This window comes from Martes martes, assembly GCF_963455335.1.
Source record: "Martes martes genome assembly, chromosome: X".
NCBI lineage: Eukaryota > Metazoa > Chordata > Mammalia > Carnivora > Mustelidae > Martes > Martes martes.
Window position 1 is genome coordinate 49928262 of NC_137897.1, and position 144179 is coordinate 50072440.

The 144179-nt window shown below is 39.2% G+C and overlaps 1 protein-coding gene across 3 annotated transcripts; it reads right to left on the reverse strand.

The window, feature by feature from the left end:
* Positions 1–15379: 15379 nt before the first annotated feature.
* ZC4H2 (zinc finger C4H2-type containing) lies at positions 15380–92923 on the reverse strand. Of its 3 annotated transcripts, XM_080795701.1 has the most exons (6): positions 92777–92921; positions 91915–91970; positions 20877–21048; positions 19030–19202; positions 17982–18144; positions 15380–16849 (listed from the first exon to the last, which is right to left on the reverse strand). In XM_080795701.1, exons 3-6 carry the CDS (start codon positions 21030–21032, stop codon positions 16736–16738), a joined length of 606 nt encoding a protein of 201 aa, XP_080651827.1. In that variant the 5' UTR covers positions 21033–21048; positions 91915–91970; positions 92777–92921; the 3' UTR covers positions 15380–16735. The 3 variants fall into 3 exon arrangements, with proteins under 3 accessions (XP_080651827.1, XP_080651826.1, XP_080651828.1); XM_080795700.1 differs by lacking the exon at positions 91915–91970 and having other exon boundaries at positions 92777–92923; XM_080795702.1 differs by lacking the exons at positions 17982–18144; positions 91915–91970 and having other exon boundaries at positions 15385–16849; positions 92777–92897.
* Between the last annotated feature and the right edge of the window lie 51256 nt (positions 92924–144179).

Here is a 144179-nt window from a genome sequence, read left to right on the forward strand (position 1 = left end):
TTTTAGATTGTTTTTCAGCAAATACGGGAAGTCTTTTATCACTTTTAATCAAATATTCTTTCTGTTCCATTCTTTCCTTTGGAGTCTTCCCCTTATAAGCATAATTGTATGTTTGATAAGGTCTATGAAGCTCTATTCATTTTTCTTCAGTGGTTTTTCTTTTTGTTTCTCAGACCAAGTAATTTCAATTGACCTATATTGGTTTCCTATGGCTGTTGTAACAAATTACCACAAATTTTGTGACTTAATTACAAAAATTTACTGTTTAACAGTTTTGGCCAAATGTTGAAATAAGGGTGCTATCAGTGCCATGCTCCTTCTGGAAGTTCTAGGGGAACACATATTTCTTGTCCCTTTCAGCTTCTGGTGGAAGCATTCTTTGGCTTCAGACTGTAGCACTGTAATCTCTGCTTCCCTTTTCACATTTTCTGTGTATGTGTGCATGTGTGTGTTGGTGTTTGTGTGCAATCTCTCTCTAGAATCTCTCTTATAAGAACATTGCAATAACATTTAGAGCCCAACAAGATATTCTTATCTCAAGATCCCAAACTTAATCACATCTGCAAAAACTAATTTTCCAAATAATGTAACAGTTACAGGTTCTAGGGATAAGAACAGGGACATATCTTTGGAGCCATTAACAATACATCCCAATATTCAAATTCACTGATTCTTTTCTTTGCCCACTCAAGTCTGTTATTGAGCCCCTTTATTGAATTTTTCATTTTGGTTGTTGCACTTTTCAACTCCAGAAAATATATTTTGTACCTTAAAATTTTTTGGTCTCCTTATTGATATTTTCTATTTGGTGAAACCCTGTTCACATAATTCCCTTTAATTCTTTACATATGGCTTTCTGCAGTATTTTGAACATATAGCCTCTTTAGTCTTTGCCTATTAAACCCAATCTCAGAGAACTGTTCTCAGGGACAATTTGTATTAACTTCTTTTTTCCCCTATGTATGGGCTATACTTTTCCTGTTCTTTGTTTTTATCACTTTTGTTGTTGTTGAAAACTGGCCATTTTGCATGATACAAAATGGCAACTCTGGATATCGGAATCCTTTCACCCCTCAGGATTTGTTGTTGTTGCTGTTCTGTTGTCATTACTACTGATGTTATAATTGTTCTGTTTAGTGAGTTTCCTTGACTAATTCTGTACATTTTGCATTCGCTGGATGCTTAACCAAGGTGCCCAGGTGCCCCTCAAAAGATTTGTTTCTTAAAGAACTTTAATCCAGGGTGCGTGGGTGGCTCAGTCAGTTAAGTGTCTGTCTTTGGCTCAGGTCATGATCCCAGGGTCCTGGGGTTGAGTCATGTATCCTGCCCCCCCCCACTCAGCAGGGAGTCTGCTTCTCCCTCTTCCTCTCCTCCCCACATGTGCTTGCTCTCTCTTTCAAGAGCAAATACATAAAATCATTAAAAAAAAACCTTTAATCCACAGAAAGGTTGGTAGAACATCACCAAAGCTTATGGGAACAGCAAGGCCATAATTGACTTATCCACTTTCTCAGATATGGTGAGCTACTTGGAATATTCCATAAAAATCAGACATGCACCAAACTGTACCAAAGAAGGGATCAGAGATCCACACAGTAGCTCTACATACAGGAGGCTTGTTCAAGGAGGGCTCACAGAAATGGAATTTCCCATTGAAAATACAACCCAATCACTCTCCCTTTCACCAATCCACTCACGAGTGTATGATAACCATGAGTTATGTGTGCAGTATGTGTGTGTGTATCTGCAAGCAAAATTTTCAGATGAAATTATCATTGGGTAAGTATGCAATTATATTTCCATAAGAAATTCAGCCTGTATTTTGTTGTCATTTGGCAAAATAAAAGTTAATATTTAATTTATCTTTGGCACAAGTCAGTGATGTAAGTGATAGGCAGGAGCAGCAGAAGTTGTTTTCAGATAAGGAAGGCTGCTACATCAAAGAGGTTGTTGATGGATTCTATATAGTTTCAGAGAGGAGAACAAGAAAGGCTCATAACAAACTCAGAAAAAGCTACCAGGAGCAGATATCAGTTCATATTAAGAATATGGCTTTTGCACCAGGGAGATTCAAATCAAAACCACATTGAGATACCACATTACACCAGTTAGGAAGCCAAAATTAACAAGACAGTAAACGTGTGTTGGAGAGGATGTAGAGAAAGGGGAATCCTCTTACGCTGTTGGTGGGAATGCAAGTTGGTGCAGCCACTTTGGAAAACAGTGTGGAGATTGCTTAAGAAATTAAAAATAGAGATTCCCTATGACCCTGCAATTGCACTAGTGGGTATTTACCCCAAAGATACAGATGTAGTGAAAAGAAGGGCCATCTGTACCCCAATGTTCATAGCAGCAATGGCCACAGTCGCCAAACTGTCAAAAGAACCAAGATGCCCTTCAACGGACAAATGGATAAGGAAGATGTGGTCCATATATACTATGGAGTATTATGCCTCCGTCAGAAAGGGTGAATACCCAACTTTTGTATCAACATGGTTGGGACTGGAAGAGATTATGCTGAGTGGAATAAGTCAAGCAGAGATAGTCAATTATCATATTGTTTTGCTTATGTGTGGAGCATAAGAAATAACATGGAGGACGTGGGGAGATGGAGAGGAGAAGAGAGTTGGGGGAAATTGGAAGGGGAGATGAACCATGAGAGACTGTGGGCTCTGAGAAACCATCTGAGGGTTTTGGAGGGATGGGGGTGGGAGGTTGGGTGAGGCTGGTGGTGGGTATTATGGAGGGTATGTATTGCATGGAGCACTGGGTGTGGTGCATAAACAATGAATTCTGGAACACTGAAAAAAAATTAAAAAATAAATAAAAATTTAAAAAAAGAATATGGCTTTTGGGAAGTTAAGATAGCAGAGGTGCAGGTGATCCTAATTTTGTCTGGTCCCTGGAATTCAACTAGATATTTATCAAATCATTCTGAACACCTGCAAAATCAATTGGATATCTAAGAAATGAATTGTTACATTCTACAAATAAGAAAGTGACCACTTTTTGCAAGATAGGAAGTGCAGAGATGTGAATCCAGGATGATATTCAGAAGATAAACCATGGAGGGAAGGGAGCCTGCTTAAGGAGGCTACCAGAAAGTATTATAAGCAGCAGAGTGCAAATTCAGAACTTTTAGAAGTCTGCTACAGTTGAGGATGTCCCTGGCATAAAGATCCTTGGGTGGCAAAATGGGCCAAAATCCTACCTGGGACAGTATGGACTCAAGATCCCTGGGGTCACAAAAAGAATGGGGGAGCCCAAATGCAGCAGAGTTCCAGGCATCGGATTGGAGGAGCCAGCTGAAAAGAGCTAGTCTAGGTGCAGACTTTCTGCTTGGTATTGCCATAAACTGCAAACTGCTGCACAGTCATGCAATTTATCTCCCAGCATGGGTCCAACTGAAGTCAGAAGTGTGGCGAGAACCCCCTCCATCCCTAGGGAGGAATGAAATGGGTCCAGGCCACAGGAGTCTGAAAAGTTTGGAGAATGGAAACTGGGTTGTTTGTGTGCCTGAGATAAAAATGTTCAGTCATAGTCTGGATGAAAACAGAGTTAAGATGGAAACCTGGTAGACAAGAGTGATTGCTTCTCTGTGAGGGCTCACTGAAGAGTGAGGGGAGTGAACTCAGGATCTAGTTTGTTGTTTTGTTCTGTTTTACTTTAAAAATTTTTGTTTCCTTTTGGTTTGTTCCTACTTTTCTGTTGTTCTTGTTGTTATTTTTGTCTTTTCCTTTCTCCTTCATCTATTCATTTCTGGACATAATAAGATGGAAAAACTTACCAAAAAAGAAAGAACAGGAGGTCGTACTCACTGCCAAGGATTTAATCAACACGGATAGAAAATGTCTGAATTAGAATTTAAAAAAAAGTTTATAAAGACACTAGCTGGGCTTGAAAAGGCGTAGAAGACACTGGAGAATCCCTTATGTAGAAAGAAAATAACTAAAATCGAATCAGGCCAATATTAAAAATGTTATTACCGAAATTCAATCACAAATAAAGGCTCTGCTAGTGAGAAGAGGAAAGGCAGAAGAGAGAGTCATTGATATAGAAGATAATATGATGGAAAACAAAGAACCTGTAAAGAACAGAGAAAGACAACTAATGGATCACAAAGGTAGACTTCAAGAACTCAGCAATTCCATAAAGCAAAACAATACCTGGAAAATAGGGGTCCCAGGAGATAGAGTGAGAGAGAGGGACAGAAGATTTATTTTTAACATTTTATAGATAAGAAGTTCCCTAATTTGGGGAAGGAAACAGGCATTCCAGTACAATAGGCACAGAAAATCTCCTTCAAAAATAAATAAAAATAAATCAACAGCTCAACATATAGTAGTGAAACATGCAAATTTCAAAGATAAAATGAAAATCCTAAAAGCACCTTGGGAGAAGAGGTCCTAAACTTACAAGTGTAGAAACAGAATGCTGGCATCATACCTGTCCACAGAGACATGGCAGGCCAGAAAAGACTGGCATGATATATTCAACATAAGAAATTGGAAACATATGCAGTTAAGAAGACTTTATCCAGCAAGGCTGTCATTCAAAATAGGAGAGATAAGAGTTTCCAGAATAAACAAAAACTCAAGGAACTTGTGAACAATAAATATTAACAAGAAATATTACAGGGGATCCTTTGAACAGTGAGAGAGCTCCAAAGTAAAAAATATCAGAAAGGAAAAGAGAAAGTATAAGGAAAGAGCAACTTTACAGGTAACACAATGGAACTAAATTAATATAATTCAATAATTACTCTGAATGTAAGTGGACTAAATTCTCCAGTCAAAAGATATAGGGTGTTGGGGTACCTGGATAGTGCTCAGTCAGTTAAGCATCTGTATTTGAGTCAGGTAGGAATCCCGAGGTCCTGAATTGAGCCCCACATTGAGCTCCTTGCTTGGTGGGGAGACCGCTTCTCCCTCTTCTCCCTGCTCATGCTCTCTCTCACTACCTCTGTCTTTCACTCAAATAAATAAGTAAAATCTTTAAAAAATACACATAAAATAATGAATGAATGAATGAATGATATAGTGTATCACATTGGATAAAGAAGCAAGACTAATCAATATGCTATATAGAAGATACACATTTTAGACAAAAGACACCACCAGATTTAAAGTGAGGGTGTGGAGAACAAATAAAAGTGCAAATGGACTTCAAAAGAAAGTTGAGGTAGCAATCCTCATATCAGACAAATTAGGTTTTAAACAAAAATCTGTGGTAAGGGTCGAAGTGGGCCACTGTATCATACTTAAAGGTCTATCCAACAAGAAGATAAAACAATTATACCTATTTATGCTCCTAACATGGCAGCAGCCAATTATATCAACCAATTAATAAGCAAGTTAAAGAAACATATTGATAAAAATACAATATTAGTAGGGGACTTGAACACCCCACTCAGAGAAATGGACAGATCATCTAAGCAGAAGTTCAACAAAGAAACAAAGGATTTGAATGACACATTGGACCAGATGGACTTCACAGACACATACAGAGAATTTGATCCTAAAGCAACAGAATACACATTCTTCTCAAGAGCACAGGAACATGCTGGAGAATAGATCACATACTGGGTCATAAATCAGGTCTCAACCAATACCAAAAGACTGAGATAATTCCCTGCATATTTTCAGGCCACAATGCTTTTAAAATTGAACTCAATCACAAGAGGAAATTGGAAAGAACACAAGCACTTGGAGGCTAAAAAGCATCCTACTAAAGAAAGGATGGGTCAGCCAGGAAATTAAAGAACTTAAAAAAATCATGGAAATGAATGAAAATACAGCTGTTCAAAAACCTTTAGTCTAGAGCAAATGCGGTCCTAGGAAGGAAGTATATTGCAAAAACAGCCTCTCTCAAAAAATTAGAAAACTCTCAAATACACAAGCTAAACTTAAATCTAAGGAATTGGAGCAAGAACAACAAATAAAGCCTAAGTCAAGCATAAAAAAAATGAAAGTATAATAATTAGAGCAGAAATCAATGGAACGGAAACCAGAACAGTAGAACAGAATAAGGAAACTAGAAGCTGGTTCTCTGAAAGAATTAATAAGATTGATAAGCCCATAGACAAAATTTTCAAAAGGAAAAGAGAAAGGACCCAAATTAATAAAATCATGAATGGAAAAGGAGAGATCACGACCAACACCAAAGAAATAGAAACAATTTTAAGAACATATTATAAGCAAATATATGCCAACAGATTAGGCAATTTGGAAGAAATGGATGCATTTCTGAAAACTTACAAACTACCAACTCTGAAACAGGAAGAAATAGAAGATCTGAACAGACCCATAACAAGCAAGGGAATTGAAGCAGTAATTAAAAACTTACCAAAAAACAAGAGTGCAGGGCCAGATGGCTTCACAGGGGAATTTTACCAAGCATTTAAAGAAGAAATAATACCTATTCTATTGAAGCTGTTTCCAAAAATAGAAATGTAAGCAAAACTTCCAAAGTCGTCTATGAGGCCAGAAGTACCCTAATCCCAAAACCACACCAAGACCCCTCAAAAAGAATTACAGACCAATACCCATGATGAAAATCGATGCCAAAATTCTCACCAAATTATTAGCCAATAGGATACAACAGTACATTAAAAGGATTATTCAACACAACCAAATGGGATGTATTCCTGGGATGAAAGGATGGTTCAAATTTGCAAATCAATTAACGTAATACATCACATTAATAAAAGAAAGAACAAGAAGCATATGAATCTCTCAATTGATGCAGAGAAAGCATTTGACAAAATACACTATTCTTTCCTAATTAAAACTCTCTACAGTGTAGGGATAGAGGGAACATATCATAAAAGCCATCTATAAAAAGCCCACAGCAAGTATCATTCTCATTGGGGAAAAACTGAGAGCTTTTCCCTTAAGGTCAGGAACAGAACAGGGATACCCACTCTCACCATTACTGTTCAACATAGTACTAGATGTCCTAGACTAAGCAATCATACAGCAAAGAGAAATAAAAGGCACTCAAATTTTCAAAGAAGTCGAACTCCCTTCACAGATGACATGATATTTTATGTGGAAAACCCAAAACACTCCACCACAAAATTGCTGTAACTCATACAAAAATCCAGCAAAGTGGCAGGATATAAAATCAAGGCACAGAAATCAGTTACATTTCTATGCACTATAATGAAACAGAAGAAAGAGAAATTAAGGAACCGGTCTCATTTACAACTGAACCAAAAACCTTAAGATACCTAGGAATAAACCTAACCAAAGAGGTAAAAGTTATGTGCTCTATAAACTACAGAACACTTATGAAAGAAATTCAGGAAGAAACAAAGAATTGGAAAAACACTACATGTTAAGGGAGTGGGAAAAAAATATTGTTAAAATTTCTATGCTACCCAAAGCAATTTACATATTCAATGAAATCCTTATTGAAACAACATCAACATTTTTCACAGAGCTGGAGCAAATAATCTTAAAATTTGTATGGAACCAAAAAGACCGGAATAGCCAAAAGAATGTTGAAAAAGAAAGCCAACGCTGGCGGCATCACAATGCCTGACTGTAAACTATATTACAAAGCTATGGTCATCAAGACAGCATGGTACTGGCACAAAAAGAGATACATAGATCAATGAAACAGAATAGAGAGCCCAGATATGGACTCTCAACTCTATGGTTAACTGATCTTTGACAAAGCAGGAAAGAATATTAAACGGAAAAAAAGACAGTCTCTTCAATAAATGACACTGGGAAAATTGGAATGCAGAAGAATAAAACTGGACCATTCTCTTACATCATACAAAAAGATGAACTCTAAATGGATGAAAGACCTGAATGTGAGACAGGAATCCACCAAAATCCTGGAGGAAAACACAAGCAGTAACCTCTTCGACATTGGCTGCAGCAACTTCTCTCAAGACACGTATCTAAAGGCAAGGGAAACAAAAGCAAAAATGAACTATTGGGACTTCATCAAGTTAAAAACCTTTACAGCAAAGGAAACAGTCAACAAAAGTAAAAGCAATGTATGGAACTGGAGAAGATGTTTGCAAATGACAAATTTGCAAATGACAAATTTACAGTTAAAGGGCTTGATCTAGAAAGAACTTCTCAAACTCAACACCAAAAGAACCCCAAATAATCCAGTCATGAAATGGCCAGAAGACATGAACAGACACTTCTCCAAAGAAGTGTCTCCAGCAAACACATGAAAAAAAATGTTTCACATAATTTTCCATCAGGGAAATACAAATCTAAGCCACAATGAAATACCACCTCACACCAGTTAGAATGGCAAAAATTACCAAGGCAAGAAAAAACAAATGTTGGAGAGGTTGTGGAGAAAGGGTAACCCTCTTACACTGTTGGTGGGAATGTAAGCTGGTACTCTGAAAAACAGTATGGATGTCCCTCAGGATGTTAAAATTAGAGCTACCATATGACTCAGCAATTGCACTACTGGGTATTTACCCCAAAGATACAGATGTAGTGAAAAGAACGGGCACCTGCATCCCAATGTTTATAGCAGCAATGTCCACAATAGCCAAACAGTGGAAGAAGCCAAGATGCCCTTCAACAGATGAATGGATAAAGAATATGTGGTTCATATATGCAATGGAATATTACTCAGCCATCAGATATGGATGGAACTGGAGGGTATTATGCTAAGTGAAATAAGTCAAGCAGAGAAAGACAATTATCATATGGACTCACCCATATGTTGAATATAAGAAATAGGGCAGAGGACAATAGAGGAAGGGAAGGAAAACTGAATGGGAAAAATCAGAGAGGGAAAAAAACAATGGGAGACTCGACTCTGGGAACGAAGCTGAGGGTTGTGGAAATGTAGGTGGGTGGCAGAATGGGGTAACTGGATGATGGGCGTTAAGGGCAGGCAAGGTGATGAGCAATGGGTTTTTCATGCAACTGATGAATCACTGAACATTATATCAAAACTAATGATGTTCTAGATGTTGGTTAATTGAATTTAAATTAAAAAAAATCAAAATACCATTGTCATTTTTCACAGAACTGGAAACAACAATCCTATAATTTGTATGGAAATAGAAAAGACTAAATAAGAAAAGTAAAGTTGAAAAGGAAAACCAAAGCTGGAGGCATCAAAATTCCCCACTTCAAGTTGTATTTCAAAACTGTAATCATAAAAATCACAAAGAGTGTATGGTACTAGGACAAAGACCAACTCACAGATCAATAGAATATAATTGAGAACCCAGAAATGGACCCTGAACTCTGTGGTGAACGGATCTTCAACAGAGCAGGAAAGGATATCCACTGGCGGAACGACAGTCTCTTCAACAAATGGTGCTGTGAAAATTGGACAGCCACATGCAGAAGAATGAAACTAGATGACGGTACACCATACACAAAAATAAACTCAAAATGGATTAAAGACCTAACTATGAGACAGGAATCCATAAAAATCCTAGAGGAGAACATGGGCAGCAACCTGCTTGACCTACAGTGGAATAATTTTTTATGAGACATGGCTCAAAATTCAAGAGAAACAAAAGGAAAAATGAACTATTGGGACCTCATCTAAATAAAAAGCTTTTGCAGAGCAAAGAAACAATAAAAAATCTAAAAGGCAACCTATGTAATAGGAGAAGATATTTACAAGTGATATATCAGATAAAGGGCTAGTATTCAAGATCTGTAAAGAACTTATGAAACTCAACACCCCAAAAATAAGTAATCCAGTCAAAAAATGAGCAGAACACATGAACAGACATTTTCCAAAGAAAAGATTAAAATGGCCAACAGACACATGAAAAAATGGTCAACATCTCTTGGCATCAGGGACATACAAATCAAAACCACAATGAGATACCACTCACACCAATCAGAATTGCTAAAATTAAGAACTCAGGAAAAAACAGATGCTTGTGAGGATGGGAAGGAAGGGGATCCCTCTTACAGTTTTTTTGAGAATGCAAACAGGTACAGCCACTCTATAAAACAGAATGGATGTTCCTCAAAGAGTTGAAAATAGAGCTACACCATGACACAGCAACTGCGGTACTAGGTATTTATCCACAAGGTAGAATCAGTAATTTGAAGTGGCACCTGCACCCCAATGTTTACAGCAGCAATGTCCACAATAGCCAAAATATGGAAATAGCCCAGTTGTCTATAGGAAGATGAATGGATAAGATGTCATTCATTTATATATGAATTTCATATATATATAATGGGATGTCATTCATATATATATATATATATACACACACACATACATATATATGTGTGTGTGTGTATATATATATATATACACATATATATGTGTGTGTGTGTATATAAAATGGGATGTCACTCAGAAATAAAAAAACTAAATCATGCCATTTGCATGGACATCAGTTGAAGTAGAAGGTGAAGTGCTAAGCGAAATAAGTCAGTCAGAGAAAGACAAATACCACACAATTTCACTCATATGTGAAATTTCAGAAACAAAACAGCTCAACACAGGGGAAGGGAAGGAAAAATAAAATAAGAGAAAATAGAGGGCAAGGCAAACTGTAAGAGATGCTGAACTCTAGGAATCAGACTGAGGGTTGCTGGAGGGGAGATTGGTGGGCAGAAGGCAAAATCGGTGATGGGCATTAAGGAGGGCATTAATGTAATGAACCCTTGGTGTTATACGCATCTGATGAATCACTAAATTCTACCCAATCACTAAATTCTAAACCAAGAATAAAGTATATGTTAACTAAATTGAATTTAAATAAAGAATTTATATTTAAAAATTTATATTTAAATATAAATTAAAAATTTATTTTTAAAAAAGATAGCTAAAATTAACAACTGAAGAAGCAACAGATTTTGGCAAGGATGCAGAGAATGGAGAACCCTCTTACACTGTTTGGGGGGGAACACAAATTGGTGCAGTATGGAGGTTCCTCAGAAAGGTAAATTGGAACTACCATGTGACCCACAAGTTGCCCTACCTGGTATTTAACCAAAGGATACAAAAATAGTGATTCAAAGATGCACCACAATGTTTACAACAACACTATCCACATAGCCCAAATATGGGAAAAGCACAAATACCCACTAATGGCTGAATGGATAAAGATGATGTGGTATATACATTTAATAGAATATTAGCCATAAAAAAGGAAATCTTGCCATTTACAATTACATGCATGGAACTAGAGTGTATTATGCTAATCAAAATGAGTCAGAGGAAGAAAAATACTATGATTTAACTCATATGTGGAATTCAAGAAACAAGACAGATCAAAATAGGGGAAAGGAAGGAAAAATAAAATAAGATAAAATTAGAGAGAAAGGCAAATCCTAAGAGACTCCTATGTATAGGGAAAAAAACTCATGATTGTTGGAGGGGTCCTGGGTGGGGGAATGTGATAAATGGGTTTTAGGCATTAAGGAGGGCACTTGTAATGAGCATTGGGTGTTAAATGCAAGCGATAAATTACTAAATTCTACCCCTGAAACTAATACTACATTATGTGTTAACTTGAATTTTAAGTCAATTTTTGAAATTAAAAAAAAAAGAAATATGGTAAGAAAACACAACACTTTAAGTTAAAAAAAATCAACCCCACTGTGTCAAAAATGTAAAGAAGTCCTCAGACTGGGTTATTCCAAGACTGGAAGACCTGATTCTAGTTGTGGTTTTAGTTGCTCTTAACTTGCTTTGTGACTTTGGTCAAGTCCGTTCCTTTCTCTGGGTCTCATCTTTAAAATGTGGATGATAATAATACATGGAGTACTAGCAGTACAGGGTATTAACATAAGTATATAAGCATCAAATGAGAATGTTGAAAAAGTGCTTGAAGTGTAAATAATTTTACCTTGTAATTAACTTCCTTTACTCTCCTCCTTCTCAACCTTTCCTCTCTCTCTTTTTTCATTTTTTAAAGATTTTATTTATTTTTCTGAGCATGAGAGGGAGAGATCATGAGCAGGGGGAAGGGTATGGGGAGCAGGGAGCCTGATGTGGGACTTGATTCCAGGACTCTGGGATCATGACCTGAGCTGAAGGCAGACACTTAACCGACAGAGCCACTCAGGTGTCCCCCAGATTTTCTCTCTTGCCCATCCCCATTGTCTTGTTCTTTCACTCTTTTTTTTAAAATTTTTTATTTCTTTTCAGAGTAACAGTATTCATTGTTTTTACACCACACCCAGTGCTCCATGCAATCCGTGCCCTCCCTAATACCCACCACCTGGTTCCCCCAACCTCCCACCCCCCGCCCCTTCAAAACCCTCAGGTTGTTTTTCAGAGTCCATAGTCTCTCATGGTTCACCTCCCCTTCCAATTTCCCTCAACTCCCTTCTCCTCTCCATCTACCCTTGTCCTCCATATTATTTGTTATGCTCCACAAATAAGTGAAACCATATGATAATTGACTCTCTATGCTTGACTTATTTCACTCAGCATAATCTCTTCCAGTCCCGTCCATGTTGCTACAAAAGTTGGGTATTCGTCCTTTCTGATGGAGGCATAATACTCCATAGTGTATATGGACCCCATCTTCCTTATCCATTCATCCGTTGAAGGGCATCTTGGTTCTTTCCACAGTTTGGCAACTGTGGCCATTGCTGCTATGAACATCAGGGTACAGATGGCCCTTCTTTTCACTACATCTGTATCTTTGGGGTAAATACCCATTAGTGCAATTGCAGGGTCATAGGGAAGCTCTATTTTTAATTTCTTGAGGAATCTCCACACTGTTCTCCAAAGTGGCTGCACCAACTTGCATTCCCACCAACAGTGTAAGAGGGTTCCCCTTTCTCCACATCCTCTCCAACACACGTTGTTTCCTGTCTTGCTAATTTTGGCCATTCTAACTGGTGTAAGGTGGTGTCTCAATGTGGTTTTAATTTGAATCTCCCTGATGGCTAGTGATGATGAACATTTTTCAGAATCCTAGAGGAGAACATAGGCAGTAACCTCTTTGATATCAGCCACAGCAACTTCTTTCAAGGTATGTCTCCAAAGGCGATGGAAACAAAAGCGAAATTGAACTTTTGGGACTTCATCAAGATCAAAAGCTTCTGCACAGCAAAGGAAACAGTCAACAAAACAAAGAAGCAACCCATGGAATGGGAGAAGATATTTGCAAATGACAGTACAGACAAAAGGTTGATATCCAGGATCTATAAAGAACTCCTCAAACTCAACACACACAAAACAGACAATCGTATTAAAAAATGGGCAGAAGATATGAACAGACACTTCTCCAATGAAGACATACAAATGGCTATCAGACACATGAAAAAATGTTCACTCTATTTTTAATTCCTTCTCTTTCCTTCTTCATTTTGCTTTAAGCAGATCTCAGACATCCTGCCAGTAGTGTAGCTAGGTAGAAGGAACACAGCCTTAGAGTAAGAGGGACCTGGGCTGTGCATTTTTCTTAGTTGGGCAATTAATTTACCTCTTTGAGCCACAGTTTCATCATTTATAAAATGGGCACAAATAACACCCTCCTTGCAAGGTTGTTGGAAATTGTGGTAGATTGTCTGCAGATATGGCCAACAATTCCTCCCATCTCTGACAAGCATGTAACCCTTCCCGTTAGGATATTCCCCACTTCTTAAATCTGGGTTAGCTGTGTGACTTGTTTAGACCAATATAGTGCAGCAGCAGTATTGCTATATCACTTCTGGTCTTATGCCACAAAAGGCTTTGTTTTTTACCCTTTGGAAGCCTGGCACCACATGAAAAAAATATGACTACTCTACTTAGAAGAGAGGCCAAAAGGAGGGGAGGCTGTGGAGGATAAAACACTAACAAGGCATGCGGGAAGACCGGGCAGCCCACCTGAGGTGCCAGACATGAGAGTGCCGACATCATGGATCTTCCAGACCTAGCCAAGCTGTCTGAGGCAACATCACATGTAATATAAATAAGCTATTCCCAGCAAGTCCTGTACAAATTGCAGATCATGAGTGGCTTTAAAGCCACTAAGTTTTCGTTTGTTTCACAATAGATAAATGAACCAAGGAAACTAAATAAGGTAGTAGAACCCTACTCAGTGGCTAGCAGGTGTAGATGCTCAACACATGATTGTTCCTTCCCATTCAGAAGCATCTCTGGGAAATGGCTGATCTATTCAGTGGTGTGAAAATTGACTTTTAGAATTAACACAGCTGACCTCCAGTGTCCAAGGATGCACAGCAATTAACCACCTCTCATATACTTATAGGGACCTACTGAGGCCTATACAGGTTAGGATATACCCCCAGTCACATAGCTGAGTGTCCTCCCTTTGCCCACAGTGAGCCTGGGCCACCTCAAAATCATGCTCATAGATGAACAAAATCTGGGGTGATGGTGTAATATCAGGTAAGAAAAATAGTATTTCTTTGACTAGTCATTCAATCTACCTGAAGGAAATTAACACTTATTGAGTACTTACTATGTACCTAACATCTCTTACAATAGCCCCAGAAGTGGGTATTATTTATATTCTTCATTTTCCTGATGAGGACACTGAGGCACAGAGGCATTTTGGTCAGCTAATGGGTTACTGGGAAGCTATGGGACTACTTAATGTACAGGATGTTAATTAGGGAGGCCTTGGAATTAACAGTTGTAGAGGAGAAACATTAGAGAAGGCAAGGTTGAGCAGAGGGTGCTGATGAACTACAGTGCAATCTTAGTGGAAACCTCAGTCCACCCTATGGAGAACTCTGAAACTAGGATGGTCTTGCTCTGAAACTAGAATGGTCTTTCACTGTTGTTCCCTAGTGTATCTCTATGGGGAATCAGGCCATTGTATTCCTGCATCAGTCACTGGATTCCTAGACCTTAATTTCTAGTTTAAAGTTATTTCAACTACTCCTATCATCAAGCCATCTCAAAAGGGAGAAAGGCTTAAAGAAATAAAATGATCATAGAGAAAAGTAGAAACAAGTGGGCTCCAGAATCAAATCTGGATTCAAATCTTGAAATTTCTTTAAGGTTCTTTAAAGAAATTTAGTTCTTTAAAGCCCAGTTACTTTACCAGTTATTTAAATATTTATTTATTTAAGTTATTATTTATTTATTTATTTATTTATTTAAGTTATTTAGTATTTTACCAGTTATTCAACTCTGGGCAAGTTATTTAATTTCTCTGAGCTTTGGTTTACCTTTTCAGAGAATGGTAATAAAAATACTTAGTTTGAAAGATTGTTTTAAAAATTAAATACAATCATGTACATGAAACATCTTGCAGAGACCTGGCACAGTGTAAATAGTGAATAAATGAGAATTATAACAATAATAAATTATTGTGCACTGGTACGTGTGGTTCCCTTACTTACAGGGTTGAGTGAGTAAAAGTTAAGAGCTACCCAGAAGGGGAAAAGTCACTGTATCTTTTCTATTACTTGGTAATTATAGACAATTGTCAGCATTCACTCCAATGAACAAATGTTTATTTAAAAGAATTTGTACAGACATAACACTCTCACTTTCAAAGAGTGGAGGAACTTTTTATAGTATGAATAAAAAAAAAAACACTGTGGCAACTTAAAACTACAGTTAAGAAAGGAAGGGAAAATACCCCTTTTCCCCAGTCAGGGACTGAGACTTGGATTTAAAGACAACCCCCATTTCTGTCCTTTAAGTCTGAGGGTGACTTGACTAGAGATCTGATTTTGGTAGAGAGGAGAACTGTAGGGCCTAGGGAGTCCAGTGCCTTTTCTTTTATAGGGGAAGGCCACCAACAGAATCTATTGGAAAGGGGATAGCCTGCAGCTAACCTGAGCTGAGGCTACCTTACAGAAGAGGGCAGACCCAAGAGAGGGAGAGATGAATGGAAAGGAAGTTCCACCCTTTTACATATGTAAAATGGTTGGCACTCACTTGAATCTCAACTCATGCCTCTAACCCCTAAGATATATCATTGAGTAAATGTCAGAATAATGGTTTCGAACAAAAATGGTTTTGAACATTTGGCAAAACAGATGTGCTGGGCCGTTCTCTTCCTAAGTTTCCCCCACGGTAGAGCCCAATGATTTAGGCAGCAAGTTATTTAGGACTTGCAGAGTGGATGCGGCTCCCTGATTCCATTGTAGGGAACTTCTGCCACTGATTTGAAAAATGAAGGTAATGGGAAAGGCCTGCAGGTCTCAGGATCTCTGGACACACAACATGTATTTGAGAACTTTAGCATATCTGGGAGACTGGCATGGGAGTGAACTCCATAATAACAGCCAGGTCTCCCAAATGAATGAAAAGGAGGGCTTGTCCAACTTTCCTCTGGGCCTTGCTTAGATGAGATGAAATGAGGGGGTGTATGAGGAAGATATATACACCAAGTCTACTGGAAAGTCCAGCAAGAAGACTGTTGTCCCTTCAGAGCCTAAGGCAAAAGTACAGGGAGGGGGCACACTGGAGCCTTCACCTGAAACAAGGTCCTCCTCCAGCCCTCAACCCTTAGGTCCCAGGCCTCAGACACAAGAGGCAGAGAATCACATCTGGGCCTTCTGCCCTTCCCTCAGCTTCAAACAAGTGCAGGGATTGAAATGTGGGTGGGGGAGAAGGGCTCATCAGATACACTGTCACTGGCACCTGAACTGTATCTCAAGTTCTTAAGTCAGAAACCCCAAGAGAAGAAAGAAATAAGAGCAAAGTGAGAGGGGTTGTGTTTCCATCACATCAAATAGGAAACTCAGTAGAGGTGGGGTAGGGTGGTTTCAAATCAGGACATTAATCACTCTGGCCAAGAGGAAGGGTTATGGTAGCAGAGCTCTATGTGTTCTCCATCTCTTCATTCATCCTGCTTCCGTTTTGGCTTTTTGGGGTTCCGGGACCGACTCTTGGCTTTGCACAGAGGACATATAGGTGCATTTCGATGAATTTGTTGATGACATGACAAGCAGGCCTGGTGGAAGAACAAAGGATAAAGAAAGTTAGTAATTAGATTCTTCTAGCCAATGGTTCAGCCTTCTGATCCCCAAGGGCCCAGAAAGAAATTATGATTTCCCAACAGGAAGAGATTACTACTACTTCTCAACAAGTGAGACCCAAGTAAAGAGATCAGTGCCAGATGTAAGGGAAGTAAAGGCTATAAGGAGATGAGGGTCAAAGAAAGTTATTGAGGTAAAATATCCAGAATTTGGAAATAAGGCAAAATGAGAATTACATATCATTTTAACATTATAGTGGAACATGGACCAACAGGCCCTATTAAGGATTATTTAATTCTCTAGGACAGGTATCAGTAAACTTTCTCTGCAAATGCCAGGAGAGTAAATATTTTAGGCTTTTCAGATTACATTGTGTTAGTTGCAACTACTCAACTATAATTGTTCTACATGAAAGAAGTTACAGATAATACATAAACACAAAAAACATGTGTGTATGCCAGTAAAACTTTATTTACAAAAACTGGGAGCAAGTCAGACTTGGCCTGTGGGTTCTAGTTTGCTGACCCCGTGCTCTAGGAGACTGTCCCTTTGTTTGACTATTTACTATTGATCAGGGCCCAAACTGTGATTTATGCTAATAAGCTACAAATGGTTTTTGCCCAGTAGAAATGCAGAATATTTCTGTTCCAAAGAAAAGATAATCACAAAGGTTACAGTTTATTGCCCTGTAGGACATCAACCAGTTCTGTATTTAATTTTGCAAACTTAGTTCAGCATTCCTTTCCTTTTCTTACTATATAGTTATCTGTTTCTCAAATGCTTTTGGAACCAGTTTTGTAATCCTGCTGACTACCTCATTAACAACATATTATCACTATATATTTGCACAGGTCTTATTTCTAACTTTTAAAAATTATGCTTAGGAGAGCCACCAACTTTCCTGCATTGTAGCCCCTTAGGGAATATGAAACAATAAAACCAGATGGTCTGCTATAGCACATATACACCAACCCTTCCTCTGTGTCCCAAGCAAAAGCTACTTTAGAAAGGCACCAAATTGATAACTACAAAGCCCCAGTCCTAGCCTTCCATGGGGCTCCATGAAGATACTTTGCTTCCTCCACAACCCCTAGCCAGATCACTTACCTTCATAGGTGGGGGCTGCTGCCTAAAGGTGGCTGTCTGCCGAGTGTCCTGCTTTCTAGCCACTTGGAGTTGCTGGGCAGCAGCGGCTGCAGCGGCCAGAGACTCAGGGATGGGGGGCTCCTGAGGCTCCGTCTGCCACTCCGCTTTCTGCTTCTCAAAGTAACTTTGGAGACGAAAGACATTAGCTGGATCATTCTGAAAGCAAGGATAACCTTGCCCCTCTTAAAGACTCCATGCCACAGAACCAAAGGGGTTGGGCTGTGGCTCACTATAGAAAGTTTCTGCACACTCCCCACGTCAAGGTTCTTCTCCTTGGGTATCTGGGCCATTGTCTGCTGGGAAGGGTAATCTTCCTCCTCCTTGGTTTTGACAGATCCAGAAAATAAAGACTACCAGGGATAGCAAAGTCCTTAAAGGGCATTTGCCTACTGTTCATCCCATGTACCCTTATAATAGTCTCATTAAGTATCCTCAGGCCTTTGTTGACATACTTCTAGGAATATGATGCTCACCACTTTCACAGGCAGCCTGCCCTACTTTAAGGAAGTGTGCTTCCTTCTACTGAATTGAACTCTCTCTGTAAGATTAGTGTAGTTCTTAATTCTGGGTCTTAAGATGAAGTTCCAGGCTAGCCCCTGGAGACCATAAATGCCCAGCCTTCTATGTTTTCAAAGGTTTCTAGACACCCCTGTTAGACCTTGACTTGTGAGGTGACCTCTTGAGTCACATGCGCGTGCACGCGTGCGCACACACACACACACACACAGAGTCATAGACACAGTCTTGTGTTATCAAAATTGCACAAAGAATTTTAAAAATTACCTGGTAATACTAGTCTAATAATCCTAACTTTGGTACACAGAGACTTGCCCAAGGTCATAAAATGAGTCAGTCACTAACAGGCCTGAAGCTCGGACTGGGTTACATGACTTTTAAATAAGGCTTTATGTGTATATATGCACCTCTGTATTTTTGTGTGTGTATGTGTTTGTGTGTGTATGTGTGTGTGTTGTGTGTAAGTTACAGGGACAGGAAATAGGCAGCTTACTCCAAGGAGAGCTTCTCCTCCTCTTCACATAGGTCAGGGAGCCTCTGCAGGCCTAGAGTCATGCGTAGGGCATCAACATGTTCCTTCAGTGGCTTATACTCATCATGTAGCCGCCGGGTAGACTCTAGCAACTTATTTAGGTCATTCTCAGACTGTTTGATGGTGTTTTCCATCTGGAACACAGAGTGAGGTAGGTACAGAGAAAAGACACTATCATTCTCTGCAAGGCTCTACAGCTAAGTGAATAAAATAGCCCAGGCTCCAGATCCAGACCAATCTATGGTCAAGTCCTTCATTTGCCATGTATTTATTCTATGTGACTCTTGTCAAGCCTTAGCTTTTTTTTTTTTTTTTCATCTTTATAAAGGTGATAACAATAGTTTCTACATCTCTAATCCAGACTGATTTGAGTAAACAGGGCATATTCTCCATTGTCTCTGTGATATGAGAAACAATAAACTTGAGAAAACTCACTGCCTGGTTTGGAAAAAGAATAATAGTTTCTACCTCATATAAATCTTATAAAGATTCAGTGATTGAATTCATATAAAGCTCTCAGTACAGAGGCTACCGCAGAGTAAACTCTCAATAAATGTTAGTTATTTTTCAAATATAGCACCTTAAATGAGCACTTAAGAGCTCATTTAGTCCATCCCACCATCATTTTACTGATCAGAGAATTGAGACTCAGAAAGAAGAAACTTAAGAAACTTCCCCAGAGATATGTTTCTTATGGGGGAAAGCATAGACAAAGACTCAGGGCTTAAGCTTCCAAGGCTGGTTTTCAAAATGTGGTCACCAAATCAGCAGCATTAGCATCATCTGTAAACTCATTAGGAATGCAAATTCTTAAGCACAGCCCCAGACATATAGAAATCAGAAATCCTGGGGTAGACTCCAATAATCTATGTTTCAGGAACCTTTTCAGGTGAACTGGGTTCATGCTTAAGTTTGACTTCCACTTAGATTTTCAGCCCCTCTGTGGCTAATATTTTGTTATTTGTATTGGATTTGTATACTCTGTTAGCTGGCAGAAGCTCATGAAACCCTGGAATCCTGTGATCTTATGATAGAAAATACCAAGTACCTACTATCCAAATCATAGTCATATTTCCTTTAAGATCCCAGGCTTGGCAATATGAGGAAATAAGTATTGCCATGGAAATAAGTTTTCCAAGAATAGAAACAACTCTTTCAAATGTAATTTCTAAAAAAAATGTTTCTCATTGTTCTAGGCTCTAAGGATTGGAAAGGACTTTATAAGTCAACACCTCCATCTTTCCTCCTGGTGCATCAATACTGTAGCCCAGACAGGTGATCATTCAGACTATCCTTGAATAACTCCAAAAATTGGGGAACTTATCACCTTAGCAGGCAGTTCATTCCCCTGTTTCAGGTATCTCCAAAAGAGAAATTCTAATGAGGGGGCTACACTTTAGTAGGCTGGCAAGGATTGTTTAGCCTACTTGGAATATTTGGAGCCCTTTGAGATAGACCTCAGAGGCAGTTGCCTGCTCTGCACTACTCCAAGGCTATCTCTCAACTCCCAGACTCCCAGGATAAGAGCACATTAGTGCTGAAAGAGACCTTAGAGGTGACTGAATCCCTGTCACAGTAAAGTGAGAAAATGGGGCCCAGGAGAAAAAGGGACTTGTTCAGTCATATACAGTCAATCAGTGACAGAGCCAGAGCTAGATCTCAGAACTCCTGGATTCTTCCATTCCATCACAGCCATTGCTTACTTCCCCAAGTTGGCCACAGCCACATCTCAAGCAGAAGCCATAGTACTCACTACTGTCTATTCCTCAAAGGGCCCAGAGGTAGGCTTTGGGAAGCCATCCACATACCACATTGATATCAGCATGGATCAGTCGGAGTTCCTCCACATGGGCCATTTTCTCCTGTAGCAGCAGGTCCATCTCCTGCTTATATTCCTTCAGGTGCCTCTCCTCTGATTCAAGGGCCTCAAACTCAGCCTTCAAACGTGACTTGATCTTCTCCATCTGCAGAGTCTTGTTCCTACAATTACCAAAAAGCAAGAAACAGACCAGCAGGAAAAGAGGGGAAAATGGGAATGGAATATGGACTTAGGCCCTGAGCCAAGTCTATCTTTCTAAGCCATCTTTCTAAGCTTTTTTTTTTTCTCCAGGCAGATCTAACCTGAAGCCTCCCCCAAAAGTAGAAGATCCTTTATTCTAAGATTGAAGGTCAGTGGGTCTCAAAAGGGGATAATTTTATGGTTTTTGTAATTAGACTGATTCAAGAGAGAGCACTATTGGCATGTAGTGGGCATGGGCCAGAGGTGCTAAATAAACTCTCAGTGCACAGGAAAGTCCCACACCACAAATAAGTCCCACCTAAGATGCCAAACATGACCCTTGAGAAACTTTTAAAGGAACATTGTCCATCACATTTTCTACAATGATGGAAATGTTCTATATCTATACTTTCCCATACACTAGGCACATGTAGATACAGGGTACCTGAAATGTGGCTAGTGCAGCTGAAGAATTGAATTTTGAATTTTAATTAATTTTAATTAATTTAACTTTAAACCATCACATGTGGTTAATTGGACAGCACTGCTCTACAGGGTCCATTCCTCAGTTCCAGAAGAGGAAGGGTAATGGAAGAACTATAGTTCATTTCTTTTCCTAAAAAATAAAACCTGTACATGGGTTGTTAAATCCCAATTGTATACTCTCTGGTTCAGTAATAGCACACCCATGAATTTATTCTAAGGAAATAATTAGAGGAAACAAAAAGTTAATACACAGGAATATTCATTCTGGACTATGAGCAAAATTGCAATATGTAGGAAGCCATTAAAAGAATCACTATGAAGACTTGTGACATGGAAAATGTTGAAGATATACTCAATGAAAAAGTATATACATTAGGTTGAATTTTTCAAAGTATACATGCACAAAGTATACTGGCACAGTTTCAAAGACCTTTAACACCATTTGAAGCCTGCCTAAATGAAAGAGCCACAAAGATTTGGAAGGAGGCTCCTATAGAGCACATTGTTTTCCTCCCACTGGCTCTCTGTGCTCTCTGGTTTTTAAGTACTGCCTAGTTGTTACCCATCTCCTGTCTTCTGCATCAGTACCTGGCTTTCACCTTTGCTCCAGCCCATCCCATGGGTGCTCTTGCTCTACACACTAGACACTGGCCTCTGGCTTTAGCCTGTTTTTGTCTTTAGTTTCTCTCTCCTGGGGATACTGCCTTAAGAGGTGACTATCAGTGGTGCAGAACCACAAAGAGTACTGTATTATTTGGATAGGACAATGGGAGAAAATTTTTTCTTTATTCAAAACTTCTTTTCATGTTATTATATTTTGTTACCTTAGAAAAGGGTAAAAACATTGGGTGTTATTATCCTATTTGTAGAATAAAAAAAAAAAAAAGAAATTGAGGTTCGGGTATTAACTTGCCTAAGACCACAGAACTAGTAAATAGGATGTTAACACTTGAATGCATGGCTCTCTAATGCCACCCACTATTCCACACTGCCTGACTGGGGCTTCCCAGTCTAAAGAGCATAAACATATTGAGGGTTCTTGGTATACCTGTTCAACTGTCTTGCAAAGGATGAAACTGACTTGTATTGGTCAATTAACTAACTATTTAGAGCCCCTCCTATCTAGACATCCATTTTCCCCCTCTATATTACATGCAGAACAATCTGAACTTCACCTATCCTTATCCCAATTTACAGATGAGAAACTAATGAGATTCAAAGTGATACAATATATCACACTAAGTCATAGAACCAGTTTGTGGCAGTGCTCACCCTACAACCTGTTTCTGTATTAAGCATAGCAATATTAGGAAGGAACACAAGCTTTAGATTCAGGCCTGGATATAAATCTGTGTTCTGCCCTTGACTGGTTATTTGTTTTCGGACAATAATAATAACAACAGTTGTTATATGCAAATGATGAATTCTTGAACACTACAACTGAAACTCATGATATAATACATGTTGGTTAATTGACTTTAAATTTAAAAAAAGGGGAAGAGTCAAGATGGTGGGAGAGTAAGGAACCTCAGTTCATCTAGTCCCTCATATTTAACTGTATATCTATGAAACCATTCTGAACACACATAAATTCAGCCTGAGATGTAAGAAAATATATCTGGAACTCTACAAATGGAAAAACAACAACTTTTTGCAAGGTAGGAAGAGCAGAATCATGAATCTTCAGGAAATGTTGGAAGATAAAGAGACAGGGGATGGAGCCTTCATAAGCTGGCTATCAGAAGTGCAAAAATCAGAACCATTAGAAACCTTCTCCAGGGAGAGACATCCCTTTCTGAAAAGGGAACAGGGATTAAAATAGCAGAATTTTACATGCATCACTGTGGTCTCAGGATACCAGGAAACAAAGAAAAACAGGGCTGCCTGATCTGAAAGAGTGTCCAAGCAGTGGAGTGGGGAAACTGGTTATGGTCAGTGAGCCCAGAAGGGACTCTCAGCTCCAGTTACCATAAACTGCAAGGCAGACCAGTAGGGAGATTGCTCTCTTCCTAAGCACTCTGAAAAAGACTGGGACATGTGGGCCATTTAACATCCCCTGGGAGTGACAAAACAGCTGAGCCTATGACTGAGCAACAGCTCTCAGGGCAGTGGTGGTCCCAGAAAGGAGACCCAGCTGTGACCTGGGAGCAGTGAAGCAGGGCATGCATGCAAGCCCCCAGTAGCTCACAGTTGCAAAGACACAAAGTGAAGTGTCGCTCATGGACCCTGGGGGCTCCACCCAGGATAATTGCAGTGGGGGCAAACGATGAGAGTATGTGGGTTTGGTGAACACAGAAGTGGAGATGGTTTAACTTGGAGGGTTTACTAAAGAAGTATGGTTGACTTGGAGGGTTTACTGAAGAAGGGGTACCATGATTTTGCAGCTCTGGGCCAGAGATCCTGGCACAGCTGGTTTTGTTCTGACCTTCTGAAGAGGTGAAGAAAGCCACCAGGGAATAAAAGCCACACAGAGGACCAGCTAACCTTAAGCCCATCCCCCTGACAAGGGGTGGGGTAACTCCACCCAAGCAAGACACTGGAAAGCCAAAACAGCAGGCCCCTCCCCTTGAAGACAGACTGGAAAAACTGGTGAATGACAAGCTTATATATCTCACAGGACTGTAAAACTCCAGCACCAGGGGAAAACAATATACTGAGTTCCAGGTGTTTCCTCCCAAATCATTTATCCCTTAGTCTAAAATTTTATATTTCTTCTTTTTATAAACATTTTCCCCATTGCAACCAGAGTCTTATTTTACCACCTTATATTTTTACATGATTTTTTTAAAGATTTTATTTATATTTGACAGACAGAGAGCACAAGTAAGCAGAGAGGCAGGCAGAGAGAGAGAGAGAGAGGAGGAAGCAGCCTCCCTACAGAGCAGAGAGTCAGATGTGGGGCTTGATCCCAGGACCCTGGGATCATGACCTGAGCTGAAGGCAGAGGCTTTAACCCACTGAGCCACCCAGGCGCCCCATACCACCTTATATTTTTAAATCACTTTTTAACTTTTTTCCCCTCACATCCACATTTTATAGATTTATGCCTCACTCAAGTCCTTTTTTCACTATAGCCAAAATTCAATCAGGAACAAGAAGATCACACTGCTTTGTCTACCCTATGAGATTATAGTATCTACCCCCCCTTTTTATTGTTTTGGCTCATCTTGGGTTTATTTCCTTTTCTTTGATGGCTTCAAATCACTCCACATTTTTTCCAGGGTGACTATGTCTTGGCTCATGGTTGATATTTTGGACTCTGTTCATTCACTCAGCCATCCTTCCCTGGGCAGAATAAAGGAAAGAACCAGAGGCAGTGTTCTCTGCAACAGAGCTAATCGATATGGATATAAGCAAGATGTCAGAGATAAAATTCAGGATAGCAATCAAAAAGTTAATGGCTGGGGCACCTGTGTGGCTCAGTGGGTTAAAGCCTCTGCCTTCAGCTCAGGTCATGATGATCCCAGGGTCCTGGGATTGAGCCCCACATTGGGCTCTCTGCTCAATGGGAAGCCTGCTTCCCTTCCTCTCTCTCTGCCTGCCTCTCTGCCTACTTGTGATCTCTGTCTGTCAAATAAATAAATAAAAATCTTTAAAAAAAAGTTAATGGCTAGGCTTGAAAAAGCATAAATGAAAATACAGAATCTTTAAGGGTGGAAATGAGATCTAAGGAGGCCAAACCATGCTATGAATGAGATGCAGTTTAAACTGGATGCTCTAACAGCTAGGGTAAATGAGACAGAAGAGAGAATAAGTGATCTAGAGGACAGGCTGATGGAAAGGAAAGAAGTGGAGGAAAAGAGAGAAAGACAACTAATTGCCCATGAAGGAAGGCTTCAGGAATTTAATAATGCCTTGAAACAAACCAATATCCAAATTACAGGGATCTCAGAGGAGGTGGAGAGAGAATCTAGAAGGCTATTTGAGAAAATCATTACTGAAAACTTCCCTAATCTTGGAAGGAAACAAGCATTCATGTCCATGAGGCAGAGGGGACCCCTCCCAAAATCAATAAAAATAGATGAATACTCTGACATACAATAGTGAAGCTTTCAAATCTTAGAGCCAAAGAAGCTATGCTGAGAGCAGCTAGGGAGAGATTTCTTATGTATGGAGAGAGGAACATCAGAATAACATTAGGCCTAACCATGGAAACCTGGCAAGACAGAAAGGGCTGGAAAGACATATTCAGGGTACTAAATGAGAAGAACGTGCAGCCAAGAATACTTTATCCAGCAAGGCTCTCATTCAGAATGGAAGGAGAGATAAAGAGTTTCCAGGACACTCAGAAGCTGAAAGAATATGTGACTACCAAGCCAGCCCTGTGAGAAATATGAAGAGGGATCCTATAAGTGAAGACATGCCCCATGAGTAATATAGACCAGAAATTTACACAGGAACAGGGACTTTGGGAGAGGGGGACATGATGGTGACTGAGTGGAGGACCTCATTTCATCTAGTCCCTCAAGTATAGCTGGATATCTATCAAACCATTCTGAATACACATGAATTCAACCTGAGATGTAAGTAGATTTATCTGGATCTCCACAAGCAGAAAAATGACTACTTTTTTTGAAGTAGGAGGTGTGGAATCTTGAATCTTTGGGGGAAATATCGGAAGAGAAGCATAGTGGGGAGGAAGCCTCCACAAGCCTGCCACTGGAAATTGATATAACACTGGAGCAAAAAAATTGAAAGCCTTGGAAATCCACTCTAGTGAGAGGCACCCCCTTCTGAAAAGGGCACAGGGGATGAGTAGGGCAGAATTCTAGGTGGACCATTGTGGTTTTGGAGTTCCAGAAGACTCAGGAAGAATGGGAGAGCCTAAACCAATGGAATGCTTAAGCAATGGAGTAGGGGGACTGGTTGTGGTCAGGAAGCCCAGAGAGGACTTTCCGCTCTGAACACCATAAACTGTGAGCCAAGCTGTTAGGAAGGCCGCCCTCTGCCTGACCACCCTGAAAAAGACTAGAAGGTGCGGGCTGTCAAACATCTTAGGGGAGATACAGAACTGCTTGCACCCATGACAGGGACAGCTTTCAGGGCAGAGTGGCCTATGAGGAGACGCTGGGGCCACCCAGGGGTGGGGCAGCACAGTGTGATCTAGGAGCTGCAGAGGAGGGTGCACATGCGAGCCCACAGCTGCTGGCAGTTGTGGAGTCACATGGTGCAGATGTGCTCACGGGTGCAGATGGCTCCCTTGGGAGAAGAGCACCTGGTGGGAATCACGGGATTCAGCAGTTTGACACATAAAGACCTGCTCCCATGACTGGGCAACAGCATTCAGGGCAGTGTGACCCCCAAGGGACACTGGGGCAGCACACAATATAACCTGGGAGATGTGGAAGAGGGTGCACGTATGAGCCAATGGATGTTACCAATTGCAGAGTCACAAAACAGAGATACTTGCAGGTCCCCATGACTCCCCTGGGAGAGATGGGGCAGGCACGAATTACGTGAGTGTGTAGAGTCTGGTACATGCAGAGGTGGAGAAGGATTGGCCTGGAGAGTTTGATGGGGGTGAGGGGTGGACTTCGACATTGCAGCTCTGGGCCGGAGATTCCTGAAGGGCCACGTTTGCTCTGACCCTCTAAAGAGAAGCAGAAAGACAACAGGGAACAAAAGCTACACAGCCAACCCGCTCACATTAAGCCCATCCCCCTGATAAGGGATGGGACAACTTCACCCAGGAAAAGATTCCTGAGAAGCTAAGAGGCATACCCCTCACCCAGAAGGCAGATTATGAATGATGAGCTTACTTGCCACAATACTGTAAAATTCCAGTGCCAGAGGAAAATAATACAGGGAGCTCCAGTTGTTCCCTTCTGGCTCGCTCATATTTCAGACAAAAATTTTAAATTTCGTTTTTAGTTTCTTTTCTTATTTTTTCTTTCCTTTTTTTTTTTTAACTTATTTATTTGTTAGAGAGAGAGAGCGAGCGAGCACAGGTAGACAGAGTGGCAGGCAGAGGCAGAGGGAGAAGCAGGCTCCCCGCCGAGCAAGGAGCCCGATGTGGGACTCGATCCCAGGACACTGGGATCATGACCTGAGCCGAAGGCAGCCGCTTAACCAACTGAGCCACCCAGGCGTCCCTTTTCTTTCCTTTTTAAAAAGATTTTATTTATTTATTTGACAGACAGAGATCACAAGTAGGCAGACAGGCAGGCAGAGAGAGAGAGAAAGGAGGTAGCAGGCTCCCTGCAGAGCAGAGAGGCTGATGCGGGGCTCGATCCCAGGACCCTGGGACCATGACCTGAGCTGAAGACAGAGGATTTAACCCACTGAGCCACCCAGGTGCCCCATTTCTTTCCTTTTTTTAACCCTGCTTCCATTTCAAAAAGATTTGTATTTCACAGCCTATATTTTTAAGTCACTTAAATTTAATTTTCTTTTTCTATATTTGTTTCTATTTTTATTTTTATTTCTATAACTCTTATTTCTATTTTCTATATATTTTTATAGATTTATGCCCCATATAAGCCTGTTTTTCACTCTATTCAATTTTATCTTGGTATACATGTAAGTTCTGATTTCTTTGCAATTTTGGGAAATAGTGTCTTCTAACACACTGATCAAAAATCAAGCAGGAACAGCCACACCCCCTGCTCTGTTCACACTGAGAGATTGTAATCTTTCTCCCGATCCCCTCTTTATTTTTTCTCTTATCTCTTTTCTTTTTTATTGTTTTGGATCATCTTGGCTTTGGTGGCATATCTGTGGTAGTTTCTACCACTTCAGATTTTTTTGTAGGTGCATTTTGCTTTGGTTGTGGTTGATATTTTGGACTCTGCAATTCCCTCAACCATCCCTCAACAGAATACCTAGGAGGAGGAACTCCCAAAAAAGAAAAGAACCAGAGACGATGTGCTCTGCTACAGATCTAAGGGATATGGATTCAAGCAAGATGTCAGAGATAGACTTCAGGGTACAAATTATGAAGTCAACAGCTAGGCCTGAGAAAAACATTAGCAACAAGAAAGAATCTCTAAGGGCAGAAATGTAATCTAATCAGGCCAAATTTAAAAATGCTATGAATGAGATGCATTCTAAACTGGATACTCTAACAGCCAGGGTAAATGACACAGAAGAACAAATTAGTGATATAGAAGATAAGCTGATAGAAAGGAAGGAAGCTGAAGAAGATAGGGATAGATAGCTAGAAGCCCATGAGAAAAGACTTAGAGAGATCAATGGCACCATGAAACATTGCAATGTCAGAATTATTGGGATCCCTAAGAGGGTGGAGAGAGAGAGGGCTAGAAGGTATATATAAGCAAATCATAGCTCAGAACTTCCTTAATCTGGGGAAGGAAACAAGCATTCTTGTCCAAGAGGCAGAAATGACCCCTTCCAAATCAATAAAAACAGATCAACACCCCAGTATATAACAGAGAAACTTGCAAATCTTAGAGGGACAGAAGATATCTGGAGAGCAGTTAGGGGTAAGAGATTTCTGACATACAGAGGGAGGAACATTGAAATAACATCAGACATATCCACAGAGACCTGGCAAGCCGGAAAAGGCTGGCAAGACATAATCAGGGTACTAAATGAGAAGAACATGCAGCCAAGAATACTCTATCCAGCAAGGCTGTGATTCATAATGGACAGAGAGATAAAGAGCTTCCAGGGCAGGGAGAAACTGAAAGAATATTTGACCACCAAGCCGGCCCTGCAAGAAATATAGTGGGGAGTCTGTAAAAGAAGAATATAGACCAGAAATTTACAGAGACAATCTACAGAAACAGGGACTTTATAAGCAATATTATGGCACTAAATTCATCTTTCAATAGTTATTGTCAACATGAACAGACTGAAAGCTCCCATCAAACGGCACAGGGTTTCAGATCAGATAAAAAAGCAGGACCCATTCAATTGCTGTTGTTTCCTTATTGATTTTCTCTTTGGATGATCTGTCTATTACTGAGAGTGCTGTGTTAAGATCCCCATCTATTAATGTATTTATATCAATATGAGTCTTTATCTTGATTAATAGTTGGCTTATGTAGTTGGCTGCTTGTATTGGGGGCATAAATATTTACAATTGTTAGATCTTCTTGGTGGATAGACCCTTTAAGAATGATGTAGTGTCCTTTTGTATCTCTGACTACAGTCTTTAGTTTAAAATCTAATTTATCTGGTATGAGAATCGCTACCCCAGGCTTCTTTTCAGGCCCATTGGCATGAAAGATGCTTCATCTCTTCACTTTCAGTCTGGATGTATCCTTAGGTTCAAAATGGGTCTCATGTAGACAACATATGGATGGGTCCCGTCGTTTTATCCAATCTGCAACCCTGTGCTATTTTATGGGAGTGCTTAGGCGATTCATGTACAGAGTGATTATTGAGAGATACATTTTTATTGACATCACGTTGCCTGTAAAGTCCTTGTTTCTATAGATTGTCTCTGTAAATTTCTGTTCTATGACACTCTTGGGTTCTTTCTTCTTCTATAGAACCCTCCCTTAATATTTCTTGTAGTGCCAGCATGGTGGTCACATACTCTTTTGAACATTGCCAGTCTTGGAAGTTCTTTATCTCTCCATCCATTTTGTAGCTTTTTTTTAAGATTTTATTTATTTATTTGACAGAGAGAGAGATCACAAGTAGGCAGAGAGGCAGGCAGAGAGAGAGAGCAGGAAGCAGGCTCCCAGCTGAGCAGAGAGCCTGATGCGGGGCTCGATCCCAGGACCCTGAGACCATGACCCGAGCCAAAGGCAGAGGCTTTAACCCACTGAGCCACCCAGGCGCCCCTCTCTCCATCCATTTTGAATGTCAGCCTTGCTGGATAAGTATTCTTGGCTGCATGTTCTTTTCATTTCGTGCCCTGAATACGTCTTGTCAGCCCTTTCTGGCTTGCCAGGTTTCTGTGGACAGGTCTGATGTTATTCTGATGGGCCTTCCTCTGTACATAAGGAATCTCTTATCCCTAGCTGCTCTCAAGAGCTCCTGTCTAAAATTATGATTCATTAGTTCCACAATCAGGTGTCTCAAGGTATTTCTAGATTCTATGATCTTGGGGGTAGACCTTTCTGCCTCTAGGACATGAATGCTGGTTCTGGAACATTCCACAGATTGGAACAATTTTCATGGAGAATTTGTTCAACTCTACCCTCTAGTCTTCTTTCTTTCTCCTCCTCCTCAGGGATTCCAATAATTCTGACTTTGGAACATTACATAGCATCATTTATTTCCCTAATTCTGTTTTTGTGGCTTCTCAGCTGTTTGTTACAGGCCTCCTCCTGATCCTTTTTCTCTATCAGTTTGTCCTCTAGATCACTAATTCTATCTTCTGCTTCAGTTATCCTAGCTATTAGAGAATTTAGAATAGATTGGAACTCGTTGATAGCAATTTTAACTTCTTCCCTGGTGGCTTTCATTTCTGCCCTAATCGAGTCCATGTTGTCATTAATGGTTTTCTCCAACCTAGCCCTTGCCTGGGTAATTGTTACCCTGAATTCCCTTTCGAACATACTGTTTATGTCCATATCCAATAGCTGATGGAGAGGGCACAGTCTCTGAATTTTTCCTCTGTTGGGCATTCCTCCTCCTAGTCATTTTGGTTAGAGAGGGCTGAGGGGATGTGTAGCTGAATGTATCAACCATGATCCAGGCAAGATGCACTCTGGAACGCTTTGAGCAATCAGGAGTCCCTGCCAAAAAGAAAGAAAAGAGAGAGAGAGAGAGAGAGAGAGAGAGAAAGAGGGTGAAAAAGAAAAGAAAAAGAAAAAAAAAAAACAGAGAAGACCCAGCCAGAATGGGCCCCAAAGGTAGGATTTATAAGGCATATGAACTGAAACAGACAAAGAAAAAGACCAACAAGAGTAAATGACAAGAAAAAAAGAACCCGGCCAAAATGAAGCCCAAGTATAAGATTTACATAATACCAGAACAAAAACAAATACACAGAAACACAGACAGAAGAAAAAGATGGGAGGGTGGTTATAAATCATCAGTGTGGGCGAGGAAGGTTATTTTGATTCTTTCTGGCTGTATCTTGATATCTTTGTTAAAGGACTCAAATTTCCAGAGATAAAGGGGGATTAAAACTGGTTTATATATAGGGGTAGTATTGATTAGGGAGAGGATTACCTTTAAGTTTTTCTCTAAATGAATATTAAGAAAAATAGAAAAGCAAAAGAAAACACAGATATATGTCTCAAAAAAGTTCAAGTTCAAAGGTTATTATGGAATTTGTTGCATTGATCCTCTCGTTATGATGGTAAATAGGTTAAAAATTAAAAAAAAGAAAAATAATAAGAATAGTGTGAATGTATTAAAAAATAAAGTTGTATCTGAGAAATATACAGGTTTAAGGGCAATACTGGGAGCTTAATATCTTCTTTTCCCTTAATATCGGGGTTTTGCAGTTTTATGGGGACCCTGTGGTGGTTGTCCTCTCATTTTTTTGGCTGGCTTTCTGGAGGAGGGGCCTGCTGCATTGTTTTTCAGGCAGCCTTGCTTGGGTTGAGTTCTCCTGCCCTCTAAGAAGGGGCTGGGCTCTGAGGAAACCGGCCTTTCAGGCTTTTGTTTTCTGGACATTCTCTATACCTGTTTTGTTTTTGTTTTTTGTATTTTCCTTTCTTTCCCCCCTTGGCGGCTGTTGTCAGTTCTTTGGAGGATTAGAGTAAAGCAAACTGCGCGTAGTCCTCCATTTCAGAGAGAAGCCTCAGTCTGTTCCCCTCTGGATGGTTCACAGCACACAGATTCCCCATCTGCCACCTCCCACCAGCAGAGCACATCCATAGCCACTGTCTCAGGGGTCGCAGGATCTCCTACTTGTCTCTGTACCCCCATGCCACCAAAGCTGTGAGCAATATTGGTTCAGGGAGCCTGCTTCCAGTGGCTGACTTTGCCGGGCTGCTCTCTGGGCAGGTCCAGACCGTCGGAGAGATCCCAACCAGACATAGTAATGAGATCTTCATTCTGGCCCTAGCTGGGAGTGTTCAGACCCTCGGCCAGTCCTAGAGACCACTGGCTAGTGCCAACACGGACCTCTCTCAGGGAAGTATGTGGAGCATGGCCCAGGCCCTGGTCAGTCATGCAGCATGCATGCACAGTGAAAAAGGCTGTGGTTCTAGAGAGTGCTGACTGGTGTCCACCCATACTCTCTCATGCCCACCTGGGGCTCAGGGCCCGTGGCCTGGAGGCTTTGCTGCACTCTCTCTGGCATGAGTGGTCACTGTCGATAGCTGTCCTGGGTCCATGGGCTTAAGCCTGTGATAGTAACTGCCTGATTCTACCAGTTGCCCCTTAAGACCTTTTGCTCTTTTTGAGTGCTTTTAACCAGATTTCAAGTTAATGCTGTTCCCCAATCATAGGGCACTCTCATATTGGGGTATTGCTTTCCAATGGGTTGCTTCTGGTGTCTGCCTCCCCCTTCTGTTTATTCTCAAATATAAGTCTGATTGTTCAAACTCCACTGCTTTAACTCACCACTGGCATCTTCTTCCCCTGTAGAGATGCAGAAGTGTATAATCCTACATCTCAGGCTGATTTCATGGATGTTCAGAGTGCTCTGGTAGATAATCAGCTCACTTTAGGGGAAAAGTTGAGACAGCATCTCCTACTTCTCCATCATCTTGCCCCCATCCCTATTTTTAATTTCTTAAGGAATCTCCACACTGTTTTCCAAAGTGGCTGCACCAACTTGCATTCCCTGCAACAGTGTAAGATGGTTCCCCTTTCTCCACATCCTCTCCAACACATGTTGTTTACTGTCTTGTTAATTTTGGCCATTCTTATTGGCATAAGATGGCATTTCAATGTGGTTTTGATTTGAATCTCGCTGATGGCTAATGATAATGAAAATTTTTTCATTATATCTGTTAGCCATTTGTATGTCTTCCTTGGATAAGTGTCTGTTCATGTCTTCTGCATATTGTGTGACATGATTATCTTTTTCTTGACTGTTGAGTTTGATGAGTTCTTTATAGATCGTGGATTTCAACTCTTGTTTATAGTGTCATTTGTAAATATTTTCTCCCATTCTGTGGGTTTCCTCCTATTGACTGTTTCCTTTGCTGTGCAGAAGCTTTTGATCTTGAGGAAGTCCCAAAAGTTCATTTTCGCTTTTGTTTCCTTTGCCTTTGGAGACATATCTTGAAAGAAGTTGCTGTGGCCGATGTCGAAGAGGTTACTGCATATGTTCTCCTCTAGGATTTTGATAGATTGTTGCCTCACGTTGAAGTCTTTTATCCATTTTGAGTTTATCTTTGTGAACGGTGTAAGAGAATGGTCAAGTTTCGTTATGCTATACATAACTGTCCAATTTTCCCAAACCATTTATTGAAGAGACTGTCTTTTTTCCACTGTATATTTTTTCCTGCTTTGTCGAAGATCATTTGACCATAAAGTTGAGGGTCTGTATCTGGGCTCTCTACTCTGTTCCACTGGTCTATATGTCTGTTTTTGTGCCAATACCATGCCGTCTTGGTGATCACAGCTTTGTAGTAAAGCTTGAAATCAGGCAACATGATGTACCCAGTTTTGTTTTTCTTTTTTAGGGTATCTGCTGGTTTCATCAAAATTTTAGTATTGTTTGTTCCAGCATTTTGAAAAATGCAGTGCAATTTTGAACAGGATGGCATCGAAAGTATAGTTTACTTTAGGCAGTATAGACATTTTAACAATGTTGATTCTTCTGATCCATGAGCATGTCAATGAAACTAGAAGGTGGTTCTTTGAAAGAATCAATAAGATCTATAAACCACTGGCCAAACTGATCCAAAAGAAAAGAGAGAGAACCCAAATTATTAAAATTATAAATGAAAGGGGAGAGATCACAACTAACACCAAGAAATAGAAACAATCATCATAATTTATTTTCAACAGTTACATGCCAATAAATTAAGAAACTTAGAAGAAATGAATGCATTCCTGGAAACACACAAACTTCCAAAACTGAATCAGGAAGATATTGACAACCTGAATAGACCAATATCTAGTAACAAGATTGAATCAGTAATCAAAAACCTCCCCCAAAACAAGAGCTCAGGACCTGAAAGATTCCCTGGGGAATTCTACCAAACATTCAAAGAATAAATAATACCTACTCTCCTAAAGCTGTTTCAAAAAATAGAAACAGAAGGGATACTTCCAGATGCTTTCTATGAAGCCAGCATTACCCTGAGCCCTAAACCAGGAAAAGAACCCACCAGAAAGGAGAATTCCAAACTAATATCCCTGATGAATATGGATTCTAAGATTCTCAACAAGATCCTAACTAATGGGATCCAACAGTACATTAAAAATATGACCAGGTGGGATTTATCCATGGGAGGCAGGGATGGTTAAACATTTACAGATCAATCAATGTGATAGGACAAATCAATAAAAGAAGAGAGAAGAACCACATGGTCCTCTCAACTGATGCAGAAAAAGCATTTGACAAGTTACAGCATCTGTTCCTGATTAAAACTCTTCAAAGTATAGGGATAGAGGGAACATTCCTCAACTTCATAAAATCTATCTATGAAAAACTCACAGCAAATATCATTTTCAACAGGGAAAAGCTGACAGCCTTCCCTTTGAGATCAGGAACACAAAAAGGATGCCCACTCTCACAACTCTTGTTCAACATAGTACTAGAAGTCCTAACAACATCAATCAGACAACAAAAATAAATAAAAGGCATTCAAATTGCCAATGAAGTCAAACTCTCTCTCTTCACAGATGACATGCTACTTTATATGGAAAACCCAAAAGACTCCACCCACAAACTACTAGAACTCATAGACCAATACAGTAATGTGGCAGAATGCAAAATCAATGCAAAGAAATCAGTTTCTTTCTTATACTCTAAGAATGAAATTATAGGAAGGGAAATTAGAGAATTGATTCCATTTACTATAGCACCAAGAACCATAAGATACCTAGGAATAAACCTAACCAAAGAGGTAAAGGATCTGTATTCAAGGAACTACAGAACACTCATTAAAGAAATTGAAGAAGACACAAAAAGATGGAATACGATTCCATGCTGATTGATCAGAAGAATAAACATTGTTAAAATGTTCATACTGCCTAGAGCAATCTATACTTTCAGTGCCATTCCAATCAAAATCCCACCAGCATTTTTCGAATAGCTGGAACAAACAGTCCTAAAATTTGTATGGAACCAGAATAGACCCCAAATTGCTAAGGAAATGGTGAAAAAGAAAAACAAAACTGGGTGCATCACGTTGCCTGATTTCAGGCTTTACTACAAAGCTGTGTTCACCAAGACAGCATGGTACTGGCACAAAAACAGACACATAGACCAGTGGAAGAGAGTAAAGAGCCCAGATATGGACCCTCAACTTTATGGTCAAATAATATTTCAGAAAGCAGGAAAAAATATACAGTGGAAAAAAGACAGTCTCTTCAATAAATGGTTTTGGGAAAATTGGACAGCTATGTGTAGAAGAATGAAACTTGACCATTCTCTTACACCATTCACAAAGATAAACTCAAAATGGATAAAAGACATAAATGTGAGGCAGGAATCCATCAGAATCCTAGAGGAGAACATAAGCAGTAACCTCTTCAACATTGGCCACAGCAACTTCTTTCAAGATATGTCTCCAAAGGCAAAGGAAACAAAAGCGAAAATGAACTTTTGGGACCTCATCAAGATCAAAAGCTTCTGCACAACAAAGGAAACAGTCAACAAAACAAAAAGGCAACCCTCAGAATGGGAGAAGATTTTCGCAAATGGCACTACAGACAAAGGGCTGATATCCAAGATCTATAAGAACTAGTCAAACTCAACACACACAAAACTGATGATCACGTCGCACAATGGGCAGAATACATGAACAAACACTTCTCCAAAGAAGACATACAAATGGCTAACAGACACATGAAAAAGGGTTCCTCATCATTAGTCATCAGGGAGATTTAAATCAAAACGATACGGATACCACCTTACACCACTTAGAATGGCCAAAACTAACAAGACAGTAAACAACATGTGTTGGAGAGGATATGGAGAAAGGGGAACCTTCTTATACTACTGGTGAGAATGCAAGTTGGTGCAGCCATTTTGGAAAACAGTGTGGAGATTCCTTAAGAAATTAAAAATAGAGCTTCTATATGACTGTGCAATTGTACTACAGGGTATTTACCACAAAGATACAGATGCAGTGAACAGAAGGGCCATCTGTACCCCAATGTTCATAGCAGCAATGGCTGCAGTCACCAAACTGTGGAAAGAGCCAGGATGCCCTTCAATGGACGAATGAATAAAGAAGATGTGGTCCATATATATTATGGAATATTATGCCTCCATCAAAATGGATGAATATCCAACTCTTGTATCAACATGAACGGGACTGGAAGAGATTATGCTGAGTGAAATAAGTCAAGCAGAGAGAGTCAATTATCTTATTTGTGGAGCATAAGAAACAACATGGAGGTCATAGGGAGATGGAGAGGAGAAGGGAGTTGAGGAAAATGGAGGGGGAGAAGAGCCATGAGAGATTGTGGACTTTGAGAAATAAACTGAGGGTTTTGGAGGGGAGAGGGGTGGGGGATTGGGTGAGCCTGGTGGTGAGTACTATGGAGGGCTTATATTGCATGGAGTACTGGGTGTGGTGCATAAACAATGAATTCTGGAACACTGAAAAGAAATAAAAAAAAAGCAGGACCCATCCATATGCTGTCTACAGGAGACTCATTTTGAGCCTAAAGAAAACTCCAGATTGAAAATAAGGAGATGGTAAACCATTTATCATGCCAACTGACCTCAAAAGAGACCTGGGGTAGCAATCCATTTATCAGACAAATTAGATATTAAACCAAAGACAGTAGTAAGAGATGTAAAAGTACACTATATCATATTTAAAGGCTTCATCCAATAAGAAAATCTAACAATTGTAAATATCTCTGCCCCCAATATGGGAGCAGCCAACTATACAAACTATTAACTGAAATAATCATATTTATAATAATACATTAATAGTAGGAGAGTTCAACACTCCACTCACCCCAATGGATAGATCATGTAGGCAAAAGATCAATGAAGAAACAAGACCTTTGAAGCACACATTGGGCAAGATGGACTTTGTAGATATATACAGTACATTTCATTCTAAAACAAGAGACTACTCATTCCTCTCGAGTGCACATGGAACCTTCTCCAGAATAGATCACACACTGTGTCACAAATTAGGTCTCAACCAATACCAAAAGATTGAGATTATTCCCTGCATATTTTCAGACCACAATGCATTGAAACTGGAACTCAACCACAAGCAAAACATTGGAAGGAACACAAACACTTGGAGGTTAGAAAGCATCCTGCTAAAGAATGTATAGGTCAAACAGGAAATTTGATGCAAACACATGAGAATGAAAACACATCAGTTCAGAACCTATGGGATACTGCAAAGGCAGCCCTTAGAGGGAAGTACATAGCCATCCAAGCCTCTCTCAAAAAATTAGAAAAATTCCGGGGCGCCTGGGTGGCTCAGTGGGTTGAGCCTCTGCCTTCGGCTCAGGTCATGATCCTGGGGTCCTGGGATCGAGCCCCACATCGGGCTCTCTGCTCAGCAGGGAGCCTGCTTCTCCCTCTCTATCTGCCTGCCTCTCTACCTACTTCTGCCTACTTGTGATTTCTCTCCCTCTGTCAAATAAATAAATAAATAATCTTTAAAAAAAAATTAGAAAAATTCCAAATGCACAGTCTAACATTACACCTAAAGGGTTTGGAGAAAGAACAGCAAATAAAGCCTATACCAAACAGTCAAAGAGAAGTAATAAAGAACAGAAATCAATGAACTAGAAACTGGAAGAATAGTATAACAGAAAAACAAAACTAGAAGCTGGTTCTTTGAAACAATTAATAAGATCGATAAACCTCTGGCCAGAATTATCCAAAAGAAAGAGAAAGGACCCAAATTAGTAAAATCATGAATGAAGGGGTAGAGATCATGACTAATACCAAAGAAATGGAGGCAATTAGTAGAAATTATTACCAACAGCTATATGCCAACTAACTAGGCAATCTGGAAGAAATGGATGTAATCCTGGAAACTTATAAACTACCAAAACTGAAACAGGAAAAAATAGACAATCTAAATAGACCAGAACCAGTAATGAAATTGAAGCAGTAATCAAAAACCTCCCAAAAAACAAGAGTCCAAGGCCAGATGGCTTCCCAGGAAAGTTCAGCCAAACATTTAAAGTAGAAATTATACCTTTTCTACTGAAGCTGTTCCAAAAAATAGAAATAAAACTTTCAAACTCATTTATGAGGCCGGCATTACCCTGATCCCAAAACCAGACAAAGACCACATCAAAAAGGAGAATTACAGACAAATACCCCTAATGTACCTGGATGCTAAAATACTCAACAAGATCCTAGCCAACAGGATCCAACAGTACATTAAAGAGATTATTCACCACGACCAGGTGGGATTTATTCCTGGGATGAAGGGTGGCTCAACATTCACAAATCAATCAATGAGATAGATTAACAAAAGAGGAGACAAGAGACATATGAATCTCTAAATTGATGCAGGAAAAGCATGTGACAAAATACAGTATCCTCTCCTGATTTAAATTCTTCAAAATGTAGGGATAGAGAAGACATACCTCAATATCACAAAAGGCATCTATGAAAAGCCCATAGTGAATATCATTCTCAATGGGGAAAAACTGAGACCTTTTCTTTAAGGTTAGAAACATGATAGGGATGCCCACTCTCACCACTACTGTTCAACATAGTACCAGATGTTCTAGCGTAAGCAATCAGACAACAAAAATAAATAAAAGGCTCTCAAATTGGCAAAGAAAAAGTCAAACTCTCTCTCGTCACAGATGACATGATACTTTATGTGGAGAACCTCAAAGACTCCACCTCCCCAAATTATTAGAACTTATACAGCAATTCAGCAACGTGGCTGGATATAAAATCAATGCACAGAAATCAGTTGCATTTCTATATATTAACAATGTGACTGAAGAAAGATAAATTAAGGAATTTATTCCTTTATAATAGCACCAAAACCATTAGATACCCAAGAAAAAACCTAACCAAAGAGGTAAAGTATCTATATTCTAAGAACTACAGAAGACTTATGAAGAAATTGAGGAATACAAAGAGATGGAAAAACATTCCATTCTCATGGATTGGAAGGATAAACATTGTGAAAAGAACTATGTTGCTCAGCGAATCTACACTTTAAATGCAATACCTATCAAAATACCATTGACATTTTTCGCAGACCTGGAAGAAACAATCCTAAAATTTATGTGGAACTAGAAATGACCTTTAATTGCCAGGGGAATGTTGAAAAAGAAAAATAAAGCTGGGGGCATCACAATGCTTGACTTCAAGCTATATTACAAAGCTGTGATAATCAAGACAGCATGTACTATCATAAAAAGAAACACATAGATCAGTGGAACAAAATAGAGAACCTAGAAATGGGCCCTCAAATCTATGGTCAACTAATCTTTGGCAAATCAGGAAAGAATATCCAATGGAAAAGGACAGTCTCTTCAATAAATGGTGCTGGGAAAATTGGATAGCCTCATGCAGAAGAATTAAACTTGTCCATTATCTTGCACCATACACAAATGTAAAATCAAAATTGATGGAAGATGTAAATGTGAGATAAGAATCCATCAAAAGCTTAGAGGAGAACATGGGCAATCACCTCTTCAGCATCAGTGACACCAACTTCTTGCAAGATATGTCTCTAAAAGCAAGGGGAGCAAAAGCATAAATGAACTATTGGGACTTCATCAAGATAAAAATCTTCTGCATGGCGAAGGAAACAGTCAACACAACTAAAAGGCAACCTACAGAACAGGTGAAGACATTTGCAAATGACATAACAGATAAAGGACTGATATCAGATTTATGAAGAACGTCTCAAAGTCAACACCCAAAAAACAAATAATCAGATTATGAAATGGGTAGAAGACATGAATAGACACTTCTCCAAATAAGACATACAAATAGCTAACAGAACCATGAAAAAATTCTCCACATCACTTGTCATCAGGGAAGTGCAAATCAAAACCACAATGAGATATCACTTTATACCAGTTAGAATGCTAAATTTAATAAGACAGGGAACAACAAATGTTGGAGAGGTTGTGGAGAAAGGGGGACCCTCTTACACTGTTGGTGAGAATGCAAGCTGGTAGAGCCACTTTGGAAAACAGTATGGAGGTTCCTCAGGATGTTAAAAGTAGAGCTACCATATGACCCAGCAATTGCACTACTGGTTATTTACCCTAAAGATATAAATGTAGTGAAAAGAAGGGGCACCTGCACCCCAATGTTCATAACAGCAATGTCCACAACAGCCAAACTGTGGAAAAAAGACAAGTTGTCCTTCAACAGATGAATTGATACAGAACATATGGTTTATATGGGATATTACTCAGCCATCAGAAAGGATGAATACCTACCATTTACATCAATGTGGATGGAACTGGAGTGGATTATACTAAGTGAATAAGTCAATCAGAGAAAGACAATTACCATATGGTTTCACTCATATGTGGAATATTAGAAGTAGCACAGAGGATCATAGGGGACAGGAGGGAAAATTGAATGGGAGAAATCATAAAGTGAGACAAACCATGGGAGTCTCTTGACTCTGGGAAACCAACTGAGGGTAGAGGAAGAGGAGGTGGGTGGGGTAATAGGGCAACTGGGTGATGGGCATTAAGGAGGGCATGTAATGTGATGAGTTCTAGGTGTTGTACACAACTGATGAATTATTGAACACTAAATCTGAAACTGTTAATGTAGTATAAGTTGGCTAATTGAATTTAAATTTAAAAATTAGTAGATAATCAGGAAGAGCATTTAAGGTAGTAATGCAGGAAGGAATGGCAGACACAGAGTGAAAAAGTGTGATCTCAGAATTTCCTCTACAGTAAAAGTATAATGGCAAAAAAAAGGGACCCTGAACAGTTGTTTTTTTTTTTTTAATTTAAATTCCTGAACACGCTGTCTCATGAAAAACTATGTGATGACTAGTCAGGATGAGATGCAGAATTCAGTAGAAAAACACAACAAAGGGATCTAATATAGTCTGCGGGACACTGCAGAATCAAGAGGGCAGTCAGGGGACGCTTCCCTGGGAATCTGTGGATGTGACGTTAAGCTAAGACCTGGAAAATGAGTCAGAGGTAGCTGGTGAGTGCAGGTCGTCACAGAGGAAAGCCGTCCAGGCAGAAAGAACAGCATGGGCAATGTCCTTGGAGCACAAAAGAATATGGCACACTAGAGGAATTAAACAAAGGTCAGTGTGGGTGGAGTTTTACTATAAGAGGGAGGAGGTCTGAGATAGAACTAGGATGGATGCCAGAACGTGGCCTGGAGATTGAGGATTTGGGACTTTTATCTTTAGGAAGAGGGGGAATCATTGTAACATTTCAAGCATAAGTAGAGTGACATAAATCTAATTATCTCACTTTACTTCTTGCAGTCTTAACTTCCTCATTAGTAACACAGGAATAATAATAGCACCTACTTCACTGGTTATGTGGTGAGGGTTAAATGAGCCAAGACATGTAAAGTTCCCAAGCAGAGTGTGTGGCACTTGCTGATGAGTGAACAAATTATAGTGCCCTTTTCTTCCCTCTCTGCTCAACTCTTCTGCTATGGTTATCTCCCACAGTGGTTTTAATTTTATTATAAAAAGCTTACAATGAGTAGGGTCTGTGTGTGTGCATGTGCATGTGTGCATTTGTATGCATGTGCACCTGTGTACATGTACTAGCATGAGCAGCAAGATATATTAACACTTGCTAAGATTATAATAATCATTAGCATAAGCCACCTCCTAACTTCAACATAAATAATTTTATAGAACTGGGGTGATCCTTCCTAATTTGTAACCAACTCAGTTAAGATGTCAACTACTACTAAATGAAATCAGGGTGAGAGATCTCTCCCACTAACGCTTCATAGAAACCAGGATGGTACATCTTTCCCTGTTTGGATGAGTGCCTTTCATGTTATCCTCCCTTCTTCTTTCCTCCAAGCTTAATTCTGCTTATAGAACCTCATGTTTTAAGGCAGGAAAGACACTACAGTCCCAGATTAAATCAAAATAAACCAAAGACTTTTCACCTGATTGGTTCATAGTCAAGTGCTCCCTGGAATTGGAAAATCAAAGGCAGAAAGTCTTCCTTAAAGTATCAGTGTTATTTCCTTTTTCTGAGAAGGAGGGCTGCCCCCAGCAAAATGGCAGCTCCATCCTTTGGGTATGAGGCCCAGGGTAACCACAATGTCTGCCTCTATCCATGGTGTTTTGGAGCTTTTTGTAATTGTCGATGTATTGCAAGAAATAGCAAGGACTAGAAACCTTGATTAAGGGGGGGAAGGGCCAAGTCTCCTATTTAAAAAAAGGAAACAGAGTTATGAAAATGGGTTTCAGAAACAGCCTCTCTTTAATGCTGTTTTTTTTTTAGATTATCTATCTATCTATCATCTATCTATCATCTATCAATCATCTTCTATCGATCTATCTATCTATTTATTACTTGAGAAAGAGCGAGAGAGAGAGAGAGCAGAGAGGGAGAGTGAGAGTGAGAAGCAGACTGTGGAGAGCTCATCTCAGCCTGTTCCCAGGACCCTGAGATCATGATCTTAGCTGAAGGCAGACATTTAACTGAGCCACCCAGGCACCCCTCTTTAATGCTATTTCTAAAGTCTGTTTCTGTGGGAGGAATCTGGTCCAGGCTTTAGTGGAAGGACAGCAATGTCACTGCGGCTTTGCTGGTATACTATCGTTACCTCTCAGCAGTGATATACCAAGGGCAGGAAAGTGGAAGCAGTCCATCCTGGGTGCAGATAATAAAAGGTATATTGTGTGTAGAGATTTAAAAGTAATCATAGAACCAACTAAAGCTGGTCTGCTCTTTATTATCACAATGGACTGACAATTCTAAACAATACCCACTAAAGGACATCTGTGCTGATTCTAATTATTATAAATTGTAAATTATGAACAAAGCTGCTATGAATATCAATGTAGAAGTTTTAGTGTGACCATAGTTTTCATTTCCTTAGAATAAATGACCAAGACTGAAATTCTTGGATTGTATGGTAATTACATGTTTATTTTTTCTAGTAACTTCCAATCTGTTTTCCAGAGTGGCTGTACCATTTCACATGCTCACCAATCATGCATGAGTGTTCCAGTTCCTCTACCTGGTCAGCCATTTTACTTGAGCTGTTTCAGTAGGCATGTGGTGATACTTCAAAGTGATCTTTTTTTTTTTTAAGATTTTGTTTATTTATTTGACAGGGAGAGACGTACCACAAGTGGGGGGGGTGGGTGGTAGAGGGACAAGCAGGCTTCCCACTGAGCAGGGAGCCTGATGCAAGGTTTAATACCAGGACCCTGGGGTCATAACCTGAGCTGAAGGCAGACACTTAACAACTGAGTCACCCAGGTGCCCCCCTCAAAGTGATCTTAATTTGCAGTTCCCTAATAGCTAGTGATGTTGAACATCCTTTCATGTACTTATTTGTCAACTGTATACCTTTTTGCCTAAAATGGCTATTGGTGTTTATTACATTTTTTAATTGGATTATTTGTCTTCTAACAGTTGAGTTTTGAGAGTCTTTATATATCCTAGACATAAGTACTTTGTCATATATGTGGTTTGCAAATATGTTCTCCCAGTCAGTAGCTTGTGTTTCACATCTTAATCAGGTTTTTAGCAGAATATTAAAAAAATTTGAAGTCCAATTTATCAAATTTTTCTCTTATAGATAATGCTTTGGTGTCAGGTCTAAGGCTCTTCACCAACCTCCATGTTCTGCAGATTTTCCCTTATATTATCTTTTAAATTTTTTATAGTTACATTTATATCTATGAGCAACTCTGAGTTAATTTTTGTATAAAGTGTGAAGTTTAGGCTGTGATCCCCCCCCCTTTTTTTTCTTGCTTATGGATATCCAATTGCTCCAGCACCATTTGTTGTAAAGACTGTTCTTCCTATGTTGGATTATTTTGCATCTCTGTCAAAAATCAGTTAGCCACACTGTGTGGGTCAATTTCTCAGTCCTCAATGTTGTTCCATTTATCTATGTGTCTGTCCCTTTGCCAATACCATGTAGCCTTGATTATTGTAGCTATATAAGTTTATTAGATCTAGGACTTTTTTACGTTTCTGTTGTTTTCAATTTATTGGAATTTCCTACATAGACAATTATGTTATTTGCAAACAAGGACAGTTCTATTTCTTTCTTTTCATTTGTAGGATTTTTTTTTATTTTTTTGACTAATTGTTCTGTCTAGAGCCTCTAGTACTATACTAACTAGCAGTGCTGAGAATGGACATCCCTACTTTCTTCTTGGCCTTGGAAGGATAGCATTATACTTCTTTCACAATGAAATATAATGTTGGCTATCCGGAAAGTTTTTATAGGTACACTTTATCAAGTTGAGAAAATTCTCCCTTATTCCTAGTTTTCTAAGATATATTATCATAAATGTGTTGAGTTTTGTCAAATGCAGTTATCTCTGTTAATTGACATGATCATGTGACTTTTCTTTTTTAGTCTGTTGATATGACAAGTAACACTGACTTTTTTAAAAAGATTTTATTTATTTATTTGACAGAGAGAGAGATCACAAGTAGGCAGAGAGGCAGGCAGAGAGAGAGAGAGGAGGAAGCAGGCTCCCTACTGAGCAGAGAGTCCAATGCGGGGCTTGATCCCAGGACCCTGAGATCATGACCTGAGCTGAAGGCAGAGGCTTAACCCGATGAGCCACCCAGGTGCCCCTAACATTGACTTTTTTAGTAGCAAACCAGCCTTGCAACTCTGGAATAAATCCCAGTTAATTATGGTATATAATTCTTTTTATATATGCTAAAATCTATTTGTTAATATTTTTATAAAGGTTTTTATGTCTTTATTCTTGAGTATGATTTTATTAATGTCAGAGAACACTCTGTTTTCCATTCTTTTGAATTTTGGGGGCATTATTCTGTATCCCAGGATATGGCCTATGTGTCTTCGTACATATTCCGTGGGCACTTGAATATATAACTTGTCTTTGGGTTAAGTGTTCTATGAATGTTAAGTAGATCCTGTTGCTGATGGTGTTGTGGCATTCTATAACCTTGCTGATTTTCTGTCTAGTTCTACCAAATGATAGAGGAATGTTAAATTTTCAACTATAATTGGATTTATCTAATTTTTTTTTCCCTTGGTTCTGTCAGATTTGCTTCATGTCTTCGGCAATTCTTTTGTCTGGTGTACACCCACTTAGGACTACTATGTCTTCTTGGTGGATTGATACTTTTATCATTATGTGATATACCTCTATGTATGCAATAATATTCTTTGCTCTGAAATCTACTTTATCTGATATTAGTATTTCCAGTCCTGTTTTCCTGATTAATGAACACATTATATATCTTCTTCCACTATCTTCACTTTCAACATACATATATCTATATACTTGAAGTGAGTTTCTTGTAGATAGCATATAAATGGGTCGCATTTTTTAATTATCTTGGCTAATCAGTATCTAATTGCTGTACTTAGGTCATTATATTTAGTGTACTTATGGACAAGTTAGAACTTAAGTTGTATCAATCCATTTTTGTTTACCATTTGATCTTTTATTTGTGTCTGTCGTTTTTTAGCTGCCATCCTGTGTTTAATTAATTTTATTTCAGAGTTATATTTTGTCTATGGTGTTTCTTCTAAAATTTTTATTTATTTTTTAAATTTCTTTTCAGTGTTCCAGTATTCATTGTTTATGCACCACTCCCAGTGCTCCATGCAATACATGCCCTCCATAATACCAAACACCAGGCTCACCCAACCTCCCAACCTCCTCTCCTCCAAAACCCTCAGTTTGTTTCTCAGAGTCCACAGTCTCTCATGGTTCATCTTCCCCTCCAATTGCTCCCAACTCCCTTCTCCTCTCCAGCTCACCATGTCCTCCATGTTATTCCTTATGCTCCACAAATAAGGGAAACCATATGACAATTGACTCTCTCTGCTTGACTTATTTCACTCAACATAATCTCTTCCAGTCCCATCCATGTTGATACAAAAGTTGGGTATTCATCCTTTCTGATGGAGGCATAATACTCCATAATATATATGGACCGCATCTTCTTATCCATTCCTCCATTGAAGGGTGTCTAGGTTCTCTCCATGGTTTGGCGGCTGTTGCCATGGCTGCAATGAACATTGGGGTACAGATGACCCTTCTTTTCACTACATCTGCACTACCCAGTAGTGCAATTGCAGGGTCATAGGGAAGCTCTATTTTTAATTTCCTAAGGAATCTCCACACTGATTTCCAAAGTGGCTGCACCAACTTGCATTCCCACTGACAGTCTAAGAGGGTTCCCCTTTCTCCACATCCTCTCCAATACACGTTGTTTACTGTCTTGTTAAATTTTAGCCATTCTAACTGGTGTAAGGTGGTATCTCTCTAAAGCGTTTTTAAGTCTATCTCTTTCTATAGTTTTTTAGTGGTTGCTCTAGGTATTACATTTCATAATTTTGTATTCTGTTGTGTCATCATTTTTTTAATTAAAAGATTTTATTTATTTATTTGACAGAAAGAGAGATCACAAGTTGTCAGAGAGGCAGGCAGAGAGAGAGGGAGAAGCAGACTCTCTGCTGAACAGAGAGCCTGACCTGGGGCTTGATCCCAGGACCCTGAGACCATGACCTGAGCCAAAGGCAGAGGCCTAACCCACTGGGCCACCCAGGCACTCCTGGGTCATCATTTTATTGGTATGATAGTATTGTATATTAATCACATATTTATTCTTTTTTTTTCTTCCTGATATTTCATGTTTTGTTCTTTTATTTCCTTTTAAAAATTCCCTTTATTTTAGGGTATATATGGATATTTTTGCTACATATAAACTTTAGGGTTTGGTTATGGGCTGCATTGTGTCTCTCAAAAATTCCCATGTTGAAGCCCTAACTCCCAATGTGAATGCATTTAGTTTGAGGTCCTTAAGAAATTAAGGTTAAATGAAGTCATAAATGTGGTACCCTAATCCAATTGGATTGGTCCTCTTATAAGAAAAGAGATACCAGAAATTGCTGTCTCTCTGAATGCACCAAGGAAAGGCCATATGAAAACACAGCAACAAGGTGGCAGACTAAAAGTCAAAAAGAGAGCCTTCACCACAAAACTAGTTTGCTACACTTTGACCATAACTGCCTCCATAAGTGAGAAAATAAATGTCCATTGTATAAGTCACCCAGTTTGTGATATTTTGTTGTAGAAGACTGAGCAGCTTTTGGTACTGTGAAGTGGGGTGCTACTTTTAAAAATACCTAAAAATGTGGAAGTGGCTTTGGAACTGGGTAATGAGTAGAGGCTGGACATGTTTGGGGTGCATGCTAAAAAAGCCTAGATTGCACTGAAGGGACTGTTGCTAGAAATATGGACATTAAAGGTGTTTCTCATGAGTTGTCATAGAGAAAAGAAGACCATGCTTTTGGAAACTGGAGGAAAGGTAATCCGTGTTAGAAAGTGGCAAAGAATTTGAATTTTGTTCTAGTGTTTTGTGAAAAGTAGTAAATGTGAGGAATGACATTGGATTTTTAGCTGAAGAGATTTTTAAGGAAAATATTGAAGGTGAGGTTTGGTTTCTCCTTGTTGCTTATAGTTAAATGCCAGAGGAGAAGGAGAAACTGAAAGAATCATTAAGCAAAAAGGAACCAGAAATTGAAGATTTAGAAAACTCTAATTCTATCTATATTGCAAAATACGATAAAACATGTTATGGAAAGAACACCAAGGATGTGCCTAGAAATCACTCTATGAGGAGATTACTTATAATTTTAATCAGGTATCTCAGTAGACTTCAGGAACAGAAATGAGATTACACAAGCACAGACACTGTCAGTATGGAGCAAGGAAAGGAGAAATATAAAATGAAGTTTTTGGAACTCCAGGATTCTACAGGAAAGGACAATAGACTTATTTGACTCAAACATGCTTTATCTTTCAAGTAAAGGGAAGAATTATGCTGAACATGATTCAAAGATCATCAGAGCTGCCACTTGCACCACAGGCCCAGAACTAACGGACCCAGGTGCAAGGCTGTTTTCTCCTCAGTTTCAAAGGGTGGGTTCCTCTCCTCAGTTCCAGAGGCCAGGATACCTCTGACTAGTGTTTCAGGAAAAAGGTGACTGCAAAGAGCTGTCAAGATGTGGTTGCCACAAGGAGCTGTAGGGGTGATGCTGCTCAAATTATCTAGCCAAAGAAGTTGTTTCTTGAGCCTTAATGGAACTTAACATGCTAGGTTTTGTACTTCATTGGGAACCATCAATCTGATCTTTCGGGTTTCTCCTTTTTAAGAAGGGAATGTCTATCCTATACCTGCCCTACCACTATACTTGTGAAACAGATACTTTGTCTGCTTTCACAGATGGAGAGGAATTTTGACTTTGGATGAATCATATCACAGGACTTACCCAAACATAATTTAGATGACAGTTAGATGAGATTATGTGCTCAGAATATATGCTTCAATGGGCTAAGAGAGTTGGGGTTATGAGAAGGAATGAACGACTTTTACATGTGAGAAGGATGTGTCTGGGGGGGCATAGAGTGGGAAGTAAAGAATGCATTGTGTCCTTATAAAATACATATATTCAAATCCTAACCCCCAAAGCGACAATATTTGGAGAGAAGATTTTTAGGGAGGCATAAGGTTAAATAAGGTCTTAACAGCAGAGCACAAATCCAATAGTATTGGTGGACTTATACATAGAGGCAGAGATATGTGAGCTGTTTCTATGCCCACACAAGAACAGAGGATAAACTCAAAATGGATAAAAGATCTAATCATGAAACCTGAAACCATAAAACTTCTAAGAGAGAGCATAGGCAATAATCTCTTGCACATCAGCCTTTGCAACATATTTATGGATATGTCTCCTCAAGTAAGGAAAACAAAAGCAAAAATACTCTATTGGGACAATACCAAAATAAAAAGCAAAGGAAACCATCAATGAAGTGAAAAGGCAAACTACTAAGTGAAAGAAGATATTTGAAAATGATATATTTGATAAGAGATTAATATCTAAAATATATAAAAAACTTATACAACTCAAGACACACATAAAAAAGCAAGTAATTTGATTAAAAGTGGGCAGAGAATCTGAATAGCTAGACTCAGAAAGACAAGAAATAAGTGGTGAGAATGTGGAGAAAAAGGAACCTTTACACATTGTTGTTGGCAATGTAAACTGGCACACTCACTGTGAAAAAATTTGTAGTTTCCTCAAAAAATTAAAAATAGAAATACCAAATGACCCAATAGTTCGACTACAGGGTATTTACACAAAGAAAAGTATCATTAATTCAAAAAGATGTATGAACCCTGGTATTTATTGAGTTTTATTTACAACATCAAGAAATGGGAGCAGCAATGGCCACGGTCGCTAAACTGTGGAAAGAACCAAGATGCCCTTCAGCGGATGAATGGATAAGGAAGATGTGGTCCATATACACTATGGAGTATTATGCCTCCATCAGAAAGGATGAATACCCAAGTTTTGTAGCAACATGGATGGGACTGGAAGAGATTATGCTGAGTGAAATAAGTCAAGCAGAGAGAGTCAATTATCATATGGTTTCACTTATTTGTGGAGTATAAGACATAACACGGAGGACATGGGGAGATGGAGAGGAGAAGGGAGTTGGGGGAAATTGAGGGGAAGATGAACCATGAGAGACTGTGGACTCTGAAAATCAGTCTGAGGGTTTTGGAGAGGCGGGGGTGGACGTTGGGTGAGCCTGGTGGTGGGTATTAGGGAGGGCACGGATTGCATGGAGCACTGGGTGTGGTGAAAAAGCAATGAATACTGTTATGCTGAAAAGAAATAAAAAATTAAAAAAAAAAGAAATGGGAGCAATGCAAGTGTGTACCAATAGATGAATGCATAAAGAAAATGTGGTACATAAATATATAATGGAATATAAATCAGTCATAAAAAGAAGGATATCTTGCCATTGTGACAATGTTGATGGACCTAGAGGGCATTCAGCTAAGTGGAATAACTCAGACAAAGAGAAATACCATATGATTCCACTCATATTGTGGGATCAAAAAATAAATAAAGGAAAAAACAGTAAGTATTAAAAATGGAGAACAAACTGGTGGGTACCACAGAAAAGATGGACAGGGGAAGCTGGGTGAAAGAGATAAGGGGTATTAAAAAGTATAAAGTCTAGTTATAAAATAAATAAGTCATGGAGATAAAAAGTACAGCACAAAAATATAATCAATAATATTGTAATGATGTAGTATGGTGACAGATGGTGACAAAAATTACAGTAGTGAACAATTAGTAATGTACAGATGGTTGAATTACTGTTACATACCTGAGACTAATATAACATTATATGCCCATTATACTTCAATAATTAGTTTAAAAAGTAACAGTGACATAATGTCATAAAGATACACAAATGGAACTATGAAGCAAAAAAGAGTCAGAAGTAAACCCATAAATATATGGACAACTGATTTCTGACAAAGGTATAACAACGCCATGGAGAAAGAATGTCCTTTTCAACAACTGGTCCTGATACAACTGTATATGCACATGCAGAATATAAACAAACAAACAAACAAATAAACTTTACTTATATTCTGCATCATATACAACAATTAAAGTGGATCATAGGACAAAGTGTGAAACCTAAAGAAATAAGCTTCCTGGAAGAAAACTCAGAAGAAAATATTTGTGACACAAACATAGAGAAAGGTTTTGTGAATTTTCCTTCGGCAAAGATTACATTTTAGCCATCACAGTGGTGTAAACTACAAAGAATTACTACTTCACACCACTATGATGGCTAAAATGTCCTTTTTTAGACACTCAATTAACAAGTGTCAGGGAGGTAGAACAAGTGCAATCTTCATATACTACTTCTAGTGATGGAAATTGCCACAGCACTTTGGAAGACAGTTTCCAATGCCATTAAATGTTATATGTATGCTTATAGTATGACCTAGAAATTCCACTCCTAGGAATCTAATCAGGAGAAATTAAAATGTATTTCCATGCAAATAATCAACAAAGCTAAAAGGCAACCTATGGAATGAGAGAAGATATTTGCAAATGACCTAACTAATAAGGGGAAGTATAAGATATATAATTATAAATCTCAGTACCCCAAAACCCAAATAAACCAATTTAAAAATGGGCCTAGGACATGAATAGATATCTTTCTAAAGAAGACATTAGAATGGCCAATAGACATATGAAAAGATGCTCAGCACATCACTCATCATTAGGGAAATACGAATCAAAAGTACAATAAGATATGACCTTGCACCTGTCAGAATGACTAAAGTCAACAACACAAGAAACAACAGGTGTTGGAGAGGATGTGGAGAAATGGGAACCCCCTTGCACTGTTGGTGGGAATGCAAAGGAGTGCAGCCACTCCAGAAAACAATATGGAAGTTCCTCAAAAAGTGAAAAATATAACTATCCTATGATCCAGCAATTACACTACTAGGTATTTACCAAAAGAATATAAAAATACTAATTCAGGGGCACCTGGGTGTCTCAGATGGTGAAGCATCTGCTTTCAGCTCAGGTCATGATCTCAGGGTCCTGGGATCGAGCCCCATGTCAGGTTCCCAGCTCAGCAGGGAGTCTGCTTTTCCCTCTCCATTTCCCTCCCCCTCTGCTTGTGCTTTCTCTGTCTCTTTCAAATGAATAAATAAAATCTTAAAAAAAATACTAATTCAAAGGAATGATGCACCCCTGTGTTTATAGAAGCATTATGTACAGTAGCCAAATAATGGGAACATCCCAAGTGTCCATCAACTGATGAATGGATAAAGAAGTGCCCCCCCTCCACACACACACAGGAATATTACTTATCCATAAAAAAAGAATCAGATCTTGCTATTTGTAAGAACATGGATGGAGCTACAGTGTATTATGCTAATGAAATAGGTAGTCAGAGAAAGAGAAATACTACATAATTTCACTAATATGTGGAATTTAAAAAACAAAACAAAGGGGAAAAAGAGAAAGGCAAATCAAGAAACAGACTCTTTGTGGAGATTAGAAAGAGAGAGAAGAGAAGAGCACAGGGGATCACACAAGGAAAACACTTCCCCAAAGACATTGACTGGGAAAACAAGAGGGGCTGATTTTTTGAGTTTTTTTTTTTCCCAACCAGCAGAGCTCAAAGACCAGAGTTTTAGTGGTCCATGGTGTAGCTGGTATATAGCATTGAGGACACATCAGTGCTCCTGCAGAGAAGGCAGTCAGGCAGATAGCAGCATCTCAGGATCTCCCAAGACACACTGGGAGAGACAGTTCCCCCTTCTTGGAGCACATATGAGAAAGTGCCTCTCTGGGGACAAAGGAGCTGGTGGGGGACATTACCCTCCCTTGCACCTCAGCATAGCAGAGAGACATCTGCTGAGGGTGGCTAACCCGGACACTAGCCTCTTAGCAAAGCCATTTTCTTTGCTCCAAATTCCATGTGCCTGAACTCTGGTGCAACTGCCTTTTTGGGTCAAATCTGCATCAATCCCAGGACAGTAAGATCCTCCCGCAGAAGACCAGCATAGGTCCCCTCCATGCCAGGTCTCTAAACTTTGGAGTTTTAAAACTCAGCTGGCCTGGATGGAATAACCCCAAGGTGCACTGCACTTCTCCAGACAGGCAAGTGACCTAGAAACAGAATGTATAAGCAGTGACCTGAAAAATGCTTAGGATGCTTGAGGCAAATTTATTCACTCTTCTAGGAGGGCTTCCCTGACAACAGTGAACATGAATTAACCTCTCTGAAGACAAGCTGACTGGCACCACTTCCTTCCCCTGTCCCTTAGCATAATCCAACTTCAATAAATAGCACAGGGTCAACACTGGAGGTCTAAATTGCTTACATCAAACCTTGCCTCACCTGTACTTTGCTGGTACTGCTTTTCTGAAGCAAGTGTGGCTGAGAACCAGTGCACTGGGACCCTCTCCCAGAAGACCAGCAAAAACCACCACACACCCCATCACACACCATGTCTACTGGCAATAAAGTTCTGCAAATCTTCAGCACTGGTGGAAATAGTATCACGTCTTTTATAACAAGAAGACCAGAGCACACTTCATTTAAGACTCACCACACTCTGGCCAAGGTGCAAACACTCCCCGCTGCAGGTAAGAAAAAACTGTGTAGAGGACTGACCTGATAGAGCAGTCATAACACAGCAGCAGAGTACATACAACATACACAAGAAAAATCCCTGAAGAACCAGGCTCTGGACATTATATGACCTCTTCTTCATAAAGCCATTATTCTCAAGAGCAGGAAACATAGCAGGCTTTCCTAGCATAGAGAAGATGACAAAGACCTAGACAAAATACCAAATGGAGAAATTCATCCCAAAAAGAAGAAAAAGAAAACATAATCTCCAGGGATCTAATTGAAACAGATATAGGTGATATTCCTGATTCAGAACTTAAAGCAACAATTATAAGGATACTAGCTGGACTTCAGAAAAGCATAGATGACATCAGGGAGATCAATGCCACAGAGATAAAGGAGGAAAAAATGAATAAGGTTGAAACGAAAAATGCAATAACCAAGATTCAAAACCAATTGGCTATAATGAACCCAAGGATAGAAGACTTCTTCCAAATAAATGATACAGAAAATAGAATTATGGAAAATAATGAAGCTGATCAAAAGAGGGAAAGAAAAATCTTGCATCAGGAAAGTAGACTTAGGAAACTCCAGAACTACATGAAATGTAATAGCATTCATATCATAGGAGCCCCAGAAAAAGTGGAGAGAGAAAAAGGGGGCAAGTTTATTTGAGGAAGTTATAACTGAACATTTCCCTAATCTGGAGAATAAACAGATTTCCAAATCCAGGAAGCATACAGAACTCTCACCAAAATCAAGAAAAGCAGGCCAACACTAAGATGTCTTTAGTTAAATTTGCAAAATATAGAGATTAAAAACAAATGAATGAACAAGCAAAAAATCAAGACTAAAAGCAGCAAGGGAAAACAAGTCCCTAACTTACAAGAGATGACAAATAAGCTTAACAGCACACCTCTTCATAGAAACATGGCAGACCAGAAGAAAGCTATCCAGCAAGCCTGTCATTAACAATAAAAGGAGAGATAATGATTTTCCCAGACAAACAAAAACTAAAGGAGTTTATGACCACTAACACAGCCCTTCAAGAAATATTAATGGGGACTTGCTGAGTGGGAAAAAGACTAGAAGGGGACAGAGAAAACCTCCAGAAATAATGATAAAACAAGCAATAAGATGGCACTAAATTCACATATATCACTAATTACCCTGAGTGTAAATGAAACAAGTGCTCCAATCAAAAGACATAGGGTGTCAGAATGTATACAAAACCAAGACACATTTTACATGTTGCCTACAAGAGACTAATTTTAGACCTAAAGACACCTGCAGATTAAAAGTGAAGGGATGGAGAAATATTTATCATGTTAATGGACATCAAAAAGAAAGCTGGAGTAGCTACACCTACATCAGACAAACTAGATTTTAAACTGAAGACTGTAACAAAAGATGAAGAAGTGGGAGCATCTGGGTGGCTCAGTGGGTTTATCATCTGACTCTTGATTTTGGCTCAGGTCATGATCGCAGGGACGTGGGATCAAGCTGCAGGTTCTGAGCTGAGTGAGGAATATGCTTGAGATTGTCTCCCTTTCACTCTGCCCCCTCCCCCTTGCACTTTCACTGTCTCTCTCTCAAACAAACAAATGAATAAATCTTTTAAAACAGAGATGAGGAAGGGCACTACATCATAATAAAGGGGTCTATGCAACAAGATCTAACAATTATAAATTGTTATCCCCTTGAATTGGGAGCATCCAAAAGACAAAGCAATTAATAACAAACATAAAGGAACTCATTGGTAATAATTCAATGATTCTAGGGGAATTTAATAGCCACTTACATCAATGGACAGGTCATCTAAGCAGGAAATCAGCAAAGAAACAATGACTTTGAAACACACACTGGACCAAATGGACAGAAAAGATATATACAGAACATTTCATCCTAAAGCAGCAGGATGCATATTTGTAAAGTGCACATGGGGCATTCTTTAGAATAGATCAAATACTAGGTCATGAATCAGGCCTCAACAAGTACAAAAAATTGATGTCATACCATGTATATTTTCAGACCACAATACTATGAAACTTGGAAATCAACCACAAGAAAACATTTAGAAAGACCACAAATATGTGGAGGATAAAGAACATCTTACTAGAGAATGTGAAGGTCATTCAAAAACCAGGAAATTAAAGAAGGAATTAAAAAAATACATGGAAATAAATGAAAGTAAAAACAGGATGGTCCAAAACATTTTGGATGCAGCCAAGGTGGTAATAAGGGAGAACTATACAGTAATATAGGTCTACCTCAAAAAGTAAGGTAAATATCAAATATGCAACCTAACCTTACACCTAAAGGAGCTAGAAAGAGAAGAGAAAATGAGGCCTAAACCAAGGAGGGAAGGGAAATAATAATGACTGGAGCAGAAATAAAAGATGTAGAAGCAACAACAGAAACCAGTAAAATAGATAAACAAAACCAGGAGCTGCTTCTTTGACAAAATTAATAAAATTGATAAACCCTTAGCCAGACCTATCAAAAAGAAAAGGGAAAGGACCAAACAAATAAAATCATGAATGAAAAAGGAGATCACAACCAACATCACAGAAATACAAACAATTACAAGAGTATATTATGAAAACTTATATGTCAGCAAATTGGATAATTGGAAAGAAATGGATAAATTACAAGAAACATATAAACCACCAAAATTGAAACAGGAAGAAATAGAAAAACTGAAAAGACAACAAGCAAAGAATTTGAATCACAAATCAGTATCTCCCAACGAAGATAAGTCCAGGGCCACATGACTTCTCTGGTGAATTCTACCAAATGGTTATTATTTTTTAAGATTTTATTTGTTTAGGAGTCAAGATGGCAGAGAAGTAGCAGGCTGAGATGACATCGGGTAGCAGATCAGCTAGATAGTTTATCTAACCATTGTGAACACCTACAAATCCAACGGGAAATCGAATAGAAGAAGAGCAACAATTCTAGAAACAGAGAACCAATCACTTTCTGAAAGGTAGGACCTGCGGAGAAGTGATTCCAAAGCGACGGAAAGACAGACCCCGGGGGGAGGGGCCGGCTCCCGGGAAGCGGTGGAGCAACGGGAGCACAAAATCGGGACTTTTAAAAGTCGGCTCCACTGGGAGACATCGCTCCAGAGGCTAAACTGGGGGGAAACCCAGGCGGGGTCAGCATAACCCCAGGTCCCGCGGGGTCACAGAAGGACTGGGGGTGTCTGAGTGCTGCAGAGCTCACAAGTTTTAGAGCGGGAAAGCCGGCTACAGCGACAAAGCCGAGGAGTGAGCTCTAAGCCGGGGGTTACCTTGTGCCGGTCGCAGGCTGGGTGGGCTCCGAGCGCGGGCGGAGGCCACGGAGACAGAAGCGACCTGGCGCTTTTCTCCAGCTCCAGCAATTGACTGCTTTCCTCAAGGCGCGACCGCAGGCCAGGGAGGCGGGGCGGTTGGGCGCTTTGCTCTGAGAGCGCACTGAGGAGCGGAACCCCAAGCTCTCGGCTCCTCCACACCGAGAGATTGGGAGGCCGCTGTCTCCATTCCCATCCTCCGGAACTCTACGGAAAGCGCTCAGGGAACAAAAGCTCCCGAAAGCAAACCCGAGCGGATTACTTAGCCCGGCCCCTGGCAAGGGCGGTGCAATTCCGCCTGCAGCAAAGACACTTGAGAATCACTACAACAGGCCCCTCCCCCAGAAGATCAACAAGAAACCCATCTAAAACCAACTTCAGTCACCAAGAACAGCGGAATTCCACAGCAGGAGAAAGCAAATCTTATCTGGACAAAATGACAAGGCGGAAAAAGTCACCTCAAAAAAAAGAACAAGAGGCAGTACCGAAGGCTGGAGACCTAATCAATACGGACATTGGTAACATGACAGATCTAGAGTTCAGAATGACGATTCTCAAGGTTCTAGCCGGGCTCGAAAAAGGCATAGAAGATATTAGAGAAACCCTCTCCGGAGAGATAAAAGCCCTTTCTGGAGAAATAAAAGAACTAAAATCTAACCAAGTGGAAATCAAAAAAGCTATTAATGAGGTGCAATCAAAAATGGAAACTCTCACTGCTAGGATAAATGAGGCAGAAGAAAGAATTAGTGACATAGAAGACCAAATGACAGAGAATAAAGAAGCTGAGCAAAAGAGAGACAAACAAATACTGGACCACGAGGAGAGAATTCGAGAGATAAGCGACACCATAAGACGACACAACATTAGGATAATTGGGATTCCAGAAGAAGAAGAAAGAGAGAGGGGAGCAGAAGGTATATTGGAGACAATTATTGGAGAGAATTTCCCTAATATGGCAAAGGGAACAAACATCAGAATCCAGGAGATGCTAAGAACGCCCCTCAAAATCAATAAAAATAGGTCCACACCTCGTCACCTGATAGTAAAATTTACAAGTCTTAGCGACAAAGAGAAAATCCTGAAAGCAGCCCGGGAAAAGAAGTCTGTAACATACAAGGGTAAAAACATTAGATGGGCAGCGGACCTATCCACAGAGACCTGGCAGGCCAGAAAGAACTGGCATGATATATTCAGAGCACTAAATGAGAAAAACATGCAGCCAAGAATACTATATCCGGCTAGGCTATCATTGAAAATAGAAGGAGAGATAAGAGCTTCCAGGACAAACAAAAGCTGAAAGAATTTGCAAACACCAAACCAGCTCTACAGGAAATGTTGAAAGGGGTCCTCTAAGCAAAGAGAGACCCTAAAAGGAGTAGATCAGAAAGAAACAGAGACGATATACAGTAACAGTCACCTTACAGGCAATACAATGGCACTAAATTCATATCTCTCAATAGTTACCCTGAATGTTAATGGGCTCAATGCCCCAATCAAAAGACACAGGGTATCAGAATGGATAAAAAAAACAAAACCCATCCATATGCTGCCTACAAGAAACTCATTTTAGACCCGAAGACACCTCCAGATTTAAAGTGAGGGGGTGGAAAACAATGTACCATGCTAATGGACATCAGAAGAAAGCTGGGGTGGCAATCCTTATATCAGATCAATTAGATTTTAAGCCAAAGACTATAATAAGAGATGAGGAAGGACACTATATCATACTCAAAGGGTCTGTCCAACAAGAAGACCTAACAATCTTAAATATCTATGCCCCTAATATGGGAGCAGACAACTATATAAACCAATTAATAACAAAATCAAAGAAATACATCGACAGTAATACAATAATAGCAGGGGACTTTAACACTCCCCTCACTGAAATGGACAGATCATCTAAGCAAAAGATCAACAAGGAAATAAAGGCCTTAAATGACACACTGGACCAGATGGACATCACAGATATCTTCAGAACATTCCATCCCAAAGCAACAGAATATACATTCTTCTCTAGTGCACATGGAACATTCTCCAGAATAGACCACATCCTGGGTCATAAATCAGGTCTCAATCGGTACCAAAAGATTGAGATCATTCCCTGCATATTTTTAGACTACAATGCTCTGAAGCTAGAACTCAATCACAAGAGGAAATTTGGAAAGAACGCAAATACATGGAGACTAAACAGCATCCTTCTAAAAAATGAATGGGTCAACCAGGAAATTAAAGAAGAATTGAAAAAATTCATGGAAACAAATGATAATGAAAACACAACGGTTCAAAATCTGTGGGACACAACAAAGGCAGTCCTGAGAGGAAAATATATAGCGGTGCAAGCCTTTCTCAAGAAACAAGAAAGGTCTCAAATACACAACCTAACCCTACACCTAAAGGAGCTGGAGAGAGAACAACAAAGAAAGCCTAAACCCAGCAGGAGAAGAGAAATCATAAAGATCAGAGCAGAAATCAATGAACTAGAAACTAAAAAAACAATAGAACAAATCAACAAAACTAGGAGCTTGTTCTTTGAAAGAATTAATAAGATTGATAAGCCCCTGGCCAGACTTATCAAAAAGAAAAGAGAAAGGACGCAAATAAATAAAATCATGAATGAAAGAGGAGAGATCACAACCAACACCAAAGAAATACAAACAATTATAAGAACATACTACGAGGAACTCTACGCCAACAAATTTGACAATCTGGAAGAAATGGATACATTTCTAGAGACGTATAAACTACCACAATTGAACCAGGAAGAAATAGATAACCTGAACAGACCCATAACCAGTAAGGAGATTGAAACAGTCATCAAAAATCTCCAAACAAACAAAAGTCCAGGACCAGACGGCTTCCCAGGGGAATTCTACCAAACATTTAAAGAAGAATTAATTCCTATTCTCCTGAAACTGTTCCAAAAAATAGAAATGGAAGGAAAACTTCCAAACTCATTCTATGAGGCCAGCATCACCTTGATCCCAAAACCAGACAAGGATCCCACCAAAAAAGAGAATTACAGACCAATATCTTTGATAAACACAGATGCGAAAATTCTCACCAAAATACTGGCCAATAGGATCCAACAGTACATTAAAAGGATTATTCACCACGACCGAGTGGGATTTATTCCAGGGCTGCAAGGTTGGTTCAACATCCGCAAATCCATCAATGTGATACAATACATTAATAAAAGAAAGAATAAGAACCATATGATATTCTCAATAGATGCTGAAAAAGTGTTTGACAAAGTGCAGCATCCCTTCCTGATTAAAACTCTTCAAAGTGTAGGGATAGAAGGCACATACCTCAATATTATCAAAGCCATCTATGAAAAACCCACTGCAAATATCATTCTCAATGGAGAAAAACTGAAAGCTTTTCCGCTAAGGTCGGGAACACGGCAGGGATGTCCGTTATCACGACTGCTGTTCAACATAGTACTAGAAGTCCTAGCCTCAGCAATCAGACAACAAAAAGAAATTAAAGGCATCCAAATTGGCAAAGAAGAAGTCAAACTCTCACTCTTTGCAGATGATATGATACTATATGTGGAAAATCCAAAAGGCTCCACTCCAAAACTGCTAGAACTTATACAGGAATTCAGTAAAGTGTCAGGATATAAAGTCAATGCACAGAAATCAGTCGCATTTCTTTACACTAACAACAAGACAGAAGAAAGAGAAATTGAGGAGTCAGTCCCATTTACAATCACACCCAAAACCATAAGATACCTATGAATAAATCTAACCAAAGAGGCAAAGAATCTATACTCAGAAAACTATAAAGTACTCATGAAAGAAATTGAGGAAGACACAAAGAAATGGAAAAATATTCCATGCTCATGGATTGGAAGAACAAATATTGTGAAAATGTCTATTCTACCTAAAGCAATCTACACATTTAATGCAATCCCTATCAAAATCCCATCCATTTTTTTTAAAGAAATAGAACAAATAATCCTAAAATTTATATGGAACCAGAAAAGACCTCGAATAGCCAAAGGAATATTGAAAAAGAAAGCCAAAGTCGGTGGCATCACAATTCCAGACTTCAAGCTCTATTACAAAGCTGTCATCATCAAGACAGTATGGTACTGGCACAAAAACAGACATATAGACCAATGGAACAGAATAGAGAGCCTAGAAATAGACCCTCAACTCTTTGGTCAACTAATCTTCGACAAAGCAGGAAAGAATGTCCAGTGGAGAAAAGACAGTCTCTTCAACAAATGGTGTTGGGAAAATTGGACAGCCACATGCAGAAAAATGAAATTGGACCATTTCCTTACACCACACACGAAAATAGACTCAAAATGGATGAAGGACCTCAATGTGAGAAAGGAATCTATCAAAATCCTTGAGGAGAATGCAGGCAGCAGCCTCTTTGACCTCACCCGCAGCAACTTCTTCCTAGGAACATCGCCAAAGGCAACAGAAGCAAGGGCAAAAATGAACTATTGGGATTTCTTCAAGATCAAAAGCTTTTGCACAGCAAAGGAAACAGTGAACAAAACCAAAAGACAACTGACAGAATGGGAGAAGATATTTGCAAACGACATATCAGATAAAGGGCTAGTATCCAAAATCTATAAAGAGCTTATCAAACTCCATACCCAAAGAACAAATAATCCAGTCAAGAAATGGGCAGAGGACATGAACAGGCATTTCTGCAAAGAAGACATCCAGATGGCCAACAGACACATGAAAAAATGCTCCACATCACTCGGTATCAGGGAAATACAAATCAAAACCACAATGAGATACCACCTCACACCAGTCAGAATGGCTAAAATTAACAAGTCAAGAAATGACAGATGCTGGCGAGGATGCGGAGAGAGGGGAACCCTCCTACACTGTTGGTGGGAATGCAAGCTGGTGCAACCACTCTGGAAAACAGTGTGGAGGTTCCTCAAAAAACTGAAAATAGAGCTACCCTATGACCCAGCAATTGCACTCCTGGGTATATATCCTAAAGATACAAACGTGGTGCTCCGAAGGGGCACGTGCACCCGAATGTTTATAGCAGCAATGTCCACAATAGCCAAACTGTGGAAAGAGCCTAGATGTCCATCAACAGATGAATGGATAAAGAAGATGTGGTATATATACACAATGGAATACTATGCAGCCATCAAAAGACATGAAATCTTGCCATTTGCGACGACGTGGATGGAACTAGAGGGTATCATGCTTAGCGAAATAAGTCAATCAGAGAAAGACAACTATCATATGATCTCTTTGATATGAGGAAGTGGAGATGCAAGGCGGGGGGGGCTGGGGGGAGGTAGGAAAAGAAAAAATGAAAAGATGGGATTGGGAGGGAGACAAACCATAAAAGACTCAATCTCAAGAAACAGACTGAGGGTTGCGGGGGGCAGGGGGGACGGGAGAGGGTGGTGGGGGGAAATGGACATTGGGGAGGGTATGGGCTATGATGAGTGCTGTGAAATGTGTAAACCTGGCGATTCACAGACCTGTACCCCTGGGGATAAAAATACATTATATGTTTATTAAAATAAAAAAATTGAGATTTTATTTGTTTATTTGAGAGAGAGAGAGCAAGAGAGAAAGAGAGTGAGGGAGAAAGTATGAGCAATGGAGATGGACACAGAGAGAGGGAGAAGCAGACTCCACAGTGAGCAGGGAGCCTGACACCAGGCTCAATCCCAGGAGATCATGACCTCTGCCACAGGCAGATGCTTAACTGCATCTGCTACCCAAGCGCCCCTTCTACCAAACATTTAAAGAAGAATTAATACTTATTATTCTGAAACTGTTTCAAAACATAGAAATGGAAGTAAAACTTCTAAATTCATTCTATGAGGCCAGTATCACTTTGATTCCAAAATGTGACAAAGACCCCACTAAAAAGGAGTATCACAGAACAATATCCCCTATGAACATGGATATAAAATTTCTCAACAAAATACAAACAAAATACTAGCAAATCAAATACAACAGTACATTGAAAGAATTATTCATTATGACCAAGTGGGATTTATCCATGGGCTACAGGGACAGCTCAATATTTGCCAACCAATCAATGTAATATAACACATTAAAAAAAGAAAGGATAAGAGCAATCTCAATCAATAGATGTAGAAAAAGCACTTGATAAAGTATAACATCCATTCTTGATAAAAACCCTCAACAAAGTAGGGATAGAAGAAACATATCTCCACATCATAAAGTCCATATATGAAGGACCCACAGCTAATATCATTCTTAATGGGGAAAACTGAGAGCTTTTCCTCTGGTCAGGAACGAGACAGGACATCCACTATCACCACTGTTAGTTTTACATGGTACTGGAAATCCTAGTTTCAGCAATCAGACAACAAAATAAAAGGCATTCAAATTGGAAAAGAAGTCAAACTCTCACTCTTCACAGATGACGTGATACTTTGTGTGGAAAACAAAAAGACTCCACCCCAAAATTGCTAGGACAGATACACAAATAAAGTAAAGCTGAAGGATACAAAATCAATGTACATAAATCTGTTACATTTCTATACACCAATAATGAAGCAGCAGAAAGAGAAACCAAGGAATCGATCCCATTTACAATTGCAACCCAAACCATAAGATACCTAGGAATAAACCTAAGCAAGGAGGTAAAAAGATTTCTGCTCTGAAAACTATAGAACACTTATGAAAAAAATGAAAGTGACACAAAGAAATGGAAAAACATTCCATGCTCATGGACTGGAAGAATAAATTCTGTTAAAATATCTATACTACCCAAAGCAATCTACACATTCAATGTAATCCCTATCAAAATACCACAGCATTTTTCAGTTAGAACAAATAATCCTAAAATTTGTGTGTAACAGCAAAAGACCCTGAATAGCCAAAGAAATCTGGAAAAAGAAAAGCAAGCTGGAAGCATCACAATTCGACTTCAAGCTATATTACAAAGGTACAGTCATCAAGACATTATGGTACTGACACAAAAAGAGACACATAGATCAATGGAACAGAACACCCAGACATGGACCCACAATATGGTCAACTAATCTTTGACAAAGCAGGAAAGAATATCCAATGGAAAAAAATGACAATTTCATCAACAAATGGTGTTAGGAAAATGGGACAGCCATATGCAGAAAAAAAAAATTAACCAATGAGACTTCATCATGATAAAAAGCTTCTGCCCAGTGAAGGAAACAATCAACAAAACTAAAAGGTGACTTTCAGAATATTTTCTGAAATATTTTTCTGAAAAATATCTTGAGAAGATATTTTCAAGTGACATATCTGATAAAGGGTTATTATTCAAAATCTATAAAGAATTTATCAAACACCCAAGAAACAAATAACCCAGTTAAGAAATGGACAAAATGAAGACATTTTTCCAAAGAAGACATCCAGATGGCCAATAGACACATGCAAAGATGCTCAACACATTACTCATCATCAGGAACATACAAATCAAAACTACAATGACATATCATCTCACACATGTCAGAATGGCTAAAATTAACAACAGAAGAAAAAATAGGGACAAGGATGTGGAAAAACTGTTAATGAAAACGCAAAGTGGTGCAGCCACTCTGGAAAACAGTATGGAGGTTCTTCAAAAAGTGAAAAATGGAGCTATCCTATGAACAAGCAATTGCAATACTAGGTATTTACCCAAAGAATACAAAAATACGAATTCAAAGGGATACTTGCACCCTAATGTTTTAGTAACATTACCTACAATAGCCAAATTATAGGAACAGGTCAAGTGCCCACTGACTGATGAATGGATAAATAAGTTATGGTATATATAGGCAATGGAATATTGCTCATGCATAAAAAGAATGAAATCTTGCTATATGCAATGATATGGATGGAGCTAGAGAATATTATGCTCAGTGAAATAAGTCAGTCAGAGAAAGATGTATACCTAATGATTTCACTCATATGTGGAATTTAAGAAACAAAACAAAAGAAGAAAGAGGAAAAAAGAGAGAGACAAACCAAGGAATATACTCTTAACAATAAAGGACAAAGTGATGGTTACCAGAGGGGAAGTGAATGGGAGGGATGGGTTATATAAGTGATGGGGATTAAGGAAGACACTTGTGATGAACACTAGGCGTTGTATGGAAATGTTGAATCACTATATTGTACACCTAAAACTAGTGTTATACTGTATGTTAACTAACTGGAATTTGAATAAAAACCTAAAAATAAAATATAGTTCCATACAATGACTTATATGCCTATGTTCAAAGAAACATTCGTAGAAGCTGAAAAGTGAACACAACCCAAATGTTCATTAATTGTTCAGCAAATGAACAAAATGTGGTACACCCACACAATGAAAAACTATTTGTCAATAAAAAGGAAAGAAACAGTAGCATATGTTACAATGTGTACAAAGCCTCAAAACCATCATGCTAAGTTATATGCAAAGTCCTAGTGGTGCCTGGGTGGCTCAGTGGGTTGGGGCCTCTGCCTTCGGCTCAGGTCATGATCCCAGGGTCCTGGGATCAAGCCCCACATCCCAGCTCTCTGCTCAGCGGGGAGCCTGCTTCTTCCTCTCTCTCTGCCTGTCTCTCTGCCTATTTGTGATCTCTGTCTGTCAAAAAAATAAATAACTAAAAAATTTTTTTAAAAAGTCCTATAATGGCAAATCTATAGAAACAGAAAGTGCATTACTTGTTGCCTGGAGCTGTGGGTGAGAATGGAGATCAATTTAAATTGGGCATAAGAGCTCTTTGTGGGATGAGGAAATGTTCCAAATTTGTATTGAGGTGATAGTTGTACAACTCTGTAAAGTAAAAGCCACTGAATTATACACCAAAAATGGATGTTTTCTAAAGTATGTAAATTACAACTCAATAGACCTGTTAAACATATATTTTCCAATGAATTTTTACTGTACTCAGAATTAAATCTAAATTCACAACACCGTCTGAACCCAAGGTCTAAGCTGTTTCTACTCTGTTCCTGTTTCTCCAGGAAATAAATGACATGCCAAAACCCTTGTGTAAAAGAAATAGATTTTTTATGGAGTTTGTCAATTGAGGTACCCAGGAGGACTAAGGAGGGGGTTAACGATGAAACAAAGAATGCAGACATGTCACCCTTGTACGCAATTGCCTTTACTATGCTCTTCAGGCTTAGTATCTAATGCCCCACTTTCCATGCTCTGTCCAGTAACTGGGTAGTTTGGGCTAAGATTAAATTTCCCAAATCTACAGAATAGACATCATGCTAATTTCCTTCTATTCACATTTTCTATCAATCAAGTGGACAAAGAAAGTTTATTAATCAAGTACCAATTGCTCCAACTATGTGCTGGATCCTGTGGATGACTGATGAACAGACAAATAAAATATAAAAGTGTGATCCAATGTAGAAAATAGAAAAAAATTGTAACCGTTATGGCTGAAATGGAAGCGGGACCCCCAGAGTCCTTATTCTCTCTTCAAATCCAACTCTTCCTGACTCTATTAGAGTGGTTCATCATACACCTCCATGGAAATCCCAGGACTCCTCAGAACATATTTCAAAGCCATCAATAAAATTCATCCTCTTCATTTCAGAGATGAAGAAACAAATGTCCAAAAAAGGCAAAGAAGTAGCCCAAGAGAATGCAGCTATGGCCTTCTGGGTCCTCTAAATGTACAGAGTTACACATGAAGCAATTTAAAATCCAGATAATTATACACACAAGAGCTTTCTGGAGACTGGCACAGTTTCATACTTTTCTCCATCATAGTGCTTTGGCCATAAGCAGGGCTCAGCAATTACATTTGGAGTGACAAAATGAAACCAAATAGGTAGTAAGTTTAGGGTATTGACTGAAATTTAAGTAGTCTCAGAGAAAGAAAGATATTACTGTGGGTGGGGAAAGATTTGATTCATTCAGTCAACATTTATTAAGAGTCTATAAGTGCCAGGAACTGAGAAGCAATTGGGTGTTCATAAAAGTTCTGTTTAATAAGAGCAGGGGTGTGTGTGTTTGTGTGTGTGTGTGTGTGTGTGTGTGTGTGTGTGTGTATTATGTACCAGCAATGGTGCTAAGCATTTTATATGTCATCTAATTTCCCCATAATGATAAAATGAATAGGTATGTTTAGCTTCATTTTTACAGATGAAAAGTTTGAGGTTGAGAGAACTAAAGTGGCTTGTCAAAGATCACAAAGCCAGGAAGTGGAGACTTGTGAGCCTAATCAGCTTTGCCACCATACCAAGAAACTTTCCTCATATGATAGATCTCAAGTGATAGAAAATAAGGCAATGGAAGTAAATCTTGTCCTGGTTTAGACACCAGTTTTCAGGGTGAAATAGGGCAACCTCCTGGAACATTGGAAATTCTGCCTGAGAAGTAGAACTCAGTGTAGCCTCGCACAAAGGTCTCAGATGACTCCATGAGGTAGACTCTGTAACATATTTGGCCTTACCAAGTGAGGAAAGCATCCAAGTCATTAAATATGTGATTTTATGTGGAAAGTATTGTAATGAAATCCTCCCAAGAGGCTAAAGTGCACCAGATGTGGCTGCAGAATCACAGGAAAACCACAATATACTTCTTTTTTTTTTAAATCCACAATCACTGGGGTCATAGTCTTACTTAACTGTTGAACCAAGATACCTGAGCTCCCTAGGCCACAGCTATCCAAACAGAATCCTGAGTCAAAACAAAAACCAGTCACCTGGCTGACTTCTTTCCAATGGCTTTTTGCTGGCTAACATGGAGTAGGAAGTGTAGCGAGGTTAATGGAATATCCATTCCTGGGCCAAACTTGGCAGGCTCATGTGTCATCCAGATTTAGAGGTGACTTAGTCCTCACAAAACCCTTACTCACTCTTACTTACAATGCTTACTTACTTGCAAACCTTAGCCCTTACTCAAACAGAAAACTGCACAGATTTGTTGATGAGCTACGAAAATGGTGAGAAGTGGAGATTCAGAATATATTATATAGGTATATCCCACCAGATCTTACTTTTAAGATGGTTTTTCAAGTGTGATCCCTGAAACAGCAGTAACACTATTGCCTGGGAACTTGTTAGAAATGCATATGCTTAGGCTCCACCCTGACCTACTGAATCAGAGACTCTGGAGATGGGACCCAGCAATCTGTTTCAATGGTCCTCCAGGTAGAGTCTGATGCAAAAACAGTGTGTTAGTGTTTGATATTCACTATGCTAATGTTTCAATGTAGGGGGTCAGAGAGAGGGACAGATGAAGAATGTTACCAGATTTGGGGGTGGGGAGACATTTACTACTGATGGGGCAGACTAGGAAAGGATAATGTTGCAGTGAGAGTGAAACTGAAAGTTCTGTTGGAGCGTATTTGAGATGCCAGTGACACAGCCAATGGGGTTGGTTAAGTGGGAAGTTGGATATATGAGTCTGGAACTCAGGGGAGGGTTCACAGCTATTCACCTTAATTCTAAGATCCTTGAGAATAAGTCTAATTCACCTTAATGGTCCCCACAGAATATACCAGTCTAGTGTAAGGCCCAGAACAAGTGGTAGATAAATGTCACTGAATGAAGAAAGGGGAGCAAGCTCTTCCTGCCTTCTCTAGTCTAGTTACAACACTCCTTAAGCATCAAGTGTTCTTCCATTTAATATTTATTTGCTCATCTGGGAAAACAGCTACTATGAGAAAAGCAAATACCTTAGAACAGTTGAGTTTGAAGACTTTCTTACAGTTCACTAACAAATGTCAACTCTTTCCCATTCCCTTTCCTGTGATCAGCATTGTTTGGCTTGACTTGTCCATTCCTAAATTCCAGAGGTACCAGATCTCCTGTAACTGGCTATTGAGTGAGCACTAAGGTTGTGTCAGTTCTCAAGCCAGGTGACAGAGGAGCCTGCTGAAGCTGCCACAGCAATGACTGAATAAAGGAAGAAATGAAAGGATATACATGACAATTCAAAACTTGGTAACAGAATAACTTGTGTGCAACAATAAATCTCCCTGTGGGAGCCCCAAAAGGTAGTGATCCATTTGGACTGCCAAATTTAGAAGGTTTTGGACAAGACCTATTCTAGGCCTACGTTGAAGAATGAGTAGGGATTACAGGGTTGGAATGAGGGAAGGGCATTCAAGAAGGAGGGATTTACATTGGCAAAGGCCTGGGGGAGCGAAATTGTGTAAGAGAGCAAGGAAAGTTCATGTAGATAAAGGATAGGTTGAATGAAAGGAAGTAGTAGCAGATAAGATTGGAAATGTGGGTCTGGGCCAGACACGAGAGAGGAGGCCCTGACCTTTCAGCTCTGGAGCTAGAGATTGGGGCACCACCATTTTTGTTTTCATCCCTAAATCAGCTCAGAAAGCCTTCAGGGAACAAAGCCACATAAAGTAACCTGGAGCAGCTTACACTGAGCCCAGCCCCCTGGAAAGGAGCAGTGCAACTCCACCCAGGCAGACACACCTGAAATTCAGTGCAGCGGGTCCCTCCCCAGAAGACCAGCAGGAACATTAGACAAATACCAAGGTTCCAGAGCACACAGAACTGCAACACTCCAGCGTTAGGGGAAAATAATACATAGAATTCAAGGTTTTCCCCTCATGATTCTTTTAAAGTTTAAATTTTCCTTTTCTTTTTTTCCTTTACAATTAGTTTCTTATTTTATCAACACTTCGTTTTTAAGTCTTTTTTTTTTTACATTTCAGTTTTACCTTTACATTTTATAGATATATTCTTCTTCATTTTCTGCTTCCTTTCAACATATTCAAGTTTTATATAAATATATATTATATATATATATTATATATATATATAGCTTTCTATACAGTTTTGGAATTTAATGTCTTCTAACAAACAGAACAAAACACATTATGTGATGAGCACTGGGTGTTATATGCAACAAATGAATTATTGAACACTACACCAAAAACTAATGATGTACTATACGTTGGCTAATTGAATTTAAATAAAAAATACACACAGGACCAAGTGGATCACCTGTTTTGTCCACCTGGAAGATTATATTCTCTCTTTTTTTCCTTTTTCTTTTCTTTTTTGGCTCACCTAGTCAGATTTGTCTAATGTGTATTTTGCTTGGGTCATGATATTTTTTTATTTTGTTCTCTCATTCATCCATTCTATTCTAGGAAAAATGACTAGAAGGAGGAATTCACAACAAAAGAAAGAGCCAGAGGTAATACGCTCTGCCACAGATCTAATTGATATGAATAAAAGGAGTGGTGGAATAGGTGTGCCCACAACCAGACAATAGCTCTCAGGGCAGTGGCCCTGTAAAAAACAGTATGGAGGCACTCAGCTTTCCCCCATTGGGGTGGTGTGGAGTGGGAACAGGCACAATCCCAGGACCACTCTTAGTGCCAGGACCTTACCAAGGGCAGTAATGTGAGACCCCCAGACTCCCCCTGGGAGGACTGCTGTGGGCATGCACCACACATTCTGCAGAGTTTAACACGCAAGAAAGTGAAGACATTTTATCCCAGAGGGTTTACTAAATAAAGGGGACTGCAATCTCTCAACTCTGGAGCTGGAGAATGGGTCATGGCCATTTTTGTTTTTATCCTCTAAACAGGTGAGGAAAGCCTTCAGGAAACAAAAGCCACACAGAGGACCAGATCATATTGAGCCCATCCCCCTGGCAAAGGGATGGTACACAACTGTCCAGGGAAAGATACATGAGAAGTACCACAGAAGGACCATCCCCAGAAGATAAACTGGAAGAACAGGTGCAGGATATAAAATCAATGCACACAAACCAATTGCATAGCTATATAATAACAATGTGATTGAAGAAAGAGAAATCAAAGAATTGATTCCATTTACAATTGCACCAAAAACTGTAAGATACCTAGGAATAAAAGTAACCAGAGAGATAAAAACTACAGATTGTTTATGAAATAAATTGAGGAATACACAAAGAGACAAAAAGTATTCCATGTTCATGGGTTGGAAGAACTAATATTGTTAAAATGTCTATGCTGCCTAGAGCAATCTACACATTCAAACCATTCCCTGTCAAAATACCATGTACCATTTTCACAGAGGTAGAACAACCAATCCTAAAATTTTTATGGAACCAGAAAAGACCCTGAATCGCCAGGGGAAGGTTGAAAAATAAAACCAAAGCTGGGGGGCATCACAATGCCTGACTTCAAGCTATAATACAAAGCTGTGACCATCAAGACAGCATGGTACTGTCACAAAAAACAAACACATAGATTAAAGGAACAGAACAGAGAGTTCAGAAATGGACCCTTAAGTCTATGGTCAACTAATCTTCAACAAAGCAGGAAAGAATATTCAATGGAAAGGGACAGTTTCTCCAATAAATGGTGCTGGGAAAATTGGACAGCCACATGCAGAAGAATGAAACTGACCATTCTCTCACACCATACACAAAGGTAAAACTCAATATGGATGAAAGACCTAAATGTGAAATAGGAATACATCAAAATTCTAGGGAAGAACACAGGCAGCAAGCTCTTTGGCCTCAGCCACAGCAACTTCTTGCAAGACACATCTCTAAAGGCAAAGGAAACAAAACCAAAAATGAACTATTGGGACTTCATCAAGATAAAAGTTTTCTGCACAGCAAAGGAAAGAGTCAACAAAACTAAAAGGCAATCTATAGAATGGGAGAAGATATTTGAATATGACACACACATAGAGGGCTGATATCCAAGATCTATAAAGAAATTATCAAACTCGGGGCGCCTGGGTGGCTCAGTGGGTTAAAGCCTCTGTCTTCGGCTCAGGTCATGATCCCGGGGTCCTGGGGTCGAGCCCCACGTCAGGCTCTCTGCTTGGCAGGGGACCTGCTTCCTCCTCTCTCTCAGCCTCTCTCTTTGCCTACTTGTGATCTCTGTCCGTCAGATAAATAAAAATCTTAAAAAAAAAGAAATTATCAAACTCAACACCAAAAAACAAATAATCCAGTCTAGAAAAGGGCAGAAGACATGAACAGACATTTCTCCAAAAAAAGACAAAAATGACAAACAAAGACCTGAAAAATGCTCAAGATCACTTGTCATCAGGAAAATACAAATCAAAACCGTAATGAGTTACCACCTCACACTAAATGAATGGCTAGTCAGAATGGCTAAAATTAACAATATAGGAAAGAACAAATATTGGCGAGGATGCAGAGAAAGGGGAGCCCTCTTACACTGTTGGTGGGAATGCAAGCTAGTACAGCTACTCTGGAAAACAGTATGGATGTTCCTCGTGAAGTTAAAAATAGAACTACCCTATGACCCAGTAATTGTACTACTAGGTACTTACACCAAAGATAGAAATGTAGTGGGGGTACCTGTACCTCAATGTTTATAGCAGCAATGTCCACAATAGCCAAATTTTGCAAAGAGCCAAGATATTGACAAATGAATGGATAAAGCAGTGATATACATATACAATGAACTATTACTCAGCCATCAGAAAGGATGAATACTTACAATTTACATGGACGTGGATGGAACTAGGTGGTACTATGTTGAGCAAAGTAAGTCAATCAGAGAAAGATAATTATCATATGGCTTCACTCATATGTGGATTATAAAAAATGGCACACAGGGCTGTAGGGGAAGGGAGGGAAAACCGAATGGAAAGTCAACAGAGAGGGAGAAATACCATGAGAGACTTAACTATAGGAAAGAAACTGAGGCTTGGTGAAAGGGAGGTTGGTAAGGGGAAGGTTCAGTTGGGTGATTGACATTAAGGAAGGCACATGATTTGATGAGCACTGAGTGTTATACTCAACTGATAAATTGAACACTACATCTAAAATTAACAATGTACCATCTGTTGGCTAATTGCATTTAAATAAAAAATAATAAAATATTTTCAAAATATTTTACAGATGTTACTCAAAACTGATTAGTTTTCTCATGAAACATATTGTTCATGACCTGTGTTTTGAAAAATATTGCTATAGGCAACGGGAAGTTGATAAATGTGTTTGAGGGGAACATAGTAACACCAAAGCTTTAGGAAGACAGTTCTTATAGCAATTTGGATGGCATTGAATACAGGGAAAGAAAATGAAGACAGGAAAGTAATTCTGTAGGTAGAATTACAAATATGCAGTTCAGTCATGATAAAGGCATAAAATGGGGCAGTTATTGTGGAAGTGAAGGTGGGGCAGGAATTTGACCCATATGGCAAACATAGAAATGGTAGGACTTGGTAAGAATCAGAGATAATTTGTAAAAAAGAGAGTGTAAGCAACATTGATATTTAGGTTTCAATAGTTATATTCAAGAATAATTGCATTAAACCAGAACCTGGACCGAGGTAGGGAGAGACAAAGTCATAAGAATTGGCCAACTTAAGCAGCATCTGTGGAACAACCAGGTGGACAAACCCACTACAGTGTAGGATGTATTGGGATGAAGTTTGGAAGGAAGCTAGGGGGATGGAGATTGGGGATTTGAAGGTAATATTTGAAGCCATGGGAGTATAGCTGGTCACCCAGGAGAATGTGTAAAGAAAGAAAAAGAGAGAACCCACAGCAGAAACTTACACTTAAGGGAATCTACTTCATATTACAAAACAGGCATGTTTCTGAGATATTGTGGGTTATGTTCCAGATCACTGCAATACAGTGAATATAGAGAATACAGTGGATGTAGAATACAGTGAATATAGAGAATACAGTGAATATAGAGAACACAATACAGTGAATATAGAGAGAGCCAATATGTTTTTGTTTTCCAATGCATTTATGCTCTATTTACACTGTACTGTAGTCTACTAAATATGAAATAGCATTATGTCTAAAAAATGTACATACATTAATTTAAAAGTACCTTATTGCTAGAAAACTGCTAACCATCATGTGACATTTTAATGAGTCATAATCTTCTTGCTAGTTGGTGGTCTTCCCTTGATCTTGATGTCCGTTGACTGATCAGGGTGATGGTTGGCAAAAGGTGGGGTTACTTTGGCAATTTCTTAAAATAAGACAATGACATTTGCCATATCAATTGACTCTTCCTTTCATGAAAGATGTCTCTGTGGCATGTAATGTTGTTTGATACCATTTTACCCACAGATGTTCTTTCAGAATTGGAGTGAATCTTCTCAAACACTGCTGTTACTATAACAACTAATATTTATATATTATTCTAAATCTTTTGTTGTTATCTCAACAATCTTTACAGCATCTTCACCAGGAGTAGATTTTATCTCAAGAAACCATTTTCCTTGCTCATCCAAGAGAAGCAACTCCTCATCTGTTAAGGTTTTATCAAGAGATTGCAGCAATCCAGTCACATCTTCAGATTCTACTTCTAATTTCAGTTCTGTTATTTCTACTACATCTGCAGTTACTTCCTTCATTGAAGGCTTGAACGCCTCAAAGTCATTCAGGAGGGTGTAATTAATTTCATAAACACTTGTCAATGTTGATATTTTGACTACTTTCCATGAACCATGAGTGTTCTTAATAACATCTAGAACGAATATTTTCCAGAAGGTTTCAATTTACTTTGCCCAGATACATCAAAGGAATCATCATCTATGGCAGCTATACCCTTAGAAAATGTATTTCTTAAAGGTGAAATTACTCCTTAATCCATAGGCTACATAATGGATGCAGTGTTTTCAGAAATGGAAACAACATTAATTTTGATGTTTGTTTCCATCTAAGCTCTTGGATGACCAGGTGCCAATGAGTAGCAAAATTTTGAGAGGAATCATTTTTTTTCTTAATATTAGGTCTCAACAGTAAGCTTGGGAGGAGGGGCAAGATGACGGAGAAGTAGGAGACCCTGTTTCAACCGGTCCCCTAAAGTGAACTAAATATCTACCAGAACTCTCTGAAGACCCATGAAATCAGCTTGAGATGTAAGATTATCTTCTGGATCTCTAAGGGCACAGAAGACATCAGTGGAGAAGTAAAGGGGAATGAGAACACTCAGACAGATATTGGAGGATAAACAGAAGGGGGAGGGAGCTACCAGAAGTGACCCACTGGAAAGTAATACCCCAATAAGAAAGTGCCCAGTGACTGGGGAGCACATTAACTTGGAGTCTAGTTAAAAGCACTCAAAAAGAGCAAAAGATCTTAAGGGGCAACTGGTGGAATCAGATGGTCATGGGCATGTGACTTAGCCAATGATCCCAGGATGGTCACCACTGGAGACCACCTGTGCCAGAGAGAGTCCGGCAGGGCCTCCAGTCTGTGGGCCCTGAGCCTGAGACTTTCTGCTGCTTACACCACTGCTCAGCTGAGTGCACTTCCGCCCATGCCTGAGAGAGCCTGATGTGAGGGCCAGCTGGCACTCTAGGATGGCAGCCTTCCATGACCGGCTGTGCCTGAGAGTACCCAGCGGTATCTCCAGTCTGTATTCCTAAGCCACAGCCTTCTCTGACTTGCACAACTACTGGGTCTGAGCAAACCCCGTGTGGGCCTGGACTACAGACAGCAGTCCCAGCAAAGGCAGCAACCAGAAATGGGCTCCCTGGACCAATATTGCTCCTGATTTTAGTGGCATGGAGGTGCAGAGACAAGTGGGGGCCTTCAGGTGACCACTGGGATGGTGGCTGGGGGTTCACACCCTCTGTGGGAGGTTGCATTGTTCAGTGGAGTTTGCAGAGGGGGAGTCTGTGTGTTCTGGATCATGCAGAGGGGAACATTCTGAGGCTTTTCTCTGAGGCAGAGGTCTGGGTGCAGACAGATTCTTTCTTTGCTTTGATCCTCTGAAAAGCCACAAAACAAAGAACAAAGACCCAAAAAACCGGTTTCCACAGACCCAGCCCTTTGATAACCTGCAGGGTAACTCAACCCAAGCAAGACTGACAGGAGAACAAAGCAGCAGACACCTCCCCCAGAAGACAAGCCAAAAGAACAAGAGGGCAACAACCACAGGGTACCCATAAAACTGTAAACCCCAACATCAGGGGAAAACAATATATTAAGCTCTGGTATTGCCCTAAAATCTGTATATTTCATAGATACAACTTATATGTTTTTAATCTCACAATTCTTGTTCTTTTAATTTTTTTAACCTACTTACATTACAACTAGAGGTTTAATACAACATATTCCTTAATAACTTTTTAAATTGAACTTTTTCATACATATACCTATGTATCTTTTTCTTTTTTTTAACATACATATAGATATAAGCTTCAAGGTAATCCTTTTTCCCTATTCAATACTACCAGTATATATAAACCATTTTCAATTTCCCTGTATCTTTGGAAAGTTGAGTCCTTTAACAAAGACATCAAGATACACCCAGGAAGAAATGAAATAACCTTCCTTGCCCACATCAAGGATTTATAACCACCCTCCGATTTTATTCTTCTGTCAGTGTTTCTGTATATTTGTTGTTGTTCTGGTATTATATAAATCTTATTCTTGGGTTCATGTTGGCTGGGTTCTTCTTTTTTTCTTGTCATTTACTTTTGTCGTCTTTTTGTTTGTTTGTTTTTGTTCATATGCCTTATAAATCTTACTTTTAGGGCTCATTTTGGCTGATTTTTCTTTTTTTTCTCTTTCTCTCTCTATTTCTTTTCTTTATTTCTTTCTTCTTGGTAATGACTTCCAATTACTCTGAAACTTTCCAGGGTGTACCTTGCGTAGATTGTGGTTGATATACTCAGCTTTTCAAACCCTCAACAATCTCTCATCAAAATGAAGACCCAACAGAGGAAAAATTCAGAGACTGTGCCCTCTGCCACAGAACTACTGGATATGGACATAAACAGTATGTTGGAAAGGGAATTCAGGGTAACAATTATCCAGGCAATGGCTAGGTTGGAGAAAACCATGAGTGACAACATAGAGTCTCTAAGGGCAGAAGTGAGAGCCGATCTGGCAGAAGTTCAAAATGCTATCAATGAGATCCAATTTAATCTAAATACTCTAACAGCTAGGATAACTGAATCAGAAGATAGAATTAGTGATCTACAGGACAAACTGATAGAGAAAAAGGATCAGAAGGAGGCCTAGAATAAACAGTGTAGAAGCCACAAAAACAGAATTAGGGAAATAAATGATGCCATGAAACATTCTAATGTCAGAATTACTAGGCTCCCTGAGGGGGTGGAGAAAGAGAGAAGACTAGAAGACATAGTTGATCAAATTCTGAACATGAAAATTTCTCCAATCTGGGGAGTGGAGCAAATGTTCATGTCCTAGAGGCAGAAACACTTCCCAAGATCAACGAATCTAGAAAGACCTCCAGAAACATGATTGTGAAGTTCCCAAATCATAATTTTAGAAAACAGGTCCTAAGGACAACTAGGGGGAATAGATTCCTTATGTACAGAGGAAGGTCCATCAGAATAACGTAAGACCTGTTCACAGAAACCTGACAAGCCAGAAAGGGCTGGCAAGACATACTCAGGGCACTAAATGAGAAGAACATGCAGCCAAGAATACTTTATCCAGAGTGGCACAGGGGTGAAGAAACAAGCAGGCACCTCTGGTGACCACTGAGACAGTGGCTGGGAGACAAGATGGCGGGGAAGTAGGCGGAGGCGCCTTTTCAACCTGTACCCTAAAGTGAGCTGATTTAGTACCAAAGAACTCCGATCACCCATGAAATCAGCCTGAGATCAGAATTATACACGTCTGGATCTCTATGGGGGGCAGAAGACGCCAGTGGGCAGGTAAAGTGGAATGGGAACATCAGACTTATATTGGAAGATAAACAAAAGGGGGAGGGTGCCACCAGAGGCGACCGATTGGAAAATAATACCCCAATAAGAGAGTGCCCTGCATCTGGGGACCAGCATTAACTTGGAGTCTGGTTGAAAGCACTCAAAAGAGCAAAGGATTGCGGGGGGAAATTGTGGGAATCGGGGCAGCTAGGGACAGGGGCTTAAGTCCCCGGACCCAGGACAGCCTCCCCTGGCACTGAGCCAGAGAGAGTGCGGCAGAGAAACCAGGTCTTGGTCCCTGAGCCACCAGCGCGCCTGAAAACGAGTGCAGTTCGGCTCCCGTGAGGGGCTGGGAGCCACGCCAGATGGCAGAACGCGCACCTTGCTAGCAGCCTAAGATGTGCATGTGCCTCACCCTCCCCCGAGAGAGGTGCACGAATGCCCAGCCTGGTGTTCTGGGACCCACGCCGTGCTAGAGCTGGAGACGCCTGCGCCCAACACCCTCCCCTGGGAGAGGTGCGCACAAGCCCGGTCCTCTTAGACCTGGAAAGACCAGGCACTCCCAGCCCCGGCCAGCGGGAAAACCTCAGTGTGCGATCGCTGCTTGGGACCTCTCTGGTGGTCTGGAGCTGCCCAGACAGCCACCGCTGCCGTGGTTTTGCATACAAGCAGGAGATCCTGCGTCCCCAGGGACCGAGACTCAGAACCTGCTCTGCCAGCGGCCAAGCAGCTGCAGCACCTGCAGGGGAGCAGACTGAGGCTTCTCTCTGAGAGGGAGGTCGGGGTGCAGTTTGCTTTCCTCTAAACCTCCAAAAAACCATCAAAAGCTGTCAAGGCGAGAGAAAAGAAGTGAACAAACATAAAAACCTCCAGAGAACAAAAGCCCGAAAAAACAGTTTTCCTCAGAGCCCACCCCCTTGAGGGGGGCTGGAGGACTTAACTCAGGGAACATCATTGACTGAAAACCCACGTGGCAGCCCCTTCCCCCAGAAAACAAACAAGGAAAGAAAAAAAAAAAGACTACAAGAGAACAACCACCACTACTTCATGGATACAACATTTATTTTTAACTCATTCCCACTATTCTGGTTCATTTTTTTTCTTTTTTTTATATAGACAATTTTTAACCTATTTACCATCACAGTGAGATGTCCAGTACATCAAATTCCATAATAAACTTCTAACATGAATTTTTTGATACATACACCTGTGTTTTTCTTTTGCTTTTCTATTTTTTTAATTTTTTTAAAAAAAAATTTAGTTTAGTCCAGTTTATTCCTTTTTTATTTTTATTTTCTAATATTCATATAGAGTTAAACTTCAAGGTAACCCCCTTTCTCCAATCAATACTACCCCTATAGGTAAACCAATTTTTAATCCCCCTTTATCTTAGGAAAGTTGAGTCCTTTAACAAAGATATCAAGATACATCCAGGAAGAATCAAAATAACCTTCCTCGCCCACACTGAGAATCTATAACCATGCTCCCATCATTTTCTTCTACCAGTGTCTCTGTGTATTTATGTTTGTCCTGATAGTATATAAATCTTATACTTGGCGTTCTTTTTGACTAGGTTCTTACTTTTTTTGCTTATATATATATATATATATATATATATATATACTATATATATATATATATTTTCTCTCGTCATATACTTGTATCAGTCCTTTTGTTTGTCTGTTTTTGTTTGTATATGTCATAAATCTTACCCTGGGGCCCATTTGGGCTGAACCTTCTCTTTTATCTTCCCCTTTTTTCCTGTCTCTCTCTCTCTCTCTTTTTTCTTTTTCTTTTCTTTTTTTTCTCATTTGGGTGGGGAATCCTGAGTGCTCAGAAGCGTTCCAGGGTGCACCTTGACTGCACCACGGTCGATACATCTAGCTACATCTGTCCAGTCATCTCTTACCAAAATGATTAGAAGGAGGAATCCCCAACAGAAGAAAAATACAGAGGATGGGCCTTCTGCAACAGAGCTAACAGCTATCAACATAGACAATATGTCAGAAAGAGAATTCAGGCTAACAATTATCCAGGCAATAGCTAGGTTGGAGAAAGCCATGGATGACCAAACAGAATTGACTAGGGCAGAATTGAAAGCCACCAGGGATGATGTTCATAATGTTAGGGCAGAGCTGAAGGCCACCAGGGATGAGGTTCACAATGCTCTCAATGAGTTCCAATCTAATCTAAATTCTCTAAAAGCTAGGGTAACTGAGACAGAAGATAGAATTAGTGATCAGGAGGACAAACAGTTAGAGAGAAAGGATCAGGAGGAAGCCTGGAACAAACAGCTTAGAAGCCACGAAAACAGAATCAGGGAAATAAATGATGCCATGAAATGTTCCAATGTCAGAATTATTGGAATCCCTGAAGGGGAGGAGAAAGAAAGAAGTCTAGAAGATATAGTGGAACAGGTTCGTCATGAAAATTTTCCCAATCTCGCGAATGGAACAAGTGTTCATGTACTAGAGGCAGAACGGTCTCCCCCCAAGATTATAAATTCCAAAAAAAAACATCCAGGCACCTCATAGTAAAATTGAGGAATCATAACTGTAGATACAATCTCTTGAAAGCCGCTAGGACAAAGAAGCTCCTTACGTACAGAGGAAAGCCCATCAGAATAACGTCAGACCTGTCCACAGAGACCTGGCAAGCCAGAAAGGGCTGGCAAGATATATTCAGGGCACTAAATGAGAAGAACATGCAGCCAAGAATACTTTATCCAGCAAGACTGACATTCAAAATGGATGGAGAGATAAAGAGTTTCCAAGACCGGCAAGGCTTAAAAGACTATGCAACCACCAAGCCGACACTACAGGAAACATTAAGGGGGGTTCTATAAAAGAGGAAAAACCCTAAGAATAGTATTGAACAGAAATATAGAGACAATCGACAGAAAGAAAGACTTCAAAGATAACACAATGTCAACAAAAACGTATTACAAATAATCACTCTCAATGTGAATGGCCTAAATGCACCCATAAAATGACACAGGGTTGCAGATTGGATAAAACGACAGGACCCATCCATATGTTGTCTACAAGAGACCCATTTTGAACCTAAAGATACACCCAGACTGAAAGTGAAGGGATGGACAAGCATCTTTCATGCCAATGGGCCTCAAAAGAAGGCCGGGGTAGCGATTCTCATATCAGATAAATTAGATTTTCAAATAAAAACTGTAGTCAGAGATACAGAAGGATACTACATAATTCTTAAAGGGACTATCCACCAAGATGATCTAACAATTATAAATATCTACACCCCCAATATGGGAGCAGCCAATTACATAAGAAAACTATTAATCAAGATAAAGAGTCATATTGATACAAATACATTAATAGTAGGAGATCTTAACATGCCTCTCTCAGAAATAGACAGATCATCAAAGCAGAAAATCAATAAAGAAACAAGAGCATTGAATGACACATTGGACCAGATGGACCTCAGAGATATATACAGAACATTCCACCCTAAATCAACAGAATACTCATTCTTCTCAAGTGCACATGGAACCTTCTCCAGAATCATACTGGGTCACAAATCAGGGCTCAACTGATACCAAAAGACTGAGATTATTCCCTGCATATTCTCAGATCACAATGCTTTGAAACTGGAGCTCAATCACAAGGAAAAGTTCAGAAGGAACTCAAACACCTGGAAGCTAAAGACCACCTTGCTTAAGAATGCTTGGATCAACCAGGAGATCAAAGAAGAACTTAAACAATTCATGGAAACCAATGAGAATGAAGACACTTCACTCCGAAACCTATGGGATACAGCAAAAGTGGTCTTAAGGGGGAAATTCATAGCCATCCAAGCCTCCCTCAAAAAATTGAAAAATCCAGAATACACCAGCTGTCTCTACACCTTAAAGAACTGGAGAATCAACAACAAATCAAACCAACTCCACACGTAAGAAGGGAAATAATCAAGATTAGAGCAGAGATCAATGAGGTAGAAACCAGAGATACAGTAGAACATATCAATGAAACTAGAAGCTGGTTTTTTGAAAGAATCCATAATATCGATAAACCATTGGCCACACTAATCCAAAAGAAAAGAGAGAAAGCTCAAATTAATAAAATTATGAATGAAAAGGGAGAGATCACAACTAACATCAAGGAAGTAGAAACAATCATCAGAAGTTATTATCAACAGTCATATGCCAATAAGCTAAGCAACCTAGATGAAATGGATGCATTCCTGGAAAACTATAAACTCCCAAAATTGAACCAGGAAGAAATTGACAACCTGAATAGACCGATATCTAGTAACGAGATTGAAGTAGTGATCAAAAACCTCCCAAAAAACAAGAGCCCAGGACCTGACGGATTCCCTGGGGAATTCTACCAAACTTTCAAAGAAGAAATAACACCTATTCTCCTGAAGCTATTTCAAAAAATTGAAGCAGAAGGAAAACTCCCAGACTCTTTTTATGAAGCCAGCATTACCCTGATCCCCAAACCAGGCCAAGACCCTACCAAAAAGGAGAATTTCAGATCCATATCACTGAGGAATATGGATGCTAAGATTCTCAACAAGATCCTAGCAAACAGGATCCAACAGCACATTAAAAAGATTATCCACCATGACCAGGTGGGATTCATCCCTGGGTTACAAGGATGGTTCACATTTGCAAATCAATCAATGTGATAGAACAAATCAATAAGAGAAGAGAGAAGAACCACATGATCCTCTCAATTGATGCAGAAAAAGCATTTGACAAAATCCAGCATCCGTTCCTGATTAAAATGCTTCAAAGTATAGGGATAGAGGGAACATTCCTGAACTTCATCAAATCTATCTATGAAAGACCCACAGCAAATATCATCCTCAATGGGAAAAAGCTTGCAGCCTTCCCGTTGAGATCAGGAACTTGACAAGGATGCCCACTCTCACCACTCTTGTTCAACATAGTATTAGAAGTCCTAGCACCAGCAATCAGACAACAAAGAGAAATAAAAGGTATCCCAATTGGCAAGGAAGAAGTCAAACTCTCTCTCTTCGCAGATGACAGGATTCTTTATATGGAAAACCCGAAAGTCTCCACTCCCAAACTACTAAAACTCATACAGCAATTCAGTAATGTGGCAGGATACAAAGTCAATGTACAGAAATCAGTGGCTTTCTTATACACTAACAATGAAAATACAGAAAGGTAAATTAGAGAATCAATTCCATTTACTATAGCACCAAGAACCATAAGATACCTCGGAATAAACCTAACCAAAGAGGTTAAGGATCTGTACTCGAGGAACTACAGAACACTCCTAAAAGAAATTGAAGAAGACACAAAAAGATGGAAGACCATTCCATGCTCTTGGATCGGAAGAATAAACATTGTTAAAATGTCTATACTGCCCAGAGCAATCTATACTTTTAATGCCATTCCGATCAAAATTCCACTGGTATTTTTCAAAGAGCTGGAGCAAATCACCCTAAAATTTGTATGGAATCAGAAGAGACCCTGAATTGCTAAGGAAATGTTGAAAAACAAAAATAAAACTGGCGGCATCACATTACCTGATTTCAAGCATTACTGCAAAGCTGTGATCACCAAGACAGTATGGTACTGGCATAATAACAGACACATGGACCAGTGGAACAGAGTAGAGAGCCCAGATATGGACCGTCAACTCTATGGTCAAATAATCTACGACAAAACGGGAAAAAATATCCAGTGGAAAAAAGACAGTCTCTTCAATACATGGTGCTGGGAAAACTGGACAGCTATATGTAGAAGAATGAAACTCGACCATTCTCTTACACTGTACACAAAGATAAACTCGAAATGGATAAAAGACCTCAATGTGAGACAGGAATCCATCAGAATCCTCGAGGAGAACATAGGCAGTAACCTCTTTGATATTAGCCACAGCAACTTCTTTCAAGATATGTCTCCAAAGGCAAAGGAAACAAAAGCAAAAATGAACTTTTGGGACTTCATCAAGATCAAAAGCTTCTGCACAGCAAAAGAAACAGTCAACAAAACAAAGAGGCAACCCACGGAATGGGAGAAGATATTTGCAAATGACAGTATAGACAAAAGGTTGATATCCAGGATCTATAAAGAACTCCTCAAACTCAACATACACAAAACAGACAATCATATTAAAAAATGGATAGAAGATATGAACAGACACTTCTCCAATGAAGACATACAAATGGCTATCAGACACATGAAAAAATGTTCATCATCACTAGCCATCAGGGAGATTCAAATCAAAACCATATGGAGATACCACCTTACACCAGTTAGAATGGCCAAAATTAGCAAGACAGGAAACAACGTGTGTTGGAGAGGATGTGGAGAAAGGGGAACCCTCTTACACTGTTGGTGGGAATGCAAGTTGGTGCAGCCACTTTGGAGAACAGTGTGGAGATTCCTCAAAAAGTTAAAAATAGAGCTTCCCTATGACCCTGCAATTGCACTAATGGGTATTTACCCCAAAGATACAGATGTAGTGAAAAGAAGGGCCATCTGTACCCCAATGTTTATAGCAGCAATGGCCACGGTCACCAAACTGTGGAAAGAACCAAGATGCCCTTCAACGGATGAATGGATAAGGAAGATGTGGTCCATATACACTATGGAGTATTATGCCTCCATCAGAAAGGACAAATACCCAACTTTTGTAGCAACATGGACGGGACTGGAAGAGATTATGCTGAGTGAAATAAGTCAAGCAGAGAGGGTCAAGTATCATATGGTTTCACTTATTTGTGGAGCATAACAAATAATATAGAGGACAAGGTTAGATGGAGAGGAGAAGGAAGTTGAGGGAAATTGGAAAGGGAGGTGAACCATGAGAGACTATGGACTCTGAAAAACAACCTGAGGGTTTTGAAGGGGCGGGGGGTGGGAGGTTGGGGGAACCAGGTGGTGGGTATTAGGGAGGGCACAGGTTGCATGGAGCACTGGGTGTGGTGTAAAAACAATGAATACTGTTACGCTGAAACAAAATTAAAAAAAAAAAGAATACTTTATCCAGCAAGGCTGACATTCGAAATAGATTGAGATAAAGAGCTTCCAAGACCGGCAATGGTTAGAAGAGTATGTGACCACCAAGCCGGCACTATTAAGAAGGGTTCTATAAAAAAGGAAAGAATACAAGAGTGATATAGAACAGAAATTTACAAAGACAATATATAGAAACAAGGACTTCACAGGCAACTCAACATTAATAAAAACTTATCTTTCAATAATCACTCTCAATGTGAACAGCCTAAATGCTCCCATAAAACAGCATAGGGTTGAAGACTGGATAAAACGACAGGACCCATCCACATGCTGTCTACAAGAGACACATTTGGAACCTAACCATACATCAAGACTGAAAGTGAAGGGATGGAGAACCATCTTTCATGCCAATGCACCTCAAAAGAAAGCTGGGGTAGTTATTCTTATATCAGATAAATTAGATTTTAAGCTAAAGACTGTAGTCAGAAATACAAAAGGAGACTACATCATTCTTAAAGGGTCTATCCACTAAGAAGATTTAACAATTGTAAATATTTGTGCCCCTGAAATAGGAGCAGCCAACTATGGAAGCCAACTGTTAACCAAAATAGAGTCATAATGACATGAATACATTAATTGTAGGGGTACCTTAACATGCCACTCTCAGTAACACACAGATCATCCAAGCAGAAAATCAATAAGGAAACAAGAGCATTGAATGACACATTGGACCAGATGTACCTCATAGATATACACAGAACATTCCACCCTAAAACAATAGAATACTCATTCTTCTTGAGCACACATGGAACTTTCTCCAGAGTAGACCACATACTGGGTCAAAAATCAGGGCTCAACTTATACCAAAAGACTGAGATTAATCCCTGCATATTCTCAGACCACAATGCTTTGAAACTGGAACTCAACCACAAGAAAAAGTTTGGAAGGAATTCAAACACTTGGAAGCTAAAGACCATCCTGCTCAAGAATGTTTGGATCATTCAGGAAATCAAATAAAAACATAAACAAGTCATGGAAACCAAGGGGAATGAAGACACATTGGTCAAAAACCTATGGTATACAGCAAAGGCAGTCCTAAGTGTAAATACATAGCCATCCAAGCCTCACTAAAAAAAAAAAAAAAAAAAAAAAAAAAAAAAAAAAACCTGAAAAATTCTGACTACACCAACTCTCTTTACACCTTAAAGAACTGGAAAATCAACAACAAATTAAGCCAACACCATGCACAAGAAGGGAAATAATTAAGAAACTAGATTTAAATAAATAATTTAAATTAATTTTAAAAAATTAAGAAACTAGAGATACAGTAGAACACATCAATGAAACTAGAAGCTGGTTCTTTGAAAGAATCAATAAGATTGATAAACCACCAGCCAGACTAAATCAAAAGAAAAGAGAAAGCACACAAATTAATAAAATTATGACTGAAAGGGGAGAGATCACAACTAACACCAAGGAAATAGAAACAATCATCAGAAATTATTATCAACAATTATATGCCAATAAGTTAAGCAACCTAGAAGAAATGGATGCATTCCTGGAAAACTATAAACTTCCAAGATTGAAACAGGAAGAAATTGACAACATGAATAGACTGATATCTAGTAACGAGATTGAAGCAGTGATCAAAAACCTCCCAAAAAACAAAAGCTGAGGACCTGACAGATTCCCTGGGGAATTCTATCAAACATTAAAAGAAGGGATCTGTACTTGAGGAACTACAGAACACTAATGAAAGAAATTGAAAAAGACACAAAAAGATGGAAAAGTATTACATGCTCATGGATCAGAAGAATAATCATTGGGTGAGCCTGGTGGTGGGTATTAAGAAGGGCACATATTGCAGGGAGCACTGGCTGTGGTGCATAAACAATGAATCTTGGAACACTGAAAAAATAAAATTAAATTAAAAGAACAGTAGGGTTAAAATATGCAGTAAGCTATGTTGTTAATAGATGTGCTCTCATCAAGGCTTGTTCCATTTATGGACCACAGGCAGAATAGATTCAGGATAATTCTTTTTTTTTTTTTAAAGATTTTATTTATTTGCCAGAGAGAGAGAGAGAGAGAGAGAGAGAGAATACAAGCAGGCCGAGAGGCAGGCAGAAGCAGCAAGAGAAGCAGGTTCCCTGATGAGCAAGGAGCCTGATGCGGGACTTGATCCCAGGACCCTGGGATCATGACCTGAGCCAAAGGCAGTGGCTTAACCAACTGAGCCACCCAGGCATCCCCAGGATAATTCTTAAGGGCACTAGTATCTTCAGAATGGTAAATGAGCCTTGCCTTCAACTTTAAAGTCACCAGTTGTATCAGCCCTTAACAAGAGAGTCAGCCAATTCTTTGAAGCTTTCAAACTAGTCATTGACTTCTCTCTAGCTGTGGAAGTCTTAGAAGACATCTACTTCCAATATAAGGTTATTTATTTTACACTGAAAATCTGTTGTTTAGTGTGCTCACATTCATTAATTACATTAGCTACATTTCTGGATAACATGTTGCAGCTTCTACATCAGCACTTGGGCTGCTTCCCCTTATACTTCTGTGTTATGGAAAAGGCTTCTTTCCTTAAACCTCACGAACCAGCCTCTGCTAGCTTCAAACTTTTCTTATGTAGCTTTCTCACCTCTCTCAGCCTTCACAGAAATGAAAAAGGTGAGGGTCTTGCTCTGGATTTCGATTTGGCTGGAGGGAATGTTGTGGCATATTTTATGTTCTATCCAGACCACTAAAACTTTCTCCATATCAGCAGTAAGATTGTTTTGCTCCCTTATCATTCACCGGAGCAGCATTTTCAACTTCTTCAAGAATTTTTCCTTTGCATTCACAACTTCATTTACTATTTGGCACAATAAGCCTAGCTTTTGGTCTATCTCAGCTTTTGACTTGCCTTCAATAAGTTTATTAATTTCTAGTTTTTTATTTAAAGTGAGAGATGTTTTTCTCTCTTGAACACTTAGATATCATTGTAGACTTATTAATTGGCCTAATTTCAATATTGATGTGTCTCATGGAACAGAAAAACTCAAGGAGTTGGAGAAAGATGGAAAACAGTTGGGCAGTTGAGCAGTAAGAACAGACATTTACTGATTAAGTCCATCATTTTATATGGGTGCAGTTCAGGGCAACCTGAAACAATTACAATAGTACATCAAAGATTACTAACCACTGGTCACCAAAACAAATATAATAATAATGAAAAAAGTTAGAAATATTACAAGAATTACCAAAATATGACATGGAGACATGAAATGAGCAAATGCTATAGTAAAAATGTCACACAAAATCTTGCTTGATGCAGGGTTGACACAAACCTTTAATCTGTAAAAACAAATCAAAACTATCTGCAAAGTACAATAAAATAAGGTACTACTGTTTATACTTCCAAAATGTGTTTTCCATTCTTAAGTGGGGAAAACTCATTGTGTATAGATATGTATGCACCCCAGGGCGTAGGTGGATGTGTGCATATGAATGGCATGTGCATGATAAGGAGATATTAGTATGCATTTGGGGAGCTGGTGAAGGGCTCTACTTCATCTAGTGGTGGTTGCACCTTGTCTGCCTCATAGCTTATTTTCTTCCCTCTTTTCCATCTCCTTTCTTTTGTTCTAGTCTCCTCATCCCCTTTCTACATATCTGCATGCTCCCTTACCACCAATTGAAAGCCTAATGAATGGGCTGGCAAAACAGACCAGTGTGAGATTTGGGGCCTGTGGTCTGAAGCACAGTATTGGGAGTGTGGTTGAGACTGGGAGGAAGGACAGGGCTGGATATGTGGTCAGAGTCAGGAGTGGGGAATGGCCTGTGGTTGGAAAATCTATTCCTGAAACATTTTCCATTTCAAATTCTAACATCAGTATGCATGAACACGGAGTATGAATGTGTTTCTTTCTGGTCCTGGTCCTGGGGGTCTGTCTAGCTTGTCTTAATCAGTTCTTTTGGTGATGTTGCCATCATCACTGCTACTTAAGCTCAGAAGTGACATTATTATTTTTTAACAGAAATAGGCTGCTCTGCTCATAACTTCTAGGGATTTGAGACTAGAGCAGTTAAAAACTGTAAATATTAGTTAATGTGAGTATCAGCATTTGTTAAAATATGTATGCCATGTGAATAGGAGGGTATATTCTCTCTTCCTTTCCTAGCTCTATGACCATAAATAGGTTATATTACTTCTCTGAACCTCAATATCCTTACTGTATAATAGGGATAATAATTCCTACTACAGGTTTTTCACTAGAAGAATAAATATAAATGAGCCAAGAGTTCTGAAATTAGATGATCAACAAATGTGAGCTCCTTTCTCCAATTCTTTCTACCCCTTCCCCTACCCTACTTCTTTCCCCCTCCTATACATGTTTACCTTTCCCATGTGTGAACATCAAGTATGTATTTATAGTACTTTCCCCACTTTAAATTCTTAAACCAAGTGGTATAATCTTTGTATATTACTGCAAAATTGTCTAAAGCAAACTAATTTAAATGACTTTTGGGGCATACATATTTAGAATTGTTATGTCTTCTTGGTGGCTTGACCCTTTCTCATTATGTAATATCCCACTCTGTTCCTGGGATTTGTCTTTGCTCTGAAATCTGCTTTATCTGACATTAACATAGCTGCTCCTGGTTTCTTTTAATTAAAGTTTCCATAGTAATTTTTCCTCAACTTTTACTCTCAGCTTACCTATATCATTATATTTGAAGTGTATTTCTTTATAGATAACATATGGTTTAATTTTTTTTAATCCACTCCTTCACATTGGTGTATTCAGACCATTTATATGCACATAATTATTGATATGTTAAGGCTCAGCCTGCCATTTTAGTTACCTGTTTGTTCTACTTGGTTTTAGTTTTTGTTTTTGTTTTTTTTGCCCTGCTTTTCTGTGGGTAGCTTGAACACTTTTTAAAATTCCATTTTGACTTATCTATAATGTTTTTGAGTGCATCTCTTTGTACAGCTTTTTTTAGTGTTTCTTTTTATTATTACATTATACATGCATAATTTATCATAGTCATCTAATGTCATCATTGTATCAGCTCAAGTGAAATATACAAACCTCACCTCCCTTTACACTCCCCTATTTGTGACATGAATATCTTAAATGTTTACATACACTGAGAACCACATGAGACAGTATGATAACTTTTGATCTAATCATCAAGCATAATTCAGACAACTCAAGAGGAAAAGACTTCTCTTGTATTTACCCATGTTTTTTCTCACTGTATTCTTCCTTGCAAAAGTCCTTTTATTGTTTATTTTGTATTTGAGGAACTTACTTTAGACATTCTTATAAAGTAGACCTCCTATTGATAAATTCCCTGCTTCAATTCATTTTAGAATGTCTTGATTAATCCTTTTATTCATATAGGACATTATCACTGGACATAGGATGTTGGGCTTCATTTGGAATTTCATTCAGGGTTCATGATTCTCTTCCTTCAATACTTGGAAAATTTGTGTCACTTTCTGCTAGGACCTCATCACTGACTGACGAGAAATCTGTTGTTGTCTTCTAAATTTTTTCCCCTGAAGGTATAGATAAAGTGTTGTTTCTTATTGGTTGCTTTCTAAATCTTTTCTGTGCCCTTTGTTTAGAAGGTTGATCATGATGTGTCTTGGTGTGAATTTTTTCACATTTGTCCTGAGAGTGTTTGTTTTGCTTGTTGAATCTGGAGTTCATGTTCTTTGCTCAATTTGAGAAGTTTTAGCCACTATTTCTTTAAGTACCTTCCTAGTCCTGATTCTTTCTCTTCTCTTCCTGAGAGTCTGTTGACAAAAATGTTAAATCTTTTGTTCTAATCCCACAGGCCTGCAGGCTCTGCTTAATTCGTTTTCTTTTTTTTTTTTTGAACCCAATTTTCCTTCATTTGGATTGTGAAATTTCTACCAGTTGATGTTTAAGTTGTCTGATTTTTTCCCTCTGTCTTCTCCATCTTGCTGTGGAGCCCATCCATTCAGTTTGTGTGTGTGTGTGTGTGTGTGTGTGTGTGTGTGTGTATTTGGCTATTCTACTTTTTCAGTTCACAAATTTCTATTTGGTTCTCCTTTACGTTTTATATAACCTTGCTGAGACTTTCTATTTACATGCTGAGATGTTTGATTTTATCATTTGTTTTAAGTGTGTTGCAATCACTTAGTGAATCATTTCTACAATAGCTGCTTTACTATCTTTGTAAGATAATTCTAACATCTGTGTCATCTCAATGTTTGCAATGGTTTACTTTCTCTTGTCATTTAAATTGATAATCTTGGTATGGCAAGTGATTCTTTTAAAAATTAAATTTGGACAATGGATCACTTTTAAATCTTTTGGTTTTGCAGACCTGACATGTTCCCTTTGCAGGAAGTGAGCAGCATAAGTTCAGGTTTTCCACTGGGTCTCTGGTTGACCTCCAGGTTTGCAAAGGGCTCCTTATTACTAGCAGTTGCTGGTGGGAGTTCAGCCCTCTCTGCATGCCTCTGATGTAGCCATCCCAGCTAGCAGCAGGAATGCCTTGTTTATACTGGTAAAGGTAGATGCTCCCCATGTGGTCACCACTGGGAAGAGTTACTTCCCTTTCTCCCAAAGATACCTTCTTTTGGGGTTGGACAGAGGTTCCTTTAAAGTCCAGTAAGAAAAATCTAGATTCTTCACTTGCAGGCCTAAGCTTCTTATTAGCTACATTTTTATTATGATGCCTGGCCTTCTGACACACCAAAGTATCTCACTCCTTATTTCCTTATGGTTTAGCAAAATATATATATATATATATATATATTGCAACATAACCCCCCTCTCCAGCCTTTCCTCTGTAAGATAGAGTGGGAAAACCAAAGCCTTTGCACACAAACTGACTGGGTTCCTATTAAAATCTGGCATTTTCAAGCTGTTTAGCTCTGGGAAAGCTACCTAAATATTCTAAGCTTCCATTTTCCCAGTTGCAATGAGGTGTAGGAAGCTCTCAGGACTCTTGCTGAAATAAGCAATAGTGGGTCAATGAACTTGGTACACCAGGTGCTCAATAAATAATAGTTCCCTTCCCTTTACACCCTTGCAAAAGTAGAGATGCAACCTCTCAAAGGACAAAAAAAGCTCAAGTGCTTCCTTATACTACCTACATGTGTGAGTCTCATCAAAGACATTCACTCCCAGGGTTAAGCCTCTTGTTCCAAGGTCTTATTTCTTAAAGAGGCACACTTGATATCCACATCCTTTTCCCTAGGTTCCATGAAAGCACTAAAGGGAGACTGTTCAACCCAGGCCACCCTCAGAATGAGGGTGGAAGCTGGGGTCGTGGAGGGGGAACTTGTTCTGGCAAAGCAGAGTAGGTGAAGGAAAGCCTGCTACCAGCCCAAACAGTTCACTTACCTCACTACACCGTGTTCTGAGCAAGGACAACACCATCGTCTTGCCACAAGCTCCTCCTGGAAGGAAAGGGTCAGGACGCAGGCAACTCCCACTTTGTTGGCCTGCGCTTCACCTCTGGCACCTCAAAGCTGCAGCTGAGCTCCCACCATCTGGCACAGCAACCACCTCCCCCATCTCCATTGCTCCCAGCCCCCTTACAGAGTAACGGGTAGGAGAGGAAGAAGGTGGTGATGTGTGAATGCAAAAAATAATCACGCGCAAGTGCTAGCGGTCCTACTAGTCCCAGCCTGCCAGATACTTCTGCATCCTCAGCTCTCAGTCCCTGGCGGCCACCACCAGCCCAAATGAGCTGTTGCTCTCAAAAGGCTAGTCTGAGCTCTAGGTCCTGAAGTTAATGAGTCTGAAAAAATTCTTTACTCGGAAAGAGAAAAGAGTCACATACATCACGGAGCCAACAAACACTTAAAAAAAAAAAGGATCTAAGAATGCCGTCCCCCAACTCCCACTCCAAGATGAAAAAAGCTGTCTTGGAACGACCACCACCACCACTACCACCACCCACAGCCCACTCCCACTCCACCCATGCCGTGTTCTCCCCAACCCCCGTGTGTCTCCATCTGGCTTTCTCTCTGACATCTGGCAAGTGGTCTCTCTTTGTCAGTCTCTCCGCTTGGTTCAGTTCCGACACTTTCCAGCCTCCCTCCCATCCTTGAATTCCGTGAATCTGTTCCTTTCCCGCCCCTCTCCACAAGTAGCTTAACAATAGATACTTTCCGTAGGTAACTCCGTTCTCTCCCTCCCGCAGCGGGGGGATTCTAGGGGCCTCAAGGGGTCTGAGGGGGCGCTGCAATGTTCCGCTTACCTGATCTCTTTAATGCTTTCCAATTTGCACATGATTTCTTGCTCATCTGCCATGCTTTTCACTCTCAATTTCACGTCCGGAGAAATGTACAAGCACACAAGACCAGGGATACAATAGACACGGCGCAACCAACGCCTCCGGGCATGGGGCTCTGAGCCTGTGCGGTAGGGATTCAGAGCAGCCTTGGGAGCTGTAGTCCACAGCTCCAGGACCAGCCAGGCAGCCCAGGGAGGAGCGGGACTACAACTCCCAGAAGGCCAAGCGAGCTATGCCAGTTTCTCTTCCTGCAGTCACATTTTAAATCAATTTGTCACGGATAATTGTGTCAAAGGTTGTGAGGTGTTCAAGGGAATTAGGCTATTCGACTGGCCCCTGCGGAAAAAAAATGGGGAAAAATACCCCAGAAGGCAACTGGAGAGATAAGAGACATACTCACACCCTTCCTGAGGCCCCTATGCCTACACACTCCCAGAAGGTAGCCAGAAGTCCCTAATTAGTGGATGCTTTCAGTCTGGAAAGAAACCCCGCAGAAGAATTCTCTTTTGAGATGTTGAATGTACTGGCTGCAGCCTGGGAATTAGTGGCTTTGGCATTCAGATGGAGATGAGGGGGGTGGGATTAGAGAAGAGGCGGGAGAGGGAGGAGGGAGCAGCTGCTAAAGCTGGGGGAATGGGGGAGTGACCTAGTTCCTTTCAGTCCTCCATCCATTCTAAAAACAGTTACTGAGCTCAGATCATTTTATTCTTTTTTTTTTTAATTCAATTTGGTGTAGTGTTCAATGATTCATTAGTTGTGTGTAAACTCAGTGCTCACAAGATCAGGTGCCCTCCTTAATGCCTATTACCCAGTTACCTCATCCCCCCACCTACCTCCCTTTTCCACAATCCTCAGTTTGTTTCCCAGAGTCAAGAGTCTCTCATGGTTTTTCTCCCTTTCTGATTTCTTTCCATTTAGTTTTCTCTCCCTTCCACTATGATCATCTGTTCTATTTCTTATATTCCACATATGAGTGAAACTATATGATTATCTTTCGCTGATTGACTTATTTCATTTAGCATAATCCCCTCCAGTTCTGTCTATGGCAGTGTAAATGGTAGGTATTCATCCTTTCTGATGGCTGAGGAATATTTATTGTACATATGAACTACATCTTCTTTATCCATTCATCTGTTGAAGGACATCTTGGCTCCTTCCATAGTTTGGATGTTGGAGACATATTTTGCCAGTCAATGAAGGAGATACTGGCGAGGGGTGGGGGGTGGGATGGGGGGAGATCACTGGGTTAGGCAAAAATAAATAAAAACAAGTCCTTAGCTTTGAGGAAAAGGAGAGTGTAAGGTGACCCATTAATTATAGTACAGTGTTCTATCATAATACAGGAACAGATAAGGTGTAACCTGAGCAGAAAAGATGTAAATAGTTTTTAAAAGGTGACTGAGAGGGGTGCCTGGGTGGCTCAGTGGGTTAAAGCCTCTGCCTTTGGCTCAGGTCATGATCTCAGGGTCCTGGGATAGAGCCCTGCATAGGGCTCTCTGCTCAGCAGTGAGCCTGTTTCCCTTCCTCTCTCTGCCTGCCTCTCTGCCTACTTGTGATCTCTGTCTGTCAAATAAATAAATAAATAAATAAATGAATAAATAAATAAAAAGGTGACTGAGAATTTGCCAGACCATTGAAGAAGATGGACTTTCCAGGAGAGGGCACAACACATGTAGAAAGGAAAGAACAAGTAGGCCATGGTGTCACAGTATAAGGTTCACATAAGGGGTGTGGAGGTGGGAAAGAGGAGTGGGAAAAGTATTTAGAAAAGGTAGGTTGGGGCCAGAATGTGAAAGACCTTGAATGTTACACTAAAGAATTTGGACATGGGGCACGTGGGTGGCTCAGTGGGTTAAAGCCTCTGCCTTCGGCTCAGGTCATGGTCTCAGGGTCCTGGGATCGAGCCCCACATGGGGCTCTCTGCTTGGCAGGGAGCCTGCTTCCCTTCCTCTCTCTTCTGCCTGCTTCTCTGCCTCCTTGTGATCTCTGCCTGTAAAATAAATAAATAAAATCTTAAAAAAAAAGAATTTGGACTTAATCATATAGGCACACATTTATTCAATACACATTTATTAAATGCTTATTTGTGTGCCAAATAATGCCAAATGATTTTATGTTTCAAAGCATGGGAATAATAAGATTGGAGGGATGTCTTAAGGAGGTGACTCTAGAGGCAATGTGGAAAAAAATGGTTTAGAGGTGATGAGAGCATGTGAGAAAGAGTTCCTCTGAGAGCACAGGCCCAGAGAACCAGGCTTCAGACAAAAAGAGGACTTTGGTTAACTCCCAACTAAAGGTGAATCAGAACTCTCTATTTAGCCCTACTTTAAAGGCTTGTTGTGAGTACGCAGTGAAAACTTCCCCAATGGTACAGAATACAGGGTCTGATATTTTTTAGGTGCTAGAAAAAAGTTAGTGGACTATAAATCTCAGAACACTCTGAATGTCCACACTGATTTAAAGATATCTCTGGGGGGAAAAAAAACACTTCTCTTCTTTGGATCCTAGACATACCTTTCACAACAAAGAAATTCTTGGCTGTGTCACCTGATACTTTCTTTATGGTCTTGAAGATCCTTGTCATATAGTGCTACTAGCTAGCATTTGAAGACTCTACAGTTAGTTGATCACAAAGACTGGGTCTGAGCTATCCTACCATAGAGTCCAGAGTCAAGAATTGGCCCAAGCCCTGTCTTATAAGAGGAAGGTAAAGGGAACAGGTCCATGTAAATGCCTGGCCTGTATCAGCTCTTGTGCTGAGAGGCGCACGTGCAGTCACTTATTTCATCTTCAAAACCTCTATGAAGGTGGTAAGTAGATTCATCCCCTTTTACAAGGAAGAAAACTGACTCAAATAAAGAAAGTGGTTTGGCCCAAGGCCACACATTAAGTTGCAAAACTAGAGCCTGGGTTCACGTTGGACCCAGTTAGCTGTAGATTAAAAAGGGAATATGTATGAAAAAATATGGAGATCAAAAGTAAAATGGGGTCTCAGATTATGTATTTATGTCAAACATAAATTGCATTATAATACAAGTTAATAATGGTTTGAGGAGAAATGGAAGGTGTGTATGGTGATGTGTGGGAAGCAATTTAGGAATTTCCTTAGAGATTTTAAAATTAATGTTTCTTTTTCTCACTATCCACTTTCAGAATCTTAGTCTTTCTCTGTTCACATATCTGGTAAGGGTCTAGATGTGGCTTCGCATCTGTTTAATTAAATGTATTAATAGCTTCATAGTCTGATTTTGAAAGTAATTTTGCAAATATCTTGTCTTTTAAGCCTCATTAAATCCCCATTTCACAGACAAGGGAACAGTCTAAGAGAGGCAAAAGACTTGTCCAAAGTCACCCACCCTGTCTGACACAGAAACAGGACTCCTAACTCAGGGTCTTGTGCTCTTCCTGTAACCCCACACTGCCAATATCAAGCTGCTGTGGTCCCCATGGAATCCAAATGTCTCTGTTACTTCAGCCAGATGGTATTCTCCAATTGGGGAGCCTGCAGAGCACCAAGTATGTCCTATGGTCCCAATCCATAGATATTAAAAGGAGATGAAAAGTTAATCTAGGAGGAGGGATCTTGGGAGTTTGAAAGTTTGAAAGGTTTATGCTATGTGTAACAATCAAGTTGTCCAATTAAGGAAATGGTTCTTAAGCCTCTTAACATCTATGAGTTTATCTTGGTTTCTTAACCTCTTTAATAACAGGTATCTCACCTGCTCTTTATTGAGTTATAAGAAACCAGGCTAGCAAGAAGGGAAGGGAATTTTTAAAGATAAGAGAGGGGAATAGAAAGAAATTATAGCCTTCTGCTCCTTCTCCTGAAGCAGTACTTAAAACAATACCTTTAAGCCAAGCTGGTAACCTTCTTACAGTAAGTGTTCAATAACTCAATTGATTAGAAGGCTGTAATGGATGAGAGAATATTTAGGAGCCCTGCTAACAGTGAGTTCTAATGCATTATTTTATTTAGAAAAACTGATTGATTTGAGATGGTGGGGGGAAAATTAGTCCTATCAGGGCCAACATTTTCCTTATTAATAAGAAACAGGTAAGAAGGACAAGGAATGTTGGGGTGAATATCATTAAAATGCAAGAAATTAGCAAAGGAGAAGCTAGCCAGTTGCTTGTTTACATTACACTTTCAGGAAGTAGATCAAGATTTAAGAGTAGAGGCCAAAATGTTTGAATTCATGTATCTTTTCCTGTGCTTCAATACCGAACTGAGCCAAAGAGGAGGCAGAGGTATGACAACTTTAAATCTGAAATGCCTTTCAAAAAGTGCTGAAAATGCTTATTAAGTTTCTCAAATCATGTTTCTTAAGTAACATTTCTTTTTTTTAATTTTATTTATTTGACAGAGAGATATCACAAGTAGGCAGGACCCTGGGATCATGACCTGAGCCAAAAGCAGAGGCTTAACCCACTGAGCCACCCAGGCACCTATTATGTCAGGCACTATGGTAGGCAGGCAAGATCCCATAATAGATATAACAGACATAGGCCCTGCCCTCAGCAAGTTGCAGGCTTGCTTGTTTGTTTGAGAGAGAGACTAGTTATATTACAAATATCACACAAAATTATATAGCAATATCCAGAAATTAGGGATTGGAAGAAATCTGGGTTCTGTGAGTACATGTAACAGGAGAACAAACTAAGTCCTGGGCAGAGGGCAGGGTTATAGTAAAAGGAAATCTTCCCAAAGGAAACTAGGCAGGAAAGGAGCAAAGGAGTAGGAGGCATCAAGGATTTATTCTTGCAGTCAGCCTTCAAATATTTGGGGGGCACCTACTACATGCTAGACACTCTTCTAGATACTGAGGACATAGTGCTTTGCATGTATTAATTCAGATTAATTTTTGCAAGAACTCAAAGAAGTATTACTCTTATTATCCCCATTTTATAGACAAGCAAGCTAAGGCATAGAGAACTTAGGTAACTTTCCCAGAGTCACTCAGCTAATAAGTGGCAGAACTGAGATTTGAATTTAGACAGTCTGGCTCTGGAAGTCATGCTCCTAACCACTATGTTCTATTGCTTCCCTAAGTTTTCTGTCTTCATGAAGTTTACATTCTAGTGGGAAGAAAAGACAATAACCATGGAAGAAAAAATATATTAATTTTATGTGTAGATAAAGCCAATAAATAAACTAAAAGAAGAAAATGGAATTACAGTAGTGTAATAATTTAGGTAGAATTGCCAAGGAAGGGTTCTCTTCAGAGATGACACTGAAAAGGAATCAGTCATCCAATGATCTGGAGAAAGAGTATTCCAGGCAGAGAGAACAGCCAGTGTAATGGTCCTGAGGTAGAAACATGCTTGACTTATGAAAGTAGGCAGGACTCTGACTGACTGAGGGGAGCAGTAGTAGATTGAGGAGATAGGCAGAGATAATATCTTATAAACATTAGTGAGAAGTTTGGATTTTATTCCAATTGCAATGGCATCCATTGAGGATTTTAAGTAGTGGAGTCACATGATCTAGTTTTATTTTTATTTCTGTTTTTATTTTTTTTAAGATTTTATTTATTTGAGAGAGAGAGCAAAAGTGTGAGCACCAGCAGAGGGAAGGGCAGAGGTACAAGCAGACCTTCCAGGGGGTGCAGAGCCCAATGCAGGGCTCCACTCTAGGACCTTGAGACCATGACCTGAGCCAAAGTCAGACTGAGCCACCCAGGTGCCCCATGATCTAATTTTTAAAGATCACTCTGACTGATGTGAAAATAATAGATTGTACTGGGTCAAGAGTGGAAGCAGAAAAACCATCCAAGGGGTATTGCAGTTATCCAGGAAATAGGTGATGGTTTGGGGGTAGTAACAGTGGGTATGAAGAAAAATAGACTGACTGGAAAAATATTATTGGATGCAGAACTGGTATGATTCGCTCATAGATTGGATAAAGAAGTATAAGAGGGGAAGATAGGGCATCTAAAATGACTCCTGGGTTTGTAAAGTGGATAATAGGGTAGTGCCATTCATTGAGATAGGGAAGAATGGAAGAGAACCATAGGACATTAGATTTAGAAGAGCTCCCACATGTGGCATATGGAAAAACTGAAGCTCAGATATGGTAACTGACCTGTCTGGGGTCAACCAGTAAGTTGAGAGTAGACACAGGCAATCCCATTTTCACAGTCTTCCAGAAATGTTTATGTTCTCCATCTCTTCAGTTAATCTGGCCTAGTAATTCTTATAATGCATGTGGAAGGGGGTAATTGAAGACTTACCCAAGATTACCTTAGGAGATGGGAATTGTGGGTAATGAGCATATAATTTGCACCTGCTGCATGGATTGTGCTAGGTATATTCAGGCAATGTTTCAGCTGAGATTCTTGCTATTTTTGATGGCTTTTTGTCGCTGAACTGTCTTGCTCTTCTATCCTTTCTCACTTACCCAATGTCACTGACTTAAATACCCCAATGAAAGTCCAGAGCATAAAGCAATGCTGTCAGAATAGGGAAGATCCACTCCAAGTCTGTAAACCCTATTGTGAAAAAACCTATTATAAAAGTAGCCTAGTATATCTCTACTGAATTTTCTCAGTAAACATTCATCAACTTCCTCCAGAACTCAAGGAAAAAGATACACTGACTACTGAGTCTATGACCTGGGATTCAGATCCCACTTTCACACTGCTTCCCTGTGTCTTAGGAAATTCCCTTCCCCTACTGAGTCTCAATCTTCCCATCTTTAAAATGATAGGATGGCATTCCCTAATGTACCTTGGAACATAAAAGAAAATATCTAACAGAGTATATATGCTTAAAAGCTCCATTTTCTAAGACCAACAAGATGTGAATCTAGGGCCCTTTCTTATTTGTTTCCCTGCATCTTCCATTCCCCCAACTCCCAGTAGATGTGAGTCATTTAAGCCATCTGCCCTTGCTCTTTCCTGTTTATCCTGTTCTAAAGGATACGGTCATTCTCACTTTCCTTGAACTTCCTCCTTATGTGCTTGTTCCCACAGCCCTTGTATTCTGACTAGGACAGGTGAGATATCATGAAAACAACTTGCTTTGTTGTGTTAATTTCTTAAATGTATGCAGGGTTTCTAAATCTGTATAGATCAGCTTCCATGAAGGGGCAGGATAAGGAAGCAGGAGAGTTGTGTTGAGGGGCTGGCTGCACCACGAACTAGCCAAGAATTCCCTGGGACTCGGTTTCCTTATTTGTAAAATAACCTCACACTAGATGATGAACTCCAGGGCCTGCTCTATTAATAACTTTCTCAGATTCTATTTTCTAACACATATACTTTTAAAAATTCATCAACTTACTGGGAACATTTGCCACCATTCCTTCCCTTGTTCATTTCTCATTTACTCTGAATTATGCAAAGGAGAGAAGGAGGCAAGAGACCTGGCTTCTCTGCCCAGCTTTACCATTAACTCTCTGTGTGACCTGTGGAAGTCTGTTTCCAACATTTTTTATTATTTTTTTTATTAACATGTAATGTATTATTATCCCCAGGGGTACAGGTCTGTGAATCGCCATGTTTACACACTTTGCAGCACTCACCATAGCATATACCTTCCCCAATGTCCATAACACCACCACCCTCTCCCGACCCCCTTCCCTCGGCAACCCTCAGTTTGTTTTGTGAGATTAAGAGTCTCTTACGGTTTGTCTCCCTCCTGATCCCATTTTGTTTCATTTATTCTTTTCCCACCCCCAAGCCCCCTATTTTGCATCTCTACTTCCTCATATCAGGGAGATCATATGATAGCTGTCTTTCTCCAATTGACTTATTTCGCTAAACATAATACCCTCTAGTTCCACGTCATCTCAAATGGCAAGATTTCATTTCTTTTGATGACTGCATAGTATTCCATTGTGTATATATACCACATCTTCTTTATCCATTCATCTGTTGATGGACATCTAGGTTTTTTCCATAGTTTGGCTATTGTGGACATTGCTGCTATAAACATTCAGGTGCATGTGCCCCTTCGGATCACTACGTTTGTATCTTTAGGGTAAATACCCAGTAGTGCAATTGCTGGGTTGTAGGGTAGCTCTATTTTCAACTTTTTGAGGAACGTCCATGCTGTTTTCGAGAGTGATTGCACCAGCTTGCATTCCCACCAACAGTATAGGAGTGTTCCTCTTTCTCCACATCTTCGCCAGCATCTGTCATTTCCTGACTTGTTAATTTTAGCCATTCTGACTGGTGTGAGGTGGTATCTCATTGTGGTTTTGATTTGTATTTCCCTGATGCCGAGTGATGTGGAGCACTTCTTCACGTGTCTGTTGGCCATCTGGATGTCTTCTTTGCAGAAATGTCTGTTCATGTCCTCTGCCCATTTCTTGATTGGATTATTTGTTCTTTGGGTGTTGAGTTTGATAAGCTCTTTATAGATTTTGGATACTAGTCCTTTATCTGATATGTCATTTGCAAATATCTTCTCCCATTCCATCAGTTGTCTTTTGGTTTTGTTAACTGTTTCCTTTGCTGTGCAAAAGCTTTTGATCTTGATGAAGTCCCAATAGTTCATTTTTTTCCCTTGCTTCCCTTGCCTTTGGTGATGTTCCTAGGAAGAAGTTGCTGTGGCTGAGGTCAAAGAGGTTATTGCCTGTGTTCTCCTCAAGGATTTTGATGTATTCCTTTCTCACATTGAGGTCCTTCATCCATTTTGAGTCTATTTTTATGTGTGGTGTAAGGAAATGGTCCAGTTTCATTTTTCTGCATGTGGCTGTCCAATTTTCCCAACACCATTTGTTGAAGAGACTGTCTTTTCTCCACTGGACATTCTTTCCTGCTTTGTCGAAGATTAGTTGACCATAGAGTTGAGGATCTATTTCTGGGCTCTCTATTCTGTTCCATTGATCTATGTGTCTGTTTTTGTGCCAGTACCATACTGTCTTGATGATGACAGCTTTGTAATAGAGCTTGAAGTCTGGAATTGTAATACCACCAACTTTGGCTTTCTTTTTCAATATATCTCTGGCTATTTGAAGTATTTCTGGTTCCATATAAATTTTAGGATTATTTGTTTCATTTCTTTGAAAAAAATGGATGGGATTTTGATAGGGATTGCATTAAATGTGTAGATTGCTTTTGGTAGCATAAACATTTTCACAATATTTGTTCTTCCAATCCATGATCATGGAACATTTTTCCATTTCTTTGTGTCTCCCTCAATTTCTTTCATGAGTACTTTATAGTTTTCTGAGTATAGATTCTTTGCCTCTTTGGTTAGGTTTATTCCTAGGTATCTTATGGTTTTGGGTGCAATTGTAAATGGGATTGACTCCTTAATTTCTCTTTCTTCTGTCTTGTTGTTGGTGTAAAGAAATGCTACTGATTTATGTGCTGTTCTAACATTTTTAACACAATGGGGTTAGACTAGCTGGCCTGGCGTTCTAGTTTAGTCACTTTTGGATTCTATGATCTTTGAGGATTGACTTATGATCTTTGAGGATTTCTAGGTCGATAAAAGAGCTGGATAGCTGGATAACTATATTTATCACTTTTCTTACTCCTTGGATATTGGTCCCAAACACATAAGCTGGTAATGGTCAGAATTTTCCAAGGTTTGTGTTCACTTGAATGAATATGTTTGCTGTTCTACTAAATGCTTTCATTTATATGTTTCATTTTTTTGCAACCTGTCATAGTTCTGATTTGGCTTTTATGGTAGAGGAGCAGCAAGCTTGTTTCTAGGCTCTATCTATGTTGCTGCCCACGGGGATGGTTAGAGCCATGTTCTCGGAGTGACATCATACTGAAATGGCATTCCTTCCCTTGGCTCTCAAGCCACAGCACCATTATTACTGCCTTTTTCTCTTGGGTGCATTTCTTCTCCTTTGCTCCTTTTCTTTCTCCTGACTTCAAAATAGAAACAATCCCCAAGGTATTGACATTAAATCTCTTCTCTTTTTTTTCTGCTTTTTCCCTCAGGGAAGTAACAACAGCCCTCCCTCTTCCTTCAATTCTTACCTTTTTGAGGATGACCAAGCTGTATGTCTAACTCAAATGACCTTCAGGCCATCATTGACAAATGCCTGCATTATATCTCCAAGACGAAGTACAGAGCTGGGCTTCTAGAAGGGCTAAATATTATCAGGGTCCTCTCATATTTTTCCCAGTTTGGGGCAACTTGGAACCACCCATAGGTCCCTCCTCCCCCTCGTACAGCTGTTTAAGGATTAAATGAAAAAAGATAAGGTGTGAAAAAGCACGCAGCACAATGGCTGAAATACTGTAGTCATTCAGTACCTATTAATACACTTACTGTCCTCTCCACCTCTCCTAACTCTCAGAATTTCTTGTGCCCCAAAATTCAGAGAGAATTTAATGAATAGAAGTAGGAGCAGATCATGAAAAAGGATAGTTTGTCTTGATTTATGCATAAGAAGACAATGATAGAAAGTTTCACTTCAGACAGGGCAGTATATGGTGTGAAGGTTGGAGTCATCATCTCTCCCTGAATATAAGGCAAAAACAGCTTTAATTATAGTAGAAGCTTAGAGGGATGATAACTTGTAAACAGAGAAACAACCCCAAAGGAAAATATGGACAGATTCAACTATATAAAGATTGAAACTGTACAATAAAAAGTGATACTCATAAAATAAAAATAAAAACAGACTATGAAATAAAAACTCTTAAGGCTTAGTGTTACCTCACCCAAGTGTTGGTTGCATTATGAACAGCAGACCAAATCTTAAGTGAAAGGAATAAATCTAAATTAATGAAACATCATCAGGCATTTTCAAGTGAATTGATTGGAAGATAAGTGAAAAGGCAAATGTCTTTTCCCTGAGTTTTCATAATCCCCTTGCATGGAGCCCATATAATTACACAGGTTGACTGCTGCATATATTCCTTCCTTTCTTAGCACAGGTGGCAGTATGCATAGTGCTGAGACACCCAGACTCTGTAGTCAGGCTGCATGTCGGTGCCCTGATATGTTTAACTATTTGACTTATGGACAAATCACTTGCTTTCTCTGAATTTTGTTCTTCTTATCTGGAAAATGTGGGTAATACTAATTATAACTACCTTTTAGATTGCAAAGAGAATTTGAATTAATACTTGGAACTGGCTTAAACCCAGTTCCAGGTACCAGCATAGTAAGCAATATAGAAATATTTGCTATTACAAGATGGATATATTTCAATAAATTTCTTGTCACCTTCTTATTTACCATCATTGGAAGCCTAGCCCACATCAGTTAGGTTCCCATTATCCTCTAGATCTTAAGGATTGAAAGGAAGGATTGAACCTATCTGCTTAGGAATGAAAAATGCCAAATAAATACAGCAATGATGTGGCCACCAATCTGTCATAAAAATGAATATTCAAAAAATTTAAATTTCTGACATCATTTAAAAATAGAGAAATCACAGGACACCTAGGTAGCTCAGTTGGTTAAGCATCTGTATTTGGCTCAGGTCATGATCCTGGTATCCTGGAATTAAGCTCCCTGCTCAGTGGGGAGTCTGCTTCTCCCTCTCCACCCTCCCATGCCCCACTTCTGTCCCATGCTTTCACTATCTCTCTCCCTCTCAAATAAATAAACAAAATAGAAAAATCATATTCTTGGTCCTATAAAATTAGTTTACTGTACACATTGATCACATGATCTACTATTTATGTTAATCAAATAATGTTAGACAAACCCTACTTATAGTACATTGGCACATAAAAATCCATCTCAACTTTATCATAAATCATATAAAAATCAACACACTAACTCTATTGAAGACTAAAAATTTAATTAACATGTTTGCCTTCTTTAAATTAAGGTAATCTTTTCGGAGAATGATTGTGATTTGGGTTTCTTGGGGGAAAATTATTCAAGGAAGGAAGAAAGGAATTCAAGGAACTTTTTTTCTTCTCTTTTCTTTTAATTTAATTTTATTTAAATTCAATTAACATATAGTGTGTCATTAGTTTCAGAGGTAGAGTTCAGTTATTCATCAGTTGCATATAACACCCAATGCTCGCTACATCACATGCCTTCCTTAATGCCCATCACTAACTTACCCTATCCCTCCCACCTCCTGTCCAGCAACCCTCAGTTTGTTTCCTATAATTAAGAGTCTCTTATTGTTTGTCTCCCTCTCTGATTTTGTCTTATTTTCCCCTCCCTTCCTCTATGATCCTGCTTTGTTTCTTAAATTCCACGTTGAGTGAAATTATATGATAATTGTCTTTCTCTGACTGCCACTTTTCGCTTAGCATAATACCCTCTAATTTCATTCATGTCATTGGAAATGGTAAGATTTCATTTTTTGATGGCTAAGTAATATTCCATTATATATATATATATATATATATATACCATACCTTCTTTGGCCATTCATCTGTCAATGGACATGTTCTCTTTCCATAGTTTGGCTATTGTGCACATTGCTGCTATAAACATTAGGGTGCTTGCACTCCTTTGGATCACTTTCTTTGTATCCTTTTGGTAAACACCTAGTAGTGCAATTGCCGGGTGATAAGGCAGCTCTATTTTTAACTTTTTGAGGAATCTTTATACTGTAGAAATATTTTTTTCTTGATCCAATATTTCACTTCAACAAACGTTTATTGAATAAGCTGTTTATTTTAGGTGTTATTCTAGGGGCTGGAGGTCCAGAGAAATAAGAACAGTTCTTCCTTTCAGAACGTTTAAAGCCTAGTTTGATATGGGCTGGTAAACAAGCAATAGCAATACACTGTGAGTTGTGTTATAATGGAGAAGTGGATAGCATGCTCTGGGATCACATAGAAAAGATGAAGGAACTCCAAACTGGATAATCAGGAGGGTATTCCCAGACAGATATTATCAGAGCTGGGACTGCTGCAGGCACCATTAAAAAGCTTGAATCAATTTCCCTATGACAGGCAAAGGCATGCATATTCCTAGAACCATTGCCCTTCTAAATCAACACATCTTGAATAAAGACTGACTCAACATTTCTCCTCCTCGTGACCGTCTTACTTCTTGGTATATTTAGTGCTACAAAGGTAGTGAATATCAGCTCAGGAAAGGCCTCTCAGAAGTCAACTAGACCAATGGTTTTCAAATTAGTTTTGAGAAAGCTCCAAAAACTTCAGAGTAAAGGGAAGCCACCCCATTCCTGGTTCAACTAGAGCTCAGCTAGTATTGTTTTTATATTTGGGGTTTCCATAAAAGAGATTTTTCAATATAGTGTTCTGTTGCTTATAAACATACTGGATTTTAAAGAAAAACAGTGATTTAGTCCACCTTGTCTTTATTTTAATGGTAGGTGAACTGAGGATCAGAGTAAGCATGACCTGGCCAAAGACCAAAGAAATATAAGAAAACAAATGCTATTGAGATAAACATGCTTATCTTTTATTTGTCAAAAACAGCTTTGCCAAAGTGCCTTTTAGACTGTAAGTCTTCCAGTCCCAAGCCAGAAGTCCTGCCTAGGAGTGCTTGGGTGGCTCAGTTGCTTAAGCATCTGCCTTTGGCTCAGGTCATGTTCCCAGAGTCCTGGAATGGGATGCAATCCTGGGTCAGGCTCCCTGCTCAGCAGAAAGTCTGCTCCTCTCTTTTCCTCTGCCCCTCACCCAACTTGTGCTCCCTCTCTCAGGTTCTCTCTCTCTCTCTCTCAAATGAATAAATAAACTCGTGTGTGTGTGCATGTGTTTTAAGAAGCCCTGCTTAGTGTGGCCTTATTAGCAGTAGAAAACCCAGTAAAGCTGAAGAGGACCAGAATCCAGAGCCAATAATTCTCCTCATTCCACATATGCACATTGGTTACAACATGGGCACATTGGTGTTAGATCAGTGTTTAGGGAAGACTCAGGCCCTACATAGAAAGCTGGACTAGGTATATTACCTGACAAGCCCCAGACCAGAGAGTTAGTTGGAGTGTAATATGAATTAACAGGAGTATGCCCACAGGTGCTAGATGCAAAGCAAGAAGGCTCTGAAGGGCTAACATAGTTGGAAGATCCCAGTAGGTAGCTGCCTCCAAAGTAGTGTGTCCATAAAGACAAGGGCTCTAGCCACTAGACTTCAGTTAGTCTCTGATATGAAAATAATGGAGGAAGGTAGGCACACTGTCCAGTGAGATAAAAACAGGTCTCTGTTGTATAGGAATTGGAGAATTGAGCAACAAATTAAGGCATAGGGAGAAAGGTGAGAACCTGATGATTAACAATGGGACAAAATGTTGACACTTTCCAAATTGATATATAAATTTAATGTAATTGATATAAAAATACACAAAAATAGGAGTAGCTAGAGGAAAGATAATTCTAAAATTGATATGGAAAAGTAGAGGAACTGGAAGAAGTAAAAACAATTTTGAAATAGAAGAATGAAGTGAAAGAAATCATGGTAACTTATTTCAATACTTATTAAATAGCTACAGTCTTTAGTACCCTGTGGTATTGGTGGAGGAATAAACACAGAAATCAATGGAATAGCATAGAGAGCCTAGAAACAGACTCAGACAAATACACCCAACTGGTTTTTGGCAAAGGTACAAAAGCATTTCAGTGGAACAAGGATGGGTTTTTCCATAAACGATGCTGGACCAAGTGGCCATCCAATGGCAAAACAACAACAATAAATTAATCTTGACCTAAATGTCACATCTTATGCAAAAATTAACTCAAAATTGATGACGGACTTAAATGCAAAATGTAAAAGTATAAAAATTTTAGGAAAGAAAAACAGGAGAAAATCCTTGGAATTTAGGGCTAGACAAATATTTCTTATATTTATGCCAAAAGCATAAACCATAAAAGGAGAAATTGATAAATTGGGCTTTATCAAGATTTAAAACTTCTGCTAAGAGAAGATGAAAAGACAAGCTGCAAGCTGTAAGAAAATATATGAAAATGATATATTCGACAAAGGACTAGCATCTAGACTATATAAAGAACCCTCAAATTTCAACAGTAAAAAACAACCAATCTGATTAGAAAATGGGCAAAAGATATGAAGAGATATTTCACAGAAGAGGAGATTCAGATAGCAACTAAGTAAGTGAAAAGATGTTCAACATCATTAGCCATTTAGGAAGTAAAATTAAGACCACAATGAAATATTGTTGCACACTGATCATAAAGGCTAAATTTTTAAAAAATGGTGATAATACCAAATGCTGGCAAGGAGTCAGAGAAACTGGATCACTCATTTATTGCTAGTGAGCATATAAATGGTATGGCCACTCTGGAAAACAGTTTGGAAGTCTCTTTTAAAAAAAAGAACATGTAATTATCATACAATATGGTAATTTCACTCTTGGGCATTTATCCTAGAAAAGTGAAAATTTATATTTACACTAAAGCCATATGTTTATAAACATTTCATTTTTAATAACCAAAACCTGGAAATAAACCAGATGTTATTCAACACATGAATGTTTAAATAAGCTGTGGTATGGTATGAATGATACCATGGAATACCACTCAGCAATAAAAACATAATTATGCAGAGTAAAAAAAGGCCAATCTCCAAAGGTTACATACTATATGATTCTATGACATAACATTCTTGAAATGAAAAAAACTATAGAAACAGAACAAATTAATGGTTGCCAAGATTAAAAGAGGGAAGTGGGTATAGCTATAAAAGGGCAACGTGAGGAATCCTTGCACTGGTAAAAATGTTCCGTATCTTGACTGTATCATCAGTATTCTCTTTGTGATATTGTATTATAGATTTTGCAAGAGTTACCATTGGGGAAAACACAGTAAGGTGTACCCAGGATCTATCCATGTTATTTTTATGGCTGTATATGAATCTACAATTATCTAAAAATAAAAAAGAAAAATATATTGTTTATCTTGATTACTCTGTTTGTTAGATCCCCTTAAAATTCTTCCCAAAACAAAAACCTCATTCATTTCCCCTTAGGACCAGCCTTTTACTTTCTTTTCTGTATCCCAGGGCCTAGCATAGACCAGGCCTTCAGTGGATTCACACTGTACAGGCGGGGAGTGGATAATTCCCTTCAGATAAATTATTCCTAGTAATTCTACCTTCACAGGGAAAAGCAAAATTCCTTGTCTCCTTCTGTCCATGTTTATTTATTTTCCTTTTGGCATAAAGATCAATTTTCAATATTGTTGAGGCAATCTGGGTTCAGTTTATGAGCCCAAATTTATCAGTGATCTTCACCTTTTCTAGAGGTGTTAAAAGGCATACACTTTAGTGTAAAGGAGCCTTGACCAAGTGTTGAAATCCTTAGCATCTAATGCAAGACCAGAAGCTCACTGACTTTAGGACATTTGACAAGTCACTTAACCTCTTGGAGCCTCAGTTTCCTCATCTGCCAAATGGGAATAATAATACCTTCTTGTCAGAAAAGTTTTGTAACCTGGAAAATACAATGTATCTAAAAGACATGTAAAAATCCATTTTACACCTCCATACCTCTGTGAAGTAAATAGATACAAGAGAGAAGGTGTGGGAAGAAGGAAAGTAAGACCCCATTTGCATGTGGCAGTGTTATATTGATATAGTTCTTTCTTTTGGAACCTGAAGATCATCCCAGTAGTGAAAACTGACTAAGGATAGGATTTCTCAGTGGTGAAGAGTCTCAGATTTAACTCCATTTTTGAAGCCTCTTGGGAATATTAAAAAGGAAAAGTTGATATATCCTCAATAAGTCAAAGTTACAATGTAACCCATCAATTCAACACCTAGGCATACACCCAAGAGAAAAGAAAACCAAATAAAAAAAAAGAAAAAAGAAAAAGAAAAGAATGAAAACCTATGCCTATGTCCACAGAAAAACTTGTATATGAATATAGCAACATTATTCATAAAACCCTGAAAGGTAGAAATATGCCCCCAAAGTCCATCAACTGACAAATGGATAACTAAAATATAGTCTATCCTTAAATGAAATATTATTTATCCATTAAAGAATGAAATACTTATCACCTGCTAAAACGTGGATGAACCTTGAAAACATGCTAAGTGAAAGAGACCAACTAGAAAAGGCCACAGATTGTATGATTTTACTTATATGTAATATTCAGAATAAGCAAATCTGTAGACAGAAGGTAGATTGCCAGGAGGAGTGAGGAATACAGTGACTTCTTAATGGATATGGGTTTTCTTTCAGTGGTTATGAAAATGTTTTAGAATTAGACAGTGGAAATCGTTGCACAACACTGTAGATGTAATAAAACCCACTGAATTTAAAAAGTAACTACATTTTTAGAAGGGTGAAATTTATGTTATGTGAATTATATCTCAAAAAACAATATCAAATCATGTCTTGTACCAGCGACAGTATTTAGAAGTATCTGGAGATAATGCCAAAAGTCTCAACTTAAGACCTTACATGAATGTGACTTATAGGCCAAATGGGTCTTCCCAACCCCCATACCTCCTGACCCTGTCCTATGATAGGTTGTGATTGAGAATCCCTCAATGTATGCCATCTACATGTCTGTTAAAATTGTAGCTGAATCCTCTAATGCTGCTATCCAGGCTCCGAACTGCCTGTTTCTGAGCACTTGGCAAGACATATAACTCTGTCCACTGCTCTGTGGGGTTTAGAATTACTCACATTCTCAAATTTGGGTGTTCCTTCACAATAGCTGAATGTCCCAAGCCTTCTTTCTTCCAGGCATACTAACGACTCAGTGGCCTCAGGGACCAGACCTGGTCATGTCATTGATCTCATTCCCTAACTCCAACTTGCTGGTTCTGCCCTACTTTTGCTCAGATCTGTAGAGCTAAGTTTCTGCTACTTTCCCATTTGTGTATTGATGGTTGCTGTGGTTGATGCTGCCAAGTTTCACTCCTTTCTTTCCTCCCATAGATACAAAGCACTACCAGGGTTCATTATTCTTCACCCTGCTTTTATGGCTTGCCAGTGCCTTTACTTGGGTCATTACAAGAGGTCTACATCAGAATTTTTAAAATTTTGTGTTTTCATTTTAAAAATTAACTTTTTTATTTGCTAATTATGGAAACATCACTTCATTTTTTTTGCATGATGATTCATCATTGAATAATAACATTTATTGAGTACTTACTATTCTAGGTACAATGTATAAATAAATTTATCTTAAAAGAACTTCATGAGTTATGCATTACCATTATACTCATGTTATAGCTGCAGAAACAGAGTCAGAGAGAGATAGGTAATATAGCTAACCCAAGATCACTTAGTTGATAAGTGACACCCCTAGGATCAAACAGAGGCAAACTGGGTGAAGGGCTCATATGCTTAACACTATGTAATACTCTATATGAATAAGTTAAATAAAATTTTAGTTTCTTAGATCTCTGTTTTTAAAATCAGGGTGTTCTTAGGGATCCAAGATGCATTTTTCTTTATATTAGTCAATGTCCAGAAACTTTGTACTCTTGTATTGCTGAGTTGTTGCAGTAATCTTCACCTATCCCAACTTATGGACTTTTAGTTGAAAGATATGTTCAGAAACACAATTATGAATTATTAGCTATGATATGCTTTTTGTGTTCTTCTAGGCTTTCTTTTTTCACTGATGCCATAAAATAGTGTTAAAGCAACAGGATTTTAACAGATACTTAAGGTGAATTATTTCCCAGTTTTAAGATGGATAAGTAGTAAGTGAAAATATTGACATTTTAATCATATTCTCTTCTTTATATCTCACCTCCTTCCACAAAAAGAATTTCATGCAGTTTACAGATATACACACATTGTTAAAAAATGGAATAAATGAAGTGAAAAAATAAAGAGAAATAATGGGAAATAAATGCATAAAATAAGATAAGGGTGGAGGTTGAGGAGGGGCAAGATGGCAGAGGAGTAGGCGACCTTATCTCAACCAGTCCCCTGAATTAAAGTAGATATCTATTATAGCACTCTGAACACCCATGTATTCAACCTGAGATGTAAGATTACACACTTTTGGATCTCTATGGGGTCAGAAAATCATCAATGGAGAGGTACGGAGGAGTTGGGAGTGGGCAGGCAGATATCAGAGGATAAATAGAAGGGGGAAGGAGCCATCAGAAGGGAGACTTTGGAAAGTAATACACCAATGCGAAAGTGCTTGCACCTGGGGACAAGTAATAACTTAACGACCAGTGGCTGTGAGTCAAGAAGGGACTGATAACAACACTCAAACAGAACAAAGGGACTTAAGGGACAATTGCTGGGACCAGGCAGCCGCAGGCACAGACCCAAGTCCACAGTCCCAGGACCGCCTCAGCCAGCACCCTCCTCCAGCTGGCACCTGCCCACACTTGAGCAGGCCCATTGTGGGCTCCAGCCAGTGGTCCCTGGGCCTGCCTGTGACCACCACAACCACCTCCACTGTCTCCACCACCACTGGGGCTGAGTGCACCTGGCATGGGCTGGAGTCAGTGGTCCTGGGAAAGGCAGCCGCCAGGACCAGGCTCACCTGGACCAGTACCGCTTGCAGTTTTGGTGGCATGGGGGTACAGAGACAAGTGGGGGCCTTGGGCAACCACTGAGATGGTGGCTGGGGTGCACACTGCCTGTGGGAGGCTGCAATGTTCCACGGAGTTTGCAGAGGGGTGTCTGTGTGCTCTGGACCATGCAAAGAGTAGCAGACTGTGGCTTTTCTCTGAGTTTGTGGTCTGGTTGCAGACCATTTACATTGCTCTAACCCTCTGAAAAGGCACAAAAAGCCATGAGAAAACAAAAACCTCCAGAGAGCAAAACCCCGAAAAACCAGTTTCCACAGAGCCCAGCTAAGCAGGATTGACTGAAAAACAACAGGGCAGCCCCCTCCCCCAGAAGACAAGTCAAAGGAACAAGAGGACAACAACCACAGGGTCCCCATAAAACTGTAAAACCTCAACATCAGGGGAAAACAATATATTAAGCTCCTGGTATTGTCTCACAGCCTGCATATTTCTTATATACAAATTTTCTTTTTTTTAAAATTTATTTTCATGATTCTTTTTTTTTTAAAGATTTTATTTATTTATTTGACAGACAGAGATCACAAGTAGGCAGAGAGAGAGTGGGGGGAAGCAGGCTCCCTGCTGAGCAGCGAGACCGATGCGGATGCTGGGCTCGATCCCAGAACCCTGGGATCATGACCTGAGCTGAAGGCAGAGGCTTTAACCCACTGAGCCACCCAGGTGCCCCAATTCTCATGATTCTTGTTCTTTTATTTATTTATTTAATTTTTATCTACTTACCTTTTCAACAGGATGTTTAATACAACATATTCCATAGAACTTTTTAACTTAAACTTTTTTCATACATATACTTTTTTCTTTATATATATATATATATATATGCATATATATATACACAGATATAGATATCTCGATATATAGATAACAAGACCCAGGAAGAACTGAAATACCATTCCTCACTCATGTCAAGGTATTATAACCACCTTCCCATCACCCTTACCTTTATATTTTGTGTTTTTATTTTTTCTTTCTCTTTTGACTGTCTTTCTGTTTGTTTGGTTTTGTTTTTGTACCTTATAAATCTTATTCTTGGGGTTCATTTTGGCTGGGTTTTTCTTTTTTTTCTTTTTATTTGTTGTTCTTGTTGTTTGTTCTTGTTTTTATACTTTATAAATCTTACTCTTGGGGCTCATTTTGGCTGTTTTTTAAATTTTCTTTTTCATATTGCTTTTTAGTGGTGACTTCTGAATGCTCCAAAACTTTCCAGGGTGCAGCTTGCCTGGATTATGTTTGTTTTTTTCAGTGATACATCCCCTCAACCACCTGTCACCAGAATGACTAAGAGAAGGAAGCCCCGACAGAGAAAAATTCAAAGACTGTGACCTCTTCCACAGAACTATTGAATATGCACATAGGCAAGATGTTGGGAATAGAATTCAGGGTAACAGTTATTCAGACCATTGCTAAGTTTGAGAAAAACATTAGTGGCAACATAGAATCTCTAAGGGCAGAACTGAGAGCTGATTTGGAGGAACTTAAAAATACTATCAGTGAGATCCAATCTAATCTAAATATTCTAACAGCTAGGGTAAATGAGGCAGAAGATCGAATTAGTGATATAGGAGAAAAACTGATAGAAAAGAAGGATCAGGAGGAAGCCTGGAACAAACAGCATAGATGCCATGAAAACAGACTTAAGGAAATAAATGATGCCATAAAATGTTCCAATGTCAGAATTATTGGGATCCCTGAGTGGTTGGAGAGAGAGGACTAGAAGATATAGTTGAGCAAATCACAGATGAGAATTAACATTATCTGGGGAATGGAACAAGTGTTGATATCCTAGAGGCAGAGAGGACACTCCCACCCCAAGCCAACAAGGATAAAAAGACCTCCAGACATATAATTGTGAAAATCCTGAATTGTAAATTCAGAGAAATTGTCTTAAGGGGAGCTGGGGGAAGAGATTTCTAACATACAGAGGTAGGAAATTCAAGATAACATCAGACCTGTGCACAGAAACCTGGCAAACCAGAAAGGGTTGGAAAGACATATTCAGTGCACTAAATTAGAGAAACATGCATCCAAGATACTTTATTTGGGAATGCTGACATTCAGAATGGATGGAGAGACAAAGAACTTTCAAGACTGGCAAAGACTAAAAGAATATGTGACCACCAAGCCGGTACAACAAGAAATATAAAGGGGGGTTCTATAAAAGAAGAAAGACCCCTAGAGTGATATAGAACAGGAATTTACAGAGACAATTTATAGAACCAAGTTCCTCACAGGCAACGTGATGACAATGAAAACATATATTTCAATTATCACTCTCAATGTGAATGGCCTAAATGCTTCCATAAAATGGAGCAGGGTTCCAGATTGGATAATAAGACAGGAACCATCTATATGCTGTCTAAGAGAGACTCATTTTGAACCTAAATATACACCCAGACTGAAAGTGAAGAGATGGAGAATCATCTTTCATGTCAATAGGCCACAAAAGAAAACTGGGGTAGTGATTCTCATATCAGATAAATTAGATTTTAACCTAAAGACTGTAGTTAGAGATACAGAAGGACACCACATCATTCTTAAAGGGTCTATCCTCCAAAAAGATCTAACAATTACAAATATTTATGCCCCTAACATGGGAGCAGCCAACTACCTAAGCCAAATGTTAATCAAAATAAAGAGACATATTGATAAGAATACATTAATTGTAGGGGATCTTAAATGCCACTATCAGCAACAGACAGATCATCTAAGCAGAAAACCAACAAAGAAAGAAGAGGTTTGAACGACTGGATAGACCTCATCGATATATACAGAACATTTCACCCTAAAACAACAGAATACTCATTCTTCTCGAAAGCACATGGAACTTTCTCCAGAATAGACCACTTATTGGGACATAAATCAGGTCACAACTGATACTGAAAGATTTAGATCATTCCCTAAAAATTCTGTGACCACTGTGTTTTGAAACTGGAGCTGAATCACAAGAAAAAGTTTGGAAAAAATTCAAACACTTGGAAGCTACAGACCATCCTGCTCAAGAACGTTTGGATACACAAGGAAATCAATGAAGAACTTAAACAATTCATGGAAACCAATTAGAATGAAGACACATCAGTCCAAAACCTATGGGATATGGCAAAGATGGTCCTATGGGTGAAATACATAGCCATTCTAACCTCACTCAAAAAAAAAAAAAAAAGAAATTGAAAAATCCTGAATACACCAACTATCTTTACACCTTAAAGAACTGGAGAATCAACAACAAATTAAGCCTTCCCCATGCACAAGAAGGGAAATAATTAAGATCAGAACAGCGATCAATGAGTTAGAAAGCAGAGATTCAGTAGAACACATCAACAAAACTAGAAGCTGGTTCTTTGAAGGAATCAATAAATTGATAAACCACTGGCCAGACTAACCCAAAAGAAAAGAGAAAGGACACAAATTAATAAAAATATGAGTGAAAGGGGAGAGATCATGACTAACACCAAGGAAATAGAAATAATCATCAGAAATTATTATCAACAGTTATATGCCAATAAGTTAAGCAACCTAGAAGAAATGGATGCATTCCTGGAAACCTATAAACTTCCAAGACTGAAACAGAAAGAAACTGACAACATGAATAGACCAATGTTTAGTAATGAGACTGAAGCAGTGATCAAAAACCTCCCAAAAGACAAAAGCCCAGGACCTGATGGATTCCCTGTGGGAATTCTACCAAACATTTGAAGAAGAAGTAATACCTATTCTCCTGAAGCTGTTTCAAAATATAGAAAATGTAAACAGAAGAAAAACTTCCAGACTCTTTCTATGAAGCCAGCATTACCTTGACCCCCTTATCAGGCAATGACCCCCTCAAAAAGGAGAATTTCAGGCCAATATCCCTGATGAATATATATGACAAGATTCTCAACAAGATCCTAGCTAATAGGATCCAACAGTACATTAAAAAGATTATACACCATGACAAGGTGGGATTTATCCTTGGAATGCAAGAGTGGTTCAACATTCACAAATCAATCAACATGATAGAACAAATCAATGAGAGAAGAGATAAGAAACACATGGTCCTCACAATTGATGCAGAAAATGCATTTGACAAAATACAGCATCTGTTCCTGATTAAAACTCTCCAAAGTATAGGGATAGAAGGAACATCCCTCAACTTCATAAAATCTATCTATGGAAAGCCCACAGCAAATATCATTCTCAATGGGAAAAAGCTGACAGCCTTCCCTTTGAGATCAGGCACAAAAGGATGTCCACTCTCCCCACTGTTGTTCAACATAGTGCTAGAAGTCCTAGCAACAGGAATCAGACAACAAAAATAAATAAAAGGTATTCAAATTGGCAATGAAGAAGTCAAACTCTCTCTCTTCGCAGATGACTTGATACTTTATACAGAAAACCCAAAAGACCAAAAGTACTAGAACTCAGACAGCAATTCGGTAATATGGCAGGATACAAAATCAACGCACAGAAATCAGTTGCTTTCTTATACACTAACAATAAAAATATAGGAAGGGAAATTAGAGAATCAGTTCCATTTACTATAGCATCAAGAACCATAAGATACCTGGGAATAAACCTAACCAAAGAGGTAAAGGATCTGTACTCAAGGAACTACAGAACTCTCGTGAAAGAAACTGAAAAAGATGGAAAAGTATTCCATGCTCATGGATCAGAAGAATAATCATTGGGTGAGCCTAGTTGTGGGTATTAAGGAGGGCATATATTGCAGGGAGCGCTGGATGTGGTGCATAAACAATGAATCTTGGAACACTGAAAAAGTAAAATTAAATTTAAAAAAAAGAATAACAATCCTTGTTAAAATATCTATACTGCCTAGAGCAATCTATACTTTCAGTGCCATCCTGATTAAAATTAAACTGGCATTTTTCAAAGTGCTGGAACAAACAATCCTAAAATTTGTATGGAACCAGAAAAGACCCTGAATTTTCAAGAAATTGTTGAAAAAGAAAAACTAAGCTGGGGGCATCACAATTCCTTATTTCAAGCTATATTACAAAGCTGTGATCACCAAGACAGCATGATACTGGCGCAAAAATGGACACATAGACCACTGGAACAGAGTAGATCGAGATATAGATCTGCTACTCTATGGTCAAATAATCTTCGACAAAGTATGAAAAAATATCCAGTGGAAAAAAGACAGTCTCTTCAATAAATGGTGCTGGGAAAATTGGACATCTATGTATAAGAGAGTGAAACTTGACCATTCTCTTACATCATACACAAAGATAAACTCTAAATGGATGAAAGACCTCAACATGAGGCAGGAATCTGTCAAAATCCTAGAGGAGGGCATAGGAAGTAACCTCTTTGACATCGGCCATGGCAACTTCTTTCAAGACTTATCTCCAAAGGCAAAGGAAACAAAAGTGAAAATGAACTTTTGGGACTTCACCAAGATCAAAAGTTTCTGCACAGCAAAGGAAACAGTGGACAAAAAGAGGCAACCCATGGAATGGAAGAAGATATTCGCAAATGACACTACAGACAAAGGGCTGATATCCAAGATCTATAAAGAACTCCTCAAACTCAACACACTCACAAAAACAGATAATCATGTCAAAAAATGGGCAGAAGACTTGAACAGACACTTCTGCAATGAAGACATACAACTTGATAGCAGACACATGAAAAAATGTTCATCATCATTAGACATCAGGGAAATTCAAATCAAAAGCACATTGAGATATGACCTTTCACCAGTTAGAATGTCAAAAATAAACAAGGCAAGAAACAAGAAATGTTGGAGACGATGTAGAGAAAGGGTAACCCTCTTACATTGTTGGTGGGAAAGCAAGTTGGTGCAGCCACTTTGGAAAACAATGTGGAGGTTCCTCAAAAAATTAGAAAGAGTTTCCTTATGACCCAGAAATTGCAGCACTGTGTATTTACCCCAGATACAGATGTAGTGAAAGAAAGGGCCTTATACATCCCAATGTTCATAGCAACAATATCCTCCACAATCACCAAACTGTGGAAAGAGCCAAGATGTCCTTCAACAGAAGAATAGATAAAGAAGATGTGGCCCGTATATACAATGGAATATTACTCAGCCATCAGAAAGGATCAATAAACAACTTTTGCATCAATGTGGAGGGGACTGGAGACTATGGTGAGTGAAATAAGTCAAATGGAAAAAGTCAATTATCACATGTTTTCACTTATTTGTAGAACATAAGGGATAACATGGAGGACATAAGGAGAAGGAGAGGAAAAGTGAAGGGGTGAAATCAGAGTAGCAGACAAACCATGAGAGATTTTGGACTCTGACAAATAAACTGAGGGTTTTAGAGGGGAGAGAGTAGGTGATGGGTGAGCGTGGTGCTGGGTGTTAAGGAGGGCACATATTACATGGAGCACAGGGTGTTATACGTAAACAATGAATCTTGGAATACTACATCAAAAACTAACCATTTATTGTATGATGAATAACATAACACAATATAAATCAATCAATCTTCAAAAAGGAAAAAAAAAAGATAAAGGCAGGGGTAAATACAGAAAAAGGAATTCTTGCATAATTGTTGGTACTAGCCATAATCTATCTCTGAGTTTCTGAGCAGCCAAAGGCAGAATGAAATTGCAAAACCCAATCATGCTTCCCATAGGACTCATTGGAACAAAAAATAGTTTCTCAGGATTCCCTTTTCATTAAAACAATGGAATCTAGGGGAGCCTGGGTGGCTCAGTGGGTTAAGCCTCTGCCTCCAGCTCAGGTCATGGTCTCAGTGTCCTGGAATCAAGCCCTGCATTGGGCTCTCTGCTCAGCAGAGAGTCTGCTTCCTCCTCTCCCTCTGCCTGCCTCTCCGCCTACTTTTTATCCCTCTATCTAAGTCAAATAAATCAATAAAATCTTTAAAAAAATGGATTCTAGGTGACATCAGGAAAATGACAAGAGCAGGCAGCTCCATTTCCATCCCTTAACAAAGCAATGTAAAACAAGCCAAATATTGTCACAACCATCTTTTTTAGAATTCTGGAAAACAGTCAAAGGTTCACAGCAATCAAGAGTTTTTTAATCAAGAAATTCTTGTGGAAAGATATTGTAGGAAATCTTGTAGTGTTTTTATTTGTCCTTGTCCTACCTTCTCCTCAGATTGACAATGATTTTGAAGAGGCCATTTGCATTTGTGGAGTGAGACTCTAGTACCTGGTTCCAGAAGAAGCACAACAGACCTCATTTGCAATTTATCGTATTAGCTCTTCTCATCTGTTTGTGGGCTAATGAAAAGACTGATGAAAACATTCATGTCTGTTTCACCTAACTTGGAATTTACCCAGGCCTGAAAACTGGTGGATGTTGCTTGAAAACATGGTCATGGCAAAGAAACCACACATTAATGGGGGTGAGACTACTGTTCAGATATGCAATAGACCCCCTGAGGCCTGGGAGAAAAATCTGGAGGAGAGTTTCCTTGGGAAGTTAGGGCATTCAAAAGTACCTATGTAGGGGTCCCTGGGTAGTGAATTCAGTTAAGCATTGGACTCTTGGTTTTGGCTCAGGTTGTGATCTCAGAGTTCTGAGATCAAGCCCATATAAGGTCCCTGTTCAGTCCGGAATCTACTTAAAACTCTCTCTCCCTCTGGGGCACCTGGGTGGCTCAGTGGGTTAAAGCCTCTGCCTTCGGCTCAGGTCATGATCTCAGGGTCCTGGGATCGAGCCCCGTGTCGGGCTCTCTGCTCAGCGGGGAGCCTGCTTCCTCCTCTCTCTGCCTGCCTCTCCGTCTGCTTGTGATCTGTCTGCCAAATAAATAAATAAAATCTTTAAAAAAAAAAAAAACCTCTCTCTCCCTCTATCCCTCCTGCTCTTTAAAATAAATAAATAAATCTTTAATAAAGTACCCATGTATTTGGAGGAATTTAGAAAGCCACATAGTATACAGGACAAGATGCATGCTCACAAAAGTCTTGTGAAGACCTTAAGCTTACACTTTGAGCTGATTCTTAGGTTTGATGATTACAAGTGAGGTGCAAGCTAAGTGTCAAAGAAAGGGTCCACTACACGCCCAATCTACAAAGACAGGGAGAGGTGACTTTTTGCTTGTTTTCTTGGTAAGGTCCTGACATTTACAGCAATATGTTTACACAAGAGGGACACCAGCTAAGAAACTAAAAATTCGAAAGCCATACACAATAAGAAATACAGCTCTGCAAATTAAACAAATTCACTAGACAGACTATTACAGCTTTAAGAAACCCATAACAGTAAATCTTGGGAAAGAATGATAATTGACCATGTGAAAGATGGTGGAAGAGTAGAAGACCTCATTTCATCTGGTCATTTGAATTTAGTTAGATAACTATCAAACCATTCTGAACACCAATGAATTCAACCTGAGATGTAAGAAAAAATATCTGGAATTCTACAAGTAGAAAATTGACCACTTTTTGCAAAGTAGGAGGTGTGGAGAAGTGAATCTGAGGGGAGATATTGGAAGATAAATAGAGGCAAGAGGGAGCATTGATAAGTAGGCTACCAGAAAATGTGTTATAGCCCTGGAGGACAAAATGGAAATCCTTATAAATCTGCTCCAGTTGAGAGGCATCCCTGACTGAAAGGTGATCAGGGGATGAAACTGGCAGAATTCCAGGTGGGTCAGTGTGGTCCTAGGATCCCAGGAGTCAAAGAACTAATGGGGATGTCTGAGTCATTAGAGTTTCCAAGCAGTGGAGCAGAGAAACTGGTTGTGGTCAGAAAGCCCAGGAGGGGGCACTCAGCTCTATTCATCATAAACTGCCAGCTGGGACTGAATGGGTGACTGCTCTCTACCCAGAGATGTACGTCATCCCCTGGGAGGGGCAGAACAACTGCATGCATGACCAGGGAAAAGCTCTCAGGGTGAGGTCCCTGTAAAGGACAGTACAGGGTGACCTATCTTCTCAGGGAGGGGAAGAGCAGTACATGCAAGATCCCATGACTACTCTTAGTGCTGGGGCCCTACAAAGGGCAGTAACAGGGGACCATCTAACTTCCCCCATGAGGATCACTGCGGACCTGCACTGTAGGAATCTGCAGAGTTTGGCACACCAAAAATGAAGATAGTTTATCCCAGAAGGTTTAATAAAGAAAGGGGACTGTGATCTTTTGACTCTGGGGCTGGAGATTGGGACACAGCCATTTTTATTTTGATCCTTCAAAGAGAAAAGGGAAGCCTTCAGAGAACAAAAAGCACAGAGGACCGGCTTACACTGAGCCCAGCCACCTGGTGAGGAGCGGTGCCACTCTACCCAGGCAAAGATACCTGAGAAGCAGCACAGCAGGAACCTCCCCTAGAAGACCAACTGGAAGAACAGGGGCAGAGCTGCTTTACAGACACCATAAGACTGTAAAACTCGAGTGTTAGAAGGAAATAGTATATGAAGCTGTAGTTCATATATACAGTGGAATATTACTTAGCCCTCAGAAAGGATGAATACTCTACTTTTGCATCAACAGAGCTGGGACTGGAAGAAATTATGTTCAGTGAAATAAGTCAAGCAAAGAAAGTCAATTATCATATAGTTTCACTTACTCATGGAACATAAGGAATAACATGGAGGACATTTGGAGTAGGAAAGGATAAGTGAATGGAGGAATTAGAGGGGCAGATGAACCATGAGAGACTGTGGACTCCGAGAAACACACTGAGGGTTTTGGGGGGAGGAATGGGTGAGCGTAGTGGAGGGTATTAAGGAGGGCACATATTGCACGAAGCACTGGGTGTTATAATCTTGGAACACTACATCAAAAACAATTGATGTATTGTATAGTTTCTAACATAACAGTAAAAAATGTTAATCTTATCATGTCACTCTGGTAATCCTGTAATCTTACTTCTATCTAATCCCTTTCCTCCTGTCCGTCAAAAATTTGGACATCCAAACAGAATTAGACATCTTAATGACACCATCCTGAAAAGAGTCCTACCTGATTTTATTGTCTCTGGGCATCAGAATCTTGGCTATAATGGTAAAGAAGAATCTACATGTTAGGAGATAATTCTTGGGATTCTTATACCTTTATACATTTTGTAAGCAGAGGTACTAATGGCCCTTCTGTTTTCAACTATTTTTTCAAGGGTATTTTTATAGACAACAACCTTGAAAATTCGAGATACGGCCTTCCTCCAGAGCAAAGAACAGGTTGGTTTACTGTCCAGTATAATATAATATCTCCTCCAAAGCAAAAGTCAGGCAAGTTTGCTCACCACCCATTATAAAAAGTAAGGATCCCTCCATTTGATACAAATCCACTGCATGTGCAGTACCCACTTTGGTCCCCCTATATGACCCGCTGGGACTTGGGTGAAAAAGGGAATGAACAGAAACATGGTGATCATGATGCCTGCTGTACTTTAATAAATTCCTTTGTCTTTAACCCAGGAGTTCCATGTTTTCCATCAATATCTACGAAACTGTGTCAAGGTAATCCTTTCAAGACAGGATAAGGTTCTCAGACTCTTTATAATTTCTGGTCTAAACAGCCTAGGTAGGAAAGACTGGAGGAGTCACATTTAATTCCAGAATTTGCAAAGACACCAAAAGGATATATTGAGAATTATTAAACCTATTCTCTTGAATAAGAACAATATAAATTTTCCCCTCTATTAACCTAAGCTAATGTATAAAACAACCATTAAAAGATACACATCAACTTCCAAGTACCCATCATTCACAAATTAGTGTAAACCTTATTTTCTTTTTTGGTCCTAACTAAATATCTCTTTGTTTTGGTTCTGTTGATCTCCACCCTGGAATTGGATGTCTTATTACTTCAAGATCCTTATTTTATTTATTTATTTATCACTCATATGTGTAATAAACAAGGTATTTTCAATCTGTATACTCAGATGTGCAAAAATGTATAAATTTATTGATCCACAACCAAATTTATGTTAAGTCACATCAGGGTTTTCCTCCATCTCACTCTAACAATTCAGGATTTTCTAATCTTCCTTTTCATTTTTCTCTGGCTTTGATTTAAGTTCCAAGAACATGCATAATGAATGCCTCTGGTATTCTGTGCTGACATCTGCTGACACGTGTACCTTTTTGTTTCTTGGGCATGGTCAGGAAAGGTCAGGTGCCCTTTCTACCACTCCAAGTCTATGGAATATTTTGGTTTAGGCTATCTGTTCCTGTAACCATAAATAGTCTCCATTTTGAGTTTTTACACCATAATATCACAGAATCCCTTGCAAGACGGTCCCCTACTCCCAAGTTTTCAGATAAAAAGCAAGCATGAGTGTTGTCTGCTCTTGATTCCCAATCTTTCTATCAGCTCTAGTCTTACTGAAGCCATTTCTTGATAGGAGTAGTGTGGGATTAGGGAATGGCATACTTCTTAAGAGCACCTATGAACTAGCTTGTTCTCCTCTTCAATTCTCTATTCCTCTTACTGAAGCTCAGAGGATCTCTATCTAGTCTTTTAAAGAAGGTAGAGAAGCAAGAATTTTTCCAAAATATTTATATTTAAGCCACGTAAATAATTAAATTTAATTTAGGAGAAAGATCACGTGTTTGTTTACTAACAGCTTTTGGATTATGTATTTCCTCAGATGTATTCAGTAAAATATATAATTTAAAGCCAATATAAAGAAAATATCATTGATGGAACACAAAAGGGTTATTTTGTATAAACACAGAATTTATTTCTATAGTTATTATTTTCAAACTATTATTTCAATCCTTAAAAAATAGTACTTAATTTAGTCCAATCACATAAAATGAGGACATTTCAATAACTTAGGTAACATTGTTGGTAAGTTAGTTCTTTTTTTTTTTTTTCATTTTCAATATCAGGGCTTTCTGAATAAATGGAATTTGAGTTGGGTCTTGAGAGTTGGATAAGACTTCACTAGGCAGAGAAAAATGTATAAGTTTTAGGTATTTTTTCACTGAAAGAATACCTAATCATTCCAGGCACACGATACGGTAATGTACTTTTTAGAAATATTATCAGTTTTATTCCTCATTATTATTACCTCTCTAGGTATTACTATTCCTATATTACTGTTGAGGAATCTGAGGCTCAAAGAGGTGACCTACTTATTTAGAATCACTCAGCTAAGAAGTGGCTGAGCCTGGATTTGAGTCTGTCAGTCTCTGAAGCCCATGCTCTTTTCCCACTGTGTTATAACATGTTACCTCTTTGTTAAATCCTTTCTCTTAGCTCAGTTTTTCTGATCTTATTATTGGACCAGTGGTCTGTGAATCAGCTGGATTTAGAGAGGTCCCAGTAGAGTGAGAGGTCTGGGACCTAGTCCTGATGTTATATAAAGTGTGAGGCAGTGAAGATATTCTCTGAGAGTTCTTATGGCCTTTGTGTGACAATCAGATCATGAGTGGTAAACAAAAAGGTGACACCCTTATAGATCAGGACACAAGCTGAGATCTGCAGATGCACATCAAGGAACTAGGTATTCTGTGGGGGCTGAAGAGTCAGTTTGCAGTGATGGGCCAGTAAGGTTTAGATGTAGGGGATAAAGTATGCCATCTTTGATACAGATTTCTGATAGACTCCAGTCAAAGGTGGCTCTAGAGCTATAGGAGCCATTGGGAAATTTGGTACATTGGACTAATTGCAATCTTTCAGTCTCCTGACTTTTTTATTAGCTCAAGTGTTCACACAAGGCATATTTGTTTGCCAATTACAGAAATTAACAGAAGGAAAAAAGATGTTATTGTAATGATATGGCAGACAATCTTGTGGAACCCAATTAGAGGAGGTAGATCATGTCTCAAGGGACTGGAAAACTTTTTCTAGGGTGCCTGGGTGGCTCAGTCAGTTAAATATCTGCCTGTGGCTCAGGTCAAATTCTGTGTCAGACTTCCAGCTCAGCAAGGAGTCTACTTCTCCCACTCCCTCTGCTGCTGCTCTCTCTTTCTCTCTTTCTCTGTCAAATAAATAAATAAAATCTTAAAATTATTTTTCTATCTCTTGCTCTTATTCACTTTATTGAACTGCATATCTTACCTTTTTCCCTTGAAACATCTGCTCAACAACCCCATTTTTTCTTGCAATCCAGCATCCTTTTATTTATCAGAACCAATCATTAATTTATTACAGCCAGTCATGGCTGTTCAAAAATGGAAGTTTCAGCCTTCCAGTCTATATGACTACACAACATAGGCATGCTTTCAGCAACAATAAATAGGAATGACTATAGTGACTTAAACAAATAAGGATTTTTTTTTCATTTAGTAAATCTAACAGTGGACGAATGGTTTAAAAAACTGTGGTACACACACACACACACACACACACATGAATATTTTTCAGCCATAAAAAAGAATGAAATCTTGCTATTTAATACAACATGTGTGGACCTTGAGAACATTAAACTAAGTGAAATAAGTAATAGAAAGATAATCACCATATGATCTCTGTTATATGTGGAAATCAAAAAGTAAATAAATAAATAACAAAACTCATAGATCTGGAGAATAGATTGGTGGTTGTCAAAGGTGAGGGATGAAGGGGTAGGAGAAATAGACGGACTGTTTTTGTTTCATTTAAATAAATTGAATTAAACAAGTCTAGATGCAGGGAGTTTTTGCTGTTGATAGACTATTTCATTATGTTAGAGTCAATATTTCATGGTCTAACCTCACATGGTTGCTAGATGGTTGCTTGAATTCCAGCTATCATAGCCATAATCATGGCAGGGAAAGGGAAGACAGGTAGAGAAGAAAATGTTTCTTGTCCCTTTTTTTAATCAGGAAAACAAAGCATTCCAAGAAATTCTTATCAAGTTTTTCCTTACATTTCACTGGCCAGAAATAAGTCTTATAGTCACCTCAAGCTACAAAGGGGGCAGAGAAAAAGAGCTAGGCACATCGTTGCCCTGAACAAAAATCTCAGTTCTGAAATATTTAAGAAAGAATATGAAAATGGATATTACCGCCAGCTAAAGATCTCTGCTACAATGACTTGCCGAGCTGCCTTGTTGGGGATGCACCTGGGATAGGTTCCCTAAGAAGGAATATAGAAGAGTCTGTAGGAGGTGGTCTCTACAAGGGTCCCCAATAATCCCTGCCTCCTGGAATCCATCGTTTTGTGAAATCCCCTCTCCTTGACCATAGGCTTGATCAAGTGACCTGCTTCTGATGAATAGAAAATGATGGTTAATCTTCTCTGTTTCAAGAGTTTCATGGGTAATTGTTAAGATAGCCTTTGGTAACCTGAAACTTTAAAGTTTTGCTTGGATGACAAACAGGGTTAAACTCTTTGGACATCTAGGTCTTTTCCAATAAGATAAAGTGTTAAAGCATTGATCAAAGGATGTAGGTTTGTGCTTTTGACTTCTTATTGCAAAATCAAACAAAACTAAACTAAACTAAAGATTTTTGGGTCTGTTGGAAAGCATTCTTTGCACTTGACTGATTCATAAAATTGTCATTTAAAGAATTCTGGCATAACAGGTTGCAATTGCTTACTACTTAGTCTTCACTGGAGTCTAAGGTTTCTAAGAGTGCAAAAATATACTAAGTGTAATTAAGACTGATGGGAATAAGGGAAGCAAATCTGTAGGTAGAAAAGTAGTAAGTGTGTAAGAAAGTTATAGGACATGAGAACGAATTTTTGTTGGAGGTAGAAGAGGATAATTTTGTCCTAAATGAGACAGGTTGTTTGGAAAGAAATGGTTTGGGACAGGTACTTTGGAAAACAGTATGAAGTTTCCTCAAAAAATTAAAAATAGATTTACCCTATGACCCAGCAATTGCACTACTGGTATTTACCTCAAAGATACAGATGTAGTGAAAAGAAGGGCCATATGCATCCCAGTGTTCATAGCAACAATGTCCACAATAGCCAAACTGTGGAAAGAACCAAGATGCCCTTCAACAGAAGAATGGATAAAGAAGATGTGGTCCATATATACAATGGAATATTACTCAGCCATCAGAAAGGACCAATACCCAACTTTTACAGCAACATGGATGGGACTGGAAGAAATTGGGCTGAGTGAAATAAGTCAAGCAGTGAGTCAATTATCATATGATTTCACTTATTTGTGGAACCTAAGGAATAGCATGGAGGACATTAGAAGAAGGAAGGGAAAAATGAAGGGGGCGGTGATTGGAGTGGGAGAAGAACCGTGAGAGACTATGGACTCCAGGAAACAAACTGAAGGTTTTATAAGGAAGGAGAGTGGGGGGATGGGTGAATCTGGTGATGGGTGTTAAGGAGGGCACATATTGTACCGAGCACTGGGTGTTATACACAATGAATCATGGAACACTACATCAAAAACTAATGATGTACTGTATGGTGTCTATCATAACATAATTAAAAAAAAAGAATGTCTTGGGACAAAATCTGAATGCAAAGGAAAGTTGTGGATGGTTTGTGAAAGGAAATCCTTGGAAAGGAATTCTAGGTGTGGTCAAAGATGGACTACATTTGAAATGAATGGATTTTAAAAGTACACTGGTCTTGATTTGAATCTCTCTGATGGCTAACGATGATGAACATTTTCTCATGTGTCTGTTATCCATTTGTATGTCTTCTTTGGAGAAACGTCTGTTCATGTCTTCTGCCCATTGTTTGATGTGATTATCTCTTTTTTGAGAGTTGAGTTTGAGGAGTTCTTTATAGATCTTGGATATCAGCCCTTTGTCTGTAGTGTCATTTGTGAATATCTTCTCCCATTCTGTGGGTTGCTTCTTTGTTTTGTTGACTGTTTCCTTTGCTGTGCAGAAGCTTTTGATCTTGATGAGGTCCCAAAAGTTCATTTTTGCTTTTGTTTCCTTTGCCTTTGGAGACATGTCTTGAAAGAAGTTGCTGTGGCTGATGTTGAACAGATTACTGTCCATGTTCTCCTCTAGGGTTTTGATAGATTGCTGCCTCACATTGATGTCTTTTATCCATTTCGAATTTATCTTTGTGTGTGGTGTAAGAAAATGGTCAGGTTTCATTGTTCCATACATAGCTGTCCAATTTTCCCAGCACCATTTATTGAAGAGACTGTCTTTTTTCCACTGGATATTTTTTCCTGTTTTGTCGAAGATTAGTTGGCCATAGAGCTACGGGTCCATATCTGAGCTCTCTACTTTGTTCCAGTGGTTTATGTGTCTGTTTTTGTGCCAGCACCATGCTGCCTTGGTGATCACAGCTTTGTAGTAAAGCTTGAAATCAGGCAATGTGATGCTCCCAGCTTTGTTTTCCTTTTTTCAACATCTCCTTAAGAATTCAGGGTCTTTTCTGGTTCCATCAAAATTTTAGTATTGTTTGTTCCAGCACGTTGAAAAGTGCTGATGGTATTTTGATCAGGATGGCATTGAAAGTGTAGATTGCTCTGGGCACTATAGACATTTTAACAGTGTTTATTCCTTCCAATCCTTGAGCATTGAATGCTTTTCCAACTTTTTGTGTCTTCTTCAAATCCTTTCATGTGTGTCCTGTAGTTCCTTGAGTACAGATCCTTTACTTCCGTGGTTAGGTTTATCCCAAGGTATCTCATGGTTCTTGGTGTTATAGTAAATGGAATTGATTCTCATTTCCCTTTCTAAAGTTTCATTGTTAGTGTGTAAGAAAGCAACTGATTTCTGTACATTAATTTTGTATCCTGCCACATTACTGAGTTGCTGTATGAGTTCTAGTAGTTTGGGGATGGAGTCTTTTGGGTTTTCCACATAAAGTATCATGTCATCTGTGAAGAGAAAAAGTTTGACTTCTTTACCAATTTGAATAATGTTTATTCCTTTTTGTGGTCTGAATGCTGTTGCTAGGACTTGTAGTACTATGCTGAACAACAGTAGTGAGCATGGGCATCTTTGTCGTGTTCCTGATCTCAAAGGGAAGGCTGTCAGCTTTTCCCCATTGTGAATGTATTCACCGTGGGGTTTTCATAGATATATTTTATGAAATTGAGGGATGTTCCCTCTATCCCTATACTTTGAAGAGTTTTAATCAGGAACAGAGGATGTATTTTGTCAAATGTTTTTTCTGCATCAATTGAGAGGACCATGTGGTTTTCTCTCTTCTTTTATTGATTTGCTCTATCACATTGATTTATTTGCAAATGTTGAACCACCCTTGCATCCCAGGGATAAATCCCCACTAGTCATGGTGGATAATTTCTTTAATTTTCTGTTGGATCTTATTAGCTAAGATCTTGTCGAGAATCTTGGCATCCATATTCATCAGGGATATTGGCCTGAAATTCTCCTTTGTGAGGGGGTCTTTGCCTGGTTTGGGAGTCAGCGTAATGCTGGCTTCATAGAAAGAGTCTTAAAGTTTTCCTTCTGTTTTTATTTTTTGAAACAGCTTTAGGAGAATAGGTATTATTTCTTCTTTGAATATTTGGTAGAATTTCCCCAGGGAATCCATCAGGTTCTGGGCTTTTGTTTTGGGGGAGGTTTTTGATCACTGCTTCAATATTGTTACTAGATATTGGTGTATTCAAGTTGTCAATTTCTCCCTGTTTCAGTCTTGGAAGTTTATAGGTTTCTAGGAATGCATCCATTTCTTCTAGGTTGCTTAACTTATTGGCATATAACTGTTGATAATAATTTCTCATGATTGTTTCTATTTCCTTGGTGTTGGTTGTGATCTCTCCCCTTTCGTTCATAATTTTAGCAATTTGGGTCCTGTCTTTTCTTTTGAATTAGTTTGGCTAGTGATTTCTCAATCTTATTGATTCCTTTAAAGAACCAGCTTCTAGTTTCATTGGTGTGTTCTACTGTATCTCTAGTTTCTATCTCATTGATCTCTGCTCTAATCTTGATTACTTCCCTTCTTGTGTGTGGGGTTAATTTAATTTGTCATTGATTCTCCAGTTCTTTAAGATGTAAAGAAAGCTGGTGTATTCTGGATTTTTCAATTGTTCTGAGTGAGGCTTGGATGGCTATGTATTTCTCCCTTAGGACCAATTTTGCTGTATCCCATATGTTTTGGACCAATGTGTTTTCATTCTCATTGGTTTCCGTGAGTTCTTTAAGTTCTTCTTTGATTTCCTGGTTGATCCAAACATTCTTGAGCGGGATGGTCTTTCACTTTCAAGTGTTTGAATCCCTTCCAAACTTTTCTTGTGACTAGTTCCAGTTTCAAAGCATTGTGGTCTGAGAATATGAAGGGAATAATCTCAATCTTTGGTATCAGTTGAGCCCTGATTTGTGATACAGTATGTGGTCTATTCTGGAGAATGTTCCATGTGCACTTGAGAAGAATGAGTATTCTGTTGTTTTAGGGTGGAATGTTCTGTATATATCTGTGAGGTCTATCTGGTCTGATGTGTCATTCAAAACTCTTGTTTCTTTACTGATTTTCTGCTTAGATGATCTGTCTATTGCTGAGAGTAGAGTGTTAAGATCCCCTACAATATATGTATTCATATCAATATGACTATTTTGATTAACAGTTGGCTTATGTAGTTGGCTGCTCCCATATTGGGGGCATAAATATTTACAATTGTTAGAACTTCTTGGTGGATAGACCCTTTAAGAATGATGTAGTGTCCTTCTGTATCTCTGACTACAGCCTTTAGCTTGAAATCTAATTCATCTGATATGAGAATTGCTACTCCAGCTTTCTTTTGAGGCCCATTGGCATGAAAAATGCTTCTCCATCCCTTCACTTTCATTCTGTACGTATCTTTAGGTTCCAAATGTGTCCTTGTAGACAGTATAAGGACGATTCCTGTCATTTTATCCAGTCTGCAACCCTGTGCTGTTTTATGGGAGCATTTCGGCCATTTACATTGAGAGTGATTATTGCAGATATGTTTTTATTGACATATGTTGCTTGAGAAGTCTTTGTTTCTATATATTGTCTCTGTAAATTTATGTTCTATGTCACTCTTGGGTTCTTTCTTCTTTTATAGAACCCCCATTAATATTTCTTGTTGTGTTGCCTTGGTGGTCATGTACTCTTTTAAACCTTGCTGGTCTTGGAAGCTCTTAATCTCTCCATCCATTTTGAATGTCAGCCTTGCTGGATACCGTATTCTTGGCTGCATGTTCTTCTCTTTTAGTACACTGAATATGTCTTGCCAGCCCTTACTGTCTTGCCAGGTTTCTGTGGACAGGTCTGACATTATTCTCATTGTCCTTCCTCTCTATGTACAGAATCTCTTCCCCCTAGCTGCCCTTAAGACCTCCTGTCTGAAATTATGATTTATGAATTTTGCAATTAAGTGCCTGGAGGTCTTTGTAGACTCGTTGATTTGGGGGGTTGTCCTTTCTGCCTCTAGGACATGAACATTTGTTCCTTTCCCCAGGTTAGGGAAATTCTCATCCAGAATTTGTTCAACCATATCATCTAGTCTTCTCTCTTTCTCCACCTCCTCAGGGATCCCAGTAATTCTGACATTGGAATGTTTCATGGTCATTTATTTCCCTAATTCTCTTTTCATGGCTTCTATGGTATTTGTTCCAGGCCTCCTCCAGATCTTTCTTCTCTATCAGTTTGTCCTCTAGATCACTAATTCTATCTTCTGTCTCAGTTACCCTAGCTGTTAGAGTATTTAGAGTAGATTGGATCTCATTGACAGCATTTTTTGTACTGCCAGTTCAGCCTTCACTTCCTTAGAGTTTCTATGTTGCTGTTAATGGTCTTCTCCAACTTAGCCATTGTCTGGATAATTGTTACTCTGAATTTGTTTCTAATATACTGTTCATGTACTTATCCAATATTTCTGTTGCAGAGGGCAGAGCCTCTGAATTTTTCCTCTGTTGGGTGTTTCTCCTCCTAGTCATTTTGGTGAGAAGTGGTTGAGGGGATGTATCACTGAATATATCAAATACGATCCAGGCAAGGTGCACCCTGGAAAGTTTTGGAACAACCAGAAGTCACTACCAAAAGGAAAGAAAAAAGAAAAAGCGAGAGAGAAAAAGAGAAAAAAAAAGAAAACCCAGCCAAAATGAGACCCCCAAAGTAAGATTTATAAAGTACATAAGCAAAAACAAATAAACAAAGGGACTGACAAAAGTAAAAGAAAAAAAAAAAGAAAAACTTAGCCAAAATGAACCCCAAGAATAAGATTTACATAGTATAAAAGCAAAAGCAAATGTACAGAAGAGTAAGATGGGAAGGTGGTTCTTAACCCTCCATGTATGTGAGGAAGGTTATTTCAGTTCTTCCTGGGTGAATCTTGTTATTTTTGTTAAAGGAGCCAACTTTCCAGAGATACAGGGAAATTAAAACAGGTTTATATATAGGGTAGTATTGAATAGGGAAAAAAAGATTACCATGAAGTTTATATCTATATGCATATTAAAAAAAAGAAAAAGAAACACAGTTATATGTATGAAAAAAATTTCAAGTTAAAAAGTTTTTATGGAATATGTTGCATTAAACCTCTAGTTATAATGGTAAGTGGGTTAAAAATTAAAAGAACAAGAATTTTGAGAATGAATTTAAAGAAAAAGAAAGAATGAAAAGTTGTATCTATGAAATATACAGGTTCTAGGACAATACTGAGTGATTAATATATTGTTTTCCCCTGATATTGGGGTTTTACAGTTTTATGAGGACCCTGTAGTGGTTTTCCTCTTGTTCTTTTGACTTGTCTTCTGGCAGCGGGGACTGCTGCATTGTTTTTCAGTCAATTTTGCTTGGGGTGAGTCTCCCGACCCCCTATCAAGGGGCTGGGCTCTGTTGAAACCAGTTTTTCAAGCTTTTGTACTCTGGAGGTTTTGTTCTTTGGTGGCTTTTTGCAGTTTTGGGGGGGTTTAGTGCAGAGTAAACTGTCTGTACCCAGACCTCTGCCTAGAGAGTAGCCTCAGTCTGTTCCCCTCTGGGTGGTCCAGAATACACAGATTCCCCCTCTGCAAACTCTGCTGAATAGCGCAACCTCCCACAGGCCATACACACCCTCAGCCACCATCACAGTGGTGGCCCAAGACTCCTGCTTATCTCTGCATGCCCATGCCACTTAAACTACAAGTGATATTGGTTCAGGCAAGCCAGAATCTGGGTAGTGCCATTGCAGGGACTGCTCTCTGGAGCCCACACCTATGCCAGGTGTGCTCACACCTGGTGCTGGTGCAGGTATCCAAGGGCTGTGGGTCCAGAGACCACCTGCTGGTGCCCACACCAACCTCTCTCAGGCATGGGCAGGAGTGCCCCAGCCCAAGCGGTAGTGCAAGCAGTGGAAAGCTGAACGCTCAGGGACCACAGACTGGAACCTCCGCCAGGCTCTTTCTGGCACAGGTGGTCAGGTGGTGACAGTCCTGGGAACATGGGCTTAGGCCTGTGCCTGTGCCCACCTGAATCCTCCAGTTGCTCCTTAAGATCTTTTGCTCTTTTTGAGTGCTTTTGACCAGACTCCAAGTTAATGCTGGTCCCTAATCACAGGGCACTTTCATATTGGGATATTACTTTCCAATGGGTCGCTTCTGATGGCTCCTTCCCCCTTCTGTTTATATTCCTCGGATATCAGTCTGAGAATTCTGACTCTGCTTTACCTCTCCCCTGATTAAATTCTGCCCCCATAGAGATCCAGAAGTGAATAAACTTACAACTCAGTCTGATTTTGTGGGTGTTCAGAGTGTTCTGGTAGATATATAGCTCACTTTAGGGGACCGGTTGAACCAGGGTCTCCTACTTCTCCACCATCTTGCCCCTCCCCCCTGAATTTATTTTAAAAAGCATTTTTGAACATGTTCTACAGTTTAGAATTTGTGTAAATGAGCAAAAAAAGAAAAAAAATAGGGGTGCCTGGGTGGCTCAGTGGTTTAAGCCTCTGCCTTCGGCTCAGGTCATGATGTCAGGGTCCTGGGATTAAGCCCCGCATTGGGCTCTCTGCTCAGTAGGGAGCCTGCTTCTCCCCCTCTCTCTGCCTGCCTCTCCCCCTACCTGTGATCTCTCCTTCTCAAATAAATAAATAAAATCTTTTTTAAAAAAGAAAAAAACCCACATATTATTTCACTTCATAATAATTTTCACACTCAGTACTATAATCCCTGTCTTTCCAGTATTTTTCTACCCCCCGTTATACTTATAATAAATGATCTACAATTTCTAATTTCGAGTTTCTAATTCTTCCAACTGTTGTTTTAAAAGATTTATTTATTTGAGATAGAGAGAGACCATGCATGTGAAGGGGGAGGGGCGAAGGGAGAGAATCTTCACACAAACTTCCCACTGAGTGCATAGCTCCATGCAGAGGTCAATCTCAGGACTCATGAAATAATGACCCGAGCCAAAACCAAGAGTTTGATGCTTAACTGACTAAGCCACCCAGGCACCCTAATACTTCCAATTCTTGGTTATCTACTTGACTATCTACTTTATGGATCATTGGTGGCAAATTAAAATCCCATGCTGTTTTCCCTCTACCTCACAGCACGTACCTGTACTACCTTTCCCCGGCCATCAATTAATGTTTGTCTGGAAATGAAAATTCATCTTCATACTGGCCTAAGGGAAACAAGCTGCCAAGAAATCAGAACCTACATTCTAGAGTACACTAGAAATGTGACTTAGATTTCCTAATACTTCTTTATACCTTCCATTAAGTCAGGACTCTGAAAATTAGCTCTTTTAGTACCTACTATGTTCAAGGTACTTTACTTAATAAAGAGATTAATCAGACACACTCTTTTAAAAATATTTTATTTATTTATTTGACAGAGAGAGTGAAAGAGCACAAATGGGGGAGTGACAGAGGTAGAGGGAGAAGTAGGTTCCCTGCTGAGCAGAAAGCCCCCTGTGGGACTTGATCCCAGGACCCTTGGATCATGACCTGAGCTGAAGGCAGACATTTAACCAACTGAACCACTCAGGTACCCCAAATCAGACACACTCCTAATGGGAATTTCAATTTACTAAGGGATTTAAGGTAGGCATATTGAAAATTACAATATATGGGGCGCCTGGGTGGCTCAGTGGGTTAAAGCCTCTGCCTTCGGCTCAGGTCATGATCCCAGGGTCCTGGGATCAAGCCTCAGCCCCACATCGGGCTCCCCTCAGCAGGGAGCCCGCTTCCTTCTCTCTCTCTGCCTACCTCTCTGCCTTCTTGTGATCCCTGTCTGTCAAATAAATAAAATCTTTAAAAAAAAAATTACAATATAGGGCAGGTCATTTTAATTTAATTCAAGAAATATTTATAGACTATCCACTATGTTTCATGCATCTGGCTAAGTGCTAGAATGCATTGATGTATAAGATGTTATTCTAGTCCTCAAGGTGCTCACCACTTATGGGGACAAGAAACATACATAACTCAGATGTTGGCTGGGCCTGCCTTATTTCTCATAGATCTTGAAATAATTTGTTATGGCCTTTATCACTCCATGATATATGAACTTCTGACTCTCCTTATAATTTCTGTGGTCACAGTTGGAACTTATACCTTCTTGCTTTCTTCAGGTTCTGGCCTATAGCTCCTGTATCAATACATCCTACACAACTTACACATAGAGTTCAACCCTTCACCAGTTTTCACAAGAAATCTATTCACAATAATCCTTACATGAGTTGTAGACTTTATTGAAGATTTGGTGATAATAGGGAAATCTCAGAACACAAACCTTGTAGCTTTCCACCATCTGCTTTCTCCTCCTATCTCTTCTCTTCTCTTCTTCCCTCCCAGATTGTTCCTATAGTTCCAAACACTTTCTCCACTGTTATACAGAATACTTCTGTCTTCCCTGATTTTCCTTACTAGCTTGCCTACCCTAACCCATAAAAGATATACAGACAAAGATCCCCCTTTTAAATGGGTATTTTCCTTGCAAGACAATTAGGTTTATATTTAGTAAATTTGCTTTTGTATTATATTCTATAAATAAATGTATTAGTGTGGCAGACCTTGTAAATTGGTTCCCCAAGATTTATTCCACATTTTTTTTTCTTGCCAACATAACCCTAATTTTTTTCTGGGAAGCAATGTGATTGGCCCAGGCAGGTACTCACTTTACCAGTTTCGTTAAAGACTGACTGGCTCTGGATCCAGTTTTGACTAATGATAAGAAGGAGAGGGGCACCTGGGTGGCTCAGTGGGTTAAGCCTCTGCCTTCTGCTCAGGTCATAATCTCAGGGTCCTGGGATCGAGCCCTGCATCAGGCTCTCTGCTCAGCAGGGAGCCTGCTTCCTCCTCTCTCTCTGCCTGCCTCTCTGCTACTTGTGATCTTTCTCTCTGTCAAATAAATGGATAAAATCTTAAAAAAAAAAAAAGAAGGAGGAATCTGCTTGGCTCCAAGGAAAGGTTTTGCTCTTTTAATAAAATGTAGAGGAATAGCTGGTGTTGCCTGCTTACCCCAGGGAAAAGACCCAGAGTAAAGAATCCCTTAAATCATGTGCTCACCACTTACCCCCCGTCCAATCAACTATGGTTAGGGACTATGATTATGTTGTAATAACCTGGCAGCTCTTATTACAATCAGGTAGTTGATTGAATGGAGGAAAAAGATAAGGGGAACAGAATTCCTAGAGAGAATTTCTAGGTAGATAATTACATAGGTACCTGTTACAACAGGTAACAGGTTAGATGATGAATAGATGATGATGATGAATAGTATTGAGTTAGATGATGAATAGTATTGAGAGTGTGAAGACATTTTGCTGGTATTGGCTAGAATACCCAAGATGCCCAAATTTTGTCTTACTCTTCCTCCTCAATTGCTCTCTGAGGGCAGAACAATGAAAACTGGTAAACAGAGTACCATGTTATTATTAATCAGACCTGGGCCCAATATTTGAAGTTCATGGCATAAACCTGAGGTCTCAGACAGGCTGCTACCCCCACAACTCAGTATAAATAAAAATACTACAACTATTTTACCACCTGCAGGGCAGGTGAAGAGAAAGAACTTTGATGATCCCAGCAGAATGAAAGGAGAGGCAGCTGAGAACAAGGCCAGACCCAGTTGACTGATCTTTAGTCTAGTGACCCCATTCATTAGCTCACAAGAAAATGTGACCCAGTCATTATATTGTTATTCGATTTATCAGTTAGGAACTTACTCTTGTCTAGGAGGAGGGAAGAAAATAATAGGAAAAAGTGTGGAAACCATCTGTTAGAGATTTTTCTGTTGTGAGGAAAAGGAATGAGAGCTCCTTTCACCTTATACTCTGCCACGTTAGATTCTCCTTTAATCCTTTGGGCTTAATAGGCAAGATGATGGTCAGATAGGATGGTAATTACTCCCATTGTGGGAGAAGACCAGTGGAATATCAGAGAAGTCTGGCTTCTCTTTTTGTGATACAATCTCCTTGACTTTCATCATTCTTTTATCCTCCCAGGACCATACCTGTACAGCTGGTCAAAATTTTACCCATTATTTTATCTCCCGTCTCAAATTATATTTATATACAACTGTCCAATATGGCAATGAGTGCTACATGGTAGCACAACCCAGATAATGCAACATGACCCCAACAATATGATATCCTACATTTGAACAATATAAAACCACTCAAAGATCAAGTTTCCACATAGAGTTACACTTGGAAAAGAGTTTATTTTGTAGAAATTAATTTCCCAAAGAAATTAAAGTAAAAAATTATCTTCTCCCCAACTTTTAATTTTTCTTTATCTCAGCCAAAAAAGGTGTCATCCAGATGCCTGGCTGGAGTTTGGCTTCCTTCAGCAGTTACAGAATTTGTTCCATTTCACTGAGATTATAGCTTTTCTAACACTCCTGAAGTTGAACTTATACAACTTCAAGTCTCCTTTGGGTCTCACTTTTCTCAAGTTTCAGTCCTACACTCATAAAATGTATGGCCAAACAATGACCATCCTGATCAAAGGCAATCCTAAGCAAAAATAATGTTCCCATGTTACTATTACCAGTCCCATTTCTTGGGGAATGAGAATAGAGGGTGAACAGAAAAGAAAAAAGGCCAAAATCTTGCTTTTAAATTTATCTGTGTGCCTGTCAATTTATGCTAATTGTGCCTGTAACAATTAAATACAATTTTCATGTGAGAAATTGTCTGTCAGGAGATCAAGTGAGCTTCTATATTTATTTTCTAAAAGCCTTGTGGAATCTCAAATATTTATTAGTTCTGAGCTGCTGCTATTGGGACTTATCAAACTTGTATTCATGTCAGTATTGTTTTCCCTCAGCTTTTGAATTTCCCAGGCTTTGGTTGCCTAAATAAAACACAAATTTGTTTCTACTATCTTTTTTCTACTATGGGAGGATGTGACCTATTTTGGAGAAACATACCATTACTCAGCTCAAAGTGAGAGACAGGTTGTAGTGGTAAGTGAGGAGGACAAAATACTGTCTCTCCAATCAATGCCTAAAAACATGTGCACTGAAATTCTTTCTATCTAAAGGTTCCATTCCTAGTTAGCCATGGGAGAATTTTCCTTTATGTGAGGCTCTGTCTTCTAATCTAATTCCCCAAAGGATGTCCTACTTTATGGCAGAATCTCTGTCCTCTTAATATGAGCTGCAACTGTGATTACTAAATATAGGGGGTTGCAAAAAATATTTTCTGGTGTAGAGTGATGGGAAATTATGGTTGAAACATGGGTCACTTAAAACCTATGTTAGATTCCCTAACAGCAACCCTGTTCCAAAGCTCAAATCAAAATGCTACTCTTCTCTGGTCAGCCACAAATCACAGGAATATTAATTAATGTTCAGAGAGAGAGAGAGAATGAAAAGCTGCTCTGGCCTTCTTACAATATCCACAACTAAGAATAGGAAGAATAGGAAAAGAAAAACTGTGTGTGAATATGAGACTTATTTGCAGACAATTATCCCACTTGCTATTAAGACTGATCCAACCATGGTCATGACGTCTGACCTATAATATCAGTATTCCCTTTTCTTGGGAAGGAATGAGGAAAGGGCAGGGTAGAAAGGCAGGTACCTTCCTAATACAGGTAGAGGGCCTGAGTCCTACTTTCTTTGTAAAAATAGAAATTATTCAGGCAAAATTGTAAGGGGAACTACAGTTTTCTGGTTAAAGGGAAAAGAATTAGCAAAGACACAAGAGTGTTAAACAACACGATATGGGAGAGCAGTATTTTTTTCCAAGGACGAGAAATTCAACTCAAACTAGCTTAAGCAAAAAAGAAATTTAGCATGAGGATAGTGTCTTATGGAACTAAAGAATAAGGCTGATGAACTTAAAGGAGTAAGTTAGAGCTAGGGACTCAGTTGGTATCTGGTGTCTCCCTTTCTCATCTCTGCATCTTTCTGTGTGACTCCTTCATCTCTAATAGCAGACTTCGTTTTCTCTTTCCCAGACCATATGGCATAAAAATGGCTGCTGCCAAACAGATCTGAAGAGTACAGTACTCAGCATAAGAAAACAAAGTGGTTTGAAATTTCAGTCTAGAGTCCAAATTTTTGAGGAAGGGCTGTGATAGACCCAGATTGGCCAACTGTGTCCAAGGGGTCACATAAATGAAAATTTGTAAAGTAACATTGAGATGGAGTTTGTGACAAGAGAAAAGCCCAGAAAAGAGGGTATGTTTATCAAAGAAGAATAGAAAACAACATATTTCTGAACATGAAAGAGAATGGCAGGAGATGAGGCTAGAGAAGAGACAAGTTATAAAGTTATGTAGCTTGAAGTGTATTCAGTAGGCACCGTGGAGTAGGTTTGAAATGTTTTTAATCAGGGAGGAATTTGGTAAGATTGCATTTTCAATAACTCATTAAAGGAACAGTGTGGAAGATGATTTGGAAGAGAGGTAAGACTGAAATCAAGGAGTCCAATTAAAAAGTTGTTGAAATAGTCCTAAAGAAAAGATGAAGGTCTAAACTAAGGTAAAACTGATAGCATTGGAAGCTTAAAGGAAATATGGATATGAGAAATATTTAGGAAATAGAATAAACAGATCTTTTTAACTTAATTTGATAGGGTGGGGGATAAAGAGTCTAAGGTGACTTTAACTTTCTGTCTTGGGAGACAAGGTAAAAGTTTCACATGTTCTTTATTCACTATTGAGTGCAAAACAAGATCTAGGTATTACACACAATCCTTGCAACCTTCTGGAAGTGGAACTAGCATTGCTCATTCAGGCCCTTGAAGCAAACCTCAGAGGAATTTTGCCTATAAGCAGATATCTGCGGCCCTGGAAGAAGTAACTAAGAACTGAATGTTCCAAGTGATAGATGAAATGTTTTATCCCACCCGACACCCCACCACCCCTGATCCTTTTTCTTTATTTCCCATGGGCAGAAATCTGGATGAAATGCCATTACAAATTCCTTTTGCCTTATTCAGATACAAAAAGACACATTTCTCTTAAATAAATTATGAATCTATATCTATCTACCTATATCTATATCTACCTGTCTCTATCTATCTATCTATCTATCTATCTATCATCTATCTACCTATCACCTAGCTAGCTAGTGCTATCCTAGCAGAATTCCTAAACAAAGTCTCTTTAAGCAAGGGATATACAGATTCATTCATTTATTGAAGGCTTTCTATGTGCCAGATACTACCCTAAGAACTTTGAGACACAGCAGCAAACAAAACAGATAAAAATCCCTGTCCTCATGCATCTTCCATTTGAGCAATACAACTTATTCTTCCCTAATATATACGGAGTCTATTTCCCAGGAAAAGATACAGTAGTCTTGACATAACTCATAAAATAGTCATATTCTAGTCATTTCTTTTGGTTCTGTGAAATGTGTGATGATAACTCACTTTGGTGAGTATTTTTTTAAAAATATTCCTTAAGGAAGAAGAACACACTAGTGTATGAAGTTAGTGAGTTTAGCTGTGGACAAAATAAATTTAAATTGTTTGGGGTCATCCAGATAAGAACATTTAGTAGTCAGTTGAATCTATTTTTTTAAAGATTTTATTTGTTTATTTGACAAAGAGAGAGAGAGATCACAAGTAGGCAGAGAGACAGGCAGAGAGAGAGAGGAGGAAGCAGGCTCCCCGCTGAGCAGAGACCCCCCGATGTGGGACTCGATCCCAGGACCCTGAGATCATGACCTGAGCCAAAGGCAAAGGCTTAACCCACTGAGCCACCGAGGTGCCCCATCAGTTGAATCTATTGATCTACATATCAGGAGAGAGGGCTGAACTAGAAACATAGATTTGAAAGTCTTCCATACATTAATACAGTATGGAGAGCAGAACAAAAGAAATAGGTCATGGACAGAACCATGGGAGAACATAAATATTTAAGACATAGGAAGAAAAGGAGGAATCCATGAAAGTTACAAAAATGTAAAATCTAGACAGGAAGGAAAAGAGCAAGGAGAATGTGTGTCTGAAAGTCAAGTGAGCAGAGAATTTCAAGCAAACTGAAATAATCAACATTATTATATGTAGCAGTGAGATCCAATAAGAAAAGGGCTTAAAAATGTTCATGAAAAAGAGACACTTGTCTGTGAGTAAATAGCATTCTTTTTTTTTCTTTTTTTAAAAATTTATTTTCAGCATAACAGTATTCATTGTTTTTTCACCACACCCAGTGCTCCATGCAATCTGTGCCCTCCCTAATACCCACCACCTGGTTCCCCCAACCTCCCACCCCTGACCCCTTCAAAACCCTCAGGTTGTTTTTCAGAGTCTGTAGTCTCTCATGGTTCACCTCCCCTTCCAATTTCCCTCAACTCCCTTCTCCTCTCCATCTACCCTTGTCCTCTATATTATTTGTTATGCTCCACAAATAAGTGAAACCATATGATACTTGACTCTCTCTGCTTGACTTATTTCACTCAGCATAATCTCTTCCAGTCCTGTCCATGTTGCTACAAAAATTGGGTATTCATCCTTTCTGATGGAGGCATAATACTCCATAGTGTATATGGACCACATCTTCCTTATCCATTCATCCGTTGAAGGGCATCTTGGTTCTTTCCACAGTTTGGCGACTGTGGCCATTGCTGCTATAAACATTGGGGTACAGATGGACCTTCTTTTCACTACATCTGTATCTTTGGGGTAAATACCCGGTAGTGCAATTGCAGGGTCGTAGGGAAGCTCTATTTTTAATTTCCTGAGGAATCTCCACACTGTTCTCCAAAGTGGCTGCACCAGTTTGCATTCCCACCAACAGTGTAAGAGGGTTCCCCTTTCTCCACATCCTCTCGAACACACGTTGTTTCCTGTCTTGCTAATTTTGGCCATTCTAACTGGTGTAAGGAATCCATCAGAATCCTCGAGGAGAACATAGGCAGTAACATCTTTGATATTAGCCACAGCAACTTCTTTCAAGATATGTCTCCAAAGGCGAAGGAAACAAAAGCGAAAATGAACTTTTGGGACTTCATCAAGATCAAAAGCTTCTGCACAGCAAAAGAAACAGTCAACAAAACAAAGAGGCAGCCCACGGAATGGGAGAAGATATTTGCAAATGACAGTACAGACAAAAGGTTGATATCCAGGATCTATAAAGAACTCCTCAAACTCAACACACACAAAACAGACAATCATATTAAAAAATGGGCAGAAGATATGAACAGACATTTCTCCAATGAAGACATACAAATGGCTACCAGACACATGAAAAAATGTTCATCATCACTAGCCATCAGGGAGATTCAAATCAAAACCACATTGAGATACCACCTTACACCAGTAAATAGCATTCTTAACAAATGAGATTTTAGTGGAGATCAGTAGGTAAAATCCCTATTATAGAGGTTGAAAGGTGAATGGGAAATGAAAGAATGAAGGCCATAAATGTTGATAACTGGTTTTGAGATCTCTGTGGGAAAAGGAAAGGTGATAACAGTCACCACTTTGAGGAAACTAGAGGAGGAACTAGAGGAGGAAACTGGAGGAAACCCCAGGATAAAGGAAAGTGTTTAAGGATGGAAGAGACTTGAGAATGTTTATAGGCTGTGGAGAATGAGTCAGTGTGTGGGGATGTGTGTGTAAAATATTAAAGACAGAAGAGGTAATAGAGCACAGTCTCTGAGAGGCTGGGTGAGACAAAGAATGGGAGCATAGATAGTAGATTTAGTTTTATACAATCTATGTGAGGCTGAGGGATCAAAGTACAGGATGGGATCAGATGCTGATTAAGAGTGAGAAGAACACCTAATAGCTTCAGGTTTTTTTTAAAGGAAGGTAGGTGATGAAGTGATCATTTGGATGGTAGGTTTGATGAGTGAGTGAGGAAGTCATCAGTAATAGTGGAGAATGTTTAACATTTGGAATAATAGCTGAGACTTGGAGAGGGATTGACCGAGAAAAAGTGAAAGGGTTGTTAGTAGTGAGTGGAGAAACCAAATCTGTGTTAATAACACTGTGCATTAAAAGGCCAGAGTAATAGCAATTGCACTGAATGTGTAGATTGTTATGGGTAGCATAGACATAGACATTGTTACTTCCCAGTATTTGTTCTTCCAACCTGTGAGCATGGAATGCTATCCATTTCTTTGTGTCTTCCTCAATTTCTCTCATAAGTGTTCTATAGTTCTTAGAGTACAGATCCTTTACCTTCTTGGTTCAGTTTATTCCTAGGTATGTTATGGTTTTAGCACAATTGTAAATGGGATCAATTCCTTAATTTCTCTTTCTTCAGTCACATTATTAGTTTCTAGAAATGCAACTGATTTCTATTAAAGATTTTATTTATTTATTTGAGATAGAATGAGAGCGCGAGCGTGAGAGAGAGCACAAGCAGGGGGAGCAGCAGACAGAGGAAGAAGTAGCCTCCCTGCCAACCAGGAAGCCCAATGCGCGGCTCAATTCCAGGACCAGGATCATGATCTGAGCCAAAGGCAGATGCTTAACTGACTGAGACACTCAGGCACCCCAGAAATGCAACTGATTTCTGTGCATTGATTTTGTATCCTTCCATGTTGTTGAATTCTGTATGAGTTCTAGCAATTTGGGGGTGGAGTCTTTTTGTTTTCCACATGAAGAGTATCATGTCATCTGCAAAGAGTGAGAATTTGGCTTCTTCTTTGCTAGTTTGAATACCTTTTATTTCTTTTTCTTGTCTGAATGCTGAGGCTAGGACTTCTAGTACTATGTTAAACAACTGGGGAGAGTGGGCATCCCTGTCGTGCTCCTAACCTCAGGGGGAAAGTTCTTAGTTTTTCCCAATTGAGAACGATATTTGCTGTGGGTTTTTCATAGATGGCTTTTTTGATATTGGTATGTTGCTGC

What these genes read in the sequence shown, in the direction of transcription:
- ZC4H2 (XM_080795700.1), bottom strand. Translation starts at nt 92,829, where the DNA reads ATGGCAGATGAGCAAGAAATCATGTGCAAATTGGAAAGCATTAAAGAG. An exon ending in GAAAGCATTAAAGAGATCAG is followed by an intron (nt 21,049 to 92,776) that starts GTAAGCGGAACA and finishes TGGTAATTGTAG; the next exon opens with GAACAAGACTCTGCAGATGG. An exon ending in GAGGAGAAGCTCTCCTTGGA is followed by an intron (nt 18,145 to 19,029) that starts GTAAGCTGCCTA and finishes TCGTCTCCAAAG; the next exon opens with TTACTTTGAGAAGCAGAAAG.